The 116,023-nt window shown below is 42.6% G+C and overlaps 4 protein-coding genes across 9 annotated transcripts; 3 read left to right on the top strand and 1 right to left on the bottom strand.

Annotated features, from left to right (window-relative positions):
* The first annotated feature begins 3,206 nt into the window (after positions 1 to 3,206).
* LOC140318411 (beta-1,3-galactosyltransferase 1-like) lies at positions 3,207 to 13,406 on the top strand. The gene is made up of 5 exons (XM_072396222.1): positions 3,207 to 3,304; positions 4,505 to 4,664; positions 9,041 to 9,301; positions 12,451 to 13,290; positions 13,322 to 13,406. Exons 1-4 carry the CDS (start codon positions 3,279 to 3,281, stop codon positions 13,048 to 13,050), a joined length of 1,047 nt encoding a protein of 348 aa, XP_072252323.1. The 5' UTR covers positions 3,207 to 3,278; the 3' UTR covers positions 13,051 to 13,290; positions 13,322 to 13,406.
* Positions 13,407 to 22,216: 8,810 nt separating this feature from the next.
* Positions 22,217 to 78,456, top strand: LOC140318412 (mitogen-activated protein kinase kinase kinase kinase 4). Of its 5 annotated transcripts, none has more exons than XM_072396224.1 (33): positions 22,217 to 22,399; positions 23,339 to 23,404; positions 32,022 to 32,078; positions 34,321 to 34,446; positions 34,606 to 34,716; positions 38,016 to 38,106; positions 38,265 to 38,395; positions 38,752 to 38,806; positions 38,924 to 39,002; positions 41,143 to 41,315; positions 44,518 to 44,590; positions 45,060 to 45,183; positions 46,348 to 46,464; positions 46,768 to 46,902; positions 51,783 to 51,848; positions 55,020 to 55,340; positions 57,349 to 57,483; positions 57,642 to 57,776; positions 59,308 to 59,378; positions 61,156 to 61,235; positions 63,434 to 63,519; positions 63,738 to 63,832; positions 64,339 to 64,423; positions 65,277 to 65,441; positions 66,062 to 66,164; positions 66,294 to 66,446; positions 66,519 to 66,662; positions 66,848 to 66,982; positions 67,091 to 67,191; positions 67,775 to 67,924; positions 72,179 to 72,338; positions 72,573 to 72,712; positions 73,574 to 78,456. In XM_072396224.1, the coding sequence occupies exons 1-33, from the start codon at positions 22,343 to 22,345 to the stop codon at positions 73,655 to 73,657; spliced, it is 3,804 nt and encodes a 1,267-aa protein (XP_072252325.1). In that variant the 5' UTR covers positions 22,217 to 22,342; the 3' UTR covers positions 73,658 to 78,456. The 5 variants fall into 5 exon arrangements, 4 of the variants coding, with proteins under 4 accessions (XP_072252325.1, XP_072252324.1, XP_072252327.1 ...); XM_072396223.1 differs by having other exon boundaries at positions 66,291 to 66,446; XM_072396226.1 differs by lacking the exon at positions 55,020 to 55,340 and having other exon boundaries at positions 66,291 to 66,446.
* Positions 78,457 to 79,936: 1,480 nt separating this feature from the next.
* Positions 79,937 to 105,251, top strand: myot (myotilin). 2 transcript variants are annotated; one of them, XM_072396227.1, is made up of 18 exons: positions 79,937 to 80,071; positions 87,665 to 87,706; positions 87,782 to 87,947; positions 88,057 to 88,119; positions 88,232 to 88,373; positions 89,310 to 89,333; positions 89,692 to 89,811; positions 89,899 to 90,103; positions 95,955 to 96,174; positions 96,276 to 97,282; positions 97,770 to 97,920; positions 99,918 to 100,019; positions 100,661 to 100,698; positions 101,670 to 101,808; positions 101,894 to 102,101; positions 102,213 to 102,378; positions 102,539 to 102,672; positions 103,762 to 105,251. In XM_072396227.1, exons 2-18 carry the CDS (start codon positions 87,699 to 87,701, stop codon positions 103,902 to 103,904), a joined length of 3,036 nt encoding a protein of 1,011 aa, XP_072252328.1. In that variant the 5' UTR covers positions 79,937 to 80,071; positions 87,665 to 87,698; the 3' UTR covers positions 103,905 to 105,251. The 2 variants fall into 2 exon arrangements, with proteins under 2 accessions (XP_072252328.1, XP_072252329.1); XM_072396228.1 differs by lacking the exon at positions 99,918 to 100,019.
* Positions 105,252 to 105,322: 71 nt separating this feature from the next.
* hdac3 (histone deacetylase 3) lies at positions 105,323 to 111,546 on the bottom strand. Its single transcript, XM_072396231.1, has 15 exons — positions 111,378 to 111,546; positions 109,622 to 109,704; positions 109,370 to 109,512; positions 109,150 to 109,231; positions 108,307 to 108,363; positions 108,167 to 108,222; positions 107,955 to 108,088; positions 107,788 to 107,868; positions 107,617 to 107,690; positions 107,438 to 107,502; positions 107,266 to 107,355; positions 107,124 to 107,182; positions 106,687 to 106,766; positions 106,454 to 106,611; positions 105,323 to 106,353 (listed from the first exon to the last, which is right to left on the bottom strand). Exons 1-15 carry the CDS (start codon positions 111,430 to 111,432, stop codon positions 106,284 to 106,286), a joined length of 1,287 nt encoding a protein of 428 aa, XP_072252332.1. The 5' UTR covers positions 111,433 to 111,546; the 3' UTR covers positions 105,323 to 106,283.
* Positions 111,547 to 116,023: the final 4,477 nt, after the last annotated feature.

The following is a 116,023-nucleotide window of genomic DNA, read 5'->3' as shown; positions in this document are numbered from 1 at the left end:
GGTTTTTTGCTTGGTTCATCCTTTGAGTTAGGTGCTTTTTTTCATGTTTGAATGATTCATAGGTCAGTATCAGGAATTAAACACTTGAACACATTCCTCTGAAAATGGTCAGGTACAAGAACTGGACTGAAAATGAGTGGAAAAAGAAGTCAATTTCCAAAAAAACTTTGAAAGATGCTCAGAAAGCGTAGAGAACTACCGTTCAAGACCACTTTAAAAGATTAGAGGAAAGTCTGGCTACTTCGAAGCAAAATCTAAAGAAATGAGCAGTAGCTAAAGGCTTTTATTGTCACAGATGATGGTGCGAGGAAGGGAGGACCCGGATGCAGACTTCTCAAAAATCAAAAGGTTTATTCCCAAGGCAAAAAGGCAAAAACAGAAAGTCGGATTATCAAAATTCTTAAACTGTGGCAGGAAATAACAAAACAAAACAAGACTATGAATAAACTGTGGCTATGGTGACAAAACCTTACTTTAACAAATGTGACTGTGGCATGAGTAACTAAATAACTAAAACTAAATACTATGGGGAGGTAATTCATGATGAGGTGCAGCTGTGGAACAGAAAACAGGTGATTTGAGTGAACTAAGTGACGGGGGAAAAAACATGACCTGGAAACCAAGAAACCTGAAAACACAAGAACCTGAAAACATAATAACCTGAAAACAAGATTAATCAAAACATAAAACATGACATTTATAAAGAAATATTAGTTGTTTCCACTGTGACTCCTTAAACGTGTCTATACATATCCCAGCAGAGGCTCTTGGTGGAGAAATGCTGATAGGATAGAATTAGAGAATACTAGGTGTGTTACCAAAAACAGTCATCGGTGTGCTGTTTGCAATTCTTGTTTGTTTTTTGTTGATATGTTGCCAAAAGATACAGTATTTTGCCAGAAGTACTCATTCACCCATCGAAATAATTTAATTCAGGTGTTCCAATCACTTCCATGCCCACAGGTGTATAAATTCAAGCACCTAGACATGCAGACTGCTTTTACAAACATTAGTGAAAGAATGGGTCGCTCTCAGGATCTCAGTGAATTTCAGCATGGTACGGTGATAGGATGCCACCTGTGCAACAAGTCCACTCATGAAATTGGCAACAACAGCTACTCGGCCACGTAAAATGACAGAGCGGGGTCAGCGGATGCTGAGGTGCATAGTGTCCAGAGGTTGCCAACTTTCTGCAGAGTCAATCGCTACAGACCTCCAAACTTCATGTGGCCTGCAGATTAATTCAAGAACAGTGCATAGAGAGCTTCATGGAATGGGTTTCCATGGCCGAGCAGCTGCATCCAAGCCATACATCACCAAGTGCAATGCAAAGCGCCAGATTCAGCGGTGTAAAGCACGCCGCCAGTGGACTCTGGAGCAGTGGAGACGTGTTCTCTGGAGTGACGAATCACGCCTCTCCATCTGACAATCTGATGAGGAGTCTGAGTTTGGTGGTTGCCAGGAGTACTTGTCTGACTGCATTGTGCCAAGTATGAAGTTTGGTGGAGGGGGGATTATGGTGTGGGGTTGTTTTTCAGGAGCTGGGCTTGGCCCCTTAGTTCCAGTGAAAGGAACTGTGAATGTTTCAGAATACCAAGAGATTTTGGACAATTTCATGCTCCCACCTTTGTGGAAACAGTTTTGGGATGGCCCCTTCCTGTTCCAACATGACTGTGCACCAGTGCACAAAGGAAGGTCCATAAAGACATAGATGAGCGAGTTTGGTGAGGAAGAACTTGACTGGCCTGCACAGAGTCCTGACCTCAGCTCAATAGAACACCTTTGAAATGAATTAGAGACTGCGAGCCAGGCCTTCTGTCCAACATCAGTGTCTGACCTCACAAATGCGCTTCTTTAAGAATGGTCATTTTCATCATTCCCATAAACACACTCCTAAACCTTGTGGAAAGCTTGCCCAGAAGAGTTGAAGCTGTTATATCTAGTATGTAACATTCAGGTAAAAAGACACAACTTAACAGAAAATGGCATATCCACCTAAAAGGTCTAAAATGCTGATATTAACTTGACGTGCAAGGAGCTGCTAAACTATTGATTCTAGTCCACTCCCAAAGGGACAATGATGAATAAAAACAAAGTAAAGATACTAATTTAGCAGAGCAAAGACAGCAGGGTCGAGATATTTTGTATCTATTAGTCCTGCATTTTGGCAGGATGTACCTCCGCCCTGACGGAAGCAGCAGAAACTCAAGAGCCAAAGGGTGGCTCTGATCCATCAGGATCGAACGGGCCTTGCAAAGTACTCTGGTTTGATACAGGGCAGAGAGATCGTTTAGGTTAATTCCTGCAGTTTTCCCACACTGTTTTACAATCCCCAGCAATCTGTTTTTATTTTTAAGAGAAAAAACTGATTGCAGGGGATTGTAAAACAGTGTGGGGAAAATTGCAAGGATTAACCTAATTGACCGTTAATACTGTCACATCTTGGAATATATACAACACTGACAAGTCCCACTGCCGTCACTGAACAAGAAAAGCGTTACATTCCCTTCTCTTTTGAGGTGCAGCTAAAAATGCTATAGAAGCAGCGGGACAATAGAATCTTCTATGCGACCATCACCAAAAACAAAACAAGGAAAATGAACCTGCAACTAGTCTCCAAATGAATTCAAATCGAAAGACTGATTTTCTTATAAAGCCGTTTTCATCTGAAAAACAAACTAATTCTTCTTATTTTGAATTTTATGTTAGTCTTAGATAGATTTGACTTGTTTTAAACCATTACACAAACTTTTCTCGAGATCATGTTTGAAAGTAACATTTTTCATTCATTCATTTATCTAACTTGCAGGCTTTTCACATGAAATGTTTGAAATAGGTGTTGAACTGTGATGGAGATTACTTTACCAGCCCATTTGTCGTTTCTTTGCCATTTCCTGTAACTTTTATTCACCTTTAACAGTTTTCTGCAAGGGACAGAGTAAACAGAAGAGATGGGAGGGGCTTTTTTATGGGGCAGCAGTGACTAACAATTACCAAACATGTTGAGTGATGTTGACAAGCGTCCTGTTTAAAAGCTTCCTAATGGAATATCCACCATTGACAAATATAGACTCTATACATACAGTTATTGGCACGTCATTTGATGCTTTTCTTCTAGGGCACAAGCTCTTTCTCAAGGAAGTCAACGTGTTTGTTTCATACACTCACCACAAACCACGATATAGCGAGACACGAGGTGCACAGTACCGGAACTTCCTCTGCCTGACTCACTGCTGTTCTAGACATTTGGCTCTGAAATCATCATTTGCCTCTCAACAATGCTGGAGAGCTCTGTTTCCAAACGGTAAGCTTCGACTTTCCTCTAAAGACACAGTGAGGTTGAAGCTCAGGGCAGTAATTGAAAGTGAAACCTTTCATAGCAGATCTAATCTAAATGGATCAAACAGACTAATTACAGTAGAGACTGCACTCCATAATGCAATCAGGATGTTTATCTGGATTTTAGACAGCAAAAGGCAAGTATCATTTTTGAATTTCTAAAGCTCAATGCAAGTGTAATCGTATATATCGGCAGGTTTGTTTCTCACTGCGATCTAAACCTGTAGTCTAATTGTACTTGGTGATCTTGTTTGAGCCGTCTCACAACACAGCGTGTCTCTGCTTGTCCTTGTTTCAAAAGGGAAATGTGCTGCTTTTGAATGAAAAGCACACATAGATACCACATGCCTCTGCCAAACCTGCTCAAACTTTTTCCATCTCCATGGGGATTTTTCTCACCAAACGGTAGGGAACTTGGAAATATCCGTCACAATTTGCCCTCTGATTTGCTGTTTTTAGTGCTTCTGTCTACGAATTACTGACAGAAGGTGATGAAGATTGTTTCTTTTATTCTGGTGCAAACATTTCGTCTTTTCGGAGCAAGGCACTGGTTGTTTATTTTTCTGTGGTTGAGTTACTGCAGGTTTTGATCAGTGTGGAACAGGCAGTTACACCCAAGAGATAAGTTAATGACTGGTACTTTTGGAACTTGGAATAGTGACAACTGAAAACCTTACTGCTGCACACGGGAAGGAGTGTAAACCTCTCAATTTCTATCTTGAATCTTGTCTTTACAGCGTTCCCATGTCTCACCACAAACTCAAGCAAACCTTAAAATGATCAAAAACAAAAAATGAGGAACTTTTTCATTCACTTTTACAGACATTATAGTATTACTAGTTACAGTATTTATGTAAATGACAGCAAATGACTTACAGTGATGTAAAGAATGTATAAATATAAAACAGTAGTTTAGCCAAGTATTGTCTCTTGTATTTGGTATAGTTTTCAAGTATATTCCACTCCATATTGGTGTGTACAGTGGAACATTTTCCTCTACAATTATCTTGTGCTTGCAGTAATATGCTCGCCTTGAGGTTGTGGTGGCTCCTGATGGATGCACATCCTAATGGACACTTAACATTGGCAGCAGAGCATAACTGAAATGGATGCAGCTGATGTTCGGATAAAAGGCATTAAAGATGTTTCCTCTTTGTCTCTGCAGTGAAAAGACTCGGTGGACAAAAGCTAGACGCTGTTTATTAATTTCTATGCTGCTTCTCATGATGGGGACTCTCTTGAATTTGAGGTCATGGCCTTTACACTCATGGATAAAAAGCTTGACTGTGCGACTGTACGACAATAAGACCACTCAAGTCGAAAGTGTAAGTATATTTACTGGCTTCTGATAATAATCTTGAACAGCAGCTATGATATTGATCGGCACTTTTTTCTTTTCCCCTTTCATCTGATTTGATTTGGATCTGTAAGGTTCAGACATGAGATCCACATGTTCTGTATTGTATCTGTTCCTGCAGTTGCTGTCATCAAATTGGGTTTCAGTACAGAAGTATTTTTTATCATTTATTTGTAAGACTGGCCATGAAGGGGGCATATTATGATAAAAGATAACTTTTGTTGTGACTGGGTGCATGTTTTTTTATTTCTGAAGTTGCAACAAAGTGAAAAACTCAACTCTTTCATTGATCTGCAGACGAGTTCTATGTCACATTCCTGCTCAGCAGAATTAGAAATTGGCAGCTTTTCTAAACAAACAATTTTCAATTTACGTTCCACTATGTAAACACCGATGTGAGTCGTATTTCCCTTTTGATGCTTGTAGGTGTGGAACTTTACTGTTATGAGTCAAATTCAACGGGATAAAACAATTTACTTATGTCCCTATGAAATGGAGGACTTGTTGGTTTCACCCTTACAAAAACAAGTTCTTCAAGTTAGCCCCAAAATCAAAATACAGGGGAATGGATGAACTGTGAAGGCCGGGATTCATGGTCATACTTTTGTCTTACTTGTGTTGTACCAACAGCTGACCCTTACGCCTCTCTGCAATGCAGTGCTTTAACAACCCCATGTGCCATATCTAAGCTTGACCTGTGACAAGGTTTTGCCTAAAGCAAGGTGGGATCTAAAAAGCATTAAAGTAAATGTTTGGCCACAGTTTGCAGCGAAAAAAAAAAAGCATGAAGAACTCTGAAAGTCAGATTTGATTTTCTGCACACTGCTGTCATTTCTATGATTAGTTGGTCAAGAAGAGAAGTTCAGATATTTTGGAAATGTGAAACTGCTGACTTTTTGAGAAGAGACCTGAAAACGGCTTACAGTGCTGCTTGATTGGATCATGTGGTGGAATTGAACATGACCCTAGTTGTCTAGTCTGACCCCAAAGTGCAGACTTTAGTCTGCAATGAAATCCCCCCCAAATGTGTGAATAAGTCAAACACACCACTAGCTGCCTCCCATTGTTGTGTAAAAAAGCCTAATCATTGAGGTGTGTCCCTGCCAGCACCCCACCCCCCCACACAGGATATTCTGCATGCCAGCAACTCTGATGTGCCCTTCTGTAAGAATCACTGGACATAAAAGGCACATAACCAAAATATTTGCCATTTTACCACTATACCATTTGTAACAAAAACCATACTGGCATAAGACCAATTGTGTTACCTGAGAAATAGCCTCTTTCACGTGGGTTTGATTATAGCTGATGTGCCCTTTTGTAAGACTCAATGGGCATCATACAATTTAGATTTGACGAAGGAAGGGAGGGGAAGGAAGTGTCGTAAAAGGTGTGAATGTTGTGGGAAAGAAACAACCATAAATAGGGAATGCCAGACTTCACAATGTCACAACCAAGGCAACCAAGAAGGATCAGAGCTCAGGAGGCTTTAGCAATTCTACAGCATGTCGGACTGTGAATCTGATGGTGGAGATGTGGACCTCGCATTTCAGAATGAAAACCGTCAAGTGATGAGGATGCGACTGCTGTTGCACCAGTAAATTCTCCCCAAAGACGCACCAGGAGACGGGTGGTCAAGTATGTGATTGAGTAGGACAGTTCAGACACAGAGGCCACGTCAGATGTGGAGGATGACACGACTCATGTCAACCGCCCTTGTAATAAAGAACAAAAAGTTGCAGATGTGGGCATAACATCTGGATCCACAGAGAAGGCCAAAGATGGCACTGTGTGGTTCCGCCACAAAGTTGGAGATTTTTCTGCTCATGAAATGCCACAGACAGCATTCGATGGATCTGGAGAACCAACAGAGTTTGCAAAACGCAAAATCACAAGTTGCCTTTAAAGCTTCCTGTGTTTTTTGGATATCAGCATGTTGTTGACCATCAGAGACTGCACAGTCCAGGAGGGCCATTGAACAAATCCCAGCTGGCAGTGGGGTTACATGATGATATTAACTCAATTATAGCTATAGTTGGGTTATGCTCCTTATTTGAGCAAGGGTAATTATCCTTGGATATGTGGCGGTGAATAAATAATTGCCCATGTGTTTTACAACATGGCTGTCACAACTGCACAAAGCATGTCATACCCCGGTGCAATAGGGGGCGCTGTATTCATTTTAACTATCGCTAACGGAGCCAATTCCTTCACCATCAACAACAACAACAACAAACTGAGGTATTAGAAAAAAATGGCGAACGAAGAGCAAGATGTAGCTACATTCCTCTACATTTAGTTTGTGATGAGCTGGTTATGGCACAAACGCGATGCACAACGGCGCATTCTCCTTCATGCTGTTTATTTCAACAACAACAATAATAATCAGTCTCCTTTGACTTGAGGGTGACGATCCCGGGAAAAAATCTCGAGTATGCGCAGAACGCTCAATCCAATTCACCACATGCTTCTGCCATCTACATGCACGTTTAGTGTATGTTTGGATTGAGTTATCTTGGGGTCTTAATTTGATCGCAAGTAACCCGATCCGATCCAATTTTTTGTCAGATTAAGGTGTCGACATGAACTGAATAACTCAGTTTTATTGTAATTTAGCCATTAATCCGATCCAATGGCACTCATGTAACCCCACTGAGTGTCTTCGAGCTGATGGTGTTCTTCGCAAATCCTATTTCGAAGTCCTGCCAAGGGCTACATAGGTGCCATGCGACTCATGTGGGCCAATTGATTCGGCAACCCAGATATCAAAGCCATAATGCCCCGTTTCATAATAATCCCCCTTTCTTGAAATAAAGATGTCCCTTTCCATCGACAACATGGACAGCCGCAAGAAGTGCATATAAACGGACATATTTGTAGCAATTTCAGACATCTGGCAGCAATTTGTTCAGAATTGTGTGTCGTCCTACAGTCCAGGGCAACATGTTACCGTGGATGAGCAGTTATTTCCTTCAAAGGTTTGTTGTCCCTTTCTGCAGTTAATTGCATCCAAGCCTGAAGAGTTTGGAATCAAACCAGTTTTGGATTGCAGCAGATCTGGACACAAAATACTTGTGTAATGCCATCCCTTACTTGGGAAAAAATCCCACTCGTCCGACGGGAGAGAGGCTGTCAGAGAATGTTGTTTTGAAATTGATGGAACCATTTATGGACTAGGGAAGGACTGTGACTATGGACAATTTCTTCACCTCTCTGTCTTTGGCTAACAGGCTTCTTCATTCTGCTTGGCACCATCAGCAAAAATCATTGGGAGCTACCAGCAACTGCAAAGGAAACCTTGGGGCGCCAGTTGTACTCCACACAGGTGATCACATCTGAAAGTGCCTTGCTGACGGTGTTTGCAACAAAAAAAAAAAAGAAATCCGTTTGTCTTCTGAGCATCATGCATCAGAAAGTGGAAATTGTGGACACCCAAAAACAAAAACCAAACAATGTTGTTGATTAAAACCATTTCAAATGTGGCGTTGATATCATGGATCAGAAATTACACAACTACTCTGTGCGTGCAGGAACACGGAGATGGCCCATGTGTTTTACAACATGGCTGTCACAACTGCACACGTCTTGTACAAAGCATGTACAGTATCCAAAGAAAGTTGCCAATTGTTCATGCTGGAGCTTGAACATGCTGGAACAGGCTTTTGCATGAAAAAGCAAAAGGGGAAGAACACAAACAGCAGCGTCATGAGATGAGAGTTTCTCAGAAGAAAAAGACACAGTGCCAGATGTGCAATACTCTGCAATAATATCAGAAGCACCGAACTTTGTGTACGCTGCCGCAGATACACCTGTGGCAAATGTAGGAAAGACTCACCATGGGACTGTGGAAACTGCTAGATGGGGCAACTGTATGCTACATTTCTGTGTTTTGTATAGCCTTCATATGTTCATTTATTTTCTTTCTGAAGTTATACCGTCTGTTTGTAGTTTTTCCAAGCTGAAACTGTGTTTTTTGGGGCACTAATTCCAGTCCTCTGTCCTCTGACATTGTGAGCTTGGGCTGAGAGGAATACACAGTTTTTGCATCAGGGAGGGGGCATGCAGCAGAAGTGAAAATCTGCTAGTGATAAACTGAGAAACTGAAAATATTTCTCAAAAATGAGCTGGGAGGATATAGAATGGGGAAGTGTGTAATTTTTTTTTCAGGTCTAACACTTTTTTTAAAGTTGATAGAGGGGAAAGTATGGTGTCATTTGAGTGTGCAACTGTTACTCAGTTAAGAATTCTGAAACATATTAAAGATAGTATCTTGACTTTCTAAAAGCGTTGCTTCTTTTACTATAAATATGCAACAGGAAACTAAAACCCAACAATCTTTTCCAGTTACAGACTTCATCAACTTTAGAATACTTTGTGGAATATCCACACAAATACGATTTCATTTTGGATGAACCAAAGCGATGTCAGCAGGAAAGACCATTCTTGGTTCTTATGGTCCCAGTCACACCGCACAACAGAGAGGCCCGTGATATAATCCGCCGAACGTGGGGAACTCAAACCACTGTTCTGGGCCAAACTGTCCGCCACTTCTTCCTGCTGGGACTGTCTAATGAAGGAGACGGGACAAAGCACCCTGAGCCAGAGGTGAGGTCATGCCCTTCTAATGTTACTGTGCTGTTTCTCTCACCATAGCTGTGCAGCTTCTCAATCATTCAGGTGTAAGAAAGAAGACAAACTATGCCTCTAGAGTGAAAACTACGCACTGTGGCAGGGATTTTAAATGTCACTGTTTGTTGTCCATCTGAAGGCATTTATCCTTTGCTGAAGGAAAGAAAAACAAAAATCGTGGTGCCTGAAATTAAAAATATCCCCATTTCTCACAACGTCAATGACTGAGAGTGAACTCCAAATAACAGTGACAATGGTATGTGACTGAAAACTGCGGATCGTGTTAAACTTCTTTGAAAGAATGAATGACTCACAAATCTTATAAACCAATGTTTCTTACACAAGAACAAAGAAACACTGAATGTTGAAGGTGAGACAATTTACTATCTCATGACAAATATTAATTCATCTTTAATGTGATAGCAGCAACACGTCTCAGAAGTTAAGGACAGGGTGTACAAAAGTCTGGAAAAGTAAGGGGTACAAAAAAGAAGCAGCTGGAGGAACATGTTGCAACTACTTAGGTTAGTTGGCATCAGGTCAACAATATCATTGGGTTTAAAAAGAGCACCACAGAGAGGAAGAGTCCTTCAAAAGTAAAGATGGGCAGTGGTCCAGAGATCTGCAGAAATGTTGCATCTTCCAAATTGTGGAGCATTTTCAAAATAATGCTCCATAATGTAAAATTGTGAAGACTTTTAATATTTCATCACATGCAGAACATAATATCATCAAAAGATTCTGAGGATCTGATATTGAGGTGCCATCCTCAAATGCAGGTTAAAGCTCTATCATGCAAAGAAGAAGCCATATGATTCAGAATCGCCATGGATTCCTCTGGGCTAAAGTTAACTCAAAATAAACTGAGACAAAGTGGTTATGTGGTTAGATGAATTCAAATTTGAAATTATTTTTGGAAATCGTGGGTGCAGAGTCTAAAGAGGCCAAGGATTGTCCTGCTTCTTGTCAACACTCAGCTCAATAGTCTGATGGTATGGAGTGTATTAGTACCTATGGAACTGGCAGCTCGTACTACTGGAAAAGCTAAGTCAAAAAATAAAGGTATAAACTGGTGTAAGAACAACTATTCAAATTCTACCAGCACCTCAAAGCCAGCGAGCCCAGCTCCTACCACTACAAAGTCCTGCAATGCAAGAGGAGAGCAAAGAAAGAAGTCCCCTCAGCCAGCTGGTTCACCGGCTCAGCTCCAACAGCACAGAGCATTGAGACCACCCTCACACAATCCGGCCTCACAAAATTATAACTAAAGAAAAAAACAATTACATCAACTATTGGACATCTGCAACCAAAATCCAAAGCAAACTCCAATGCTATTTGGCCCTAAACAGACAATACTCCATGACAGATTATCTGAGCTCTGTAAGCGACCCCAGACTGAGGAAAACGTTGACTATGTACAGACTCAGCAACCACAGCCTGGCCTTAGAGAGAGGCCGACACAGACAGACATGTCTGCCCAGAGAGGAGCGGCTGTGTCAGCTCTGTCCACACTGTCTTTCAAAAATGAAAGATAAACAACAAGATTTTGATACACTTTCTGATCAGGAGAAAATTAAACATCTGCTTGGAGAACGCAGCGTCAGTGTCATAGAGGCGGCAAAATATGTCAGGACATGTCACAGCCTGAGAGAGACACAAAAACACAGTCTCCTAATAACACTCTGCCTGTTTGGTGTAGAATGTGCATGGTATAAAATAGTTCATGTATTTCTATCTACCTATTTAAAATTAAATCTATCTAATATAAATAACATGTAATTGCATTCATATTTTATGTAACATTGTATCATAATTGAATTGTATGTTTAAGTATATGTTTCAGCTTTCTGCAACAATGGTTACCATTCATGCAAATAAAGCAAATTTCAATTTCAATTTCAATTTGAACATGTGCCCCCAGCCACATGTATATTTCAGGAAGGCAATGCTACACCATATACTGGATTCATTGTGACAGCATTACTTTGTAGTAGAAGAGACCTTTCAACTGTTTTTCATGAAAGCTTATCATGAATTCATCTTAGTCACTAACTATGACTGCCATGCACTCTTCCTGTTACCACCAACTGACAAAGTTGGTGAATTGTGTGTGTGGTGAAGCTGTGATGAGAGCACACAGTCATCTGTCTTCAGTTATCTTAAACTGTCTCTGCCCCTGCTGCCATCAACGAAAGCAGTGAAGATTTGCTTAAACTCCCTTACAGCCACATAACCATGTAGTAGCCAATCGATATGTTTTCACAGCTGGGAAAAGTGATATTTAAAAGACATCTTGGGCATTTTACCTCATTATCCACCCACAATGTAGTGCACTTTAAATAATGGTGTGCATTTTTTTGTTAAAAATCTGTGAAACTTTGAGAAACAGGGAACAGTGAGAGATATTTAATGTGTTTTTAAAAACGTATTTTAAATGTAGAAGGAAATGGGAACACATCAAGCTTTGTAAATCTTCCCTCACCCCACTGTGAATACAATTCAACTCTAGCTCATTCATTTCTATGGAGATTTTCTTCAACTATTCGAATTTCATCAAATGTAGGAAAATGTGTCTTCCCTCCACATTGTAACTCTCTGAGCCTCTCGAGAGAAGCCCACAAGAAAACACTTCCCTATCAGAGCAAGATTTTTCAGAAAAAAAACAACTAAATATGCCTAACGCAATGGGTGGTTTTAAGAATATTTTTTATTTTCTTTTACTTTTTAAAGGCACCACATACCCAAATGTCTGATGGATACCTGCTGGAAAGCCTTTAGTGCTCATGGTTGCTCACGGTTTTTTTCTCTGTGGCATTAATTTGAGACAGTTTTAGTGAGTTTTCAGTCTGAGCCAGAAAGAATGTTGCACCTAACCTCACCTGCCGACAGACATTTGACAATCGACAGGTTTCTTGTCTCTGCTCTACACAAACTGAGACACCAACCACCTTTTTGTGTGTAGATCACGAACACAATGTAATACTTTAGCGCTACTGAGCCATATCTTATGCTCTGGGGTTTTTGTAAACCTAACAGAAGTGTATAATGAGTTTAAACCTTGCAGACAATCATGGCTGTAAACAAATCAAAATGCTTTCAACTCTGTCCCGTCTTGCTTATTTCAGGTGTTACAAGAAAGCCAGAGACATCATGACATTCTCCAAAGTAACTTCTTGGACAGCTACAAGAATCTCACCATTAAAACAATGGTTATGTTGGAGTGGCTCAGTGCTCAGTGTTCCATCGCTACCTTTGCCATGAAGGTGGACTCGGACATATTCCTCAACGTACACAACCTTGTCGACATGCTCTTGAAGGCCCCCCACTATCTCTATATGACAGGCTTGATTGTAAGGGACGCCGAGGTTCTTCGAGACCATGACTCAAAGTGGTTCATGCCAGTCACCGTCTTCCCCGAGTCAACCTACCCGCCTTATGCCATGGGACTGGGCTACGTGTTCTCACTGGATTTACCCGCGAGGATACTGGAGGCATCCACGCACGTTAAAGCTGTTTATATTGAAGATGTGTACGTGGGCCTGTGCTTGAGACATTTGGGAATTGTGCTGACAGATCCTCCTCGTGATGGTTTGTTTGTGACTGGAGTGCCTTTCATAATAAGCAACTGTTACTGGACGTCTGTCATCACGACAATACTGGAAAACTCTGAGCAGCTTTTGAAAGTGTGGGAAACATATCAGACTCAAGTACAAGCCAAATGTTGAACACCTTTGCGTCACAAACTGCTGCTGCTTGATAACACTGCTCTGTTTGCCTCACGTGTAACTCCCTTAATGATGATCCCTGCGGTACGTTCTTGGTTTTTGGTACTGGAACAGAGATTGTGAGACAGATGTTAATTCTGTGGCAAATAGAAGTGTATTTTACAGCTGCATGCAAAGATTGCACAAAAAATACATGTTTACTTTTCGTCTTCTATCGTTCAGAAGACTCGTAGATTTTCTGTTGCTTTTATTTCATGTAACATGTTGCCAGCCAGACAGTCTGCCATACATTCCACAGTTGTGAATAACACCCAATAGGATGTGAGCAAGTTTACTGTCAGTAATCTGAAGTGAATCTGAAGTGCAATTAATTGATACAGAGTCGCACGTCAACTGAAATGTTTCTTTCTCTGATTTTTCCTTTGCAACCCTTAAAAAGCGAAGTTGTGGTGACATACTCAGCAATGGAAACTACTTGTATGAGCAAACGCAACAGTATTCTGTCAGCAGCAAAATGCAATGTGTCGTTTCAGCTCAGAAGACATGTCCCGACATGTCTGGACATTCCTTGTTAGATCGGCTGTATTTTTCTCTCTCCACTAATTGCTGGCCATGGCGCTTTGATCCGAACATTTTCACTATTCCTGTGACTGCTGTGAAATGTTGTTGTGACGATCGGTCACTAGATGTGTGAAATGACAGGAGTGCCATAAAAAAAGTGTGGAAATCAGAATCTGCGTTAACAACAGTGGAAACAAAAGAAACTAATGCAAAATGGATTTTTTAAAATCTATTTATATTATTTATCCTTATTTTGCACATTGCTTTTCGTTTTGTTGGTTTTCCTTTCGTTCTTCTGTTTTTGCCTTTCCAGTTTTGTCATTTCTCTGATACCATTTCTGAATTGCTTAGGTTTCTTTTCCGTTTCTGAATTGCTTTTGCTGCATTCACGTCTCTTAGAATTGAAAGTAGACTCACCAGATGCTGATTTTGACTCTGCAGCCTTTCATCTTACAGTCAGTGGACTGACATTCATTGTCCTTAGAAGGTTTTCATGATTAATGTTTTTTTTATCTTATCTGGATTCCACTGAGAAACATCTCAGAGGAAACTCAACTTTGTTAAAATGCAACTTGCGAGTTCTGTTACTCAGAAAGTACAAAATATACAGAATATTTGAAAATGTCTTTTTTGTGATAAAGTTAGCTGGTGATTTTCATCTCCACGAATGTTGGAGCAAGTCCGGAGTGCAATGTTGCTCTGACTTGAAGTCGCTAACAGAGTGAGCTTTCCTGCCTGAATGCACTTTTTGTGGGTGAAGAGAAAGAAGCAAAGGAAGGTTCTCCGTGTCATTACAAAAAAAAATAATAATAAAATGTATCTTGTATTTCAAGTCATGGGGGAAGCACTGTAGAGACTTACCTACTTGTGGATCTCAGTCTACTTTTACTAAAGAAGGGGCTGTGACACACCTCTGCGATAACGCTGAACAGAAATCCATCTATACAGTAGTGACGGGAATTTCGACTCTTTTTAGTGAGCCGGATCATTTGGCTCAGCTCACCAAGAGGAGTCGGCTCTTTCGGCTACCAAATGGCTCTCTATTTTACCTCTTATACTTTTTAGAATTCAGCCAAATTTAGCGCTGTTTTGACTTGTGATATGTATTTGAACACATTTATCACTTATATTTCAATAAATTGCGATAGCCAATTGCATTTACAGTTGTAAAATCCCTAACAGTTGTAACTCTCTAACTTGCTTGAAGTACCACTCTGCTACACAAAGCTGTCAAACTGTCAAAATGTATCCAAATACTTCTTCTTTTTCTGTTTTCACTCATCTTTGCACCACACTCCTCTCTCATCTTCACTCCTCCCTCTCCTCCTGTCACGTCTCAGCGAAAGGGAAAAGTAAAAAAAAAAAAAGAAAGAAAGATGGTTGCCGACTCAAGTCCGTCGACCATCGTTCACTTAAAAGCCGGCTCTCTAAACCGACTCGTTTGCGACTGACACATCACTACTGTACAGCATCATCCAGAGTAAAACTTTAAAGAGCATGAAATTAAATCAGCCAGTCTTTATTTGTATAGCACTTTCCATACAATCTGAAGCTGGCACAAATCCTGTTTTACAGGGTGCTAATGCAGAAGCCTGTGAAAAATTATTTGAAAAAAAAATTAAAATAAATATATATATATATATATATTAGAGGCAGTTGACTCATTTAAGCCGTGTGTAGGATGTTATGGTCTACTGTGAAACTCAGAAAATGTTATGTACAAGTTAAGGCCATAAATAAAATAAATATAAATTTGTCTCACATGCAAATTTCGTGTGATATAACTGGTGTGATAAGCGCGAGCTCTTCCTCCCAATGTAATGGGGACGGGCTGTGTAATACACACTGGTGTTTTCCTGGGAAGAAAGTTCGGCGTTGCAGCCAAATTGCTCAGTTGGCCACCAACGTAATAAGACTTCTTCCCTGACCGTGAGAGGAAAGGGCAGATGTGACGTGGCGTTGGCAAGCCTGTGTGCGCGCGAGTGAGAGTGACAAGAGAGGGTTGAGAGTCTCCACAGTATAATAGTTATCAATAGATGACAAATGTGTTAATGGGTCTCCAAGTTTGGCCGGGAAACACAGAATAAAGAAACCAGAAACTGTGTTACCAGCACTGTAACGGCGCCACTGTACGGTTGTTTGGTACCTATGGTCTCTCTGCCACAGTCACGTGTCAGTTATGTTTAAATTGGCACGCAAATCGAGGGAACAGCACCTTCTTGTGGCCAGTAATTGAATGATACTAAAACAAAAAGATTTGAGAAAAACGTTGAAACTATCTGCAGTTGCTAATTAACATTCAGTATCATTTAATGAAAACATAACTAACGAAATACAACAGCACACAAAATCCAAATCATGAAATCCGTGACTTTTGACTTTTGCTGACAATGTGACATGGTGCAATCATGCCCTTGTGTTAGTTTCATACTTACATGAACCAAATGTTCTCAGATAGAAAAAAGCACAGTGAGATATTAAGCCATGTAAGAACATGTTATTCTCACAGAAAATTACTTGCCAGTTCCTTTTGATCTTAATGGAGACATGATCTTCTTTCAGGACTTTGTGGCATTTATTCCCCTAATTTTATATACAGTAAATGTTATGGAAGACCTTAAGAGAACCATTCATGTAACAAAATCCACCAAAATGCCAGAGCTGAAGATGTTATTTTCAGATGAATTAGCTGAATTTATTTAGACTGATCAAAAACTATGGGAAACGTTAGGATACAGGTAATGCTGCACAGTGGGGGCCCACCAGATACTGAAAGCAACGTTCACATACTCCTACCACTTGTATGTGAAATTCTATATTGTTGTCTTCCATAGATAAATGACCCAGCACTAAACTTGGTTGCACTTGTTTAATTGGATTCTCTTTGTGTACTTTCAGGACATGTGTGTGAATCTGATAATGTTTCAAGTCATATTAACTTGGATATAAATGAAAATATTCACAAGAGTTCATATGAACTCATATGAGTTCATTTTCATATTTAAAGCATCACTGTAGTCTTATAATCAAACATGTAGGTTAAGTCAGGCTAAATGAGAGAACTGGCCATCATTCAGCACGTCCAAGTCCAGAACAAGTGAGTTAACGCGCAGTTCTGCATTTAGGCCGCAGCGGAGGAAAATCATTTTAACTACCTTGTGTCAGATTATCTTGTCAGCGTTTGCCAATGACACTGCTGCTTTATCTGTTCACTCTATATCAGGATTTATGATATATAGTGAAATGTTGGTTTTGTCTGTATTAGGGTGTGTTGTACGAATTTTGTGTGGTTTGTCCAACAACCAAAGAAGCCATTGCTAATGTGCTGATGGTAGGGATGAAAGACAACAAAAATTCCCTCCATGTCATGACTTTCAAATGTATTAAAATGTTTTTTTTTTTTTAAAAAGGGATAACGAACAATCTAAACTTCAGTGGTGAGCATCTTGCAATGTGTTGCTAAGTTCCGGAAACTAGAATAAGCTAGCTATCACAGTTTTGGTGCAATAGATAGCCAACAGTGCGTACATTCTGAGAGTATTCCACTGGTTATCACTGGGTGAAGTTAGGATCAGTTAATGTTACCATCAGCTGTTGATTGGTGTTATGACTTTGATATATCACTTGTGCATGTGTGGGACTATATTGTGGTGCTATGACCTATCTCTGCCTCTGGGTGGTGCTGTTATGGTGCTGTGTTTGTCCTCTGAATGTTGTTACAGGTGTCAGTTGGTGGTTGGGCTGGAGTTCAGTGGCTCCATCTTTAAATCAGCTCTCGGCTATGCCAGGTAATCCTCAGCTTATTTCTTTTCTCCCAACCAGACCAAACTATGCCAAGTGGTGCCATGATGGCCACTGTGAGGAGTTAACACTTGGGTCGCTATAATTATAATACTAACTAAAAAAGGACAGTGCATTATTGTGTTTACTGGAAGGGGATAGATAAGATACCTGTATTTAATTTAATTTTCTTTTGGAATATTTAGGTTATTTCCTCAAATTTTAGGTTGTTTTGTTATTTTGTGCAAGCTCACACCATTAAACTTTAAAAAAAAATCTGTTCGGAAAAGACACAGCTGAGTGTGAATGAATGATTCTGTGTCAGGTTTTAGGAAAGTCACCTGTAGGGACCAGTGATTGGTCCACAGCTATTTCCTCTTTAAATTCATGATATTTATGAAGGAACAATTTTTTTCAAAATACATATTTTTTGCAAATCACATTGTTTTGTTTTTTTGAATTTGCTCTAGGAATAATTTTAAGGGTTTTTTGTGTGATGTTGAAAGTGAGCTGGGCATCTTTACAAGTAGACTTGTTGTCAATTGACTAAATTGACTTGGATGGTAAAAACAAAAGAGATGAGGATTTTAAATCAAAAGAAAAGTCTGAGATGTTGAAACAACATTTCTTAGGATTATGATAGATTATAAAATTACATGAAAACATATTCATGAAACTAAATGAAAATTTTCAAAGCCTACAGCTATCCTGTGCACATCTAAGGGAAATTTAATCATAAAGCTTGATAGTTCATTTATCACCCTAAATATCTTACTGTGAGGAATTATTCGGATACACCTTTAAAATAGTTCAACTTTAAATCAATAGTTTTAATAAATAACCAAGTAATACATTGTCGGGGTATACAAAGTTATTACAAGTCAGTTATCAAAGCCAGAGGAGACTACAAGAGAGTTGTGGTCAAATTATGGAACAAAATAAATGTCAAATTGTGTAATTCATTATTTTTCAAAAAACATTTTCAAAGGGTTCAAAGCTGAGTGTTTTGGGTTTTTTTTTACTCTTTGACATTATTTTCAGTGGGGAGCTTTTACTGATGAGAATGAGGGCAGAAGCCTTCTGCTTCTGTTTGAGCCTGTTCCAACAGCAAATGTTTGGAGATGTTCATGTTGTAAAACCATTTATATGAATTGTATTGAATGTAATGACTGAATAAACTTCCTGTTAATAATAATGCGACTGTTATTGAACAGTGGGAACTGATACCTTAACATTCATCTTGTGTGTTTCTCCGAGGCCGGGTAGAACGGGGACATTCACCTTAACATTCCACAATGTAACACTTCACTTTGGCCAAGACATTTATGAAAAGGTAATGTTAATCTTCATGTGTCTTTCTTTTTTCACTTTTATTTTCTTTTTGCATAACATTTACTTTCTGATGCGGAAGTAACTGGTCTCAAACGTGACCCCCCCTACCACCACACACACACACACACACACACACACACACACCCCTTAGCTGACTATTGATTCTAAATGGAGGAGTAAGTGTGAGCATTTATGATTTCTGTCATGTTTGTCTCTGTGTTAGCCCTGTGATGGATTGGCGACCAATCTAAGCTGTGTGCTGTTTCTCTGGGATAGGTTCCAGCTCCGTGAGACCCTGAAATGGATTAAGTGGGTTTGGAAACTGAATGAATGGGTTTATTTTTCTTCCTGCACCACATTGTTGTATTTCACTGATGGATCGGGACGTGTCACCCAGTTAGCTGGAAACTGGAGTTTAATAGGATGTAATAGAAGTTGTGAAAGGTCCATTTTATGAAAAGTTTGAATGTTTTTGTAACCCAAGGTGTGTTCAAGAACACACCAGGTTTTTCTTTTTCCAAACCAGCGTCCTGATGTGTTAAATGTGTTAAATCTGAATTGATGACTTGAAGAAGTGAATTCAGTAAGAAATAAGTCTAAGTGTTTGTTTGGGTGTTTTTTCCCCCATCTAGTTATGTTAGGCATGTTATTTTCTCAGACGGATATGTATAGGCATTGTAAGTTAGAAAAAATGTGGTAAAAGTGGAGTAAAAATTGGTCTCATGTGCCAGTTAAAGTAAGAAAAGCCTTTGTCTTTGTCTCGCAGGAACTGATAGCATGATCGTACGCATCGTTTTATCACTGCTGTATACATGTTTGTGTGTGTATGTGTGCAAGTTCCCTCGAGAAATGGTTCAGATAAGTGGAATGTCAACTTCCTCTTGACACAAAATACCTTATATATTGACTTTCTGCAAATAAGCAACAACAACATACACACACAGATAGAAAGACAGAAATGATGTTGGCGGAGAGACACAGACCAATAACTTCTATTACTCTGGAATTTTTTTATTCAGTTGTCTCACAGAATGTTGTCTTGTTCAGGTTACGTACAAGTTCACAAATAGTGAAAGTGTGTGTTTGTGTGTGTGTGTGTGTGCTTGTAGGCAGCTGACCCTGGTGTGAACAGGGCTACTGTTTGAGACCACAGAGAGACTATTCTTCACTGCGACTTAACGCACACAAACTACACTCTCACAGCCATCCACTCTCCCCTCTCTTCCTCGTTAATTTGTCACAAACACACACAAACACGCATACAGAGGGTGCAAGAGAGTCACTTGCCATCTCTCATTCTCCTACAGAGAACTCTGGCATAGCCCTGCTTTCTGTTTGTCACCAACACACACACAGTGACAATGTCCCACCACATAATGAGCCTTATTTCACCATCCTGACTGTGAGTCACTGGTTCAATCAGGAGACTGGAATGTCAAGCTCCATCACTTCAACTGATTTTATACTTAAAAACACAATTACATGTGTGAAATGACAAGATATTGGGATGTAATGGAGCTATATTCAATATGACATAACAGTGTATACGGTACAATACCATTTATATGAGTTACATGAGTTTTTTGCATGAACAGGGTAAAGAAAAAGATACTACTTGAACATTTGAGCATATGTCCCAAGCACTATGGTGAATATGAGGCGTTTACTGGACAGTTTACTTAAAAAGTCACAAGGCATAATCATAGACTGTCAAAAAAGTCTATGTACACAACCCAAAACAGCTAATGGTCATGTTAGCTAGCTCGTTTTTGAAACGGTAAAAATTCAATGACCAAGAGAGCTTATTTTTTTTATCAGGCCTGCAACAAATGTTTGAAAATGTACCAAAACATGGTTGTTTGACTCAGCTGACTCACAGATTCTCTCTCTGAGGTGGAAACGTTGATTCCCTTACTCATTTCAAGAATTGAGAAAACCCAGGGGACAGTAGGGGTGCAAAAAAAGAGTCTGTGGTTTGATTGTTCATTGGAAATATTGTTTTATTTCCTCATTCTTTAGATGCTTTTTGGGATATTATAACTATGTCTCTTGTAAGGCTTTGGTTTTAGGTTAAGATATGTTTTTTAACTTTCTATTTCCGACTAAGTTTGGTGAGATTCCTTGGTATATGCTCCAAAAAGATGCAAAAGAAAAAAAAAACACTTGGTCAAGTTTAGTAAATTAAAAAGGATATGCTTAGGTTTAGGAAAACATATTTGGTTTGCACAGCAAAGGCTAACAAAACAATTTTTTTTTATTTGTGCTCCCCTGAATAAAATGCAACCTTTTCACAGAGGCACCTTTAGAGTTATCTTGATAATGATAAACCCAAATCCATCCCAAATACACTGCAAATGGACAGAGAGAACCAAGTGTATAGTTCTTTAGCATAAGAGGCTGATAAAGCAAGCAAATATGCACTTCTTTACAAACACAAATGACCACAATGACCCTCCTTGCCTGCTGGATGCGAACATCAGCTATACTTTTTGCCCCAGTTTTGTAACTCACACTTGTGTAGTCTAATAATATGTAATCGTTTTACAAGGTCATACGTACACCTGCCACAGTTTGCTGCGACTTGTGTCTTATTATCTAATTAACTGGCATTAAGAGTTGAAGGCCAGAGTACAGCTTATTTTTTCAGTTTGTCTGTAGCTAACAAGGTAGTGGCTTCCAGAGAATTTAAACTGATATCAGACTGATTTCAGAAAATGAAAAGGGCAGCTTTGCAGGTATTTCAGGTACAATTCAGCCCCAGTATTCTCCACTGCACTGTGATTCGATGTTGGAACATCACTGTTGCATCTATCCTCCGTACTACCCGAACAGGAACAAGTACAGCCCTGGTGACATTATTTAAAGTTCAGCTGATGTCACCATCCTGTTCTCTAAGCATCATTATTGACATCTGTTCTTTTCTTAATATAACATGACAAAACCAGTTGTACATGTTTCTGTATCTTGTGCTTGAAGATGTAAAAGAGGGGGGAAAAATAAATTCTTAAATTATGTATATGTATAATTGATATTATTGTTATCGATAAATGTATGCACTTATCTAATACAGATTTTTATTAACTAGTGTAAAACCGCAAAGATTTCTCTTTTCAAGAGTTTCCTGAATGTCTTTTTTTCCCCCAAAGAGTCACTCACAAAAAAAATCTTAAGAGCAAAACACACGAACCAGTGTCAAAAATGTACTTATGCAATTGTAACCGGAAACAGACTGGTTCTCGTTTCAAAATTAGGCTTCAGAGTCAAAGGGATAAAGAAGTTGTGGGACCCGAGGCAGGCGTTCAAGTCCTTAGAACCGTTTGTATCGCGGTCAGATGAAATGCTCACGCCACTTTGATTTCAATCCATGTTTAATCCCCTTTGAACGGAGCAAAATTAAAACTCAAATCGAAGAAAAATCCAAGTTCCCACGAAGCACGTATTCTGAAAGGTGTAACCGGAAACGGTCCGTTTTACACCGCCCAGCTTGATGTAGCTAGCTAAACTTCAGAATGGACCTCAGGAGAGAAAAACCCGTTACTTTGCACCGTTAGAGGAGAAAGTCCGACCGTCCATGTCTTATGTACAAATATCTACCCGCTGACAAAAACTACTGGCAGCAATGTCGAGAGAAAACACCACTCGAAGTCTGGACAGTATAGACCTCGCCGCTCTAAGAGTAAGTAGAGAAATGTCTTGCTTTTCCAGTAAAATGTTTGAGTAAACACTGTAGGATTTTGCGGGTTGGCTCAGTAAAAGTTGTTGCTTGAAACTCCCGTCAAGTTTCGAAGCAGCTAATCATCTTTACTCTTTGCCTCGTCTCACGGTGACTTAGTGCTTGACAAACTTAGAGCGTTAACTCTGCGTGTTATGCGCTTTATCCTGTAAAGTTCCTCTCTGTGGCAGCCCCGTGTCCCGTTGGGTGAGAGCTGGACGAGAAACAGTGTTTACACGGCATTTTCCTTTGTTGGACTTGCTGAAAAGTTAACGTGCAACAAGTGGCCCACGTCTAGAAGTGTAACAATGAATCTAGAAATTGATGGTGGGGAAAAATGAAAAAAAAAAGGTTCCTGGCACAGAGTTTGGTTGAACTTTTTCCTCCACCCCATGTTACTTAAGTCTGTATTTAAGTGCATATTGGTGTTCAAGAAGTCATTAATTTATTTGATCTGGTATATTGATTAGTGCAGTTGGCACTAATGTGTGTGTGTGTGTGTGTGTGAGTTCTTCACAGAAGAACACACACATATATATGCATGGTATACCTCCTGATTGATAACATGTCTTTTGTTTTTTCAGATCATACAATAAAATAAAGCAAAAACGTGATTTATAACGATGATATTTCTCTTCCTAGTTGCTTAAATTCCTATCCACACATGCACTGTCATCTCCCCATCTGAGGACGGCTGCACATGGTTGTTCTCCATCTGCCCTCACCCCTGAGCGCTCGGAGCCGTTTAGTCAGAGTTCTGCTTGGCATGAACTTGCTGTATGACTTTGCTGCAATGTAGCATTTCCTGTTCTGCACTGGTAAACTCAGCTGTTTGCTCAGCTGTGAGAACTAACCCACTAGCTGCTTCTCACAACTCCTGCTTTTTTTTCTCTCTCTCCGTAGGATCCAGCAGGGATCTTCGAGCTGGTCGAGGTGGTCGGCAATGGGACCTACGGCCAGGTGTACAAGGTGAGCGAGTCGTTTCTCGTAAAGCTCACTCGCCACTTCCAGTTTGTGGCGTGAAGACATTTCGGTTGACTGAAATATCCTGTAGCTGTTACGGCGAGAACTCACAGATTCACATACACACAAGCATCTTCAGCATCTTTAAAGGCCCTGGGTGTGGCTCACTTCCTTATCGCAATATCTGTTTGTCTATATGCGAGTATGTGTGGTTTGAGGTTGCAGGAGGTGTGTGGTCTTACTTTTTTTAGGTTTTTTTTTTTTGCAGCTGGTTGTGTGTGTGTGAACTGCTGCTGTTTTTTTTCCCCTTCTTATGTGAGCTCGTTCCAGATTTTAGCACTCGAAAATTGACGGTCCTTTGGGGTTCATGATGACTATGCAGCACAAGGCTTTAATGAGGGGTCAGTTTTAGATGCATTTTGATTAGAGTCAAAAGACTAGATTTATTTGCAACATGACCGCCCTTCTACCTGCCATTTGGGGGGGGTAAATACGAGCAGCATTGCAGTACTTGCACAAAGTCTGCATGCTGTTCTGTGCGGGAATGTGTGTCAGACAGTAGGTGGGTGTGTGTGCCTCTACCGCCACTTGATTTCCTGAAAGAGGAAATGTTGCAAGAGATGTGCAGGACAGTGAGTCCCGCACTGGTCTTTACACAGTCGTAAAAAAATTCACAAATTTCATCCTGTGACTCGAATTCCACGACGCCTTAACAAGGGCCAGGCCAGCAAACACGGCTGCGTGAGGAGCCTTTTTCTATTCAGGCTGACTTAATATTATTCAAATCTTTTTATTGACTTTTAAGTATTTATGAACATATATAAACATTGCACCAGAAGACAAAACACGTAGGGACAGCAGGAACTATAAGATGACAAAAATAAGAAGGGGAAGGCAGAGAAGATGTACAGAATTGATTTCACTGGCAAGGCAGACCAATCGGATATCAGATATGCAAGCAAATAAATATAAATAAGATCACAGAAATGAATAAAAAGTCAAATGCATAAAGAATAGAAGTGAAATAAGAATAAAAAATGAGAATTTAGACATTTAAATAGGTGGGCTATACACTTAATCCAGACTCAAAATAAAGAAGGAATGGCTGCCAGGTCATATCATCATTTTGAGCATTGAGGCTGACTTAGGGTCGTGATTCCAACGATTTAAGGTTGCATCTACCTCATAAGACAGTGTATTAACCTGAGAAGATTTTGGTTTTGATGTGAAGCCTCTCCTCCCTGTGTCCTGTCATCCTGATCTAAAGTACTTGCAAAATAAGCTTATAAGTAACATGTTTTGCAGGCAGATAATAAGGGCAGGTTTTGTTGCCCTCTAAACCATCAGTGGCTGCTTCTCTCATCACGTTTCCTGCCTATTGGCTGCATTTCCCGTGCTGTTAATAGCCCGCAGTCTATCTGCACGTTGTTCTTGTTTATTAGTGCTGCTGTAAGCAGAGTAATTCTAACAGTGTGACACGTTAGCAGACAGTTTGATTAGAACTATCTTTTAAAAGCGTTTGTAAGAGTGTGTATCTGTTTTTGTGTGCGCGGGTGAGTCCCATCATGGCAAAGCAGAACAGGAACAGGGTCTACAGAACAATAACTGATGTACGCACACACATAAAACCCTTGGCAGAAACAGCCAGTTGTGGACTGATGCAACGCAGGAGATGCTGACAAAGCAACTGGGCTTTTCCTTTGTTTATTTCTCTGCGTCATTACGGTACATTTTGAATGTGTAGCAATGGGAGGTGAACAGGAAATCCAGCGACAGCTGATCGGGACTTTAAGTCAGTCCATCAGTGCTGCGTGCATCTTAATGAAAGACTGCTTCTGCCACCACATCTCACCATCACAACTGTAGCTGAACGTGTATTTTCTTTATATGTTATCTTCCAAGCAGCCAGAAATTCTTGTAATCTCTTAAAGTGGCTTTCTGGGGGTCGTTAAAATGTTGTATTTGGACATTTGCTGCTTGCACACAAAGACATTAAGCACAATGTTTGCACAATACTGTACATGTAGTTTGTACAGTAGAAAATACTAGAATTATTTGTTGAATCTCTGGCTGATTAACCAGCTGGGATTTTGAGCTCATAGCATCTTGGTTTCTGTCCCACGTGAAGCATGGAGATACTATTATCTTTGTTGAACTGTCAAGCGTGCCCGTATTATGTCAGTTTGTTTGTTTTTAGCTGTACAAAGGCTGGGAGGAGGCGAAAGGTTAGAGGAGCCGACTGTAAAACCACAGAAATAAGTGGAGTTAAGGGTTAGGGTGGGGTTAGATGAGGTCAGGCACACAAACTGAGATGTGACAGGGTTCAAGTTGAATCAAATAGAATGCTCATAACTTATTAAACTGTTGGCAACGGCCTAAGGTAGGCAAAGTTGAAAGAATTGGGTGGAACTCTGTGACATCTAACCGACGCACATTTGTGGTGTGGAGCTTCTCTGAGCAACCCACGTGGAGAAGCTGGTCTGATTGGAGGAGAGCTAAGTGAGGACAAAAGGCAGGTTGGCCATGACTCCGTGTGGAAACTCTGGCAGCCAATAATCCCACAGTTATATTTACGTGTGTAGTTTTAACGGCACGTCCGCTGTAAACCAGCTGTGTGTTGCCAATTACGACCCCGATTCCTAAAGAGTCGGGACGCTGTGTGAAATGTAAAAAGAACAAGAAACAACAGCACAGAAAGCATCCGATCACCTCTAATACACCGATATTTTATTCACAGTAAAACATAGAAAACGTATCAAAGGTTGACCGTCAGACGGTTCGTGAAAAATATCCGCTCATCTTGACCTTGATGGGAGGAATATGTCTGTAAAAAAGTTTGGACGGGACCGTGTTCACCGCCGTTTGGCATCGCCACTTCTTTTAACAACACTTTGCTGAGGAGACCAGCTGCCGGCGCTTTGGGGCAGGAACGTTGTCCCGTTCTTGTCTGAAAGATGTCAGATTTCCCAACATCTTTATTTCTGAGAGACTCTGCCTCTCCGAGGTGCTCTTTGCACACGCAGTCATGTTACTGACCCGATGCCAGCGAACCCAACCCCTTACAGCAGCTCTAAAAAAACCCAACTGTTTGTTTTCAGTTACTTTTTCAGCCTTTTCTCGCCCCTGCCCTACTTTTGTGGCGCAGCGCCGCTAACGCCAAATTCAAGATGAGCTCATATTTTCCACGAGACGGTAAAACGTCTCACTTTCCACCTCTGATATGTTTTCTATTGTGAACAGGATATCGGTTTATGAGACTCGCAAATCGTTGCATTTGGTTACGCAGCGTTCCAACTGTTTGGTAGTCGGGGTCGTAGTTCTGCTATAAAGCGAAGCTCCGCAGTCGACCTGCGTCTAACATCAGGAGCTGATTGTTGCGCTTAACTCATGACTCGTGACTCATGCAGCGCAGCATGTGGGCACACGGATTTATTCTTGACCCACTAATTGGTCGTTAGCAGACAGATATTATGTTAATCCGACACTGGGACTCATTTTTGTTTGGCTTCAGCGGAACAACCCCCTGTTAGGCAGACAGGATTTTTGAAATGCTAAAACAGACACTGTTAGGAGAGGCTGATTGCAGAGGACTGGATACAATCAGGCCATTCCATCCAAACTTCCCCTGAGAGGTCAGGAACTACTCAGGAACTCAGGGAATCTTCATCACACTTGCATTTACGCCTCGGCCAACGTCTTCGGAACTGTTATTATTAGATTAGAAAGCCCCATGTGGACTGAAACATCACTTTTCCACGAATCTTGAGAACATCGTTGCATGTTTCAGAGATAGTTGGAAAGAAGGGGGGAAAAAAAGGTGAAGTGCAGATGCGAAGGTCGAGGGAGATTTGAGATTCTTAATAAAAGACGTGACCCGTTTTTCCAAAGATGGGGGGATCTCATAAAAGGCTGTTTTTCTTTTGTTTTGCTTTGGTTTTCATATCATAATGAAACGTGTGTTTGACCAGTCGGTGACATTCAGTACAGCAGACTCCACCCGTGTAGTTTTTGGCATGCTGGAAGCAGTGAATTACTAGTAGGAATAGTTTAAAGGCAAGAAGTGAAACCCTGGACTAGTCGACAGGTTCCTAGAGTATAAATCCTTCGACTCTCAGTGATCCCGCTGTGAGAATATGCTCATTAATACAAACGCAGACACGCAAGGTCACGGTTCCACTGATTTAGCCTCACTCATTTTGGTCATGTTCTTACTTTAAAAGGATTTATGTGGAACTTTTCTTTTACAAGTTCGACAAACTCACGCGGGGGGATGTAATGCACATGAGTGTTAAAGGCTGCATTATGTGTTGTGGCGATCACATGGCGGTCGGAGTCCTTCGGTGGCCTCGGGACAGAGAGCTCCAACCCTGACAAAAATAAAACACACAGTAACAACAGCGTTTTATTAAAGCCACAAAGCAAAAGCGTGTTCGTGTAATGCTGCATTCGAGGTTGTTAGTACGCTTTCCGTGCATCTCTCCCTCACCATAAACGCATCATCACACACACACACACACACACACACAGGCACACACAGACACAGACTCAGGGCGTTTCCCTGTTTGCAAAAGGAACTTCCCTTCCCTGCAATGCAGTGCTGTGGAGTCATCTGTGTGTGTGCGTTTTTAAGTGCAAATGACAAACTCCGCTAAAGCTTTGACCTGATGCAACATTGCTCTTTCCTCAGAAATGGTGACACGAGAGTGACGACACTTACAGCACCAAAGTGTCACTTTCTGACCCACAGTGCGACAGCACATTGCAGTTATCATCACCGAATGCGACTCGGAAGAATAGTTTGGAATAGTGTTTCGCTGGCGCACGGCTCGGTGCTCTCAGTAGCAAAAGTGGCGTACATTGAAACCTAAATGTAACACTGGTTTTCAGACTTTTACAGGATATTTTGGTCAATCTGCGAAAGGTCAAAGCGGTGTGCGCTTGCTCTGCAGTTTCACTTCAGCCTCCTCTGCCTCTCGGTGACACCGTGCAACAGCTGGCTTTAATACCATTCCCAGAGTGAATCACTTACACTTCCTCACTTCTCTCTGGTTTCATTAGCATCGCTTCCCTTTCTGTAATGCACATATCATCACTCCGGCCTACTCATGTTCAGATGTGCTGACCAAAATGCAAAAGAAATGTATTTCCAAACACGATGGCTTTGACTAACTAGAAAATCCTCTTTTGCACCCTAGCAGCTCGAAACTTTCTGTTTTTGAGTCTCAGCAAAGGCACTGAGAGGGTTTTCATCGAGGAAAACCCAAAAGCAGTTCCTCTGTCGAAACATTCACAGTTTCTTCCTCGAAAGTTTGACATCTGAGCTCCATAAAGCCTTTTAAAATGGTTCTATTACACACAATTGGAAATGTACAAAAAGTGAAACGAATGGTCTTTTATTTTCTAAAATAGGAAGCTTTGTTTCAGAGCTAAGAAGGAGTGGGTGGAGGTTTGAAGTGACACAGAGAGAGAAAGGAGCCATCCGTCAGCACGGTGTGGAGAAGCCGTGTTTGTTAGATGTGCAACAGAGAAAGAGTGGGAGAGAGACAAAAGGGAAAAATGGAGAGGAAAGTGAGAGGGGGCAGAGGAAGGAAGGCAGAGGTGAAAGCCAGAGAGACAGAGGAGAGGAGGAAGGAAGAGGGAGAGAGGCTGATGAAAACGAGCAAGAGAAAAGGAAAGCAGCCCCCCCCAAGAGGGTTAGAGCTGTGGTTGGAGCTGATTACCCCTGTGTGGTGGAGCACTGAGAATATGGGGAAGTCCAGCCGTTTGAACACACACAGAACAAACTGGCCTCCTTTCTGAACTTTTAAATGCCAAAACTACGACTAGAAAATATATAGCAATACACATCCAGCTGTGCTGCACTGCAGCAAAGCTGCTGGGAAAGAGAGTCAGCCTGACAAAGACCTCTGGGCCGATTCTACTCTGAGCTCGCGCTGGTGAAAGTCGGCTTCTGCAATATGAGCGCATGTTCTTTTGTGCTGCTGCGTGTCCAGCTCACTTTACAGCCCCAAAACGCCAGGCGGTGGCAGGTTTTTTAATTTAACCCTGCTGTGCTGAGCCGCTTTATGCAGTGGCAGCTGGAACTGGAAATGTACAGTTCAAGGTGGAGCTGATTCTAAAAGATGTTGGACGAAAGATCCCAGCTATTGGACTCAGTGCATTGATAACCGAGCAGAGCTATACTAACAGCATCGATTTGACAAAAGAGTAGAGACTCACAGTATCTGAACCCAGTTTTTGATTTGAGATCGAATTTTTTTCTCCTTCTTCTCTGAGATCAGTAAATGAAACTGTTCCCTTAAGTTCCCTTTAGGCTCACAGTGTGCACAGAGTAGCAGAGATCCTGCAGAGATCTGGGACAGTGGCACAGTGCTTCCTCTAACTCACCTCAGAGCATGAATAAAAATGAGAAAAACGTGATAACGCTTTTGTAAGCAAATAGTTGAAATATAGGTTTTTGATCACGCTGAAGCCAACATTTTCCCAGACTGCAGACGTGACAGAGCAACAGAGACACTGCTGCACTCAGTTTTATTTTAACATACGCTCATGTGAAAGGGGTTTGCTTAATGTAAGCAGCCGACAGAAAGAAATCACCCAGCATAACCGCGACTGAGCCAGCTGATAACAGCCCGTCCCCCTGGCAACCTCATGCAACCTTATCTTAGTTCTAACTGAGCTTTCTGAAGGTTTAGACCCAAAATATTGGAAATCCGTGCAGCTGTTTGGCGATTCAGTGCCAGCTGGTGAATGCCTGGAGTCTTTAAACCACCTGGTCAAGATCTGTTTCTCAGGGGAAAATTTCCTTCTCTGCGAAGGTCTAAAAGTCAGGGGACAGGTGCAAAGAGGCAGATGAGACTGAGGCGGACAGATTTGCGCAGAGTCAGATGTTAGAGGCACAGTTGGTGTTCCTCGCCTGCGTCCTGCTGTCGTTTGCATTGGAAATGTCTCTGTTTCTGATTAGCATTTTACACGAATACATCGCGGTAACCTTTTCACAGACACAGTGTTTGTCGTGCTCCCTTATTCTGCCATCTTGTGCGCGTGTGTCACAGAACAAGTGACGGAAACACACTCCGTTCCCCTCGCAAGAGTGTGTGTGTGTGTGTGCGTGATTTAGCATGTGTGATTTACTGAACTTCAGTGTCAGAAAAAGCTACGCTTTCTCCAATTAATTCTGATGGAGAGCAGTGAGCTGTTTAATTGTGTGTGTGTGTGTGTGTGTTTGTGCTGCATGTTGTTGATAAGTAGCTCAGCTGGCAGTAGTGGGAGAGTTGTGGTGCCAGCCTGCAGACACCACTGAGTCTGACGGGGCAGGAAGGACGTTTCCTTTATTTATCCCAGTCAGGCCAGCGGCTGCTCGCACGCCACAGCTTTCTGCAGTCATGGAGACGGTGCCCTCAGCGTGGGGGCGGGACCAAGGCCAGAATGGAGAGGGGTCGGTGAGCCTCACGGGGTGCATCTCACAGTCAGTACAGAGCGGAGATGAGTGTGAGTGGAATCTCTGCTGGAGTGTGTTTCACGGCAACATTTTCTGATGAGCAGCACTCGCAGCGTTCCACTGGAACGTTTCCTTCTGCCACATTTTCCCTGCGTTGTTGGTCACAAGAACTTGGGATGTCACGGAACTCTTATGCCCACAAACGCTCCTCTTATGATGAGGGCATTTCAGGGGAAAAAATGTATGTCCACTGTCTTTGGGAGTTTACGCCATCAGACATTTCCAGACAGCATCATTTTGTGCAGCCACCCTTTCCTCTACACTTGGAATTCCAGCTGTTCTAACCAGGAAACACCAACTATTCCCCCCCCCCCACGTGCCTTTACTTGGGAAAGTAAACCACAAAAACAATCAGCACAGAATTTTACAATGGCTGCATCCTTCATGCTCTGTTACTTTCTTTGTGCCTTTGCACTTCCTGTCCGTGCTTTAATGCTTCCTTCTTCTTCTTCTAGCTTCACCCGCTCAGCATTCCGTTTGCAGCAACAAATTTAATCAGGATAGAATGTTTCTGTGCTCATGGGAAAAGGCAGCTACGTGTGTCTCGCCTCTGCTAATCAGCATTTTGCTCGTTTTCATAAACTTTTTGAACATCTCATTGTTCTTTGAAGTAAATATATGATTTAAAACTCTGTAATGGCTGATTGACCACGCTGCATGTGTCAGACCCTCAGGCCTCAGAGCCTCGTCAGACATCGCAGCTTTAAAGGCTCGTAGAGCAGCTAGTCTCGCATCTTGTCGGTTTTTCACTTTTCCTCGTTCTCACCTGGCTGAGCTTCACAGCTCTGGGCCTCCTTGATGGCTCGCTCCCTCCTTTACAGTTTGTTTCGCTCTCTTCTGGTGTCATGTTTAGTTTTTCTCTCGTAGCCTTGTCCACAAACATTGACAATCATAGATCAGAGAATCAGAGATTGCAATGTGTGGGAGGGAAGAGCACATTTGATTCTTTAACCTGGACTGGGGCTGCTCCACGAGGCAGCGACGCAGCTCACTTTCCGTTTTCCTCACCTACTGCTCCTGTCAAAGCACTTTGCTGTCAGGAGTTGGAATGTCTGCTTCTTGTTGGGTGCTCATTCTGTTGGATCGGTTGTGACGTGACTCCTCTTTCTTGTTTTCCGCCAGGGTCGCCATGTCAAGACTGGTCAACTGGCAGCCATCAAAGTCATGGAGGTTACGGAGGTAAAAGTGGCCTGTAAACACTCTGTATGTGTGTCTTTGCTTCTTCTGTCCCTCATCTTTTGTGTGTTTATCAACCTGCCGCTCTCCTGACATTCCCAGTTGGTTCACACTTCAAAGTACTCCCGATTTATCTGGTTTCATCCTTTCATTTTTTGGGGTTAATCTTTCAAAATGTCAATCCTCCTGTCTATCAACCCTCACTCAGAAAATGATTTCTTATTATTTATTCTGGAAGTTATTTGACTTTTATGTCATCGCAGGCAGCACGAGCCAAAGAGATTTCAGGCCTTTTCTCATTCCGTTTATTCAGTTTGCCAATTTCTCCGTTTCAGGGCCGCAACGGATTTTTTGAAAAGGTTCGAACAATGTAACGCTTTGTTAAAAAAGATGTTTCAAACAGGCAATCTCAGTCGTATCGTCGCGGCAGCCGTCAAGTCCTCGAGGGGCGAAGAGGAGCCGGAGGCTCTCCGGTTGGTCCGCAGATGTGTGGAAACGATTGAAAGTTTAAAAACAAAAGATTGGAAGTGATTTGCACATTTCTCCATCTACAGCACAAAGTATCTTTAAACAATTAAAGGACTCTGGAGACATTTAAATACATAAAAGGCAACAGCACAAGCCTAAGTTGTACGCTTGCTATCTCTGATGCAGTCGTCAGTAGTAGAGGTTACTGCGGGGAACCTTTAAGTGCTATAAAAGGTGTTCCCTTCTTTTGGGTCTCCTCAGAACAGCGGATCAGCACAAAGTCATTCTGACTGATCTGCTTTCTCTTAAAATGAAACCTTTGTATCGTGATGTGATTGATTTCCCTGAATGACACCCCCCCATCCATCCATAAAGCCTGAGCGGTTACAGATTGGGCTGATGAGTATGAAAATGGCGTGAATGATATTTCACGGTAAAAAGATCTCTCCACCAGCAGCTGCTTTTCTTTTCCCGTCTCACATTATCCCTGAAAAGACACAACACAGGATATTATTTGAAGAATGTCGTCCTTTTTAAAGATTTTGCTTTGGGAGCAATTCAAACAATGACGCTGCAGTTTTCTGACGTTTGCAAACGTGAGATTGTTACGCTGAGGATGTGGCTCCGCTGGGTGCCTCTGTCATTGAAGCAGTTGAACCTTACAATCCATTAGACAACCTCACTCCGTTCCCCTCTCAACGGCAACACAGTCAACAAGTTCCGGACAGGAGAGCACTTTAATTTACCGCCGTCCTGACTAAAGTGGACTGCAGCAAAAGGCTGGGCCTGAGCTAGACTCCAGCTATACATAGATATGGATAGACATATATTATTTATTTGTGGAGAACATTCAAGACCAGCAAGTTCACCCCCAAGGTTAAAAAAATACCAGAAGTTACAGATCAGACTCTTCTGGCCTCTGTTAGCATGTCAAATGTTAAAGTTCATGACAGAACAGTTAGAAAAAGACTGAACACGAATGGCTTAGTGTAACCATGGTATTAAGAGGCTGCGCTTTCTTTTTTACACGACTTATTTGGATGATTACTGTAGGGTTTCATCTGATGTAAATGAGACGTTTTATGAGAAACACCTGAAAACCCTAATTAAACTACGATGGTACACCAAGACGAGCCTTTCTAATTTCTTCATAAGATGCTTTTGAGGTAATGCAGCCAAACTAAAAGGTTCTTCAGAAAACATAGATGGTCGTTTTTCAAAATCTCTTACAATTTATCCACCAAAAATAACCGAATAACAGAAAGAATAATAAACAGACTAAATAATGAAATCAAACCCATGCAGGTAGGTAGAGAAGTCCAGTAAAAACTGAAACTATTCACAGTTTCATTTTAAAATGGCAACTTTCCATTTATTTAGCTTCTAACCTTTAACCTCCAGCATCGTAAACTGGTTGGGTTTGATACATTTTAACCTCGGCCACCATCTGCCCACTCACACTGACTGCCACATCCACACCGAGCCTGCAGCACGGAGGGGAAAGTTAATTTTCTGCCTTTACTTCCCTGCTGAGATGGTGTTTCTTCTTCTCTGATGAACAAACACATCCAGCTCCTCTACCCATCGCCCTCGTCTCTCCTTCTCTGCTCCAGCTGACATGGGGTCCTATAGAAGGGACACACTCTCACTGGAGATGCACTCCATGTGCAAAAAGAAAAAGGTTTTACATCGACAGTACTGATGGGATCTTTTGTGTTTCTATGACCTTTAATATCTCTCTCTCTCTCTCTCTCTTTTTCTGTGATCTTATGGACAGGAAGAAGAGGAGGAGATCAAACTGGAAATCAATATGTTGAAAAGTTACTCCCACCACAGGAACATTGCTACTTATTATGGAGCCTTTATTAAGAAAGGCCCTGCTGGACAGGACCACCAACTCTGGGTTTGTTTTCCTCATAAATAAGCGTTCCCCTCTGCCTTTGATGTGTTTCTACCATTTCATTTGTTGAATTTTCAGCCGCTGAGGCGGGAGCGTTTGCAGTTTTTTAGAGTTGGCAAACACCTGTGCGTCTGATAAGCGTCTCCTCATTTGTTCGTCCAGTTAGTGATGGAGTACTGTGGAGCCGGCTCCGTGACGGACCTGGTGAAAAAGACGAAGGGAAACTGTTTGAAAGAGGACTGGATTGCCTACATCTGCCGAGAGGTGCTCAGGGTGAGGTCAACACACACACACACACACCATATCTGCCTGGTGTGGAGGACGAGCTGCTGCCTCCAGACAGAGCTGTACGCCGGCAGATTCTCACTTAGCCATAAATACACGTCACTGCGTTGGGGAGGGGTTTCATGCACATCAGTCTCGACTGTTACATGTGTTTTTCAGTTCGGTACAAAGGATTGCTCCAAACACTGCAGTATTGATGAGACTCTGGCATCATGTTGGCGGGGAAGAATCCAGCCACAAGCACTAATCAGAGCTGTAGTGAATTCATTATGCTTTGTTGTTGCATTTTGGTGTAGAACACCACATCCAAGATCAACCCGAAAGCAACAACCGAAAATGATTACGCCGCTCGCTGAGTACTCAAGTGCTTATTTTGAGCTATTTAGAACAAGTTTTGGTCAAATTTTCCACAAATTGGAAAAAGAAAAGGCTAATCAGTTTTCATTCATTATGGCAGTTCGTTTGGAACCTTTAAACTACTGAGAAACTTTCGTAGATTTATTATCTGAGGAAGGTTACTGTCTCCTTATTAGGCCAAACACAATGTTTAATCTCTTTAGTGGACTCCTCAGCGGATTTTTGCATCACATGCTCCATCTTGGGTATTTCCATCCTTCTTTTGATGAATGAAAGGAAAACGGCCGAATACAGTTCCTCTTCTTTTGTAAGGATGATTTAGCTGGAAAGATTTTGCAGATATTCAAACTTACTGTTGTTGTCCAGAAATGAATCATTCTAGGAAAAAACAACTGGTTGCTCAACTCTGTAGTGGAAGGGGTTTTGACTACAGCAATATGTGGCCAAGTGACACATTATATGATAAAATACGCTCAGAAAAGAAGGGATTTTCCTTTAGAGCGAGCTTTGTTTTAACAATAACGGCTGTTCAATCCCAGTTCCAAGAAGGTTGCAACGCTGTGTAAAATCTAAAGAAAAACAGAATGCAATGCTTTGCAAATATTACTCACAGTAGAACACAGAATGGGAAATGCTGAGAGAAACATTTAGCTGTTTCATGAAAAATGGGAGCTCCTCTTTAATTTAATGGCAGCAGCGCGCCTCAAAAAGAATTGGGACAGGTTCAGCAAAAGGCTGGAAAAGTCACTGAGAATGACAGAAACAGCTGGAGGGACGCGTTGGAGCTCGTTGGGCTTATTGAAAACAGGTTAGTAATGTGATTGGGTATAAAAAGAGGACCTTAGAGAGGTAGAGTCTCTCAGAAGTAGAGATGACAAAAGGTCCAGCACAAAAAGATTCAGAGAAATCCCAGAAATCAGAATTGGACGCCCGTGATCGTCGGGGTTAAAAACGGACGTGGTTCTGTCATGGAAATCTCTGCATGGGCTCAGGAACACTTCCAGGAATCCTCCTCAAATGCAAGTGAAGGCTGATGCAGCATTGTGTGGCACCGGAGCTCCACAGCGTACAGTTCTGTCAGCATTCCTCTTCACACCCGACTTCAGGTACGACACAGAGGGGGACTCTGCAGTATGCATCAGGCGCGAGGATGAGATGGAGTACCGGGGGGTCGTGGACAGCTTTGTGCACTGCTGCGAGCTGAATCAGTCGCAGCTTAACATTAGTAAAACCAAAGAACTGGTGGTGGATCTGAGGAGAGCACGGGCTCCAGTTAACCCCATCAGTGACGTGCATGTGGAAGTTGTGCAGGATTATCAGTATCTAGGTGTGTTCGTGGACAATCGGCTGGACTGGTAAAAGAACTCAGTACCCACGTAAAAGAAGGGCCTAATTAGGTTAGAATTTTATCTTCTGGTCATCCAGAGTCTGCGACACCATGCTGAGGATGTTGTACATGTCTGTGGTCGCCAGTGCCGCCTTCTTTGCTGAGGCGTGTCGGGGTGGCAGAGGAAGTCGACGCTTTGGAGACTGTGATGGATAAGAGAATGTTGTCGAGACACAAATCTATCATGGACAGTGAATGTCATCTGATCTATGAAGAGGTGGCAGGATGGAGGAGCACTTTTAGCCACAGGCTAACTAGCATTAAGTGCTCTACTGAACGCCTTCCCACGGCCGCCAGGCTCTGCAACTCCTCTATCTCTCTGTCACACACACAAGTAACAGCTGAGCCTGGAGACTGTTAGCTACGGTGACTCTTACTGCCAGCTTTCTGTGATCATTTCTTCTGCTACTCGAGCACCATCCATCACCTTATAAAAGTAATCAAGTCCTTTACTGCTGCTTTCCTGTTTTGATCCTGCCTGCAGTCCAGGCTTTTCACCAACTGAAAACATTTGGTGCGTCAGAAACAAAATACAACAGAGAAACCCCAAGACTGTTGAGCAGCTAAAATCCTATATCAGACAAGAATTCCTCTTCCGAAGGTCCAACAACGGCTTTCTGTTTTTATTTCCGTTTTACACTGAATCCCAGCTCTTTTTGGAATTATTGTGGCGATTTGCTCGTTTGCCTATAGTAATAAATTACTGCTGTTGTGCATGAAACATGAGGCTGATGCCGCCATTCTTTGCACAAACATCAGAGCCAAACTGACACCGATAATCATAAATGTTTAGGGATTTATTCCCTCTCATGTTTTCCCACTGAGTCAGCAGAAGCGATGCATGTATTTTTTCATTTATATACTTAAAAGGCCAGTTTAAAGCGCGCGTCTGTAAGATGTTATGGTTAACATTACGAGGGATCACAAGGTCCTGAGAACGACTACAGCGAAATTTGTTCTGCTTTCTATGTTGGCCTTTGTGTTTGTGTATCATCCGAGTTCAAATATATATCTGGCTGATGATGTTAGTGTCAGGGAAAAAACTGGAGCTGAGCAGGTTTTTCTTTTGTTTTGTTTTTTTTAAACCTTTAGAGACAAAAGGCTCTGGAATGTCGCCAATGTTTTCTATGCTGCTGTCAGCCATGCTGTCTCCCCATTGTTTCAACATCACAACACACACACTCGCAGCTACACACGGACACCACGGTGAAGTCATTGTCTGAAAAAAGAGCGTCTCGTTTCCTCTGTTTATTTAACCTCCTTTGAAGAAGCGAGAGCACAAACACACAGAGGAGCGCGCACACTGGAACTGTGCCGCCGAGTGGTAGAACGGCTACTAGGTCACTTAAAAGCAGAATGTTTGGAAGGACAAGCAGCGCAACATGCCTGACGGGAATTCCGCTCGGTATCAATGGTTTAATCAGAGCAGACTCACGCTGAAGCTGCTCTTTGAAGCCAGCGTCTGAGACTTCACACTCATAGTAACAGTGGTCATCTGACTGTGTGTCTGGGTGTGTTTATTGTGTGCGCATTTGTCTTCCAGGGTCTTTCCCATCTTCACTCCCATCATGTGATTCACAGAGACATTAAGGGACAGAATGTTTTGCTCACAGAGAATGCCGAAGTCAAACTTGGTAAGAAACACTCACTCATGCCGTGTCCTTCCTCAGGCAGAGCCCAATGGCAGAGCAGCCCGCAGGCGCATTCATAGTAAACCACACAAGCATGAAAGTGCCTCTGAGAGGGGCAAATGTTTTTTATCCTGACATCCTCTCACGATTTCACATTCCAGTGGACTTCGGAGTCTCGGCTCAGCTGGATAAGACGATTGGTCGCAGGAACACTTTCATCGGTACCCCTTATTGGATGGCCCCGGAAGTCATCGCCTGTGATGAGAACCCTGAGGCCACATATGACTACAGGGTATTTAATCACACAGACTTTCCTGTAACCTGTTGAAGTGGTGCTGAGCAATAGCAATGGGTCCACTCCTTTTACCTGAACATTTTCAGAGGAATGGGTCATTTTATTCAGAACAGTGAATCATTCAAGCATGAAAAGGCACCCAGTTCAAGGGGTGGACCAGTGTTGTTCCGACCCATAACAGGAATTTTAGCAAAGAACCAATTTTAGATTGTATTTTAGGCACTTTGCTACTAGCAGCCTGTTGCAAAGACTCGTATTTTGTTCCCATTTCTGTAGTTGCGTCTCTGCAAGGTAATTTAGTCATTTACAAAGCTAACCCAAGCTAACATGTTTCCTCTGTCTCTCTTTCTTAGAGTGACCTCTGGTCTTTAGGCATCACTGCTTTAGAGATGGCTGAAGGAGCCCCTCGTAAGTCCGAGACACGTCTGAGTGTATTGTTGTGTGGAGCTTTCACTGTGTACGTTTCCTCCATTTGGCTCACCGTGTGTCTCTCTTCGTTCTGTCTTCGCTGTTCATTCCACGCAGCTCTCTGCGACATGCATCCGATGAGAGCGCTCTTTCTGATTCCTCGGAACCCTCCGCCCAAACTTAAATCAAAGAAATGGTAAGCCTGTGAGCACACACAACAGGGTGTAGAGGGAGCTGTTTAGGGTTTTAGTTCTTCTGAAAGCAGAGCTTCTAAGTGCTCTTTGTTGTGGCTTTCGTGGAACAGATAAATGACATTCCAGCACTTTCTTTTTTACTAAGAAATTGAAAGCTGTAAGTCATGGGCATGTCTAGACATGTTAAGATAAAAAAAATTTAAGAAAAACTGCAAGTCAGATGTCTGCTGTTTAAAATAGACAGGAGATAAAGTGTTATTGCTGTCATTTCTAATGTTTTGATTATGAACTCGTATGCCACATTCGCTCTTCTGTCACTTCCCTCTCTTCCATGCATTATAGATAAACCCTTCAGATTAAACTCTTGGATTGACCCCGGCTGCTGTCTGTCATTCAGTATTAATATTATTAGAAAAAAGTTCTTTTCAGGACAGCTTTTAATAGCCCCACTGGTCAGGGGTGCAGTGCCTTGCCATCTTTTTACCTCCAGGCCTCCCTCAGGCAGCATTCCTAAACAGCAACACACGCTCATTCCCTGTTTTTTATAAGCTCCGAGTACAGGCAGGAGATGTCTCGTATTTTTGGAGGGGCTTTACTGATAGATACTGCTTTAAAACGTCATCATCGACAGCAGCTTTCAGACAGGAGTTTCCCTGCTGCTGCTGCTACGCTGGAGGTGAGTTTCTGCTGCTGGTAGAGGCTGTTGATGATGAAGATGCTTTTGAATTTTCAAAACAAAATTGTTGGAAACTCTTGGAGAATTGTTTTCTTATTCCATTGAACTTTGATTTGCACCTCATCAGTTTACTCTTGTGAACTACTTTGATCTGTAGCTGTTTTTAAGTTTGGCTTTTTTTTTATAGGTATTTTTATTGAGTTGGCAAAAACCAATGCTGTTAAAAAAGCTAAATCTATCCATTTAGTGTAAGAAACATGCGCATTTCTGAGATTTCTTATGAAGACCCAAATCGGTAGGAGAAAAAGATTTGGGATTGCCTTCACATGTGAAGTGTAACAGGTGGTGTTGAGTGTTTGTTAACTGTAGATTATTTTTATCAAGCCTTATCGCCACGGATATCTTCCCACGTGACAGCTATCGCGTAAAGTGAGGAAAAGAAAAAAGCTGTGGTCTGCAGCTTCAACTTATGGTAGGCAGGAGAAGCTCTGAAGATTACATTTACTCATATTAATGTGTGCAGGGCTGAGCAGGTTGTAGTCCAGTCAAAATTTACTGGGTGTTTCATTTCAAGCCCACTATAAAGGCACATTAAGGGAGTATCTCCTCTTTATTTCCTGTCTCAGACCAAAATTGGACTTTTAATGTACATGTAAGTCTGACCAACTGAAGTTCTCATAGCCGGACTAACACAACCAGATGATGCAGCTGGCGCACATGTTTCAAAGTTCCATTACTTCTTGTAGAAAAACTAAAGTGGAAGTGTATTTGAATATAGCTAAATTCCCAATAAAGCTGCTCTCATTCGTTTCTTTTGTCGGCCAAACAACACGTCAGCATCTGTGACTGAGAACCAGTCCTTTGGGACTAAACTTGCCGATGCTTAAAGCATTTCCAGACTGTCGCTCTGCTCTAATAGAATCTGCTAATAGATTTTTTTTTTAAACTGCTGCTTCATCTGACGAAATACAATTCAAGTAGCTAAGAGATGTATGCGTAACGATCTCCCAAATTTCCAGTGTTTCTCACACGTTTGTTCTCGGACGTATTATCGTTAATAACTGCGCGAGTAAAGGCAGTAAAGAGCACTCTTTTGGGCCGTCTAAAACACTCGCATCACAGAATTTCACACCATCACTTCTGCATCAGATAGTTGTTACTCTGCCACCATACTTTCAGACCGTGCAGTAGCATCGGTTTAATCAAACTTCTTTCAAATGTTTGAGTTGTTTTAGATGATTAGCTCGACTCATGACTACCTTCTGAGTTGCTTTTTGCTGAGCTCAGCTCATGTGACTGCTGCCAACTCACAAGTACTTCACACAACCCCGCTTAAAAAGTTCAAAAGAAACAAACAGCTTTTCTATAAGTAGATACCCAAAATAGAAACCTTGCGTTCAGTGTAAGTTTTTTTTTCTTTTTTCTCTTTAATCTTTTTTTGCCTGCCCTTTGCCCTCTTTTCGTAGGTCCAAGCGTTTCTTATCGTTTGCCGATAGCTGTCTGGTCAAAAACCATCTTCATCGACCCACCACAGACACCCTGCTGAGACACGCCTTCATCAGAGACCTGGCTAACGAGAGGCAGGTTCGCATCATGCTGAAGGATCACCTGGACAGAACCAGGAAGAAGCGAGAGAAAGGTGAGGAGACACAACCAAAAACAATACTCGCTTCATTGCATGAGTCAGTAAAGATTCCAATCGGAACCGGCTGTACTGGTGCACACTGAGCAGCTGCTTTGCTCAAACACTGTACTCGTTGGAGTGTTTCATCTGACTGCCAGTATTGTCCACAATTTACATAACCCCCGTTGAATGCTGTTAAAACTTAAGATAAGGTTATGCCAGCGCTCTGCTATCTGAGAGAATTATTAAAGAGGGATGGCACAAGACAAACGATAACACACTCGAGATATGGGAGGAAGGAGGGAGGGGAGACATTGTGAGACCGATTTCTCATCCTTTCTCTGGATTAGTTGCAAGAGCTGGAAGTGTGTGCAGTCAGACTGTGAGAGAAACAATTGGAGGAGGGGAAGACAAGGCAGAGATATTTTAGACTCTGCTCTACTTTTTTACTCAGACATTGTTCAGTCATATTCTTGTCTGTTAGCTTCATTCATGTATCCAATTCCAAAAAAGGTTGGTTGGTGCTGTTTAAACTGTAAATGAAATCAGAATGCAGTCATTTGCAAATCTCAAACCACTGATTCACTCACATAGAACATAGAAAACATAACATTTTACATTTTCAGGTCCATGTTTAGCACTGTGCAGCATCAACTCTTCTTTTAACAACAGCCTATCAGCATCTGGGAACATAGAGACCAGCTGCTGGACCTCTGGGAGAGGAATGCTGTCCCATTTTTGTCTGATATCAGATTTTAGCTACTGTTGAAAGTGGGCCTTTTCAAATGTTTTTTTTGGCGGTGAAAGGTCTGAACTGCAGGCAGGTACTTCTACTTCTACTACAAAGTCACACTGCTATAATTAGCATTGTCTTGCTGAATTATACAAGGCCTTCCCTGAAAAAGACGTCATCTGGATGGGAGCAGGATGATCCCTCTCCTTGGAAGAATTTCAATAAATTCTTCTTACTACAGAGCAGTTTTCCACTTTTCCTCAGTCCATTTTAAATGAGCCTTCGCACAGCCTTTGCGGAACACTAGATTGAAATTGCGCCACAATTTGCAAATGTAGTTTTTTGCAGATTTCTGAACCTCTGCCCATCTTCACTTTGGAGAGACTCTGCCTCTCAAGGGTGCTCTTCTTCCACCCAGACATATTACTGACCTGATGCCAATTAACCTTATTAGTTGCAACATGTTCCTCCACCTGTTTCTGCCTTTTGTTGACCCTGTTTCAGCTTCCTGCCATCGACAGATGAGCTATCACTATCAACATTTCATATAATTATATTTATTTGTGAGGTGTTCAAATCATTGCATTCAGTTTTTTACAATCTACTCAGCTTCACAACTTTTTTGGGGGGGGGCTCTACATTCATTAAACCAAAGGAGAGGCAAATAGAGACGGTGACAACAGCAATGAGAAAGAGACAGAAACAGACCACAGAGAGAAGCTGAGGGGAAGGAAGGAGGAAACAGAATGACCATCTGGTTCTAATCTTCTCTTAGCTTATAAAAAACACACTAATGACTGGTAGACTTACTGGATGCATTGTGTTGTGTTTGTGTGCATGCATGCAATGTGTTTAGGGCTTGATTTATGTGTGTGTGCGTGTGTGTGCGTGTGTGTGCGTTCTCCCCAGTGGCCCCTACAAAATGAAATGCCTCTAGTATTAGTGAATGTGGGAAAAAGTCAGTGCCGCTAAAAAAAAAGGAAAGAAAAAAAAAGAATGCTCCGGATATGATGCAAAAAAGGATGTGTCATGTTCAGCATGCCCAGGGGTACGGTTTGCACAGAGATGGTCTATGGTTTGGAAGATGTGTCACTCCAAGAAGAAATTCAAACCCCTACGAATGTTCTTTTCAAAGGAGCGAAAAAACCGTCCAACACGACCTCACAGCGACACAGTGGAGTTTACCCTCTGGATTCCTGAGAAGTTCCATGTTGTCAGTCGTAGTCTGTCCATCTTCTCTGAACACAGTGGCAGCATGTGCAGCGTCACGTTTAATGTTCAAGTCAGCCACATGTTAGCCAAATGTTGTCATGCCAGGCTGGTTGGCTTCATCTACTTGCCTCCAGAATAGTGATTTTAGTGTAAACTATATATATTTTTCTAAAGTGCAGAACACATGGTTATAAAAGAAAGGATCAGTTTTCAATATCACTGTTGGAATAGTCAACTAATGTTTGCCTGCTTTATGGGTTCCTTAAAAAAGAGTAACTTTTAGTATATGCACTGGGTCAAGATTGAGATGACTGAGTGCAACTGCCCTGAGGGCAGTAAAAAGAAGAATATCAGCTCTGTGCTGCACTGAAGAGGACTCTCCTTTACTCTTGTGTTGAGCTAGTTTTCCCAGAATATACTTTAAGGACAAAATTGCCACACTTGCCGCACGATGGGTTTTTAATGAAACGGTGGCTTCTTCAGAAAGCCCAAATAACAGAGTTCAGACCTCGATGCTGAGACATCGGAGGTGTTCACCCTGTGTCCACAGCTTGTTTTTTTCTTTAAGGCAGGGAATGTGCGGTGTGACAGGAGCTAATCTTTTAGCTTCACACTCAAACATGATACAGCTGGTGTCAACAGAGAAGGTGTTTTAACCTCTGGTGCGCAAAGCTGTTTGCTGCACCCTCTTTCAATAAGAAAACTCATCTGGTCCTCACCAGGTGTTAAAGTTAGCAACCTCAGGTGAACAATAACGTGACGCATCACAAAACCAAAGTACAGCAGCATGTTTGGAGGAAACCAAACACAGCATATCAGCACAAACACCTCATACCAGCTGTCAGGCACGGTGGTGGAGGGCTGATGATCTGGGCTTGTTCTGCAGCCACAGGACCTGGGCTTCTTGCAGTCATTGAGTCCTCCATGAACTCCTCTGGATACCAAAGTATTCTAGAGTCACATGTGAGGCCATCTGTCTGACAGCTAAAGCTCAGCTGATAAATGTATAAATGAATGTCCACAAACAGCAAACCAGATCAACTTTGTAAAGAAGAGTGGGCAGAAAATTCCTCTTCAGTTTTGTGAGGTTGTATTTTCCTGATTGTTAGACCTGGTAAAGATCAGATGATTATTATTTTCTTAAAAAGAAGAGTTGACCCTCTTTTTTTCCACCCACTATCATACAGCTATCTCTGTATTATTGCCTCAGTGATTGTTTAGCTAATGTTCTCTTCTTTATGGCTACTTTCTTCATACGTGTCCCTCTCCCAGAGGGTCCAGAGTATGAGTACAGTGGAAGTGAGGATGAAGACGATGAGGTCACAGAAGAGGAAGGCGAACCCAGGTGAGCATACGCTTAAGCTGTCACAGCAAGCAGAATTACGGATGTCACCAACAATCAAACATGGCCACAGTAACATGTTCAAATAAGCAAAAGAAGCCTTCACACACGTTTCACTTCTCTCATTTAGCAACAAAAAGTCAAGCATACACGTAGAATAATGTAAAGAATTACTTTAAATCTACACATCATTGCAAATATCTATGATTTCCAGTGCTCCAGTGCTGCTAACTCACTGTGAGATGCACATGAATGTATATTTTTGTCCTTGAACAGATGCATTAGCCTCTTTTTTAATGTCCCTGGATGTCCAACAACAGATGGGCCTCCAGACTGAGCACTTGTTCCCAGGATGAGCTTTATGTGTGTATTTTTGTAACTGTGCCCATTGAGCCTTAACCCTCAAGTGGACTTGAGTGCATCTCGCCCTGTGTTGCTGTCATTTAACGCCATTTCTTTCCGGCTCTGTCAGTTCCATAGTGAACGTTCCCGGCGAATGGACGTTAAGACGGGAGTTTCTCCGCTTACAGACAGCAGATCGCGACGTAGGCAGAGAGGGAGGTCACGGAGGAGGAGGGGGTCAGCAAAGACAGCAGGTAGGTCTTGAGTTCTCAGGAGATCTTGTTCACGTTCATGCATTTTGTAAAACACATCAGCTGCCAACAGCAAATAAAGCTTCATGTTGTTTGTTAATACCGTCAAATGTTGAGCTGAACTGAATTTCTAAATAATAGATTAGCTTATCCACAGACAGTTATTAGTCAAGCATTTGGTTTAAGATCACACTTATTTACTGTGAATGAAAATAAAGCTTTTCATGTTGGAACAGCCACAATTCCAAAAAAGTTGGGACGCTGTGTAAAATGTCATTGAAAACAGAATTTTTCATGGTGTTGTATACTGTAGATAACTGAATATTAAAGTCTTCTGAAATGGCTCCACAATTCGTAGACACTGTTTTGTTGCAGATTGCTGAACCTCTGCTCATCTTTACATCTGAGACACTCTCCCTCTCTAAGGTGCTCTCTTTATACCCAGTCATGCCACTGCCCTGTGGCTGATTAACCGAATTAGTTGTAACACGTTCCTTCAACTGTTTCTCTTTCGTACCACTTAGTTTTCCAGCCTTTTGTTCCGCCTGTCCCAACTTTTTAAGAAGTGTTGCTGCCACCAAAATCAGCGGGAGCTAATATGTTTGATTAGATTAGATGTCTCACCTTCAGTATCTGATACGTTTTCTATGTTCCGTCGTGAATAAAATGTTGGTTTAGAACATCTGCGTGAGATTTCTTTTCTTTTCAACTCACAAGTAAAGAGTGAAGGAGAGAAAAGCCTTTTATCAGTGAATGTGACTGAATGAAACAATGTTAAAGAATCATTCAACATACAGGTAACTGATTGTTATTATTAGCAGTTTTGGAGTTAAAAGTAGTAATAACAGCTGTAAAAATTATGGTAGCACAGTTCAGTCTTTTATGGCATAACTATATCTCGATTATTTCTAAATAAATTCAGCCTGATCGCATCAAAACTAATTGGTGCTTGGAAAAAGGCCCAGTCAGAACTTTAATCCAGTTCCACACTTTGCAGTTGGCCTTCAGGCTTCTTTTAGTTTATAACTGCCTCTTATCAGGTGGCGAACAACAGGCCACTTGACCCCAGATCAAAGTAAAAAGCGAACTCGCATTTAGTTTCAAAGGATATCTGCGGTATCGTTTCAATAGTTTAATTTGAGCTGTGTCACATCATTTGACGTGCAGGCGCTGCAGCAGCACAGGCAGCAGCTGGCTGAGCAGGAACGGTACAAGCAGCAGTTTCTGGCTGACAGACAGAGGAGGATCCAGCAGCAGCAAGAGCAACGGCAAAAGTTAGAGGATGTGAGTTCTGATTTTCTCAACATTCACCCATGTGGAAGACAAAAGTACCTGTAACACATCAGCATCACCTTCCACCTACTCAGTCTCAACATTACTCAACTCACCCCAACTGCTCTGATGCGTCAGCTCTGGAAACTGTTTTTTGACAATGAAATTACACAGTAGTTGCAACTCTTACCCCTTATGCTCATGATCAAATCCCTGAAATGTGGTTGTTAACTGGAATGTCAGCTAAAAGCTTGAAATAGAGAATCTAAATACAAACTTGCATCCACAACAGTTTGACACCACTGACTTTTACAGCAGCAGAGAAAGCATCAGGCGGACTGTGCCTTTCAGTGGGCGGAGCTTCAGGAGATCATCGTGGGGGAGGAGTCTGATCTCCATGATAACCGAATCTCACTGGATGAGAGAAACAGGAGGTGTGACAGAAAACAGGTAAAGATGAGCAGCAGCAGCGGATAAAAGCTCGCTGACACCAGACTTTTGAGTACGATGTAAAAGTGTGTACCTGGCATCCTGTCCCGCCTCAGATCACTGCTTCGGCGTAGCGCGGCACGGATGGGAACACAACACCCGGGTGAACGTGTTAATTTTCAGTGAGGATGCTGCTGTCGGGGCAGCATGAGTGGGCACAGCTTACATTCCTTTAAAGAGACTTTAATTTCATTACGAAGCATGCTGGGTGTTCCTTCAGAGCGTTTTAGCTACAGTTGACGTCGTCATGGCTCCCCATACGATATTTTTCCAACTCTGTACTTCAGTTTGTCCACAAAGAAGCTCTTTTCTGTGCGTTTACTTTGAATCAGGCCCTGCATCAGCTTGTTGGTCTGACTGCAGAGCGTGACCGTGTCGTTTTAAAACCACTCAGTCTTCTGTTTGCATGGTTGTAGATGGCACTGTTTCAAGAACGCTCTTTATTTTGACCTGCGTTTTTCATAAGGTGCACAAGCAGTTGTCTGCGCAACACACCTCTGCGTGTGACAGCTGAGTTTGAGGCACCTCATCCTCACACAGACTTTTGAAAACCCACAAAACCCTTTTTGGTTTTGTTCATGTGCAAATCGAAATAACAGCCTGTGTGCTGTGAAAACCTTGCCCACACAGGGCAGGCTGCTTCTGACTACGTGACAGAATCCAATCGGTTTGTGTCAGTGGCTGTTACCATGTTTTTAAAAACAACACTGCAGCCTCTGTTTTCCCTTTGATTCTAATTCAACGTTGTTCAAAGAGAATAAAATGGTTTTAGATCATAGTGGATTGTTGTTTGACAGAGTCCACTTAATGCCTGAGTCATGCAGAGGCCAAAGTTAGGCGTCAGAAGGAACACCTTGTTGCAGGTGAGTGTGTGTTGTTGGAACTGAGCTTGTTTTACTCTAACACCGTAAGATGGAGGTGTGTTTAAATCCCACCGCACCGATGTCGCGGTTACATCCGTCAGCCTTTGCAACCCAGCAGATAAAATTATTTTTTCTTCCAACGCAGTCGGCCGCAAGAGATTTTTACCTTTCCAATTTTTATTCAGGGGCAGATCTGTAACAGTTCATAATCATAATCAACAGAGGAAGCTTTTCCAAGATGAAATGACCTCTTGACACGCTTCTGTTGGCTTTCATCCCATCAGGATTGAAGAAATGCAGCCTGGAATATTTGCACATTGACATACTTTGTTATTTGACATTTTCAAGTTATTTTTATGTTGAATATGGACTTAAAGCAAAAACAGTGTCTTTGGATTGCTGAAAATAAGACCAATGAGTTCCAGAGAGATTGGAAGTCAAAAATAGGACGAGGGGCTTGGAACAGCTCATTCTCTGAAGCAAACAGCATCACCTGTGAAACATGCAGAGGCAGTGTGGAGGCTTACAGGCACTGATTTACAAGAGTTTATTGATGATGTGACAGAAGACACAAGAAGGCTGCTGATTTCAGAAGTCTGTAGGGACGGTACTGTCTTCCCAGATTCAACCAAATGCTTCTGATTGAAGTTCATTGGGCAGTGCTTTGAAAACAGCACGAGTGTTTCTGAAGGTAAAGAAGTGGAATATTTGTCGGTGGCTTGATCTTAACCCAGTGGAACTGTATGTCCCGCAAATAAGCACCAACTGAAAGCAGCTGCAGTAAAGGCCACATACAGGCCTGTCAAAGGTTTGTTCACGCCGTCTCATTAGGAATGAATGGGAAGGTATGTGCAAATGTTGAAGTGGAAAAGTATGCGTGTGATGTCATCAGACTCGTCACAGTGCTCTGGTTATGCTCACAGAGTGGCAAAAAGACAGCTGGCTCAGCGATCGACCAACACAAAAAGCACGTCCAAAATGCAGAGGAGCAGAGCACCAAATGGATTCCTGCAACTGAGAAACGTTTATCGGAGACCACAATAAAGCAGCGAAATGTTTTTCTTTACGAAAGTTTGAACAAGATAAAAAACTGCCTGTGCAGACCTCCCCACATAAAACCAGAATGTCACTTTGACAAATCCCTCCTGAGATGCATATAATCATCTATTTCTGGCCAGATGTTAATATCTGTAGGCCTCAAATTATTCAGTAGGTCTCAGAGACAAGACCAGTGCAAAAAAGATTTCCACAGGACGAGACAGACGCAGCTGATGTCAGGACGTGAAAACTCCTCACGAAGCGCAAAGGTTTCCTCCCAAAAGTTCAACGCACAGGTTTTTACAAACAATGGAAAGAAAGGGGCTCAGGGGTCAGCGAGGGCCTGGCCTCTCCCCGAAATAAAAAAAAGGCCTCTCCAAGAATACATCAGGAAGATCCCCCGCCTCAGGATGAGTGATAAGAGAACGCTTTGAGCAGGCGAAGTCGGAGACACGTGGAGATAAGGTGAAAAAGGAAGTAATGTGATACGTAGGATGTGCCTTCAGCAGATAGAGCAAGTAGCTGACATCTGGAGAGCCTACGAGTGTCTACCACAGCAGATAGGACCCAACAGTCTCAGCTAACACACTTCAGCTCGTTGTGGCCTGCGTCGCGGTCAGCATTGCACAGAATCCACATAGATGTGTCAACCAAAGCGTTTTACTGGAGGTGCAAATTCTGTTAAATGTGGCTTGTTGAAAAGTGGCCCACTCATGAACTGAAGCGCGTCGGTCAAACACTACTCTCAATTTATTCACCACAAGTCTTACTGGAGTTCTGCCCTCGAAAGACTTTCTCCCCCTCCAAGCACCTTGGATGTAGCTGTGCCAGCAAAGCTCACACAGGCCGTAAGTTCCAGGCAAGCCGATGTGGTGGCAAAAGACAACGCTCATGATAGGTGTGGCCATGCCTGCTGCCAGGAACACGAGGAGGAAGATCGAGACGGGACTGCTAAAGTGTGCTGAGATCAGTTAAAGTTCAGTTACCTGAAACAAAGGCACGCAACTCTTTACACTGTTTTAGAAATAGATTATTTAGTCACTGATTTTGATGCATGCTGGATGAATCCATCTCACACACCAGTGGGTTTCAATAAGTGTAGATTAACACCTCACAGCGGATTAGCGATGGTGAAGTCTCCCTGTAGCAGATACTGTACTTTAGTGCTAATAAAATCTGTCCAGTTTCATTACATGTCTATTCTGTGCGCATGTGTGTGTGGCAGAGAGCTATCTGTATGAATTAGTGCCTTATTGCACCGATTGCTCCGAAGTCATTAACTTCAACGCGCGTAATGGATCTATCAGATGCTTCATTGAGTTTCAATGCAGCTGCGTTTAATTATGTGACAGACTCAGTGAGCCTGATGTGACGGCATGTGCTTTGTCAGATAAAGAAGCGCTCTGGCGCAGCGCTTCAAATCTTTTTGAACATCAGTTGATGTGGCGAGCGTAATGCGGTGGGGTGGCGGCAGCTCCAATAGTGGCCGTGTGTTCTGCATGGCAACACCGGGGAGGGGGATTGAACGGCGAAGGGTGCGCTTACACAACTCTTTAAGAGCTTTGTTATCAGGTGAGACGTGTGACTTCTGGGCCGCAGACTGGCGACGTGTCCAGGGTTCACTTTGCCTTGGATTGGATCTCGTCTTTTGACTGTGAACAGAACAGCTGGGTCTCTGTCATTGTTATCCCTGCTTCTTTTGTAGTATGAGCCTGTGTTTTTGCAGGTTGCAGTTTGTTGTGCAGGGTTAGTCACTTAAAGGTTCGCGCACAGAATGACTGGAAGAGAAAAAGAATCGGGGTGCTGTGATGGCCCAGTTAAAGTCCACACCTCAGCCTGATTTAAATGTTGGAGTGGGACCTTGAGAGACTTCATTGAGCTTTAGCAAAGTTGGAATGAAGAATGGTTTAAAAAAAACCAACCCTGCACAGCGATGTGAAAGACTGATAACACGATACAGGAAAGAGTTGCTGGTGCTGAAGGTGGCTCTACAAGCTGCTGGACCAGAGGCTGTGCTTAGTTCTTCACACACTGTTTGTTAGCTTTGTTCAGTAAACAGTGTTTTTGTTCATCTGAGGTTGTATATACACGTCAGTTTAAGACCTGGTGCAGAGCCGTTCTGACTCGTGAAACCTGGAATTGAAAGACTTTGTTGACTTTGGTGATCTCCTGACATTTAACCTTTGGGACTCTGACGCAGTCGGCATGCCAGCATTCCCATTTGTTGCACCTGAAAGGACCGTCGTGTCCAACGGTGGTGCAGCGAGGTGGCGTCTTTGTGACTCTCACCACGGATCATTGCTCTGAGAGCACAGAAGTTTGCCCGTGAAGCTTTGTTTCCGAGTTAAGCTGCCGTTCCAGCTTAAGCCCTGCTGAATGTGACCCTTCACTTCCACGCCGAACAAACACAATTTAAGGGCACCGGTGCAATCACTGCAAATATTCCAATCAAGCACATTAAATCCGCCCATTTCAATTATAGAAAATAAAAAAAATCAAGTTTGGGGTATTTAGATTTTCTTTTTCTTTTTTTCCCTCCAAAGTGAAAATCAAAATTAGGTCATGATGAAATATTTAGAGTTGAGGGCACTGGCTAAAAGCTCCCTGCCATCTTGCACACGCTGAATATTTTAGTTCCCACACTCAGAATTCTCCTCAAGACCCGAGTATATCCTAATTAAACTAAGCGCGTTTGTGCGTGTGCGCCTCGGCATGTGTGGTCTTTTTACCTTTCTACGTATTCTTATAAGGACCAAGAAGGATACAAGAACATTTAACGGGAGGATTTTAGCCATTAAGTTAAGATTAAGGTCCGTTCAGGTTTAAGAAACTAATTAAAAGTCATGGAATATTATTGCAGATAACTTGACCACGTGGCCATCTGTTCATATGACATGGTGTGTGTGTGTGTGTGTGTGTGTGTGTGTGTGTGTTGAACAGGACCAGGCTGGCAGACAGCGGAGTGCCGATGTGTCAGTAAGGCCTCTGAACTCCACAGCAGAGCAGGTAACAAACCTTCTCCTCTCACTTCTACATTTCTATTTAAAGTGGGTTGTTTTCCTTCCACCGCTTTAAGTCTGTTGTTTGGTGACAAATGTTTAGTTACTCCTGTTTTTTTGTTGCTCCTGTTTTTCTAATTCGCCGACGTTCAGCGACGTCACTTGAAAAGCTTCATCATTATTTGAGATGTGGTGACTTTTTGCACGAGGAAACAATTGTAAAAGGCTGAAGAAGTGGAATATTCTGTGGTGTAAAGACCCAAATGCAGGAGAAAGTGTTTGGGTGGAGAGAGAGTAGTTTCCTGTAAGAGCAGTTTAAAAGAAATATGAAGGGCGAAAGGGAAAGGTCTGTCGTTTGAAGTGTGTAGTTTCGTTATGCTGTGGGTGCTTGGAAGGCTGGGGAGGTTGATCATTTTGAAGGTCTCCATGAACAGGATGCTAAATGGTGAGTGGTTTTTGTGAAGCTACAGTAGAGATTGGGACACTCGGACTGTGCTGTCGGCGCTTGAAGCCACGGTTCATCACAGCCTGCCCTCACTTTTGTTTTGAAGCCTTCCTGTTCATCTCCCTCTTCCTTTTTCTCCTCATCCTCTCCGGTGTCGTTAGAGGCAGGGAAACCTCTTCTGGTTTCTTCCCTGCCCACCTTTCTTATCTTACACAAATGTGCAAAATATGTCTCTGTTTGCCGTCACTTTGAAACCACTCAAAACACTTTCTGCCTGCCTTCTCAAGCCCCACGGTTGTTTTATCCCCCTGTTCTGTCTCATAATAACACCGGCTCAGTGGTTTGTACTCTGTAGACTGTTAGAATAGAAGGAGCAGGAGTGTTGGAACCAGAGTTACAGCTGGATTTTTATGCTCATAGGCTCAGATGTATTTGATTGATGTTCGGAGACATATTCTACCCTTTTTTCACAACACTGAGGTGCTGAGGTCTTAATGAAATGTGTGTTATATATGTGGGACAGTACAGCAGCTTCCTTTTTCAGCTGTGAATTTACACCTCTAGGTTCTTCCTCCATCACATAAAGATTAAAACAAACTAGGATTAGCTTATCAATGTCTTAAGTCAAATTAACTACATAATTCATGATCAGGTAAGCAAGAAAAAGCGTTTCCAACTTCCCACAACCAAGGTTTATATTAGGTAATTATATGAAATTGAAGGCAGCTTGCAGATAAAGTGGGAGAATGCAGGGTAACCTCATAGTGACGTAAATTCCTTTGATAAAAACTTTATGTCACGCACTGTAATATGAATATGTGCTTATTTATTTAACAGTAACTAACAACCTTTAGCAGCAATAACTGTGTGACATTATCAGTCTCTCACATTGTTGTGGAGGATTTTTGGCGCACTACAGTGTTGCTGAAGCTCACTGAGGTTTCTTAAGGTCCCACCACAGCATTCCAATCAGGTTGAAGCTGTTGTAACAGCTTGACTGTTGGTGGTCGCACATTGGACTCTAGAATACTTTGGTATGCAGAGGAGTTAAATTACTTCCCAGGTCCTGTGGCTGCAGAACAAGCCCAGATCATCAGCCCTCCACCACCGTGCCTGACAGTTGGTATGAGGTGTTTGTGCTGATAGGCTGTGTTTGGTTTTGTGCTGCTGTGCATTATGACCACACATCTGAACTTTGGTCGCATGTGTCCAAAGGACATTGTTCCAGAAGTCTTGTGCTTTGTTCAGATGTAACTTAACCTAAGCTGTGCTGTCATGTTCTTTTTAGAGAGAAGAGGCTTTCTCCTGCAGCCCTTCCAAACAAGCCATACTTGTTCAGTCTTTTTCTAATTGTGCTGTCATGAACTTTAACATTTAACATGCTAACTGAGGCCTGTAGAGTCTGAATCTGTTTTCCACTTGTGAATAATCTTTCTCTCTGTAGAACGATGGACTCTAAATAGTTTGGAAATGACTTTAATACCCTTCCCAGATTGATGGGCAGCACCAGTTGCTTCTCTAAGATCATTGCTGATGTCTTTCCTCCTTGGCATTGTGTTAAACACACCTGAATGCTGCAGAGCAGAAAACTGGCAAAACGTCTGCTTTTATAGAGGTGCTCACACTCTCTGACGATCAGTTAATAAAGTGCATTTGATTAGCAGCACCTGGCTGCTGCTTCCTCTTAATTCCTATGGGAGCAGTGAGGGTGGACTGGTGGATTTTTCCCACAATGCTTTGGCATTTTTGTTGAATAAGTAACGACATGGTGCAGTATGTCATGCTGTTGTTCATCTTGTGTCTTTATACCTCATTTTAAGACCCTGTGAAGTCAGAACCAGTTGATTTTTATACGCCCCAAATTTCAAATCTTTAGAATTGACAGAGAGTGCACTCAACTTTTCACGACTGTATTTGACAGACTAGTTTCTGTGTTTTATATGTTGGATGGTGTTGCTGTGAACTTGTGCTTGCAAATCAGATTCCAAAGACAAAGAGTTTGCTCCGCATGCCGTCATATGTCCAGGCCTCATTGCCAGAGCTGGGCTGCTTTTTGGTTTTAGGAGTCTTTTCACACATGGCTTTGTGTTTTTTTGCGGCTGTCAGACGCCTCCTTTTGATGTTTGTCACAACCAGTTTCGTGACTCGGGGCTTGCTTCAAGTGGTTTCTCTCTCTTATCGGCGCATCATCTTGTCTGCCTTGCTCGAGACTGGGAAAGCTCTGTTTATATGTCAAAGACTGACATTTGCTATTGACTCATCCACAAAAATGTGGTGCCCTCACAGTGAGAAAGCAGTTGCATGTATGTTAAATAATAATTAGTACGTTATACATGTCCTTCCTTCAGTCTGCATACTACAGCGTAGTACGTTCTGTTTGTCTTTTTAAGCTTAATCTGTGATGACGTATCCTTTCTTATTTCTGTTTATATTAAAAACTATTAGATAAGTTATGTATATATAGAACAAAAACTAAATGTACATTAAATCACACGCATTTATTACTGATGAATAAGATGATCACAAATGTCAAATAGGAAAATGAGGTGATTAATCTGCATTTTTCGATTTGATTAATGTCACTGAGTAATCTTTTAATCTTGTAGGAAGCATTCGGAGCTGATTGTGTGACACTGTCACCTCACCACACAGTGGTTATACCTGCATTCTATTTCAAACGGACACATGAGGCTTCGTCAGTTTGTTTGTGTGCTTTTCGTGTTTGCTACATAGAGAGCCGTGGCTCCTAACCAGCTGCTTCAGCATAAGGCCCAACATTCCCAGCCGCAGCTGCAGCCGCAAGCTAAGCCTCAGCCTCTGGCCCAGCATCAGCAGCCCTCAGCGGGCAGGAGGTCCCACCGCACCCTGCCCAAAGACCAAACCCAGCTGCTGTCACTGCAGCACGACCACAGACACAGAGAGAAGGAGAGGCAGAGGCAGAGAGAAACGCCTGTGGCTGCTGTCCAGAAGCTAACAGTCGTCAGTGGGAACAAAGCTGCTAGTGCTGCTGCCGCTGCCTCGCCCAGCCGCCCTGCAAACAGCCAGCGCACCGCGGTAAACCCTGCTTTCCTCCACAGTCTAGCTACTTTTATCACCTCCACATCCCACATCTTACTGTGTGTCTTTGTTGGTGTCACTTCACGTTACTTCTGTTGAGCTTAACATCTTTTTCATATATATTCAGTTGCTCTTCGCCCTCCTTGCTGTCGCTGTTTTGCATGGTTTGCCCAACTCACCCTGATCATACTTGACTGACCTGAAGAAAGAAACCAAAAAAGAAATGCTCTTGAATAGCTCAAATTAGCCAAGGAAGCAGTGTGGGCAGTGTCTGGTACTGTTATTCTCATTTGTAAACATCCTGACAGCAGTTAGATTTCCGATTTTTGCCCCAGGTGTAAGAACTATAAAGTCTGCAGACTTCTTTTGTGGGTGTGATGATCTTATCTGGTTCAGACTTTCTGTGTCATTGTGAATACGCGACAGCAGATGCTAATTGAGGAGACAGAGAACGGTTCCTGTGCTCTCTCTTCTTTACACAGTTGCTAAACCACACGAGAAACCGTAATAGGAGAGAAACCGCCCTCGGCCATCTCCAGAATTATGTGCCAACCCGATGCCAAAAAAGTTGGGATGCTGTGTCAAATGTAAACAGAATGTATTGTTTTACAAATCTCATGAAACAATTTCCTGTTCACAACAGAGGGCAGAGGCACTGATGGCATCTCAAAACATGTCATCAAATCTGAAACCGCTGGAGCAGGCTGAGCAAAAGGCTGGGAGAGTAAGTGGAGATTAGTAAAATTATCTAAAAAGAGCACTTTAGAGAGGCAGATTCTCTCAGAAGCAACATTTAGTGGAGGTTCGGTAATTTGGAACAATTTCAGAATAATCTTCCTCAATGTGAAAATGACCTTCAAATATTCCATCATCAGCGGTACACTATGTCATCGAAAGAGGAGAGCAATCATCCAGCTTGTTGCTAGCTGTTCAAAAACCTGTGAAACTGACGGTGTGGGGGGGCAATAGTGTCTATGGACACACCTGGAAAGGCTCCATCAATGCTGAAAGGTAAATACAGGTTTTAGAGCAACATATGCTCCCCTCCAGACGCTGTCTTTATCAGAGAAGGCCTCGCATTTCCCACCAAGACAAAGCTGCACCTCATACTGCATCTATTCCAACAGCAGGGCTTCGTAGTAAAGGAGTCCGGGTGCTGGACAGGCCTGCTTGCCTTCCAAATCTTTGACCAATTTAAGACATCCTCTGCATTCACAAAGCCAGGACTGCTGAGCAGCAAGAACAGGACAGTATTCCTCTCCCTAAGGTCCAGAAACTAGTTTCTTCAGTCCTTAGACATTTATAGACCCTTGTTAAAGGAAGAGGGGAAGCTACACAGTGGTGAACACGGTCCTGTGCCAACTTTATAAGACACCAAGCTGCCATCAAATTCAATATGAGTGAACATTTTTCATAAAATGATGAAATGTTGCATGTTTTTCTGTGCTCTTTTGTGAGTGAAATACTGGTTTATGAGATTTGCAAATCATCTCATTCTGTTGTTATCCACATTTTACACAGCGTCCCAACTTTTCTAGAATTTCCATGCGTGTTCGGTTAAAAGAGGCTGCCTGATTAAGCAGTCATTTAGAAAGCGGCGTGTTCGAAAACCAAAAACTGTGTTGAAAAAGGTCAGTCTTTAAGCATAGATACCACATCAGTAGGCCAACAGCTCGATGGAGGCCGATAGATGAGCACCATGGTTGCCGTTGTCAGTAACAGTATTTGCTCTGAGGTTATATGTATAGAAATGTGAATTCTAAATATGGATGCATGACACTGCGTTTATGTCATAATCCAAAAAACAGCTTATTCTCCAACTGAATTCATTTTAACTTATTTTTCATTTGCTCATTCATCATTTTTCTTCTTCTTCACTTTAAAACATGCCATACTTGCAGACTCTTTAGTGATCTCGGATGACCCACTTTCAGCTAAGTCGGTCTCCGTGAGGCCCGATCACGCACTGAAATGAGTCTGTCTGATGGGCGGTTTTATGTTTTAGATGGAGCTCCAGGAATCAAACTTAGCCAGGGCGCTTTTGGCTGCCGGTCTGCCCAGCCAGATGCACTCGAGGCTGGGCTCTGGAAGCAGCTCCAGTCCTTGCACCCCAGCCATGCAGAGAGCTCACTTCAACCAGGTGTGTGCGCTGCATCCCATCACACACACATGCACACTCACTGTTTTGCCACTCTAACGACTTGGGTAATGATGCTTGAAGTGTTAAGCTACACAAAAACCATTTCTCTGTCACACATGTTCACAGATTTGACATTTTCTGTTTGATTTTTTTCCCAGAATGCCAATCTTCGCTCCAGTCGAGACACCCCTCACAGCAGCTCTATGTCGGATATGGCCATCTCCCCCTTGTCGCCGTTTTCCCCCTTTTCCCAAACTGACAGCGTCTTCTGGGATGCCGACACTCCACCGAAGGTGAGTGTCATCTGTTCTGGCAGCCTGTGAAAAACATGCGGTTTCAGTGCCGGCAGGTTTCACCTCAGACATAAATGAGGCATAAATTTACCAGATGTGCGTTTTGTTTTCCTGGCTGCCATCATAAGAGGAAGTTGTTGTTTTTGTCATGCCAGTCACAGGACTCAGTCTGCGTCACATGGGCCTGACCTAATGTGTGTTAAACATCTTGTATTCTAGTCATACCAAGCTAAGGAAGTGCTGCACGAGGCCCATGTAAAGTTGCGGTGTTCTGTGTGTGTGTGTGTGTGTATGTGTGTGTGTGTGTGCGTGCTTCAGCTTGTGGTTTTACCTCAAAGTCTGTTACAACATGTCTCTAACTAAGCAACACCACACATCCTCAAAAACACATTCACTGGCTTCCCTGCTAAGTGTTTTATAGAGAATATGCTGGCAGGTATATTTGCTAAGAGAGCCCCATATGGAGTTGATAAAACAACTAATAACTACTACAGAGAGAGGAGGGGAGCCCAGTAAGGCGGCCTGTTTGCTATGTTATGTTGCTGAACTAAGAGGAGGCCATATGGAGTCGATGAAGCAGCTAATAACTCAATCCTCTCTCTTACAGTTTGGTGGCTGGAGCTGCTTTAAACCAACAAAGTGGCTGGGAAAATGTTTCTTTAAGGGACCAGCAGCACTAAAAATCATAAATTCTTGGCTTTTACCCACTAAAGACAGGCATTTATGATTCTCTTTTTCTACTTCTGTCTGAATACAAACAATTTAACAGCTGAGTAGTCTCATGCCCCAGCCTCGAAATCCCTACTAAAGGGTTGTAATCATCAGCGAAAGAGAAAAACTCTGTGTGAGTATATCACAGCAGTAGAGGAGAGAGGAAGCAGCAAACGGCATGCTTGCTCTGTGTTTGTGTGTGTGTGTGTGGGGGGGGGGTGTGTTCGTTCGAGGCGGTTGCAGGCAGATGCAGGATGTGGGCAACTTGTCAGAAGGATGATAGGTATTCCCACAGCTCTCTTCCTGCTCTGTCGGGTGTGTCTTCCTCTTTGTGACCGTGTCATGTGACCCCGGATGTGCGCGGTCAGAAGGCTGCCAGCTGGTTAGCCGAACTGAGTCTGACAAAGAATCAAAGGCCGAACAAAAATCCTGTTGAAAAAAAGCAATGATTTGTAGCTGGCGGGGAACACGTTATTGTCATATAAAGATGCGCAGCTTTCGTTTAAAAAGGTCAGAGGAGACTCGGAACTCTGTGTTAGATTAGGACGTGGGCTTGATGTATTTAGAGGAACTTCTCTAAAATGTGCAGTCACAGCCGAGTAGTTGGTCTCATTAGTCTTTCAGTACTGAACATCTCCCTGTGGGTTATTAAAGTTTTTATTGCACTAAAGGTTTCTTAACAGCAGAAACCATGCTTCCATGCCCTGCTGGATGTAAGGTTCCTGTTAAGGGCTCACGAGCATTCTCAAACCCCAAGAGAGGATCTTTTTATCCTCTTTCTATCTGTTTTTATACACGTTTTATTGCTTTTGCCTTTCAGGTACCCGAGCGCACTACTTCTAAATTTTACTCGAGAGAGCTGGTGATGGGACACAAGAGGACGGCTTCAAGGTATTGAACCATTACATGAGATGCATGGTGGAGCGTTTGTTTTTAATCCATCCACAGATATTCCACGGTGCCTCCACATGCTACCGCTGTTATCCACCAGCATTTCCATTCACTTGGTCACTTTAGAGTCTTTTAGCTCATTGCTTTGATTTGGCTTCTGTTCAGTGTCAGCTCTCTAATCAAAATATTTCAGCATAAAGACTCTTTTCTGTCAAAAATGTGTGTTGGACCCACTGCATCCCAACAAATATAGCAACTATCAGCTTTCCTTTTTACGGTGAACGTTCACAGTAATGATGTTTCCTTCACAACAGAGCAGAAGGAAAGTGGATGTTATATCCAGTTAATGGTTAGAAAACCAATTCTAAATGGCAGCTAATGTTACTCCACGTCTGTTGTAGGTAAACTGAGTGGCTTTCTTTACGCCTGCTGACTCGACAAAACCTAAATCCTGAATCAGAGATCACCGGTACTACAGCGGTGGTTCTGATCTTTCTTTGTTAACCGAGGCTTCCGACTTCAGGCTCTGTGGGAGCTCACGTCCAAAAAGGCATCTGTATGCGTCACTTGACACAGGTTTTTTTCTGAAACTGCAAAGCTTCTTTGGTTACATGCTTAACATAGTCCCTCAGCTGGGAATTATCACAACTTAATTTAAGGAGGAGTTCTAGTCTGAAGGGGTTGATTTTAAGTTCTTGTTTTCAGCTTTCTGTTGGCATAAAGGGGCATTTGTATTCCGGTTAAGTTTGACAGTAAAAATGTCATCATTTGATTAATGTCTGTCAGTTGAATTATTGATTTTTCTGTCAGTTATTTGACAATCCAGCTTTTATTCAACATCGGTCAGTTGCGTAGAGTTTGATCGTAATGTTAGAGGCATTTTGCAGGATATCATCAGGAAAAGAAGTGATGCTTTTTTTTTCTTCAAATCCCAGCTGGAGCCTTTCTGTGTGGAGTTTGCATGTTCTCCCCGTGTATGCGTGGGTTCCGGCTTCCTCCCACCTTCATAGAAACACGAATGTTAGGTTAATTGGTGACTCTAAATTGTCCCAGGGAGTGGATGGTTGTTTGTCTCTGTGTGACCCCGTGATGGTCTGGAGACCTGTCCAGGGTGTACGCCGCCTCAACCCCCATGACAGCTGGGATAGGCTCCAGCCCCCCACGACCCTGAGTTGGATTAAGCAGGCATAGAAATTGTATATTAGGGTATACATTTGCATATCATTGCACTCCTTCTTTGACATAAGTACCCTCTGTATTCTGCCCTGTTAATGACACTTTTCAGCAGGATTATATAGTTTCTTCATATAGATGCCCACAAAATAGAGTAGCAGTACTCAACATACACGTAGGGATAGTTTAACATCATTACAGGACACTGTAACTGCCTGTCCAACAAACTGGGTGCAATTAGAAACCCAAATAACATTAATCCTACGTAGAATGGGAGTGCACGCACCTTACGAGTTATCTTTGGGATTGTATTCATGCTGTGAATGAGGCGGTTCTTTGTCACAGCTATTTTCTGAGTTATTATTGTGAGAGTCTTAATCAGACTCCAGATCAGTTTATTTGCATTCAGCATGAGAGAACAGCTGGTCACGGCTGGATCAGAGTAGTTTAGCTTGGATTATTGGTTTGGATAAGACAGAATTTGATGAGGTCTTTGCAGTGAGAGCGCGGAGGATGTACTCTATATTTGGACACATAAATCTCTCTCTGCACCTCTCGTTTTTGAATTCTGACAAAGTCTCGGTGTGTTTCTCTCTCCATCTAGTGGCAGTCCAGCATCTGCGGCAGACAAGAGTGGAAGGTCTGCGACCCGAGGACTCTCCTCTCCGAGCAGCAACCACCCAGGTCTGTGCCACTTTGTCCTCTGTGCGAATGAAGAAAACCAACCCCGAAAATATAAGCTGTAAATCTCCGACGCCGGACGAAACGAGTAGTTCTGTCAGAAGACTGAAGGCCCTGTTTGTTTTATTCTGGCTCCCAAGAATAGAGTCTTATCTTTTGTTTGGGTTCCCTTGTGACAAAAATAAGAAAGCACATGTGCTGACCTTTAAATTCCATTTTGAATGTGCATATCGCACCTTGCTGTTATAGCCCAGACCTCGTTTTCACATGGATGTGAGATAGATAGATAGGATGGGATTGTTGAAGCTGGGGGAGATTAAATTCAGGATTTCAAGTTGCCCTTTGCATACCGTTGGAAAGAGACAGTTTTTGATGCCTCCCACTCAGTTTAGCAGCTGGCCTCGGCCTTCTTTGTTCGGAGCCACAGATCAGAGATCCTCCTCGAGGCTCACGCAGCTCCACTCTTCTACAAAGGCCTTCATCTGCTCCCTTTACAGCACAGAAAAACAGAAAAACCCACTCTACCTACGCTACCTCTTTGAACCACTGTGTATTGCTGTTTTAAAGGATATTCGAGGCATTCCCTAATCTAATTTAAAACCGACTGCAATAGCTGTGATGATGTAGTTGGTTGGTAGCCTCTGCCTTTCTTTAGTAGCCCCAAAACACTGGACTGAAAAAAAGGAACAGATGCTGGTGGAGCTGAGGGGAACTGCTGTTGGTGAAAGGTCTTTCTCGTGTCTGTAAATATTTCCCAGGGTTAAGGCTTTGTTTTCAGTGGACTGCTTTGCAAAGAAGATGTTTCCCCTTTTAAACGACTTTCTCGGCTTCTCATACTCTGCCACCGCCGGATGCTCTTGGTATGTGAGGGGAAAACAGTGGCCTTTTCCTGTTTTGTGCTAAGAAACAATAATCTCAGCCTTCCAAACTCGAGCTCAGTCATGAAGCCAATGTGGCAAAGACTGTTTAGCAGCCAACTCTCAAAATTCTTGCTATCTGAACTGTCTACGTTTTTTACACCAACAGCACAATGCGAGTTACTTTGAGAAGTTTGAAAGGGGCTGCTTGAAGAGACTACAGCTTTATTTCAGTCCATTGTTTTGGCTTCACCAGCTACATAATTACTGTTTGGATAAATTTGCCCTCATCAGCATTGTTTTCAGCTGCAGGAGTTGGCTGGCTGCAGTGAAAAAAACAAAAAGCCACCGCACACTACCAACCAGCACCCAACAGTTTTTCAGTAAAGTGGTGAGGAAAGTGAAGGAATGACCACCGAGGGAGCCAGCTTCTTCTTCTCTTCTTCATTTGCTCTGGTTCCTCTCGATTCATTACTGACTCCTTTTATTCAGACTGAAAAAAATGACTCGATGACAGCTGAGTAACCTCTACCTCTAAGACAGGCATAAGTTAGTTTGATCTTCCTGCAGAGAACTGTTCAGGCCACACACAACACAGCCACTTTTACACATGGTAGCAAACATATGTAAACATGGAAGGTAAACATAACGATGTAGCACTATTCAAATATGGGTCCTGCTTTGTTTGTGCAAAAAAGGCATCCTTATTAACCCTCCGCTGTTCCTTTTTGGTGATTCATACATACCAAACAGGGGGAGGTGCCTCAGCACCGCATCAATGTGTGCAGCATTGTGGAATCAGCTGAGTAAAGTTGTAGCTATAACATAAGCTGCATCCTCAGTGTTGACAACTTAAGCTTTTGATCTACCAGCCCAGAAGAGAAGTTGCAAACTCTGCGTCAGATTTCAGTCCTTTACTGCACAAAAAGCTGCGTCCAGTGACATTTCGTATCTCTGCTGCTGAACATGGTTTTGGTTTGCCGCCAATTTGTTCGTACCTTACTGCCAGTGCCGGCTACTGCTTCTTCTTCTTCTTCTTCTGCTGCTGGCTCCAGGGCAGATTAGACATGAGAGTAACTCATGTTACAGTCGAATGCGATCCGTCCCCCAAATATCTGAGTTGTACATCTCAGCAGCATAAAACAAGATGGAGTCACAGATACTGTAATTCTGATGCTTCTGAATTCTTGGTAGTTGTAACCGAATATTTTTATTTCCTTCTTCAATTCAAGCTACGGAGTCAGTGTAAATATGATATACCCTTTAATATTAGTACCATCGAGTTTAGACGTTTCACACACTGAATGACTTCCACTAATGTGATCATGTGTGTGTGTTTCTCAGGCTACTTCAAACTGGAAAGTCCTCTCCTGCAGCACCGTCTGCATCAGCAGAAGAAGACAGAAAGCACAACCAGCGGACATGCTCAAGTAAAACCTTCTTTTCTTCCCCCACTTAATACTACTGTGTAATCAAAGAAAACGGTACTCGCTAGTTTTTGGTGTGGAAATACGCTCTTCATGTCTTGTTGACTGCACGGTATAAAACAACTAGCCCATTTTCTGCTGTAATAGTAAATTAATGTACGAGTGTATCCAGTAAGATCTGCACAGTTCTGTGTTTTTAACCCTCTCACCCTTTCACACAGGGACTAAAACCTGCTGTGGGGCGGCTTAACAAGGCCACGGAATACTCCTCTTCCAGTGATGAGGTTGGCAGCAGCGATGATGAAGAAAGACACAGGTGGAGTATTCTTAACTTTTATAGTTACAGTTCATGCTGCACTGGCAACAGTTCCACCTGATTGTTCCTTCAACTATAAGCAAAAACAAAATAATCCAACAGTTGTAAACGCACGGAGGAACTGAGCGACTCCACAGTTATGAATCCTGACTTGTTACAGTAAGAAATGTGCAAGAATCTTTGGCAGAAAGTAAGCTGAAGGTAACTGTGCTTGTTCTGAAATCTGCTGCATGTACTGAGGAGGTCTGCATGGTGCTGTGTTCTGCTGAATATCAAGTTTAATCCCAAAGCGTTTAAGACTGTTCAAATAAACTTCCCGACTGTTTCTGGTGAGGACTGACACAGTTTTCACCGGCGCTGCCTCATTAGGCTCTGCTGATCATGCAGAGAAAATCTGTCTTGTCTTGTCTTTGCACCGATCTTGAGGACTTGTTGCTCTCATTCCGAATTGTTTATGCAACGCCTGCAGTCAGACTGGTCTAAAATGTGCACGTGTGTGCTTCAAGGTCTGGGCTGTCCAATGGAAAAGGGAAGTACTTCCGAGGAATACCTGACGGCATCGTCCTGCAACCCCACCACAATTTCAACCAGGTGCTTTCCACACACAGACATGCACACGCTATGATGAGCCAAATCGCTATGATAGGTGTGTCACAATACTAGAATTTCCAACGCCATGTTCAGTACCACAAAGAGGGCAGTTAGGAGCTGCAAATGTTTTTAATCTGCACTCTCAGACTTTCCCCACAAGCAGCACAGATGCTGGGCATCGACTAATGCAACGTTTTCTTATTTGTTCCAGTCTTGACTTGTGTGACTTATATATAAATGGTTCAGTCACGAGCAGAAACTCTACAGAAATAACCAAACAAGAGTAGAGCTGTACTTTCTGAGAAGAAAATAAATCTTTGAATATGAATCCCTGTAGGGGCTCATCACCAATGAACTGCACGCACATTGTGTCCTCACTTGGACTCACTTGGCAGCTCTTCTTTGTCTGTGTAGTTGGATGTTCTGAATGCAATCGTCCTCTCGGTCTCTTCTGCAGACTAATTAGTTGATTCCTGCCTTGATCGCTTCCCACACGCACTCTGCTTTTTTAAAATACACCATAGTTTCAGTGGCTGAGCACAGTGAAAGTACAGTTGGCTGCTGGCACAGATGACGCCCCGCACCGTCACTGGTGTTCTTATGATGAATAAGACGAAGGTCTGGCTTCAATTTTCCAGTCTCACACTGACCTCCTGGTTTCATAACATTACAAAAAAAACACTGGGGCGGGTTTTTTTTTTTCCAAGTCTGACGAGTTGCAAAATGCAGACGGACCAATTAGTCAGAGTCTGGAGCTCTTTTGTTTTTTTCTTCTAACACAGACTTCCTGCAGCTCCATCTTGCAAAAAGGCCCATCCGGCGTCCCAACTTACGACTCTTAATTCTTCTGTAGATTTCTCGGTTGGGTTCAGATGAGACCTACCTGCTGCCAGACCTTCTGCAGAAAATCTCCTCCTCCAGTCCGACACATAACGCACTGAGCCACCAGCGCACACACGAACTCAGCTACTCGCTGTCACCCACGGCCCCCGGGTCCCCCACACTGCAAGACCTGCATGTGAGTTTAACCAAACCAATGTCTGACTTAACAAATGAGAAGACCTGACTCATTTCAAATAAACACACACAGGCACCATCTGAATTTTACCAAGTGATTAATTCCACTTCCACTTCTTCCGTAGTTGTCTTTCACTAATGCATGGAGTGACACATTCCGTTCAAAAAGTCAGGTAGAGAAAGCGTCGACTGATTAATTCTGGCGCTGATGAATGTCAAAAAGGGTTGAGAACTGTCTCAGGGTTATCAGTACGTGTCCCTTTGATGATGCTGCTTTTAAAAGCGTATATAGATCAGAGAGAGGTTCTGATGCAGCTTTATTTATCAGCATCAGAGGTCAGCGTGCCCCCATGATTGTTTTCAGTGTCGAAAGATGAAAACCTGGGTCGCTGCATTGGTCACATTTATCCAGCAGGGGGCGGTGGTGCCTCAGTTTAAGAGTAGTGGCAGTCAGAAGCTCAGAGGTGTTTGTTCGGCCAACCTCACATTTAATCTGTCCTCATGAATGAGTCCCGCTGCCAGACTGCGATACCATATGAAGAACGTCTGATGATTTGTTTTTTGCACTCAGTGAAACTTTGAGGCAATCCGAACACTAAAACTCTGAATATCTGTCATCAGGCTATGAGCAGTCCTACTGGCAAAAGCACCTCCTCCTCCTCCTCCTTCCTGTCCTTCATCGACCCAAGATTGATCCCCATATCATCGCCACCACAGAGCCCCAGTGAGTCCATCCACACGCAGCGCAGCAGTATAAACATGCAGTGCACACCCAGAGACTGAGCCGTGTGGACAGTTTTCTGTTAGACGAACGAGACAAAACTCTGTTTCTCTTTCCGTGCCTCTACAGCAGGCAGTAAGGGTGAGCCATTCAAGAGAGAGAACCACAGGAAGGGCTCTGTGGTGAATGTGAACCCAACCAACATTCGACCACAGAGCGACACTCCAGAGATCCGCAAGTACAAGAAGAAATTCAACGCCGAAATTCTCTGTGCTGGACTATGGGGTTTGTAGTTTTGTATCAGAATTGCGCTGCTTCTGTACTGCATGTTGTTTGAATATCTGCTCGTCTCTGCAGGGGTGAATCTGTTGGTGGGGACAGAAAATGGCCTGTGGCTGCTGGATCGAAGTGGTCAGGGGAAAGTTTACTCACTCATCAGCAGGCGAAGGTTTCAGCAGATGGACGTACTGGAGGGGCTCAATGTCCTGATTACAATATCAGGTAAGCGCCACCACAACCTAAAGCAGAATAACGTTGAATAATGTTGGGAAGAAGAAAAATTGACCCTTCAGATGTTCCAAAGTTGTGTGCAAATGCATATACGAGATGTTTTTAGCATGTTCTGCTGCTTTTTGCTCAGTCGCTGCTTTCTTAGAAGCAGGATTCACCCGCTGTCTCTTCTGTAGGTAAAAAAAACAAGCTGCGCCTCTACTACCTGTCCTGGTTGAGGAATAAGATTCTCCACAATGACCCAGAGGTGGAGAAGAGACAGGGCTGGACCTCTGTGGGTGACTTGGAGGGCTGTGTACACTACAAAGTGGGTAAGTCCACACAGCAAAGCGTACATTGAAGCATTTAGATAACAAGCACTGTTCCGTTAGAAGCCCCTCTTTAACATCTCTTTGTCCGCCTTTTGTTTGTTTTCCCAGTGCGTTACGAGAAGATTAAGTTCCTAGTGATTGCGTTGAAGAATGCTGTGGAGGTGTACGCCTGGGCCCCAAAACCCTACCACAAATTCATGGCTTTCAAGGTTGGTGGCGTCTGAAGAACATAGAAACTTCTTTTTTCTCAGTGTTGTCAGGGAGCGCAGAGAGGAGGTCTTCATCTTGGCTCTGAGGAGGGTGGCACTGACCAGTCTGTCCTTCTCCTCATGACCTCTGTGTCATCCTTTGACGAGCTTGCGTCAGCGACTGCTTCATCCCACTCCCTTCCTTTGTCTTTTGTCTTGCTACATTTTGCTGACAGATGTCGACAGAAAAGAAAAATGGAATTGGGTCACTTCCACAGACGGGACACATCGAGGCTACGATTCTCAGCAGAGCTGTGTCCCATTTATATTTGTCCTCTGTGGCCTGAGCTACTTTATCTTCTCTGCTGTCTAGTTTAACCCTCTCTCTTTAGAAAGAGACAAAAATATACCCCGTGGAAGAGATAGCGTGACTGTCCCGGGGTGTCATTTTCAAATTGTGAAAGTCGGTTGTTGAGTAATTACGAGCGAAACAGTTCCAGGTAGACTGCTAATGTCGCAGGTTTGAGTTTTAGTTTGAAACCGTGAACGCCTCTTAAAGTGTTCACACTATCCAGTACTGACTTCTCTGACTGTTCACATCCAGTCCTTTAGGTCCCTGCCTCAAAGACCGCTTTCTGTGGACCTGACAGTGGAGGAAGGACAAAGGTTAAAGGTCATCTACGGCTCTTTGTCTGGGTTCCACGCCATCGATGTCGACTCTGGAACGCCGTATGATCTCTACCTGCCCACACACGTAAGCATTCATTCTGTTCTCTTTACTGTTCTAACATCTGACCATAGATGTAGGGAACATGTATCTCATATTCATAAAAGGCCAATTTGAAAAAAGCTGCTTTGCTAAGGAAAGCAAAGGATCGCATCAAACCTTCTCTTCCATTCAACCCTCGACCGGCTGGGGGTTGAGAGGACAGGAAAGAGGGGACAGCAAGCACCATCACACCAGACCAGGGATACCCGCTGAGACAGAGAAACACAGGTTAATGACAACAATAAAGTCACGTGTACACGGAGAGAAAAGAGAGCAGAGTGAGGAGAGGAGCATCATGGTTCCACAGAGAGGGGCCTGATAACTGAAGCCTCTGCCTTCATTCTACTTTCAGAAACTCTGGGGACCACAACTAAGCCTGCAGCCTGCAGTAATGCTGCACTTTAGAGAGTTGTGCATATGTAGAGATCTTTGAGTGAAGAGGTCTGTGATCTCTGAAGCTGCATATGATACAGATAATCTCACTGTAGTTGGAGCTCTCTGTTAAAGCTGACTTTATTTTGCCTCTCTGTCAGTCAACCCCATCATCTCAGTCTCTTGGAACCTCCTCCTCCTCCTCCGCCTCCTGCCTCCAGTTGTCAGTCATTGCTCTCCTCTCTGTTCATCTTCCTCCACCTCTCACTCATATACAATAGCCCGTAGCTGTCAAATACTGTTCTCTTCTCCACTCTTCCTCCCACGCTGCCATCCAACGTACTATTGTTCATTTGCTCTTTCTCTCCAGATTTTCTTCCTTTTTCTCCCCCACTTCCTCCCTGCGCGGAGCGTTGTGACTCATGTTTTAAAGCTCCTCTGGGGTTCGAACTTTCATTACCGTTACGTTTTAACATTTACTTCTGAGGATCTTGCGAAGCGTTGTTGCTGGTCTTTAGAATTAGCTGTTGGCATACAGGAAGCCTGCTTTAATGGGAGAGCTGTTCTAAATCACTGGAATGCTAATGTTCTTCTGGGTGCTCCATGAGCAACCACATAAACTAATGGACGGAGCCGTCCTGACCTCACTCTTTGGCTTGTTAACTCCTGTTTTGAAGCCTTGAGTTTTGCATTCGGTGTTTCTGGAACTGGAAGTGAGCATATTTGGACAGTTGACTTATTTGGAGCTGGAGAATTGTACCTGAAAGCTTATTGGACAGAAGCCTGTATCTTTGAGACAACGTAACTATGAAATAAAGTTATAAATAAAGCACCGGCGCACAGCTCAGAAGTAGGAGATCTTTCTGCTGACATGTGGGAAATGTTTATTGAGTCATTATTTCATGAGAAATGTTAACATTTTTAGTAAATGTCACCTGTTGATGATGAATTCTTGTTCGCTGAAGGGCATCAGATTAGCTCAATCAAACCGTATCTCCTGTTGAATGAAGTACACATGAATCACTGAGTGATGGACCAACAGTTTCAGGTATGAACTGCCACAAACGGCGGGGCTGTCGGCATTCTCTCACTCTGAAATTGACCAATTTCATCTCGCATACGATAGGATAGCGACTACATTTAGTGACTAAAGTTAGCATACACGCTGTGTCGTTAATGTCCGTCAAACTTTTATCATTAAAATCCATCATATTTGAGTTTGGGGAACTTGTGAAAGTCGGTCTAACGTGAGCTATTTTCATCTTCTGAAAGGTTTGAATGCTGGTGGGAACCACTGTGCTTTTTCATGTGTGAACAAAACGCCCACTGGCGGTGGAAGTAGAGACAGAGCGGGTCATCCTTCTTTCTTTTTCGCTCCCCTGCTGTATGTGGGCATGTACAGCTCGCTGCTGAGTCATCGTCACATTCCCATTCTGACACTTCCGGTAAAATATGTTTCCAACAACAACTGGAGGAGCTGGAGACAACAGTGGAGATGGTGGTTGTTTGGAGTTTTGTTGTTGGCTCATTCTGCTGCGTGGGTGAACCAAACGGTGTCGTCTGGTTTAATCATAGCCTCGAAGGTGTCATTTATCTGTTTTTTCCCCGACTGGCACCCATGTGAGAAGTGTGTGATCATATCTTTGTGCTCTTCTGATTAAGATTAAGCTGATGTCTGGTTTGAAGTGTCCCAGCAAAACTCAGTAAATTCATAGATTTAAAAAATAAATAAATAAATAAATCGTTTCGTAACCAAAGTTTTCTGTGAAGGGAGAATGATGAATACCAGAACATGCACACGCTTATACACACACACACACACTGGCCCAGCCACCTCTAATGTGTGCTACTTTTTGTAAGCAAGGGGGAGTTGGAGCGAAATAAGCTCTAAAAATACCTCCGTGCTGTCCTCGTTCTCCTGCGATCATTAACTCTGTGTGTGTGTGTGTGTGTTGACCTGCTCTTGTTCCTGTTGAAAAAAAAACAAAAAAAACTGCCCCCCCCCTCTCTGGTATATTAAGCGAGTTCGCACTCAGCTGCCCACTACACCGGTGCCTTATACTGCTGCTGCTGCCACCCTGCTCCTTCTCCTTTTTTCCTTTTCTCTCTTCCACACACAGTCGAGCTCTCCTGCAGACTCGCACGCTTTTAAAGCCACTCTCACTTTCTTTTCCTTCCTTCTGCAGCCACACTCTGATACACTCACATTTCCACACACGCACACCTCCTCGCATCATTCTCTGAAACCCTTTCACCCCAAACAGTGACTTCTGTTTTCTCTGTGCTGCTAAAAGCAAATGATCCGGTCACACTTAGTCTGTCACTAAAATGCAGTCATTCACTTAAAGAGGGGCTCTCACACGCATCTGCGGTTGCTGCCTGAGAACTATGTAAGCATGCTGATTCCGAGGCAGAGGATTAAGATCGCGTTGCGCCTCTGGATGCCTGTTCTCATGCTCAGGATTGTGGTGGCTCACACTCTGGTAACGTATGAAACATTACGCCTTTTCTGTCAGCCGGCCCAAACTTTATCTGCTGTTATTACTGCTGCCCACTTTCTGTTTGAAGGAAAGAGGAGCTGTTAGTTCATTAGTTGAGCCGACGTCGACGTGCTGTTTTAGAACGAGTTTCTTTTCTTTTTGTTAGATGAGCTGCTTTTATAGTGTTTATATTTCTGCATTGTTAGACGATGGGTTTTTTCAGAGCTGCTGACTTACTTGTTTTGAACAAATGAGTTTTAGAATAAATGTTATCCCGAGTCGACAGCAGGGCCATACCGTCACTGTCTTCTTAAAAGTCTCTCCTGTGTTTAAAGGCGTGTTCTGCCACCTAACGGTTCCACATTCAATAGCTGGAAACCTGACACTTGTGTCTGTTTTGTGGATATAAAACCTGTTTATAATATAACCCCAATTCCAGAAAGTTTGGGCACAGTCTGAAATGTAACTTCAAAACAGAATGCAATGATCTTCAAATCTCAATAAATCACTAATTATGTTCAAAAATATTCACAAGAAAAACATGCTAAATGTTGAAAGTGAGACTTTTTTTTACTGTTTTTACTGTTTTTACTGTTTTGTGAATAAATATTCGCCCATCTTGGAATTTGATGGCAGCAACCCGCCTCTGAAGAGTTGGGATGAGGGCAACAAAAGGATGGAAACAGCTGGAAGAGCATGTTGGTACTAATGAGGTCCATGTGCAACAGGTCAGAAAGAGCACCTTAGAGAGGCAGAGTCTCTCAGTGGTAACGATGGGCAGATGTTCAGTAATCTACAATGATTCTGTCATTCAGATCACTGCCTGGGCTCAGAACACCCCGGAAATCACTGTCTGTGAACACAGCTCACCGTCTTATTCACAAACGCAGGTTAAAGCTCTATCATGCAAAGAAGAAGCCAGATGTGAACATGATCGAGAAGCACAGCTGTTTTCTCTGGACTAAAGCTAATTGAAAATGGACTTAGGCAAAGTGGAAAACCGATGCGGTCAGATGGATCAAAATTAGAAGTCACTGACACACTGAGGAGAGGGAGTTTATTCCCCCCAGACTACAGACCGAAGGGACCATGCAGCTTAGCCTGCATCTCTCAGCAGCTGGTCTCCTCAGCTCCCAGATGTTCACTGACTGTTGTTAAAAGAAGAGGGGATGAACACAGTGGGGAAAAGACCATGTAACCCACTGTATAAACTTCATGATTGAGTTTGCACAGTAATGTCAGCTCACAGACCACCGGCAGCAGTTTCAGACTGTTAATAGAATAAAATTATGTTGTTGTGCCTTATATTCAGTTTGTAGCATCTTGCATACTTTTGTTTTCTTGCTTCTTTCGTGAAATAAGTTTGTGGCGTGCGTTTGTGTGACAGATCCAGGGCTCCATCCGTCCTCACGCCATCATCATTTTGCCAAACAAAGCCGGAACAGAGGTTCTGGTTTGCTACGAAGACGAGGGCGTGTACATTGACACCTACGGCCGCATCACCAAGGATACGGTGCTCCAGTGGGGGGAGATGCCTGCGTCTGTTGGTAACTTCCAGATACATACTTACTAAACACACATTTTCACACGCGCAACAATCCAGATCAGCAGCTTCACCTGAACCAGATGCTGCAGAGAAACATCTGGGAAGGTTTGGGCTAAACATAAGGGGGGTGCAGGAGCTTGGACATTCTTTTAGCATAAAAATGAGCTGTAGGAAGACATACTGCAGTGAGTCCTCTCACGGACACCTCCGTGTCTGTCTGTCTGTCTATCTCCAGCCTACCTTCAGTCCAACCAGGTGATGGGGTGGGGGGAGAAGGCCATAGAGCTGAGGTCGGCCAACACCGGGAACCTGGAGGGTGTTTTCATGCACAAAAAGGCCCAGAAGCTCAAGTTCCTGTGTGAACGGAATGACAAGGTGAGAGGGATACTTTCACACTTCATCCCTACCTCCCTATACCCTGATATGATGGACTGATTCAGTATTGACTAAAAGAGGAATAGAAGAGAAAGACGGGTAAAAGTATCGGGGTTCACACGACCACCGTGAATAAAAATCAGCAACTTTCCAGCAGGAAAGTGTTCTGATTACTGATGATGCAGAAACACCCGAGTGTGTACAGGAAGTATAAAAGTAGTTATTTTACAAGGATGTCATAATTCTGCACTCTTTTATGAGAAAGGGCATTAAAATGTTCAGATGCAGAACTGTGCAGAAGTCTCGGGCCACCCTTTATCTTTCCATTCCATCCCAAAGCTCTCCTTTGGATGTTGGCTGCCTGTTGTCCCGTTCTCTGTAGAGATGATCCCACACTGCTTCAATACTGCTGAGCTCTGGGAAGCCCACCCCAAGACCGCTACTGTTCCTAGTCGCCAGGTCAGTTTCAAGTGGTTTTCCAAACAAAAAATGGTTCAGTGCAAGAAGCGGACGGAAAATGAGTGGAAAAGAAGCCAGTGTACAAAGAAAAACTTTTCAGAAGATCTTTAGAAAGTATGGAGAACAACTGCTCTGCCCCACTTAGAAAGATTACAAGAAAGTTGGACTGTTTAGAAGCTACATTTAAAGGAATGAAGGGGTGGCTCGAGACGTTTGCACAGCACTGAAACGTTAGTTTGTGTAATAAACCAGCAGAATGAAATGTTCTGCATTCAGTCGCTGAAACACAGTATCATCTGATTCAGTTGTGCCTTTCAGAAACCTGACTTCAGGCAAACTCCCGCCATATTTCTGTTGTTATTTTAATGCAGCTCCTGAACACTGATCCCTTTCCTGTTGCAGGTGTTCTTTGCTTCGGTTCAGTCGGGAGGCAGCAGTCAGATTTACTTCATGACGCTGGGACAGAACTCGCTGTTCAACTGGTAACAGCTGGACCTGTTGGCCCTGGGATCAGTCTGTCCTCGTTATGCCTGGCTGCCCTGATGATGCCTCTCTGTGTTGACTCGCATCGATCTCCATGAACAGGGGACACCATTCAAGGATCAGCCAAACAGTCCTCGGTTCATTTTTCTGACGTGTAAATGAGTAGCAATCCAAGGATGAGTTGATCCGAATCCTCCTGCTTGAATGCATCATTCCATCCTCGACTACTGAAGCCTGTTTCAACGTTCCTTCAGCTGCAGCCCTAGCTTTTCAGTGACAGCTGGCTTTAGATCGATGTTGCGTCTTATCTAGCAGAAGGAAAGCTTCAAATGCACTTTTGGATATTAATCAGCATCTGACCTAACATGCGTGGATCCTGTTCATCCACAACATTTAGCTCATCTTCCCTGGATCAGTTCCCCCTCTTTTATGTTCCTGAAGGATTCCGTTGTGTCAGCTGGTAGTCAGTACCTCCCTCTCTCACTTTTATTCCCTTAAACAGCGTGACATATCACAAGAGCATAGTCATTCGAGCCCTTTGACAGTGAAGTTACCTTCTCTGGTGTTTAACCGTCCACCAGTCTTCCTCACCACGACCACCAAGCAGGCTTTTCAAAGATTCTGTTGAGATGTGTTAGGAATGACCCTGCTAAGATACGCCTGTTGCTTCTGCGACTTCAGCCATGTTTGTTTGTAATACCTCAAAGCTGTTTGATCTCTGTGAAGGCCTGTAGTTAGGATTAGTTTTCCTCATTTCCACTTTAATCAGAATTTCAGGTTTTACAGGATCTGTAATCCCTGACCTTTATGTTGGGCCTATTTTCCAGACATTATTCGAGTATGCACAACCAGAGTGTAGATATAAGAAGTATATCCTTTTTACTTGATATTTCCAGATGACAGCAAGTGAGTGTCACTCTACAATTCACAGATCAGTCGATAACCTTTAGATACAGCACTGTCGTAAAGGTGTAGCTGCCTTAGTTTTAGGATGTATTTTATTTCACTTCCAAGCAGTAGTTTGTTTTTTTCACTCTTTAGCCTGAAATCAGATCTCTGCATTTCCACGAGTCCCCCTTTTGTTCCACTGTGAGCATCCCGTCCACCACAAGTCTGAATAAGATCTTTTTGTTTCTGCACAAGGACCAAGAGAGCTCATCAGTTTGCCATAAAAGTACAGAATAAGCTGTACACAAAGAGACACAAAGTTCCAGGCTATGGTTGCGTTTCTGCAGGTTTCCATCTATCTTGTACAGCTTAAGATGTAAAGAATTGTGTAAACCGTTTTCTAAATGTTTTATAAAACGACAAGCCATCTTTATGTATGTGTACAGAATAATAGATTGTAGGCTTATAAATGTGAAATTCAATCCTAAAGCAGAGCACATGCATGTTAGTTCCATGATCTTTGAATGTTTGTGAATATGAATATGAGCTACTGACAGTATATTTGAAGGCTCTTGTTTGGGTTCCATCAACCTGGTTGAAAGCATTCAAGGTGAAATGCTAATTCTGTTTTTGGTTGATTTTCTCCTGGTGTCTATATATGTATCAGGTGTTTTGCACAGTTGCCGCCATTTCCATGTTCTCTGTTATACGTTATACTTTTAAATGACTGTTGGTTCAAAGTAGAGACGTTTGAGTCATTCTGTAGACAGTACTGAAGATATTACTGCAAGCCTTTGGCTGTTGATCAGTATTTGTTACACTATGTTTCTGACTGGTCAACTTGATGAAATTATCTTTTTTTCTTATAGTTATTGTTGAGCCTGAGTTTGAGAAGTTGCAATGAGTTGGGTTAGAAAGGTAAACATGCCCAGGTAATATTTTTCTGTTTTCAGTTATATTTCTGTCATTTCCACAATGAACTTCAAACAAGAGACCAAAAATGAAAGTTTTAATGTATTTGCTTCCTTGAATTTAATAGTGATACTAAGAATGAGAAAGAATGAGGTCAGTTCAAGGTATATTACGACGCTGCACAAAAGATGACAACCAACATATCAGCCTGCAAATTCCCTCGTGACTGATGAATATGCAAGTTCTGTTTGTAGATTTTGTGTATTTCATAGCCGACGTTTTAGATTAAGGTTGTGTTAAGTTTGGTAAAAGTAAAGAAATTTTTCATTTTTACCATAAGATGTGAATTTACAATTTGCAGATAGCAGTTAGCATACAGTTTAAGCCAAACCACGAGGTTTAGCTTAAACTGCTCATTTTGCTTTACATAATTCTCTACAATGTATTTCCTCTTGAACTTTGTGGCTATCAAAATTGCGCCAAAAATGTTTTATATTCAGTGATACTTTAAGGGTTTTATTTTACACCTGAGAGAAATATTGCAGCTGGTTCTGTGAGAATATTTCAAACTGGAAAATGAACTCACTGACTTGTAAAGTTTTTATCAAATGTCTTGATGTTTTTGTTTTAGCGCGATGAATAGCATTTTCTCCTGACATACAATAAACAGATAGCTTAACACATCAACAGTGCATGAAATTACATGGTTGTGAACTTGCAGTATTGTACAAGCTAACAGACTCACTGTTTATAGCTAACATGGGCTAAAACAACTAGAACCTTTTGCTAGCTCCCCGATTCTAGCTAACATTTTTAGCTAACATGGCTGATAAAAACTGCTTGGCTAAATGCACCAAAAATGTGCCACTTTTCACAAATAACATAACGATATGAGCATAAGTTTCTGAATGCTTGTTGTGTTGGACAGATAATAAAGATTGCGATAAATTTTGAACAAAATAAGTTTTGGCAAAAAGCACTTAGAAAGCAGTTTGAATTTATGTTTTTTAGAATTGTGACAAATTTGGTTTGGGCTTGGTAGGCTTGGTAGGTTTGGCCAGGTTCCTGAGCAAGAGCCTGGCCATTAAAGAGTCCAGACAAACAGGAGGCCAGACTTAATCTAGTCCTCGTTATAAAGAAAGAAAGAAATATTCAGTAACCAAATGAAATTTTGAATATATTTGTTTTTTTAATAAGCCCACAACTCTTACTTCTGTTGCTCTTGAAAACCAATTCAGTTGAAAGAGATTTGTATGACATTATTATAGATGTTGGACCCCTGCTATTGAAAGTAATTTTGTGTTTTTTAATGCCACTGATATCACTCTACAAAATGATATCACATTGGCACATGTTGGCTCTCCCTCAATTTGTAATTCCTTTAATTGTCTTGTAATGACTGTTAGAAGTATATCCATTTTGAAAAAGTAAGTTTCTGCCTGTTCACTAAAGTCTAAAGTTGTATTGTTCAGTCTGTTAAGAAAAGAAATGAATTTTCTTTGTTAATGTCGCTCTCTGGAATAATGCCATCATATCCAACTTGGATTGGACAGCACAATAGCAAAAGCCGATGGTTTTACCTGTATTATTCTCCGTCCTGCATCAAGTAACAGCTTAAGAAAGTAAATTCCTCTGACATGTAAAGCCTCACACTTCAGAAAACTTTTTTCCTTCGTTGATTATCAGAACCAAACTTGTGTCTTATGTCTCTCTGTCTCCCTGTTGCTAAGCATTTCACTGCGGCTGCAGCACTAATGAGAGCGCAGATCAGTGCATTTCCTCCCACACCTTCCACTGCTTCAGTTCATGATAGATTCTGTTTCAGGCCAGTGGTGACTCACGTCTCTAACTTTCTCACAACATTTTTTTTCTCTCACTTTCTTCAAAATGTTTCTTCTTTCAGCGAATTTCCATTTTCTCTGTTTCTTCTCCCTTAATAGTCTCTAGCATCTACCACCATTTTTTTTTTAATCTCTGCTCTGATCCGTCACAGCTTTGCACTCTCATTCTAGCGTTCTTCTTTAATTTCTGTTGGTCACCGAATTAGCTGAGAGCTATCAAGCAAGCTGGGCAAAAGATTAAAATGTCCTTCTTAGTTCATATTTAGTAGCAGCTCCGTGAGTCGACGCAGTTGAATTAATTTCACAACAAAGATCATCTCAACTGATGCCACTTTGCTATTTTTTTAGATTAGAAAAAATATTCTTTATTGTCATTTTTGCTGGTATTTCTTGCTGTTTGGTGATGTGGGATGAAGCGTGATGCAGAAAAGGTGCTCTACTGTGGGCACAAACGCACGTCTGTCAGTGTTGTTTCGACTGCTTGTGTGGGAGCGCATCGGAATAGATGTTCAGTAAGCCAGAATTCAAAGGAAAGGTAGAAATAGAGGAAGGAGCTGCTGGTTTGAGTCAAGTGTCAATAGATGAAAGGAACAGGGATGTTTGATGTGGAGCTTCAGTTTAAAATGTTAAAAGAGATCTGGATAGTGATCATTGTGAAGCGAAGTCGGCAGAGGAAGTGATAAGGAAGGGGTTTCTTGGTGAATATTTTCATAAGGTTAAACCTTCATTTAACCTTTTATTAATGGGCAAAAACTAGCATCCTGCTGCATTCTAAAGCACCAGTAGGCCGTATATCAGATTGGTATTTTCTGTTGAAGTGGGACATTTTACAAAAAGCAAAGATTTAGCCAACAGTGAACAAGCTATATTATCCAATTTTTAACCAAATGATTGTTGTTCTCCTTAAAGTTGTCAGTTCTTAAGAGAAGCTGACATTATATAAGACCAAATACTTAGATATATTTATATATGTGAATATATATATATATATATATTTCCCCATCTGTATCATTCTTGAAGGTTCTTTTGTTACTTTGTTCTGTGTTTGCACTGGACCTTTGTTTGATGCATCGTATACTGTACCCCTCCTGCTTTGAGGTGAACGTACTTCCATGTAAAAAGGCAAAAGACATTAAGACCAAAATAAACATGTTGAATGGAGTTGTGCTGCTTTGTTGTTTTCTTCAGAGATATCACAGGGAGCGTGGCCTCGCTGACATGACTGCATTGTACACACAGCTTCATACCGGCTGTGACTCAAAGAAAGCTTTAATCTGCACTCATTCATTTCTGAGACCCGCTGACACGGAGCTGTGTCTCAATAACACAATTCATCTGACAGGGTGACAAAAGATGTGTTTGTCCTTGTTGGATGTTGGTGGAACACAGAGATCAGCAGCTTTTTTCATAATAATGACTACTGATGCTTACATCAATTCCACTATTATCACAATCAAAGCCGCTCATTATAATTTACAAGAAAAGCAACACATGAAATGGTGCCTCATTGCAACTCTGCCCACATCTGAGGGGTGTTGTCTGACTGATGGCCTCACATTCGTCTCTGGAAACATTTGGTATACAGAAGAGTTCATGGTGGCCATGACCTCTTCTCTATACCAAAGTATGTGACGTAATGTAATCTGTTACGTTTAAGTTCTCATGACATATTCACCAACATTTTAGACCTGCTCATTTTTCTTTAATGTCATGGTTATGACGTTTTTCGCATAATTTCATGTGTACTCAAGTATTTTTAAAAATAATTTTTAATGTCTTACTTAACAGGTATTAAAAGTAAAATGTGAACGAATGACACCTTACCCACTGAGCCTAATGTTGGGCAGACTTTCTGAGTTGCGTCTTACAAGCCGTGTTTCTGCTGGACAACTTTGAACTTGTTCACGGTTTGCCCCACTGGTGTCAACTTTATTCATCTGTTACCACCTTCGCCTCTATATAAATTCAGTCTTACCTGTCGTTAGGCTGGGTTTTGTAGACCCGAGGTTATTCGTGTAACAGTTTAGCATATGTGTGGGAAGCAGTTCTCTGTTTTTAAGATTGCGTATTCAACTCTCACTGTCTCCATGTGTGTCTGTGTCCCTCTCTGAGTCTCAGGTTTCCCCCTGACGACTCACTGGCACCAGTCGCAGGTTTCCTGTCTCCCAGTCTTGGATGAGGTTTGGTCATCCACACTTCAGCCATGACACCTCAGCCATCTTTTTGTTATTTCAGATGCTAACATTTAATTTTTGGTTTTTAATCCCTAAAGATCTTTAAGTGCACATTAATGGTTCTCTCAGATGCTCAACTTTTGCTGCAACTCCTAACACGTGAGGAATCTGCTTCTGCACATTTCAGCTCCACCAACTTCTTCATTTTGAAGCTCTGCTCTGTCACAGCTGACCAACACTTTCATCCTCACTCTAAAATTGCTTCTTTCGATCCCTCCCAGCAGAACCCCACCTGCCCTCTTCTCACCCCCACTCCCCACTAGCCTCAGATTCTCTTCCAGTCCCATTCCACCACAACCCCCTTCAACACACACACACACACACACACACTCACACACACAGACACAAGCCCCTGCTTGTGCATTTGCGTGTAAATGTGTGTGTCAGCTCACCCGGAGCAGTGAGCGTCCAATGACCAAGCCATGACTGGCAGCCACGCTGTCACATAGCAGTTTTGCATTTAGAATTCAGATAATCCTCCTGTTGGATCGATACATTTGTGTTATCGTTTTATCGTAGCCTGCTGGGAAAAGACCAGACAGGTAAGGAGTAGAATATTTTGACTGAAATTCACTACACATGGGCTACAGTTGTGTTGAAGTGGGCCTATTTCACACGTGCATGGCTTTATCATTGAGTTCAAGTGTAAAATTCTATCGAAGCCTGATTGAAATTTGCCAGTCCCGGTTGTCAAGTTGTGCTGCGTATGTTCACACCAAGAACTTTGGCAGGTTTGGAAATTTATCAGAAGAGAGTTTATGCCCAGCTCTGTGCTCCACATTTCGATTTGAGGAATTTGAGGAAATCAGATAATCAAATGCTGTAATTCAGTTGGTCGAAAGCCATCAGGTTCCTGATACTGCATGTTATTGATACTGCAGGCAGTGCCGGAGTGAATGAGTTTGCACTCAGAAAGAAGAGGACAGCTGGGATGATCTGTCCAGAGCTAAATTTATGTGCTGTGTCATGTGCCCCAGTGCCATCTACCTATCTGTACGGGATCTGCTTTTCTGCCATGGTTGTCCATGTGACAACGTAGATGTACGTGTGTGTATGTGTGTGCATGAGACAGAGCATTGTTTCTAATGTTAAAGCAGATGAAAAATCCATCGGAAAATTTAACAGCCAGAAATTATGCTAAAAGAAAACTGAATATTAGTTGAAAAAACTGTGAGTCACTTATGTACCCTGCAGGGTGAGGCAGCACAAGACATACCTGCCAAATCTCATTGACAGAGTGTGTGTATGTGTGTGCTTAGTGGGGGGAATTTACATCACAAGCGTGGCATACCTCTCTGACGCTGTGTTCAGCCACCAAGCTCCGGTTGGTGGGAGGAGAGATCAGGTGACCCAGTCCGCGCTAAATCTGTCACCCACACAGACAAGTTGAGGAGTTAGGAGAATTGGAGCGTTGGAGGTTCAGGTTCTCAGAATGATGCAGATGAGGAAAAGCAAATTGAGCAAATGGCGAGCAGAGGGATTCCTCTGCTCTGCTAAAAGCCCATTCACATCCCAGTGGAACTTGGAAATCACATTTTGAATAAGAAATGAACTCTCATGTAACTGCAGTCTAAATTTAAAACTGGAACCTCCGCAGTGAGGGTTTCACCTCCCCATCATTGTTTGCGCTTTTGAAATTCTGTCAAGAGAAAATTTATCCAGACATTTTAAGTCTCTGTTGATCTCCAAATTGACTTTTGACAACAGCTACTCAAGTGAATTTCCATTTAATTTAGTCGTGTTGCCAAGAAGGCAAATCCTAAGGTCTTGATTTTCCATGGAAAAAACATACCACCTGAACAATCCCTTACTCCTCCTGTCGAGGTAATTCCACATGAGACTTTTCACATATCTTGCAACACTGCTAAAGATTGAGTCTTAACAGAAATGTTAATTGCTGACTTTTCTTGTGTAAGGTAAACATCATTTGCTCGAGGGTTTATGAACAGAAAACAATGGCAGAAAATATATATCAAATATTCTTTGGAGGGGAGAACACCCACTCTCGTAACACATCGAACCTCCATTTACTTGTACCTATGGACTGAGATTGTACAGATGAGCCTGGTGTACTTAAAGTGATTTAGCTTAGCTTAATGTACAGATCTTTTCTTACTTTTTCTGTTATGATGCTTTAAGGTTGTTCCTTATAGCATGTCAACATACTTAGCCGAGATGATAAACATCACACCTGCTGAACCTGAGCAAGTCAGTTAGCTTGCTAATACTAGCATTTAGCTCAAAGCACTGCTGTGTAGTACAGCCACAAGGAACCATTACAGGACTGCACACTACTGTTAATGGATGAGTATTTTGAAGAAAATCAAACCGTTTTGGCCCATAACTATAAAGAAACACAAAGCCACCCACTGCAGTTTTCCTCTCCTTTACAGTAGCTGCATATGGGACATTCAGTCTACTATCTGGTTTATACTTTTTTAATAATAATGTTTTGTGGTTCTACCAAGAAAACATGTAATTTAAATCTTAGCTAATACAAAGACGTGTCGGTGTGTGTGGGTGAAAGTAGGAGAGGAGTCCTCGCTTTAAATCCACCAGGTGCTTTATTGAAAACTTACAGTGGCCACGCAGGCCAGGAGGGTAACTACCAGCGGCAGGGTAGTAGTAACAGGTGTCAGGGTGTAACAACAACAGACAGCATGCCTGCTGAGCATGCGCACTTCCTCTAAGTAACCATAGATAAACAATCATTCACCAGAATGGTCTACAGACTGCATTCCTTATGTTTTTAGTAGAGTGGGGACATATTGATTTAAGTTTCAAATGTGATTTTTCATCAAGGTGAAATTTTCTTCATTTGTTTATCAACACTTGCTTTTTTCTGTTCAGGATAGAGGTTTGGGTTCTGGAACCTGTCCATGCTGTTTTTGTGGGGCGAGAGGCAGGATACACCCCGAACATCTTGCTAGTTCACTATGAGGCGAAAAAAGAGACAAGGAACTATGCATATCTATCCGTCTACTTTCTTTCTATACCTACTTCAGACAATTCTGGGTTGTGGGCTGAAGCCTATCCCATCTGCCAATGGGCGAGCAGCGCGGTAAACCCTAGACAGGTTGCAAGTCCATCACCAGAACAGGCAACCATGCACGCTCACACCAATAGTCAATGTAAAATCACCAGTTAGCCTAACATAAATGTTTTGTAACTGTGGGAAGAGGCTGTAGTACCTGGAGAGAACCCACACACTCAAGGGGAGAACGGAGAAGACACAAATACGCTGCCTAAACGCAAGCCGAGAACCCTCTGGCTTTGAGGAGATGGTGCTCACCGCCCCACCATCGCGCAGCCCAATTTTGAAACTCCATTTAGTGTGGGAGGAAGTCCAACATACCTGGTGAATACTGACCCATATTTGAATAAAGGATATCAGGATATTAGCAATAGCCCATGGGTCCTTATGGGTTGTGGGTTGGAGTCTTTATGGATTGGGCTTCCTTCCCACAGATGCCGTCAGATCCTGTCAAACTGGTATTTGGTGAGTTTGGAGGCAGGGTCGACACCTCAGACTCTCCTGCTGGGGGAGGCTGCTCCTCTAGGTGGGTGTCAAGTGTCAGAGTAGAACTTGAATTGTAACAAGATGAGCAGCGTTGCTATTTAACCCGTCTGTTTTCATGTCATGGCTGACTGATGTGTTTTGTTGTGGTCTTCACACTGAAGTACATCCATGGAGTTTGTTCAGATGAGCCAGAAAATGACCATGAATTGCTGTCGACTGTTGTTTTGCCCACTGCATGCTGACTGTGTTTCTAATGTCTGCTGCGGTGGCTGATTGTATTGCTTTAAAGGTCTTCTTCTTCTCATCAATCAACAACCCATACACTTACATAATGAATGCTTACTGTTAGATTTCAACAAGGTGAACTTATTCAGCTCTGCTCCACTGTGTTATATCTGTGCACAGCTGAGAGCCACAGCGGGTGGAAACTACATTATGTTGCACCAATACTGGAATTACACAGTGGGTGGTTTGCTTCAATTAACCAGGTGGATATTGAGTAGGTGTTGGTGTCCTCTTATTTTCCCCTGAAAGCTGCTCTGTGATCACTAAGCTGTGTGTATCAGTTCATCAAATGATACCTTGATCTAATGTTTCCAAAGCAATTAGATAATGGAGGGATAAATGCATTTTATAAACGTGTTCATTTTTAGAAAGATTACACAAGAATATTGCATTGTAAGAACATTGTACAGCAGGGTTGCCATACTAATCCTGTGTTAGGTCTAAAATGTATGTATTAATGCAGATGTATTCTTCCAAAGCCACTCACCACAGAGATGAACACATGATGCAGACAGGTCTGTTAGTAGCTATTTGTGTTGTAAGTCTGATAGTGCTCAGAGTTTCTTAGTCGACAGATGATGGTCCGAAAACAGCTTGCAACGTGACATGAAGCCAAATGTCACAAAGGTAAAATGTTTGACTGCAGTACACTCACTTCTGCACCTTCAGGAGCGAGTAGAAAACTGATCTTTTTTAAATGTATTACCTGTTCAGATTTTATAAGCCCCTCTGACAAGATTAACATAACCTGTTGTGTTTTTAACCCCAAAATTATGACTCCTTATATATGTTTTGAATTTAATGGCAGCAACACGTGTCAAAAAAGTTGGAACAGGGCCATGTTCACCACTGTGTAGCAGCCCCTCTTTTTTTTTTTTTCTTTAAACATCTAGGACCTGAGGAGACCAGTAGCTGGAACTTTTGAAAAGGAATGTTGTCCCATTCTTGTCTGATATAGGATTCTAGCTGCTCAACAGTCCTGGGTCTTCTTTGTTGTAAAGATCATGATGTATGAATGTTTTTAATTGGTGAAGGAACTGAACTATAGACAGGTCAGTCGGGCACCTGGACTCTTCTACTACAAAGTCATGCTGTTATTATCGATGCAGTATTTGGTTTAGCATTGTCTTGGTGAAATAAGCAAGGCTTTCTATGAAAAAGATGTCCTCTGGATGGGAGCATATATTGCTATAAAACCTGTATTTACCTTTCAGCATTGATGGAGCCTTTCCAGATATGCAGGTTGACCATTCCATAGACACTAATGCACCCCCGCACCATCAGAGATGCAGCCTTTTGAATTGAGTGCTGATGACTCGATGATCCCTCTCTTTAGCCTGTAGGACATGACGATCATGATTTCCAAAAAGAATTTTACATTTTTATGGTACAGTGAACTGTGTTCACAGACAATGATATCTGGAAGTGTTCCTGAGCCCATGCAGTGATTTCCATGACAGTCTGTTTTTAATGCAGTGCCAAAATGAGGCCCTAAATGTCACAGGCATCCAGCGCTTATTTTCAGCACACAGAGATGTCAGATTTTCTGAATATTTCGATCATATTATTTAATGTAGATAATGGAATATAATTATTCTCAACTTTATGTTGAGGAACATAATTCCATAATTGCTCCACAGTTTGTAGACAGATTTTAAGGTTATTGAACCTCTGCCCATCATAATTCGAGACTCTGCCTCTCTAAGGTGCTCTTTTTCATGTCTGTTTTTAAGGCAGTGCTGCCTGAGGGCCTCAAGATCATGGGCATTCAATACTGATTTTCAGCTTTGTTCCCTGTTCACAGAGATGTCCACAGATTGTCGGAATCTTTTGATATCATGTTCTGTAGATGACGGAGTATTCAAAGTCTTCAAAACTGCATGTTGAAGAACATTTCTCTGAAATTGCACCACAATTTATAAATCCATTTTTTTACAGATTGCTGTACCACTGCCCATCTTTACTTCAGAGGGACTCTGCCTCTCTAAGGTGACTTTTATATACCCAGTCATGTTGTGATCTGTTGCCAGTTAACCTCATTAGTCGCAACATATTTTTACACTTGCTTTTTCAGCCCGTCATTGCCCTGTTGCTGCCATCAAATTCAAGAAGGTCATATTTTCAATGAAATTGTAAAATATTTTGTGCTTTGCAGATCATTGCATTCTGATTTGAATTACATTATAAACAGCCTTTTTGGAAGTGTTTATCGGTTGTGCATAAGATGAGCTACATCCAGAGTGACTCTTTTAATTATTTAGTGTCTTTATGTTGTTAATTTGTGTTTCTTTTGCATCTGGTTTTGTGTCTCTGTGATGACTTTTGGTGGTATCTCTTTAACTTTTTTCTCGTCATGTTGTGTTTTTTCATGGCTCGCACTTTTACTGAAGCATTCGTTGCAACATACTCTAATTCCATGAAGAAGAAAAAAACGGTGTTTGTTTGTCATGGTTGAACTTTGCTTTCACCGCCTGCACTGTGTGTCTCTACCCACCTTGCCAGGTAACAGATTTGTTGCAGTGAGTGAATGCAGCCTGTTGTCGCTGCCATAAATTCTTCAGTTGTGCAACAGAGAGGACAGACACAAAGGGCTTAACAACAGCTGCTGCTGTATCTACAACTGGCTTTAGTCAGAGCACACGCACACCAACACACCTGTTTGCAGTGATTATCGCAGGGAAAAACTGGATGTACACATAGATGCTGTAAATACTACAGCTGTTTTTCCCCTTTCCCTCTTAAGCTTTGATCCTCCTATGTAGACAGTGTTGAGGCTGTGTTGATGTTACTGCTGTGATCTTCACCGCCTATAGAACTCACACAGTTAAAACTCAAATGCAGTGGCTTAAAGTGAGGTTGCCTGTCTGTGCCTTGTTAATGGAGACGCTGAGATTTATCTCAGGTCAGAGAGCCTCTGCTGTGCCGAGGGGGTGGCAGGGTTTAATTTAGCCCAGAAACCTGACTCTCAGCCTCCTCCGTCAGCTCCTTCTCGGGGCCCAAGACAGAGCAGCAGCTGGAGGCAGACTGAGATTGGTGCGAGTCTTTTGGGTGTAAAACGATGAAAGCCCGCACATACCTTCAATTAGCTGTAAAACCCCACGCTATTATAAATAAAGCGAGACTGTGATGGAGACAGGAAGTGATGCAGTTGCAGGTCTTGTGGAGGCACTCGTTGTGTGTACAGTGTGTGTTTAAGCTCATTTGTCAGGTGCTGACACAGCTTGTTGGTAGTTTCTGAGTTTGTGTTTGTGTCATAATTCTCATTATACACTGCGTGGGTGTGCTGATTATATCATCAAAAAAAGAGTGTATTTAACTGAGCCTCATTTAAATGTGACACCCTCTTATTATGATGCACAGGAGGCATAGTTTATGCTGCTGCAGTCACAAAAAAAAAAGTTGTGAATCATATTTTGGTGTTTGCAACATCTTTTCTTTTCCAAGCATATCGGGAAATGTATTGAAGTTAGACTTAACTTCTACATCCGTAAGTAGATGTGTGCAGGCTCTCAGCTTAAAATTCACATTTAGGAGTTCCAACTCTTTGCTATGCAGAAGCTTACTTTTTCATACAGACATGGATAATTAGCTCCAAAGCTGCTTCAAGGACAGGTGGTGCTAGCTATTGTCCTGCTGGGGTAGGCTTGATTGTAGGGGAGTGCTGTTGCCTAACGAGGGCTGTGACTGATCAGCAAAAGTGGTGTGGTAGGCACCAAGTGTCAAAGCAACATCCGTCTAAATACCAAGATGCAGGTTTTCCGTTCAACACTAAAGAAGACAAATCTGTATGAATGCATTTGTTTGTTTATTCAATTGTTCCATTCTGCACAACCTGCTTCTAAAGTGACACATTTCAGTGAGACGTGGTTCATGTACGCAGCTTTTGTGTTTTCAGCGGATGGGGCAGATCTCGTCAGCCTGTAATTGTTCGTAATTATTTTAACATGGGTGTGGGTGTGCTGATTTTATCATCAGTAAAAGAATGTATGTAACTGAGCCTCATTTAAAGGTTCCGCCTTCTCATTATGACACACAAAGGTTTGAGGGCATTTGACTGGTGCCCTCTATGGTTTATTCATACATTTACATTTAAGCCTCTGAAACAGAGAATTCTGCATAAAACAGAAGTTTGAATGTGTGAATATGTGAATACCCCCACATTAAAGCTGGTAGTCTGCACTTTAAGCCCACTTTTTGCTGAGCCCTTCTTCTCATTAGTCTGACTAAATGTATTCACATGTGGGTGTCTGCAGTCACAAACATGTCTCTGCTGCACTGTGGTAAAGGATGTGCGGGGGAGATGTCTGAGACTTTGCCTGTATATTTGCAGGACCTCTGTCGCATCCCCCGAGAGCGCCTGAAACATGGCACAGTAAGTTCAACACGTCGTAAAATGCACACAAACACAAAAAAAATCACCTCGTCGCTGATATGTGACACCCCGCAGGGTCCAGAGGATGCAGAAGAAGACCAGCACTATGTCTCTGACCATCTCCTCCTCCTCCTCTGCATCCTCCTCTCGAGAGTGCTCCTCCACCAGCTCCTCCTCCTCCACCTTCCTCTCTCAGAGACACTCCAGCCTGGCGCAGCCGCTGTGTGTCAGCCCTCAGAGGGTAATTACATCTAATTGCAATGAGTCATCAAAAGTGTTTTTACAGATATGCTTATGTACAGTACATTACATCATGTAGATATTATGTAAATACATTCTGCTGTGAACAGACTGAGAGCCCCATCTACAATCAGCCGTATTCAGGGAATGGTGTGGCTCCCACATTTGTTAAGGTAAGATTAAATCTCCTGGTATGTACTTGTTCAGTGCACCATCATAAAATAATCTGCTCTGACATCAGTCTTCCTTTTCGCTCCTTCTCATCATCACCATCATCTCTCCCAGGTCCTCCATGATGTGTCCACAGTGAAGGGTCAGCTGGTGGTCCTGGAGTGCAGACTGAGGGGGACCCCTCCGCTGCAGGTTATATGGTACAGAGAGGACGAGCAAATCCTGGACTCTGATGATTTTAGGATACTGCGCAAGAGTAAGCATGTGTGTGGGATGGAGTCATATGATCTGTGCTATGGATTGCTATTCTTTGTCAGACTTGAGTTACTGATGTGACTTCAGGCTTACGTTACAGTAGCAAAATCAAAAGCAACTGGTGAAAAATCTTAAGATAAAACATTTTTTTTTTGTCTTAAGAATCCCATTGAGGCCCAAAAGAGGCTGTATTCAGCACTTTTTTTCACTCGTCTGTGTTGGATTCAGGGGTTGTTGTTGTTATGCGTGCATGCATCCCTGCAATCCTTTTGTGCATTGGAGCACTGCGGTTCATCACAAACCTTAAAACCCTCACATTAGTGCACATTGTATACGCGAGTTGGATGGTCTGCCTTGTCTTTCGTTAGATATTTTCATTTATGAAGCGATTCTTGGTCTGATCCCAAATTCCCTTCAGAACTACGCCTTTCAGAAAAGTACAGGAAATGATTGTCTCCATTCAGAAGAATTATTACTTTTATTTATTCCCAATGCTTGCGCTGAGTTGGGGGGGAAATGGCTTTAAATATGCTGCTCCATCTGCTTTGAATCAGCTGCAAAGTCACCTGAATCGTAAGGAACCAGTCTCATTATCCAAATTCAAACCTATTTAATTATTCAATTTTAACCCTACTAGGGGCAGACATGTCTGGCTGTAAATGCCACAACTGACCATCCTGCCCCTGTCTGGCCTGTGATGATGAAATATTCTGAGGTTTTTGTTTTTTGTTTTACCTGGACTGCTGCCTATCTTGGTCAGGAAACTCTTGGAAAAAAGAGATGTTTGATTTGAATGGATGAAAAGCCTTGCATGCACCATGCTGAAAGCAGCTTGGATTGCTATTACAGCTATATCTGAAAGGTAACATTTTGTATTAAAATGTACATTTTCAAGTTCACTCCAGAATGATTTTTTTCTCCATCCTTGTTGTTGCAGAGGCCAGTTCTGCATCAGTGCCAGGTGAGTGTTATACTCACAGTCATACTGACTGGGAGAACGTAGTTTTCCCAAATCTTTCACACACATCACCTGTATATATGGTCTAATCACTTGTATATACGGTCTATCCTCTACATAGATTTTCATCTACAAATACTGTCCATATGCTATAAAAACAACCTGTACATACTTCTATATATCACACTATTTAATCTGCATGCACTCACGGCTTATTGCACTTCTGGTAAGATGCTAAACTGCATTTCGTTGCTCTGTACCTGTACATGTGTAATGACAATAAAGTTAATCTAATCTAAAATGCGTATTTATTTATTCATTAATTATATAACTCTTAATGATGTTGTGTTCATCTGTGCAGAGGAGCTGTGCACGCTGGTGATTACAGAGGCCTTTCCTGAAGACTCTGGCCTGTTCAAATGTGTGGTCCTCAACTCTTTTGGCACCGTCTCCTGCTCCGCTGTGCTGGAAGTTTACAATGGTAGGGTGTCCACTTCCTGCACACATATTCTTCTCATTCATCTGTGACAAGCTGAGTCGCTTTCATCCTCTGCACCCCTTCACGCAGACCTGGAGGAGCAGCTGGAGATTGAGGCCATTCGCCAGCAGGAAGTAGTTTCTCACAGACAAGAAAAAGAGGCAGAGTTCCAGCAGGAGACTCAGTACTCCATGAAAAGCAGTGAGGACTTTCCTCCCGTGCTGCCCGACTGTTTGAACCTTCCTCCACCGGAGTGGCCTGAAAACCCTTTCGAAGACAGCATCCCTGCTGCAGAGTGAGTACATGATGGCTCCATCACTTTGGCCCCAAGCAGCACCTGCCATGATTGCATACCTCTGACATCACTGCATGCACAAACTACTTCATTCTTTTTTCACCAGTGAAGTATCTCTGGTTTTTACACTTGTGTGTATGATGGTATGAATATGATATCCCAATTTTCAAAAAATATTCTTAGGAATTACACCAAAAAGAAAAGAACAGGCGCTGTTCTTTTTAAAAAATATATAATTTGCTGTCATTTCACAAAATCAGAAATTACAGTTGCAAATTATACGAAGCAATTATGATTAGATTTTGTGATAATCTACAATTAGTTTATACTAAATTCATTAATCTCTCTGGTTATTCAGTTAGTCAGACATTTTTGTATTATGAAAACTTTATTAAAACTTTTTGTATAATTTCTAAATCCAATGTTACTGCTCGTTAACGTGTGTAGTTAACACATGTAGTTGCGCTTTTCATCCAGAGGAGGTCGCTGTTCTATTATTCTACAGCAAAGCAGTTTTTTTTTCTTTGCTCTGTGAGCAAATGAACTGTATAAATCTGAAATGGAGGAACATTAAAGCAATTTAATTGGCTAAAACAATATAACGTGGCTTTGTCAGTCCGACTGGTGCCTTGTGTGTACTCGATAGAGATTATGAGCACTAGGAGAGTTAAATCAATCTGTTGGTTCAGCGCGCTCACGTCTCGCGGCAGACTGCACGTGAGCGCGCGGTATCACCTGTTGCAGTCCAACCTCCCGCTCCTCAGCGGAGTTTGGATCCCTCTCTTCCCGCAGCCAAAGTGCTGCTTTATTCAGCCATTACAGAGGTTCAAGGACTGCGGTAAAGAAACGTTTACCGAGGTAAGACAATAGCCGCATTGTCGCAACACTGTGGCGTTTTGTTCCTTTTCAGCCTGTCGTTGTTTGTGGTGAAAGTTTTTTTTTTTTTTACCTATTTGACGTGTCCCGACGTTGACGTCAAACGGGTTAAGTTTAAACGGTCTGTTTTTCCTTCCTTGATTGTAACGGGGAAACTTTATATGTTATGTCCTCCCTAAAAGGTCAAACTATGTTTGGAGCGTGTAGAAAGTGAACATTTGTCTATTTTAGGGGTTTGTGTCATCTGGTTGGAGTCGTACAGACAAGCCGAGGGGGAGGGACAGCCGTCAGATAATTGAAATTAAGCAAGGTTTCGGCAGACAGTTCTCACTTTCCCTTGTTTTCTTGAATGCGCATTTTGTTGTTTATAAAAAAAATTTAAAAATACGATTTTTAAAAAAATATAATATATGTGGCAGTTACAATAACTCAGTGGTTGTTTCTAACGTATCTCCTCGCAAAGTTTATATTTCAGAAACGAACTTTAATGTGATATCAGTTCTCGGTTTTCTGTGGAACCCTTTGAGCTCTCGCGATATTGATTTTTTATTTTTTTTATTTTTGGAAGGATAACAAATGTTTTGGGGTTTTCTTATCGCGTTCTGGAATTGTGTTTGCTGCTTTCGTATATTTCATATTTCGGCTCATTTTTACTTAAAGGTGAAATGGATGTAATGCTTGTCTATATAGTGCTAGTGTACGATTTGACCTTCAAATCTCTTGGAGATTTAAGAAAAAAGTGCTTAAAGAGCTCGTTAAAAGTAATGTTGTTGTCTTTCTATGATGGTCAGCCTATGCAGGCATCCTTAGGTTTTTAAAGCTTTTAAATGAGATGCAGTGTGACGTCAGACCGACGCATTAACACGTCTCTTAAATTTGAAAAATTTACTCCTCAGTTACAAAATGAGTTATATATTTCAGTTGGCTCTTAAAGTTAGTGAGCCTTGAATAAATACATCATACAAAACTGTTCAATTTGATCCACTATGTTGTAGAAGAAAGGCTACTGTTCAGTATATTATTACAAATACTATCGGTATTCAGCAATTGTGTCTTTAACTTGACCTGAAAAGTTCATGTTTAAAACCAGTGAGCAAGTACATTTGGTTGAGAGTGGTCTGTCCACTCTGTATTGGTATCCGGAGCTATGATCTAATGTGTAATATGAAGAGCAGACATGGCGTCGGTGTCCTTCAGAAACCCCCACTCCACCCCACCTCTTTTCTTCATTGATTCACACAACAACAGTTGTTCACAAACTTGGCTGCTGTCTGGCTCTTAAGGTCATGGTGAGGTTCTCTGGCCAAAGTCAAGTTTATCTGACAGTTGGTCGGATTACTTGATGAGGAAATGAAACTGGGTTATCGCTAGTATGAGATGCATCCGCTGCTTTGGGACTATTTCCTCCAGTAAAATAACAAAAAACCCACAGTATTTTGGGTGAAGAGGGATTTCATACATGAAAATAAAGGCGTCTTTGTGGCTGGCAAGTTTACCAGTTCTGATAGAGTGTTTAATTGCACGCCCAGTCGGTAGAATAACGAATGTTCTCCCTAATTTCTGTATCTTTCATTAGAATCAGTTTGATTTTGGATGGTGGACGGAAAGATGGACTATGAAAGGATGAATTGCATAAGGCGCTATCAGATTTTATCAGTTTTATCTTCCGCAAGTTCACAAAATTCTGTTAGCATTCATATTATTACCTCTGCATTGTCGTACACAGGACTGAAGGCAACCTGTCATACTTTCTACCCACAATGCCATGCAAGTCTTGCGGGTACGCTTCATAGTGGCTGGGTCACCAGTTGAGTGTTTGCACCTGCCAGCTGATGTCCGAATAGCAAGACTAATATAGCTTTGCCCACTTAATCACACAAACACAAGTGCACATACTAACTCACTAACATGCGGCATGCATGTGTTCTATTACAGGAATTAAATCGCACACAATCCCATTTTACTTTGGCTGTGTGTCATTTAATGTATGCAAACTAGCTCATGCATGCTAAACAGTTACTGTGTGGTGTCAAAGTGTTTCACTTGACATTCATTAAGTGCTTAGAAACAATCCCATTTCATGTTGCTGCACTGGAAACAACTAAAAGCAAGCTGTGCACCATTCCATGTAGAAACACAGTTAGAAATGCTAAAACAAGCCTTAAAGGGAGACTCATGAAATACATTTATCTACTCACCGAGAACAGTTTGGTGAAAGTCGGCGTCCTTCGGAAGATATTTAGATTACTCGCGATACGTCTATATCCATATAACGGGAAAGAGCAGGGCATAGAAAATACAGCCTCTAAATATCTAAATAAGGCATTGTGTCTTTATTTCACCAATAAAGATTCATTCACCAAAGCTGAAATAATGAACAAACGTGTACTATAGCTCTGTTAGCAACTAGGTGCTGTTATGTGGCTACTTGCGGCTATAGGAGAGCTAACGGAGGGATTTTTACACAGGCACTCTACTGGGACCACTTCATTCACACGCCTCCCTGGAGAACTAAATGGTTCACCCTTGTCCCTTCGCGCCCACTACTAGGAAGAAAAACTATTACGTACATAATTTAAAAAAAAAATGTATTCTTTAGGCACAACTTTTTCATCAGCACATAAGAATATGTGTTTCCTCTATCACAAAGTAACTCTCTAGCCAACAGACGCACACACTTATGTGCTAGAAGGCTCAGAATGGCCATGGCCTTCTGCCCCATAGACTCTAATACAGAATGAGGGTAAGATTTTCAGAGTAAATGGAAAGGGACTCTGCCTTTACTTCTCCTGTATGGCCCCATTTTTTACACTGAAAGGACAAATGTCACTCTAGTGTGGACTGCAAAGCTCTGGGATGGTCACAGTTGCAAAACCATGTCAGTAAGAGTCATGTTTTCTCTTTGGTAGCAGTAGTTCAAGACAAAAAATTTTAGTAAACCTTCATTGTCACATAGAATGCTGCCCTTTAAGACTCCATAGCAACCCAAGCTGCCACTCAGAACTCACAGCTGATGGACATTTTGCTTCTCCTGGCTCTGTTTACACACACTTTGAGAGATTCATCTCATCTTTTTAGCCAAGGGATGGACAGCCTCAGTAATCCCGCTGCTAAAAATGATTTCCTAAGTAAAAGTTTCTAGAAGAAAAATAATTGATTTTCCATACAGTATGTCATCTCACTCTGTGCCTTTGTGTCATTTCATATTTTGGGATATACAAATGTTCCCCATTCTTCTGCAAATGCAAGGAAGCTTGTTGTGCTGTTTCATCAATAGGAGACACGGTTCCGTCAGTCAGCACTGGCCCCCCCCTTTTTTTTTTTTTTTTTTAAAGAAATTTCTTGATTTTTGGTTCTTGATTTGCTAATTGGCTGGTCCGAGAACACAGAGAGTTCTGTTTCGGAATAGTAACAGTAGTTGGGAAGCCTTTATTGCAACAGTTAACGAGTTATCATCATCTGGAGTGAGTACTCGGTTCACCGTAGTGTGCTGTCCTTGCTCTGACTGCTGCGCTCTGCCCTGCTCATACGTCTTCTTCTCCATGACACACCTGAAATGACGAACGTTGGAGCAGAAGAACAGCTCCTTTCAGACTGAGCTTAAACATAGTCAGTCATATCACCAGCTCATATCCCCAATATGAACGAGTGCCTGTATTTGAATTATCAATTTGTTCTCTATATAGTCAAAAATCCCATTTCCAAAGGTATTTCTCTACCGCTGTTTCTATATTTGTCATCATAACATTGAAGTACCGTTTAAAAACACACACAATATCTTCCTCTCACAACATGGTAAAAAATACGATTCAGAATGATATGCTGAATATGTTAGATACAACTAGATAGATAAGAGAAGCAGCGGGTCAGAGGACGAGGTTATCGCTTTTATATTTTTATTACCTTCTATTACCTAACAGGTCAGTAGAGAAGAGTTGCCTGTAAATGCCTGTTTTGAATTAAGCATATATCACTATATATACCACTTACAAAAAACGTTCTCACGATTTCTGAAAGGTGAGGTGGTGGATTTAAATTTCTCTTTCATTTATCTGACCTGAATCCATCCACAAAGACCTCATTTATGTTCAGAAGTCCTCCGTATCGACTGTAAACACGGTGAAATGTGTTCAGACTTGAGGTCAGCTGATGCTGGCAGGTGAAAACTTCTGCTCCCCCCAGGAGACAGAACAACACCGAGCAAGTGCGTTTGTTCGAGGGAAAAGAGAGACTGCTATTGTCATTATGCTCCTGCATAGCCCAGACGATGTGGTTGTCATGGGAACAACATTCTTTCCTAATAGAAAAGTAGAGGACCAGACGCACTGGGTATTACTGGAAGAAAACTACTGAATGAGCTGAAATGGGAGCAGAATCATTTTACATCCATTCCACTCTTCAGCTGCTTCCAGTGGTACAATGGTAGTCATATGAAACATAGTGTTATCAAGGATGTTTTATTTATTTGGTTTACTTTCACCAGTCGTCCTGCCAATTTTTAGACCTTTAGATCACAAACACCAATGATAGGTCTGGACAGGAGTGTCAAACCGGGCTGTTTCAGAACCTGTGCTGGATGAGAATGGCATTAAAATGGTAACCAGTGAACCTTTTGTTTGATGCATTCACAGCCTCTTGTTTCTTTTTATAGTCTGATGTTCAAATTAAGATTCAATTTCTTGCTAAGAACGTCAACTGCCAGCATACACACGTTTCTTTAATGTAAAATTCAACTGTATGTTCAGAATAAAACTAACTCTCATTGTTATTTCTGTTTAGCCTCTGAAGACTGAGGTCATTCCATAATTACAGTTCTCCCCTTTTAGAAAGTTAGACACCAAATCCTGTAGATCTCAGATGGTTTCACATGGTACAGATGACAGATTTAAAGATTCAAAAAGTGTTATGCAAAGAGTTGGAAAACATTTTTTGTAACAAAACTTAGTCTCCGGATTATTTCAAACTTTTCTGTCAGTTTCCCTGAGCCTCAGGCGGCCAACCACTCCTCTGAGGAACCTTTTGGCCGCAGTGAGGAGGAAAGTGCCCTGAGCTCAGAGGGCCAAAGATCACCAGAGGTCACCGCCCGAGTCTGTACACCCAGCCCTTCTCCTCCACCCTCACCGCCGCCACCAGCACAAGTCAAGGAGAAAGTCCCGACAGCCAAGCTGTTTGCGCCAAGCAAGCTCAGTTTCACTGTGAGCATTTCTCATGCATATTATTCTCCTACATCCTAGAAAATATAAATGATTTCAAACCATTTGTTTTTTTTCTAAACTGAAAGTCTACTTCCTTTCAGTCCTCCCAGTCAGGAGGCAACAACATGAACCTGTCGGACCTGCCTACCTTCACTCCCAGCACCTTCCCTCCCAGTGCCTTCAACTATGAGCGGCCAAGGCATTTTATTCAGTCACAGCCATCCTTCCAGGCACCGAGCTATGAGAGCGTGCTGAGGGAGGCTCAGGAGAATCAGAACAACCAACACAACCTCAGCAGCGCCCAGAATAGCCAAAACTCTATGGAGACGCAGAGTCAGATTAAAACCACACAAACTCAGTCATTTTCTCAAACTCAGTCAGTGTCGAAGTCCTTGTCTCAGACTCAGTCACAGTTTCAGTCTCTGAGCCTCAGTCAGAACCAAACCCAGTCAGCTGCTGACACCCAGATCCAGATCCAGACCCAGGCCAACGGAACAGGGAAGTCCTCCCCATCCTCATCCAGCCTCAGCTCTCCGATATCCACTCCAGCATCCTCTGCTGCACCTCCTCTTTCCTCCACCTTCTCTCTGTTTACTCCTCCTGCCCCCACTTCCTCTTCCCCTATTCCTGCCTCCACTTCCTCTTTACCCCGCACCACCATGCGCTCCACCATCACCCTCACCCCCAGGGTCCCCAGTGCCACCGGCCTTGGCAGCGCCACCCTGCCAGCTAACCAGGACACCATGTCAGCATCTGCTGCTTTCCTCTGCTCAGTGCTGCCTTCCCCATCCTCCTTCTCCCCGTTCTCCAAATTATCTCCTAACACCAACCTACCCCACTCCTCCCACTCCTCCCTCTCCCCCTCCCGTTCCCCGCTCGCACCCTCAAGCCCCCTCCTTCCCACGAGGGCCTCCTCCTCTCCATCATCTATTTCTCAACAACCAGTCCCGGTGTCCCCTTACCTCCCTCACTCCCCTTTGTCTCCCCCCACATTCACCCCCTCCTCCTCCTCCTCCTATCTCCCACAACCCAACACTCCCAGCAGTCAGAACAAGGTGCCACCTGTTGTGGTCTCTCTGCCTGCCAGCTACAAGGGGACTCCAAACACGTGAGTTGACATATACAGTACAACTCTTTGGCATGCACATTATCTCTGAAACCAAAAGACAGATTTTGTTTCCATGAGGAGATATAAATGTGTCTGTTAAACAGTACCCCAAACTGCAGATTCCAAGTGAACCATAAAGGGTCCACCTCTTTAAAACATTATGACCTTATTACATGGATGTTGTATTGGTCTTTACTGGTTTCACCTATGGTAGGTGTGCCAGATAACCTTTGAAAGTGGGTGTACACACTTATGAAATGAGAAATAATTTCAAAGACCTAATTTCTTGTTGACCCATTGAATTAGAATCTAAAGAGCTGAGCTTTTTTATGACAGTTTTTTGTTGTTGTTTTTTAAGCTGTGTGGTGAGCTTCGCACAGTACAGACAGTTTGAATTCTAAGTCTACAAGTTTGTGTTAAGTTTCCCTTTCTCATGTTCTATTTGTCTTCTCTTCCTCCCTTCTTTATTTTTCTTGCAATCTCTCAGTCTTCCCAAACCCATCTTGAAAAAGTCTGTAGCGCCTCGGCCCTCCTCCTCTCGCTCCACAGATGAAGACATCCAGGGCTCTAAAGACGCCCTGATTCAGGATCTGGAGAAGAAGCTTCGCTCCAAGGAAGCCAGGAGAAAACACAGCCAGGTGTGTACAGTGTGTGCGTTCTGCAAAATGTGCCCAAAGTAGCAGAAATCTGTAAACGGACCCAGTCAGAATTATCAGCAACTGTCAATTGTAAGCTTAGAATCTGGACAATGCAGTTGAACTAATTATGTATTATCAGAATCATTTTAGCAAACTTTTGTGTTTTAGAAGAAATAAAAGCACAGATGTAGCCTGGATATTTGGCATCCTTCACTGACATGTGTTTGCAGAAGCTTTTAGCAACATTGTGAGAATTTTTTAAACGTTTTTCACAACCATAAATGAGCTCCTTGTCCCTCTTTCCAGGCAATATCAACCACTTTTCCATTTCTGTGCATTTCCATTGGCAGATTTCAGCTCTTTTAAAGGGATTTTAGGTTGCTGCCATTTTAAAACAGTCCTTTTCTTGTTCGTCCTTCATTCGCTCTGATGGATCCAGGTCACTGTCCTGCTCAGAGAACCACCACTTTATCTCTAAAACAGCTCAACAATCCTCCGCTTTCATCTTTTCTTTGAGACATTTAACAGTCTGTACCAGATTCAGCAAAGCAGCCCCACAGCATGATAAGACCTCCACCGTGTTTTACTGTTGGTAAAGAAACTGATGCTGCATAACTACAGAGGCCCACTTTGGTTTTCTCTTCCCATAGAAACCGTGAGAGCCTCTCCCTCCTTCCTACAGTAGGATCCTTCACACTTTGTGGTTCAGTGTGCCGCCAAGCTGCCTTGATTGTTTTTTTGTTTTCCTTCATATTTTTTAAAAATTCCACAATCCACACCACCATTTGCAGACTTCACTTAGTTTCCTCTCAGGGACGTTGCTCGGCATCCAGCTGTACAGGGGCACAGCCAGCCAGAACACCAACACTGCCTTACTGTATACAGAGACTGAGCATGTACTGGATGTATAAGAACGTTTGCATGAACAACAACAGGTTTAACAGAGCTATAGGCTATTTAAGCAAATAAAAACACTTTTGAGTTCAACCATTTAGCTTTTCAATTCCTCCTGCTGTAGCACATCAAACATAATCAAGTAAGCCTTTTACAAGAAGCAATATTACTAAAAAACACATGCATTCCAGCTTGTATAACCTTTTCAGTCTTTAAAAATGTCACAAGGAAGTTTTCCTGTTTCGATTTCCTAATGCCTAAGATAGTTTAGTAAATAGGCAATAATGGACTGAATAGGATTGTCTTGTGTTTTTCATATGCCATGGAATCAGACACTGTTTAAGCCTAAGTGCAAATGTTGTGTATTTGGCGTTAGAAATTACAGTGGCCTAAAAGTAGCATGACACAACAGAGAAAAGAAATCTCTCACCTCACTCCACTTCATTCTCAGTTCTCCTTGTTGCTTCTCTGTCCCTGACTCTCCTCTGTAAGAATTTCCTTATGTCCATGACCACGATGACAACAATCCATTAATGTGTAGTGGTTCGCTGAACATGTAGACGCAACCAATGCCTGCGAATACAACCTCTTCACTTCACTCTGGCAGAACTATGCAGCATTGGCTAAAGTAGGTTATGTGGTTGAAATAGGGAAAATCATGCCCATGTTATTCTTCCTTGGCACATCAGTCTTAGCGTAGTCTGAAGGATGTATATGGGAGTTTTTACAGGAGCTCAACATGTTTACCGAGGCACGTGCCCCGGTAAGAAGTGTCTGTGACGGGCCTGTTTGCTCCTAATGTCACTTAAAAAAACTGCTTGATGACACAATAAACCTTTGTAACTGAGATTTGAAGATCTTTGGCAATTGAATTGAAGCTTTGGACCTGTTTCTGATGTTCTCAAGTCAGGTTTTCCAATAATTCTGATCAGAACTGTTTAACACCCCCCTCTTGCATAGCCGCCCTACACTTACCCTTCTTTTAAATGTAGTCATTTCTATGTGTGTGTTTGTGTGTGTCTGTGTGTTTCTGTGTGTGTGTGTGTGTGTGTGTGTGTGTGTGTGTGTAAGGACAATTGAACAACAAAGCTTCTTTTTGGCAGAAACTCTCCTATGAGGAGCGAATGGCTCGCAGGCTTTTGGGTCCAGACAACGCAGCTTACATGTTTGACCAAGACAATCTTTCAGACTCACAACTTGAGCAGGTACAATAACAGTCATTCATCTTGTAAAAAGAAAAAAAAACACCCATTCTTACTGATGTGTGTTGTAATGCCGACATTTATGTTGGCTCTGGTCCAAAACCCATTAGTTTCCATGTTGTTTTTTAGGAAAGAGCTCTCATTAATACAGTCATATGGGTTTGAATGGCTACACAGGGAGCCGCTTTCCCTCTCAGGGCCTCCTGATGGGCACATGAGCCCAAAGTTGAAAAAGGCTGGCAGTATAAGCAGCAGCCGCAGTGAGCTGCCACATGCTGCCGTTCACTGTGTGTGTGCGCGTGTGTGTGTGTGTGTGTGTTATAGAACTGTTCTGTCAAAAAGCCTCTCGCTCACAGGGCTTTGCACCATCTATTCTCTCAGTCTCTCACATGTACACACAACACCAACACAGACATTTCCACACACACATCATCCTCTCAAGCCAACAGGATTTGTCAGCATCTATTTCCATCCTGCGTTTTGAGAATGACTCCCTTTAACTGGTGACAACAGGATTATTGTGTCAGAACACACACATGCACACAGTGCGTAGCTGTCTGTCATACTGTTGACCACTGTGATGAGTTTATTAAAGCTGAAAGCTGTGATTTCCTTTCTTTACACCAATCTGTCGTCTGTTACAGCCAGATTCAGTAGAAGAGAGACACACAGGCGGACTGTGGTGAGTACCCTGTTTATCATGGCAGAATTGACTGTTTGTGTTACTGTAAATCAGTCTAGTTGAAAACTACTTTGTTTTTCACTCCACATCAGAAATATTCACCACGTTCTGTTTCTGTCCATTTGAATACTCAGAACCGAGCTTTCAAATGTGAGAGAACCTTGAACTGGCCTTCATTTGTAGACTAAATCCTATCCAAAGAGACTTAATTTAGTTGTAGCCATGGTAACGTCACTAATTGGTTTGTGGACTGACATTACATATGAGCTGTTAATCTGACTGAGAAGTGCAGAAACTATGCTCTCCATTGGTCTACTCTGAGTGAGGCAGTTACAGGGATGTCGTACCTGAAATAAGACACGAAATTCCACAAACTCACGAGGATAATCTTAACTGAGGCCATGTTGTTTCTCCATAAACAGCAGTGGCCCCCTGCTGGCCGGTTTATGTGTGCATGTAGGTTTATGGCAAATGAGCTTCACCTTTGAACTTTTTTTATCGTCTGTAATTTGTTTGTAATTTTCTGAAACGTGAAGAATTTAGTCCCTTATTCCAGGTCTACATCATCTCAACAAGATTTAAACCAAAGCTATGTGTAACACATTACCACAGGAAGCATTATTTTAAGTTCTGCCCAGGCAAACAATGAGGAGTGTTGTTCAGTAACATGATTATAATGGCATTCAAGGTAGAAACTAGTGGATTTTATACTGTAGACGTGAAAAATGTCAGGAAGCTGTTTAATGTAGCCTCACAGCCTGACTAATTCCTCTGGGTTCTTCTACTGGCTGTAAAGAGATGCAGTTCCTCTGAGGTTCCTCATGCTGTGATTGTACAGAAACAGACAAGGAATAACTGTTAGTGTGGCTGCATGTGGGTGTGTGTGTGTGTGTGCTCACTAATTAACTGTAAAATTCAGTCATTAAAAGTGAGGCACAGTGATATCAGAAATAGATCCGGTGTGTCTGCAGGGGGAGGCACCACTCAGGGACAGACCAGAGGAGCGGTGAGGGATCAGCTATCCAGGAGAAATGTTACGCTCCTCGCTTCCTGCAGATCCCCTCAGACCTCACCGTGGAGGAGGGACGCTTCTGTAGGATTGACTTCAAGGTGACTGACACACACCTGCTAAGTTTCCTTAAACACACAGCCGTCATGGGAGTGAATAATGGCAGCTTCTTTCTGACTGATGCAGGTCGGAGGCCTCCCAACTCCAGACGTCTGCTGGTACCTGGATGGCAAAGCCATTCGCCCAGATGACTACCATAAAATGTTGGTGTGTGAGAAGGGGATGCTCTCGTTCATCATAGAAATAGTCACCGTGCATCATGCTGGTGTGTACGAGTGTGTGGCCAGAAACCGAGCTGGGGAGAGCAGATTCACCATGAGGCTGGATGTGATAGGTAAAACCGTGACTGTGTCCTTTTAGGAAGGAAGTGTTTGTGGCAAAGATCAGCTGCAAAAGCTCCTCCTCCTCCTCCTCTTCTTCTTCTTCTTCTTCTTCTTCTTCGCAGCTCAGGAAGCGCTCCGTCCACCCACCTTTGTCCAGAAGATGTCGAACACTCGAGCCCTCGAGGGTGACACTGTTAGGTTAGAATGTAAAGTGGATGCTTCCCCTCCTCCACAGCTTTTCTGGAAGAAAGACAAAGACATGCTGCGCATAGACCCCAACAGAATGAGGTGTGTCAGCGAAAGCTCTAATCCTGTTATTCTTTATAGTTATTATAATCACAGCAGCCTCTTTAACGTGTGGTTGCAGAAGCATTTATTGTTATTGTCTGATGCTGCAGCAGCACTTTGGCCTGATTGCTTAACTTTAGCATCTCTTGCTGTTTTCCAGTCTGTACCAGGACGGCTCAGGTCGGCAGTGTTTGCTGATAGAAAGGATGACGAAGTCCGACGCTGGTTGGTACACGCTCTCTGCCATTAATGAAGCTGGCATGTCCACATGCAACGCCAGGCTGGATGTAGGCAGTAAGTCCGCTCATTTCTCTATGCAAACATCCTCGATAGAGCCCATCTGCGCTATCTGCTGCATGCGATAGGCTGGTGGTTACCATGGAGGCCCAGGCTGTAAAATTCAACATCAGATGAAGGGTGTCGCTGGTTGCCACAGTGAATCCAGCTCTGTCCTCCAGAACACGCCAAACAAATGCTGTGTGATAGGCCATCGAGCAGAAACTTGATGAGCGTTGGAGGCACCGAGCTGATCAGCTTGCATAAAGAATCACTCAGTGATAACTGTTGAGTCCAGCTACTCACTGGATGAAAATACAACACAGCTATTAGGTATCACATAACACGCCATCTGCTCTGTGGAAGCATCCATGTTGCACACGAGCCCAACCTGTTGGTAAAGCTGAAAGTGAGTTCAGACTAAAGGGGAGACGTTTTACAGAAGTAGACGGCTCGTATGTCTCATGTAACATCTGTAATCGATCGGTGGAATTAGCAAAGTCTGAGCTCGCTCCTGAGGCCGTCTCTTTGCGTTGGGGACTTTTCCCATGAGTAGTGACTGAGCTCAGCAGCCACTGATTGTCCCAAAGATGAGCGAAGTTATTTCACCTACAGGATGATAAGCTGTCGGTACTTTACATACTGACAGTTTTATTGCAGCTGACGTCAACGTCTGACCAGACTGCTGGATTCTGATGAACACCAAATCGTTGCCATGACAGTCGGTGCTTTGATGACAGGTGTTGCTGCAAAGAAGCTCCACATCTTCAGGCTGACATCTTAGATGACCGAACGCTTTAAAAAGGGGTTAAACGCTGTTCCTCCAGAGCAGTACGGTGTCACAGTGCAGCTAAAGTGCCATCACATCCACATTTTTACCTAAGCAGACACTGAGCTGGTTAGAAATGGAGATGACCTTTGACCAGTTTCAGTGCAGCAACAGAGACCTCAGCCAACACTGGTTATTGCGTATATGTTTTCTAATGCTGGGTGATACTCTCTCTAACATCAGTTGTATCAGAGTGGTGTGATCCTATCTGAATGTTACTGAAGCATTGTTCCTGTGAGGCTGTGCTGCTTCAGTATCTTTGTTTCTGCCCCTTCCAGCTCGCACAACTCCAGCCATGAAAACGGCCCCTCCTGGGTCGAAGACGCTGAAGCTGCTGTCCTCACTGAGCCACGTTCCTGCTCTGACAGTGGAGAGCCCGGCCCAGCACACCGCCCCGCTGTACGAGAGCGAAGAGCTGTAGAGTCAGACATCACACCCCATCTGCTGTCGTGTCACACCTGAAAAGTGGGCCAGAGCCTCCGTTAAGTGTCCTGTCCGGGCAGAAGAAGTTCTAAACGTGAGCACAGGTTAACAGCATCGCAGCAGATGAGCACAGACTGAGTAAGCTTCAACATGCCAAACTATGTCTCTTTTACAAGACAGATTAGTTTAGATTAGTGACCTAAACTAGGTTAACTCCATTATTTGACCATTTAAAGTTGGTTGGAATACTTTTAATGGAACAAGTCCAACATTCAAGACTGCATCAGAGCAAGTTTGAGAAAAATGTTTCTACAGTTTCGAGCTCATCAGCTGCTGTTTGTTAGCCCTGTGCCCGCCCTTCTGTTTCTTGTTGTTTGATGAGCCCGTACGTCTCTGCTGTGCTTTTGTCCGTCCCGTCTGCTCTCAGCTGTATTACAGGCCTGGGCAGGGTCAGTCCCACCGCACTTCTTCTGCGCTTTACACCCTTTTTCTCCATAGACAGTCTTAGAACAGACACCTTTATAAACACGGCTGACAAAAACACTGACCTCTACCAGAACCTGGAAACGGTCTCTGTGTGAGAGCCAACTGGTGCCTGCAGGTGGAAAACCAACTGAAACTAAGTTTGCAGCTCTCTCCCACACTGCACTTTAGTCTGCTGGACTGTAACTCAGCAGCGCTCCAGCCCACCAGCTTCTGCTGCATTGCTACCATATCTTTGTGTTAGTTTCTGTCCACTGCTGCCTCTGATGAAACGTGTCTGCATGGCAGTTTTTATCTGGAAAACAAGGATTCAGGTGTTTGCTGCTCAGTCTGCTGTGGTGTAAATTCTGCCTTGGATGTGTTTAAAAGGTTGCTTTCTAATGCAGTAAGTAGAGTATGTGATGAAACTTTTCATTTGGACTGAAGTTACCTGTTTTCGGTGTCAGGACTGTCAGTTGCTGAAAGCAGCAACTCAAAGTCTGTTAAATCAAATGGGTGAGTAAAAATAAATCAAAGGAAATGTTCTATTTTTGACTGGATGTGTACGCTGGGTCAAACCTGGCGAGTTCACCGTCCGCTACACCTTTCACGATGCAACCCTCGTCATAAAACTGGCGTTGGGCTGAATTATCACAGGAATATTTATCTGATCTGAGATTTTAAAGCTCATTACAGGACAGGCTTGCTGCTTGGTTTTAACAGGTTTCACCATAAAGTTTGCTAAAAGCTCAAACAAAAGTGGAAATTCTATTGAGACTTTAAGCAGCAGGTAGGAGCGTGTATTCTCCTCATGTACTGTTTGTTGTGTAAGAAATTCTATATATTACAGGATGAATGAGAAATAAAGTCTATGAAACCTTTACTTTGCTTCAGTTAGTTCATTTCTTTTTGTCTCGTCTCCCTCTGGTGGTGGAAAGGAAACATGCAAACACCTTTTTTTTTTTCTCCTTTTTATTAAAAACTATCAAAAAACAAACAAAAAATCACAAAAGCTGTTTTTGGCTAAGAGAGGACTGCAGATGGTGTCACTAATAACTGCTCTGTAATAAGCTTTTGTCCCCTGTAGAACACCCTCACAGTTTGTACATTAAAAACACATCAGAAGAAAAGGAATGAGAATACGGGGGGGGGGGGGGGGGGGGGGCAACAGGTTCAGTCTAGTGGACGAGTTCAGACGTTCGGCAGAAAAAGAAAATCGAAATCTGTTAAAATAGGCGATTTGAAAGTGTCCGGCTCTACATCAGTGCTCCTCTGAGCTGTTGGCAGATGCTAGCAGCTAAACAGTGGCTCCACAGATACCTGCAAATTGTAGAACTAACATGATTTGAAAGGTTAGCATGGTTTAACCGCCATAACTGGCTGATGTGTCACTGATGCATCATGGCAGGCACTTAGAACAACCTCTCATATTAGAAGGTCTCATGAGTTAAAGAAAAAAAAAAAGATGCCTTTTCGACTCCTGCCCATAACGTTTAGTCTTTTTTTCCACTGGCGCCTTCACAAGCGCACACTCGTCCGTCCAACTAGCTGCCCTTAAATCCCAAATATACGGGTGTTTCAAGTTCCGCTCGTGTGAGGTCGGGTGTTTTGGTTTTATTACCTCGTTACGGTTGATGTTTGTTCTTTCAAAATCCAAAAGCATTTCATTAGAAATCCAACAAAGGGGAGGGGGGTCGAAATGAAGAAAAGTTCATGTGCAGATACAGGAAGGAGACATGATATACAGAATGCTTCAGTGTCCATCACAAAAAGTATTTCTCACATCCGACTTTTCTTACTGCGGTGAGAAGACAAACGCATTACAGACGAGACTGAGGTGGACGTCAGTGTTAACTGTTTCAGAGTCTCCACAGAAATGTGTCGGGCCTTCGTTCCTCTGCGGGCCACACTCGACTCAAATTTCCACATCGCTCTCTTTGTCGTTGTCGTGGTCACCATCGTAGAACTCGTTCGCCGCTTCCGGCCTGCAGAAGTTGAGACGGAAAAACAGGGAAATTCACAAAACGGCCGAGCGGCGACTAAATGTGCCGACTGGTTGTTTTGGGGACGGCCACATTTGCTGACCTGGTGTAGTTCTCCTCGGCTCCCCTCTCGTCGGGGTCGGGCTCGTCGTTGCGCTCGTAGCTCAGCATGTCGGATGGAACGTCGTGGATCTGGACGCTGGGCGCGTGGTTCAACATCTTCAGGTTTTCAAACACCGTCTGACGGATCTGCTCCAGGTACTGCAGCGACGTGTACACAGTGAGGAGGGCGTCTTTGTGCTATACAACTACCCATCGCTTAAAATCCACTTTTACCTGTCTTGAGTTCTGGTTTTCTATCCTGGTACTGACGTCAGGATGCAGCGTGAAGTCTGGAGAAAAGTACTCGAAATACTCTGAAGAGAAAAAGACAAACGGGACGTAAAGAAGGCCACCAGCCACCATCACAAAGCACCCTCAGAGGCAGAGTTACAAGGACCTCCAGCATTTTAGCTCTTAGAGAAAGATAGAGCCTATAAACCTGTCAGTAAATGGAGGAGCTTATTGTAGAGTGAGTTCAGTCATGATACCAACACTATTGTTGTGCTGCTGTGAGCTTCCAGCAGATGGCGCTACAGACTGAAAACACTCAACGATGTCGGCGTTTGTTTCCCCAGAGACTCGCTGATGAAGGAGGCGGTTCTACAAAACTCATCAAAACATGCCATCGAGGTACAAAATCATGCTACAAGTTTCTGGTATGTGCAGCTCACCGCTGTAAGGCAGCTCATCGCTGATGGACTCGTCCAATAACAGGGACGTCTCGAAGGTCCTACAACAAACGCACCACAGGCTGATGTCATTAAAAGTGACACATCTGGAACTCCATTAAGGACTTGTTATGCTCTCACTGACCAGCAGCGAGCCACGTTCCTCACGGTGTATCCTCCTCCTCCCAGAACCAACAGAGGGATCTTAAAACTCTTCACAAACTCCACACACTCTCTGAAAGACACACACGGATACATTTGTGTCGTGCAGATCTGGAATCAGAGCGGAATGCAGCCTTCGCTTTATTTGGTCTCACCCGTGTCCTCGTATACTGAGGTTGAAGCATCCCAGTCGGTCGCAGCCCAGAGAATCTGCTCCACACTGCAAACACACAAACACCGGCTCAAACAGTCACCTGACATTTACACACACACACACACACACACACAGAGTAATTAACTCATCCCTTCATGACAGCAGCTGCATCTGACTGACCTGCAGCACGATGCAGGTCGGCTGGTAGAAATCCACCACCTGCTTAATAACCGGCTGAAACAGCTGCCTGTAGCCTGAAATACACACACACACACACACACACACACACGCCTCCATGATGGTTGTGGAACAAACTAACAGCAGTAGACGCGATCAGATGTTTGCACTCACTCTGGTCATCGATGCCGTCTCTGAGAGGCACGTTGAGGCAGTAGTACCGGCCGCTCTCCGCTCCCACCTCATACATGTCACCTGCAGGAAACACACACACACACACACACCTCATCTGTTCATGTCCATATTTCTCAAACCAAGTTTTACGAGCCTGTTCCTGTTACCTGTTCCTGGAAAAAAGTAGTTCCCATATTTATGGAAGGACACGGTCATGACTCGGTCTGTCAAGTAAAAGGCTTCCTGGACGCCGTCGCCGTGGTGAATGTCTATGTCGATGTACAGAACTCGGGGGTGGTACCTGGAACAAAGAGTGGAAGAGCTGCAGAGAGACACGGCAAAAACACGGCGGGAGTTACTCAGAGGGACGTCGTCTTACTTTAGAAGCTCCAGGATACTGATGACGATGTCGTTGACGTAGCAGAACCCAGACGCCTGCAAACACGGAGGAAACATCTCAGTCTTTGACTTTTAAAAACACGAGCCTGGCAGAAAGAGATGTGGGGACTTTGGTCTCACCTCAAACTTTTTGGCATGATGCAAACCTCCGGCCCAGTTGATGGCAATGTCACAGATCTGGGAGAGAAAAGAAGAATCGGCATCAATGAAAGTTAATAAATACCAACCTGAACTCAGTTATTTCAGACTAAATAGAATAATAAGCTAAACTGCGCTTTTTTTAAAGTCTTTTCCACAGGTGTGGAATGAAGTGTTTCATGGGAGAGCGCTGAAATCAGAGGGGTGAGCGTCCGTCAGGAAGCAGGACGTTATGCCAAAGCACGCTGTGGAAATCACTGCGTTTGGTTTCCAACACATCGGGAAAAGCAAAGGTGGCTGTTTTTGTGTTGATACACTGGACACAGTCCAGATGCATCTGAATGCATCTACAACAACAAGGCATTCTCATCAGCACACACACACACACACACACACACACACACACACACACACACACACACACACACACACACACACACACACACACACACACACACACACACACACACACACACACACACACACACACACACACACACACACACACACACACACACACACACACACACACACACACACACACACACACACACACACACACACACACACACACACACACACACACACACACACACACACACACGCACACACACGCACACACACACACACACACACACACCAAAGGTCCAGAGGAAACACTGCGGACGTCTACATTCTCACATTCCAATCCCTCTGGAACTTCTGTAGAACATTTCAGAGCTACAGCGCATGTCTGAAAACAGTGTGTGTGTGTGTGTGTGTGTGTGTGTGTGTGTGTGTGTGTGTGTGTGTGTGTGTGTGTGTGTGTGTGTGTGTGCGTGTTACCTTATGGTTGAGCTGCGTAGCTCCCTGTAAAGACGCTCCTGTGTATCTTGAACAGAACTCAAACAGGCCCGGAAACACAGGACTGAAACAGACAAACACAGTTTTTGGTTTCGAGCAGCAGTGCTGACTGTCAGGTGGTGGAAAAGTAAAGTGGTGACATTTTTTCTCCAGCTTTTGTTTTCTTTGGAAGGAAAATGGGGCGAGAAACAGCGGAGCTCACCAGTCGTCTCCCACGTTGAAGGTGTTGAGGCTCTTGGTGAAGCCCTGCATGTTGTTGGGGCTGACCTTCTGCAGGAAGTCGATGTAGTCCTCAGAGTGGAAGCGGCACATGTCGTGCTGGGAAGCTTTGTATGGTTTGAACACCTGATAAGTAACAGAGAAATTGTGGTTTACTCATTTGAGTCTGTAAGAGCAGTTCAGCGTTGATGCTGTGGTTAAAAATCTCAACGAGCTCTGAGTCGGTGCTGCTCACCATCATTTTCTTGTACAGTCCGTAGTGCAGCACCAGGCTGTGAGTGAGAGACAAACGGTGGGGCTTCATGGGGTGGCCGGCACCTAGCCAAGACAAACAATATCCACATCATAAAGTCAGCAGTGTCCTCTGGGAGCAGCTGGTAAGTCCCACATCCCGCCCTGAACAGCTCAGTCGCGCCCTCGCCTTTTCCCTCCGTGTCTGTCAGCAACAAGCTGAGCAGCAGAATGCCTACACCCTCACCTCATCGTTGCCAAACCTCCTGACAGACTTAGATGTTTCAACTTTGCATGCACATTTTCTTAAAAAGCAGCTAGACGTAGCAACATGCTGGATAAACCCCTCTCTGGTGACTTGATAAGACAGCTTTGCGATTGTAAAAATCGGTCAGTGCGGGTTAATGTGTGGCTTTTTCTGACTCGTTGTGCCCTCTGATAACAGAAACAGATCAAAGGTATAAAAACAATATATATGATCAGTTTAATCAGGAATTCAGATTTTATTTTATTTTTTAAATGCAGCATATTAAGAAAGCAGCAATGACACAATCAAGCAAATGTGGAGTATTTGGGGTAAAGTGGGCAAAAGAGTAAAACATGACTGGAGATACAAATTTAACCCTACATATTAAACACTGATCCTGGTCTCTAATCACTGTTGGTATTTAAGCCACAGGGGGGAGAGGGAATGTTCAAAAGCTGGATAGTGTAGCTGTAGGACTGTCATCTTTCATGTGGGTGACCTGGGTTCAAACCCCCTGCATGAAAGGTATTACCTCCAGTCAGGGTCCTTATGCAAGACCCCCTTACCCTCCCAGTGTTAGTCGCTTTGGATAAAAGCTAAATACAGACCCAAAACATCTGAGGAGGGCAACAGGGAAATTCTTTCAAAATGAACCAGGACGGTTCTGTGGACGAGTGGCGTTCGGTGTGGAGAACACCACGTCCATCCACAAGGTCCGAGAGGTGGAGAATTTAATTTAGTATCTTTTTTAACAACACCACACGTTATAGACAAAGCAAAAACATCAAAGCAACACTGCTGGAGACGTTGTGGACACGAGGATGCCAATCACTCAGATTTTTGGGACATTTTGGGGATTTAAGTTTAACTTTGAGACAAAATTCAAGATAAGGGAGCTCTTATCTTATCTAAGAATGTTCCATTTCATTTTTTTTGGTGTAATAACAGACGAATAACTGGTTAAAAATAAAAAAACAAAAACTCATATGAACAATTATGCCCTTTTCTGTGAGATAGAGAGGAGCAATTTTCCAACAAAAACTAATGTGAATCTGAATCCTGCTCTCGTGTTTTTCAGTTGTAACGTTTCTAACACTTATTTATTACCTATTTAAGCATAGATATTGTTATGGAAATCTTACTGAGTGACACGGAATTCCATGTGAAAGGCACTTCTGTATTATCACGTTACAATACTCAGTAACAATCCTTTGGAGTAATTTAAAAAAAACAACTGAACCGTCACTGTACGAGGCTCAAATCAAACAGTGTTGCGCGAACACAACAAGCCAGACATTTAAGGAGACTATAATTAAATCGACTCTAAAACACGTTGCACAAAATGTGAATTGTATGGCAATGAAAATAAGTACATTAAGGTCTCTCCAGTCACTACAAATGACGCGAAAGTAAAATTAAATAAGCCACCCTCCTTGGAGCTGTTAGCATGCCGCTAGCTTACGTTAGCACCAGCTCCTATTCTAGGCTTGTTTACCGCTATAACCAAACTCACCATAATGAAAGTTGCCCACGTCTGGGTCATAAAAGTAAGATGTTCTGTTGGTCATTCTGAAAGCGATATCTCCCGACTGTCTACGAAATACTATTCCCGTTCCTGCGGCTCTGCCTGCCGCATTTTTCTTTCAATTAGCAGATTACCGTAAACAACAACGTGCTTGCGTCATCACACGGCGACAAATGGGACAGGGAAAGGAGGGGGTGTGGTGCGGGATGTACGGTACACATGATTTTAATTTGCTGAAAACACAAAGCATTACTGGAGGCTATTAAAGCCCACTGAAACATACACAGAGGCTTGCTTTAACTCTAAACGAAATTCAAATATTTTCTTTGGTAGTCAGCGTTTGAAAAACAAATGTGTTTGACAGAAAATATTCGGAAAATCTGAATAGTTTAATATCACGGATATTAATGCGGGTCATTTCTATTTTTGAGTTTGTTTTTTTTTGTTTTCTTTCAAAGAATTATCTTCCTTTTCGGGTGATTTAATGGCATCGGCTGTTGTCATGTAGATTAGATGTATTTTGCATGGACAGTAAAAAGTAGCTTCAGTGCGCACTTAAAGGGGACACAGCCTATTATAGAGACTTCACTTTTTTCACTTTAGGGCATATATTTTGGTGTCTTAAGTCACTACCAACTTAGAGGCTCGATAAAAACACAACCCAGACATTTTGTTTTGGGCCCCCTGTATCTCAAGATGTGCCATTCAGTGGGCGCTACAGTGGATGTAGGATCCTACAAAGGACTCAGTCCTTCACTCTATGAAATAGTAGTGATGCTGTTTTCAGCACGTTTGTTGTCAAGGTCAAAGTTGTTAGCACTGTAAGGTGCTCTGTCAAAAGGACAGCATAGCATACATTACCAGTGTAAATGGCCTATTGAAATTCTTTAGCTCTTACTTTTTACTTTGCTAATAAAATCAAATTTCATCATGAATTAGTTAGATTAACTGAAGAAACTGATTAGCTAATAATGCTCTACCAGTACATTGTTTAATGTTTCATGTCCTGAAAGAGTAATGTCATTTATTATTTTTTCTTTTTTACCAGTTGGAAGATAGTAATCATATTTCCTATTTGCCTTAAATGCACCGTCAGTATAACACTATAACAGTTATAACAGAACTCAGTACTTTCAAAATAAATACAGAAGAATGGAGCGACTGTGAGGCTCAGAGTTTATGGAGCTGATAAAGAGGAATTACAAGATTAATTCTCAGTGGTTTCAATAACCATTTTGCTGTGTTTGATTTAAAAACTCGAACTGTTCAACAGTTCAATGTCTCTTGACAGAATTGTGTCTTTCCAGTTGTCCACGGTTGAACTGCGGACTATAGAAATGTAAGTATTTGAGAGCAAAATTGCCAGTCAGCGTGTGGTCTGAACTGTCAGGCTATTTACTGCATGCTCTCTCATATCCTAATAAAGGTAAACAAGAGCTTTTTGGGTTTCATCCAGATCACAAATGATGGCAACCAGATTTTGTACATGTGGTGCAAACAGACATGCCCTCTGCTTCCAGTGGGGTTAACACACATACAGCAAAAGCCTAAAAGTTTAATGTCTTTCAAAGATGCTCCAACTGAAAGTTCTTCATAAGCTCCTGCGGGTCCTTACATCCGCCTGGCTTGCCTTGTCTTTGAGTTTCTCTCTGTCCATTTTCTTCCTCTTCTCTTTATTTTCCACAATTAAGAATAAAAATCTGTGTGTGAGAGTTTGATGGCAAGACCAGATGTGCTCAAGGGCTCTACCAGCATAAACTTATACTGAAATGTCATGTCTTCCCAAAGCATTGGTGTGTGGGGGAGAGACAGATAAAAAGAAAGAAAGAAAGAAAGAAAGAAAGAAAGAAAGAAAGAAAGAAAGAAAGAAAGAAAGAAGGAAAGAAAGAAAGAAAGAAAGAAAGAAAGAAAGAAAGAAAGAAAGAAAGAAAGAAAGAAAGAAAGAAAGAAAGAAAGAAAGAAAGATTATTAACATCTTGTGCCATTTCTCTACTCTCACACAAAGTCACCATCATACAGGCGTGTGCGAAACCATAGCACAAGTCATCTCTTGACATTAAAATAATAAAATAACATGCAAACTAAAAGCTTCTGCTGTCATGCCATTTAGGCATAAAGTAAATTTGAGCAGAAAGATTTTCAAATGTAAAGGTACGATGTACAAACTCAGAAAACCACTAGGTGTTGCACAGGAGCAGAAGACTCTTAACTCCAAAACAAACTAAGCCAAAGCCAAAAGTGAAACCTAACTTGAATTGAATCTAACATGAGTTAGCTTGAAGAAGGTGTGTTATTAAGAGGAGAAAAATGCAATGTAGGCAGAGGAATGAAGGCTCCACTATATCTCTACAGAGTAAGAAGTTATTTTTTGCTGTATAAAGGCTTAAAATATAGAATATTTGAATCTTGTTTAGTGAGTCAAATAGCAAGATTGAAATGCTTAGCCAATGACAATCATGGCTAAAGAATCTTCTTACCTACAGTCTGTATAAACATACAACCCATAGACACAGAATGTGTGATGGCTTGTCGACTGTTCTGCGTTAGAATGTCTGGATGTACGTTTGAATTTCTCTCTACAGCTTATTTGCTTCTTCTCTGTCTATCTCTGCTTCTCTGCCCCATGTTTCTGTGCCTGCAGCTAAACAGCAGTGCTTCTCTGGCTTGAATGGTTTATGTTTTATGTATTTCAAAAGTTACAGGTTACAGTAAGTTCAACGGAGATAAGCATTAGACAGGGATTGTGATTCTGTGTGTGATCCATTTGTCATGTTACTACTTTCATAATTGATCATTCATTTCCATATTCTACTTCAGGGTCTTTTAATTTATAAATACTGGTACTGGTCAAATGTTTATTCTACCATATCCACTAATTCTAAATGGGTAATAATCAATACACTAATACGATGTCTAATAGTGTATAAAATATAAAATATGTATAAAAGTGAAATGTCCCAGTGGACACAAACATTGTGTTACTCCCTGTCAGAGGACAGTTGAAAGAGAAGCTTTTGTTGCTAGAGCAAAGCAAATAGTGGTAGTGACTGTAGAATAATTTATAGAGCCATTTATGAAAGATACATTTATAAACTGCAGTAATTTTTCATTTAGTTTAGATTATACTTATTGATTGAACTTTTAACTTTTATTTTGAATTTTTTACTCCAATTTTAATGTAAAAACAAAAGATTGCTCATGAGAAGGCTGTTTGAATGGACAACCATCACTGAGAGTGAAGCCAAAACATCTTGATCACCCCAGTGATGCTATTGGTTATAAACTTAATCTTCTGTAGGTTACCAATGTTATGCTGATGATACCCAGCTCTATCTGTCATTCCCACCTGACGACCACACGGTCTCAGCACGAATCTCAGACTGTCTCTCTGACATATCAACATGGATGAAAGCCCATCACCTCCAACTTAACATCACAAAAACTGAACTTCTTGTCTTTCCAGCCAAACCAACCATACACCACAGCATCTGCATCCAAACTAAATCCCTATCTCTTGCTCCATCAAAGGTTGCTAGAAACTTGGGTGTCATGATTGATGGCCAACTAACCTTCAAAGATCACGTTACATCGGTTGCTCATTCATGCCACTTTGCATTACTAAACATAAGAAAGATCAGACCATACCTGACCCAACATGCCACCCAACTCCTGGTGCAGGCCATGGTCATCTCCCGCCTTGACTACTGCAATGCTCTCCTATCTGGTCTCCCAGCCTGTGCTGTGAAACCTCTGCAGATGGTCCAGAACACAACGGCGCGTCTGGTCTTCGATCAGCCAAAAAGAACACGTCACCCCACTGTTCACTGAACTCCACTGGCTACCCTTAGCCATCAAATTCAAGTCACTGATGTTAGCCTACAAAGTGCTTAATGGAACGGCTCCCATCTACTTGAATGCTCTCGCAAAGGCTTATGTCACAACTGGGTCCCTCCAGTTGTCAAAGGATTGTTGCCTAGCAGTGCCTACACCACGCTTAAGACAATCCAGACTCTTTTCATGTGTTGTTGGAATGACCTACCGAGCGCTACCAGAACAGGGGCGTCCCTGTCTATCTTCAAGAAATTCTTGAAGACCCAGCTCTTCACAGAGCATCTCCTATCCTAGCACTTACCCTGTACTTCCCTACCTCCTCTACCACACTGTACTTCCCTACCTCCTCTAGCGCACTTTATCTTTCTGTACTTCCCTCTATGCCTGCACTCTATCTCTACTCCATCACCCCGTCACCTCTGACAGAGTCTGACTTGCAGTTTCCTTCTATGTAGCTTATTATTAGCTTTGATGTTAGTTGTAATGTTATATCCTCATTTGTAAGTCACTTTGGATAAAAGCGTCTGCTAAATGCATAAACATTAATATAAACACAAGTTGGGCTGTCATTGTTGGCACCTGTGACAGACAGCTGCTATGAGCTATGTAGTGTAGTGGGGCAACCTCCGGCAGTCGACTCACAAGTCTTAATAAACTTCTAGATGAATCTTTTCTGTTTTAGATGTACGGTACTTAAGACAACGTGTGGTAAATGGACTTGTACTTGTATAGCGCTTTTCTAGTCTAACTGACCACTCAAAGCGCTTCACCCCACTCACACACACTCATACAGCTAATCATTC

Source organism: Leuresthes tenuis, unplaced genomic scaffold (genome assembly GCF_036924035.1).
Source record: "Leuresthes tenuis unplaced genomic scaffold, fLeuTen1.0.hap1 SCAF_11, whole genome shotgun sequence".
NCBI lineage: Eukaryota > Metazoa > Chordata > Actinopteri > Atheriniformes > Atherinopsidae > Leuresthes > Leuresthes tenuis.
The sequence above is the reverse complement of the archived record's forward strand: the minus strand, read 5'-3'. Positions and strand labels throughout refer to the sequence as shown.

Excerpts from the sequence above, each read along its gene's own strand:
- LOC140318412 (XM_072396223.1), top strand. The coding sequence starts at position 22,343 with ATGTCGAGAGAAAACACCACTCGAAGTCTGGACAGTATAGACCTCGCC. Across the intron at positions 23,405-32,021 it reads CCTACGGCCAGGTGTACAAG|GGTCGCCATGTCAAGACTGG; the intron begins GTGAGCGAGTCG and ends GTTTTCCGCCAG. Across the intron at positions 61,236-63,433 it reads TCCGAGCAGCAACCACCCAG|GCTACTTCAAACTGGAAAGT; the intron begins GTCTGTGCCACT and ends TGTGTTTCTCAG.
- LOC140318411 (XM_072396222.1), top strand. The coding sequence starts at position 3,279 with ATGCTGGAGAGCTCTGTTTCCAAACG. Across the intron at positions 3,305-4,504 it reads GAGAGCTCTGTTTCCAAACG|TGAAAAGACTCGGTGGACAA; the intron begins GTAAGCTTCGAC and ends TTGTCTCTGCAG. Across the intron at positions 9,302-12,450 it reads CAAAGCACCCTGAGCCAGAG|GTGTTACAAGAAAGCCAGAG; the intron begins GTGAGGTCATGC and ends TGCTTATTTCAG.
- myot (XM_072396227.1), top strand. Across the intron at positions 88,120-88,231 it reads TGGCTCCCACATTTGTTAAG|GTCCTCCATGATGTGTCCAC; the intron begins GTAAGATTAAAT and ends CATCTCTCCCAG. Across the intron at positions 90,104-95,954 it reads GACAGCATCCCTGCTGCAGA|TTTCCCTGAGCCTCAGGCGG; the intron begins GTGAGTACATGA and ends CTTTTCTGTCAG.
- hdac3 (XM_072396231.1), bottom strand. The coding sequence starts at position 111,432 with ATGACCAACAGAACATCTTACTTTTATGACCCAGACGTGGGCAACTTT. Across the intron at positions 109,232-109,369 it reads TTCAACGTGGGAGACGACTG|TCCTGTGTTTCCGGGCCTGT; the intron begins GTGAGCTCCGCT and ends TGTCTGTTTCAG. Across the intron at positions 108,089-108,166 it reads AGTATCCTGGAGCTTCTAAA|GTACCACCCCCGAGTTCTGT; the intron begins GTAAGACGACGT and ends TCTTTGTTCCAG.